This window comes from Chlorocebus sabaeus, chromosome 29 (assembly GCF_047675955.1).
Source record: "Chlorocebus sabaeus isolate Y175 chromosome 29, mChlSab1.0.hap1, whole genome shotgun sequence".
Taxonomy (NCBI): Eukaryota; Metazoa; Chordata; class Mammalia; order Primates; family Cercopithecidae; genus Chlorocebus; species Chlorocebus sabaeus.
In genome coordinates this window covers 8238467-8382645 of record NC_132932.1, presented here as the reverse complement: position 1 = coordinate 8382645, position 144179 = coordinate 8238467, and the positions used below count along the sequence as shown (strand labels likewise).

Genomic DNA, 144179 nt, shown 5'->3' with positions numbered 1-144179 from the left:
ACATGCCAAATCTGCCTGCCCCCTCCTGCCCCTTAAAAACCTCCTTTGTAAAAATACATGCCCCTTACCCCTACCCCAGGGGACTGTGCTTACCTGGTGTCTTACAGGATGTGGGTAAAGAAAGCCAGAGAGGCACAGTGACTTGGGAGGCAACAGGTGGTGTACAGGACGGGCCACAGCCCCGCACTGCTTCCTGCCAATTTCAAAACGAAGCGAGGCTGTTTGAATGAACAGGAGCAAAGGGGTCTTCTTGTCCTCACTCCTCACTTTCAGCTTCACTGTTCCAAAATTAAAAACAAAAGCAAAAGCCTGTATCCAGGAGGATGCCATGAGAGTGCCTGACCGATGCTGGTGGACGTTCCAGCCGGAGCTCTGTGCCAGGCTTCCAGTGCTGTTTACTCTCCCTTGGCAGGCCCGCAGCATATGGTGCAGGCCTCACCTCTTCGGCGTCTTCCACGTCACATGCAGTGAGAGACTCCTCTCTCCTGGGGGGTGTGTTGGGCCCCTCACTGGGCCTGTTGCTGTATCATCTGACAGATTACAGGCCACATATTGCTGGGCTCTGCCTCTGCTGGGAGCCAGCTTAGTCATTTAACAGTTCATTCGGAGAGGGAACCAGGGTGCCCTGCAACTGCTGACGTGATGGATTTCGTCTGGGGAGGGAAGGAGGCACAGCTCTGCAAAAGTCTACAAATCCCATGGGTGGGCCAAACTTTGATGACTTGACCTAGTCAGCCCCAATTTATCATAATAAAATGAAAATAATATAATAGCTTCCATACAGTGAGTGCTTACCATGTGCTAGGCTTTGCGCCAAGATCTTTAAAGCCATATTTTAATCAAACCATGCAAACCTGTGAGGCTTGACTCATAGGCAATAAGCAGCAAATTTGAACTCAGTTACACCTTTCCCTCTGCAGCACTTGCTGTCAAGGTACCTCCTCCAGTGTGTTTTCCAACCATTATTAGGGCAAGCTTTCTAAACTGTGTATTTTCTAAAATGCATCAAAACTAATTAATACTAATGTGACTTTTGTATTAAACAAATCACTCATTCATATCTATAGTAAAGCATTCCAGAGTTCTAGTGCTTCCCAAAGAATTCTTCCTGGCAGGGTGCAGTGGCTCATGCCTGTAATCCCAGGACTTTGAGAGGCTGAGGAGGATTTCTTGAGTCCAGGAGTTCGAGACCAGGCTGGGCAACATAGCAAGACCCTGTCGCTATTTTTAAAATTAAATAATTCTTCTTTCACAAAATATTAATAAATGCCCTGCCTTGGCAAGTCTTTCAACAAAAGGGGCTTTGTGGCCATCTGTGCTGGAAATACAGTGTTGTATTGGAAATGTTCTTTACTGCAGGACTTCTCTGAGCCTTTAATGTGTTTGTGTTAATTGCGAATCTCCACGAGGAGAAGACAGTATGCAGTGTTTCCCAGACTGAGTACCTCATGAAATGCTTTCTCTTTCTAAGAACTTCTAGAGCCCTAGTCACCTGGACAGCACCCTCCAGGAAATGCTGGCCTCTCATAACCTCAAACTTCCATCTGAATTTCCAGGTCAAGTTTCCCCCTTATTATTCAGAAGGAACACTTTCTCTTGCAATGGACAGTTGGAATCCTGGCCTAAACTCAGATTCTCCCTCCCCATCAATGTCTCTCTCCACCTCTCCTACTACAAGGCCCAGGCTAAGCCCTATCTCCCAACATCCTTAACATCCCAACACCTCCTCTCCTGCTGCAATTCAGTCCAATTAGCCCCAGCCCAAAATCTAATTGTGTGCAAAGCACAGACTAACACTAAACCTGATCAGTGTTGTTTCTTTTTTAATGCTGAAACAGTTCAGGGCTCACTCATCCTATTTCATCGGCTAGATTGCAAGCTCCATGTAGGGATTTTCCCCCCTTTTATTTAAACCAGCAGGCTGCCGCTTCTGGTGGACCTGCTGCACCCTAAACACTCCTGGGCCATAAGCTAAGGCTCAAAGCATATTGGTCACATGAGTTTCTGAAGATGGCTTCTGTGAGTGCCTGCAGATTTCCTTACACATCCCACAAGGAAGAGCAATGACCCCTGTCCATGAACAGGGACGACTCCCCAGTCTGGCTGCAACCTTCTTTTTTATTCTCACCTTGCTGAGAATAATCAACTCATCTCAGTTTTCCTGAGGCTTTGCAAGTTTTAGCACTGACAGTTCCATGAGCCAGGAACCCAGTGAGGACCAGGCAAACCATGACAGTTGATCACTCCACTTGCCTGCCCTGCCCGTAAATGAATTAAGGTTTTACAGCCTAAATCTTTATCGTCTGCTTGAAATGTTCTTATCCCATGGTTAGCCTTTCAAGGCCAGGTTTAAATGCTCTTCCCCTCACTGGACATTCCCTTATCACATCCCTTATATGCCTCCCTCCTGATGAGTCCGGCCAAGTCACATGACCTGGCGCCATAACTGATTGCCCACTGACCCATGGTCTAGTTCTCAGTAAAACTGCTTCCCTTCTGGATGATTCTTGCAGGCAGGGTATCTGTTATGCACATCGTATGCACATGCTTGCTTCCCCAGCAAGCCCAGCACTGTTCCTTGCACCAGCACATCATCAGAATTGGAAGACGATCAGCATTTGCCGGTTGATTGATTGATTGGTTCTGATCCCAGAACAGGCCCAATCTAGGGAAGCCCAAAGCCAGGCAGGAGTATAGTGGAGAGTCTGGAACTAGCTGCACTAATTCCACTCCAGCTGAAAACTCTCAGTAAATAACGCTAAAATCTTCAACTGGCAGAGCACCTAGCTTCTCTGTTCAATATCTAGGGCTGTCTATAATCCATTAGTTGTGTGTTAGTCTTTTTTCTACATACGAACCTAAGTCTTTGCTGATTTATGTAGAAAGGAGTCCACAGCAGGGCAGAATGCCTCCCAGGAAAAAGAAACGGTTATCATGCAACTATGCTAGGTCATTCAGAATAGTTATCATTATATGCCCTGCTTCGGCAATTGCAGAGACCATATTTTTTAAATGAATATAAAGTCTAAAAGGAATTTTGTCAAGTCAGATTTACAAAAATCAAAGTAGGCCACCCTGACTTGCACTGTCAATAAGGTGTTAGGGGAAGATCCTAGGAGATTAACACCCTTTCATGATGACCCAGCTGTTCCCCTGAAGGTGATAACACCCAGTCAGGCCCAGGATGAGGAACAAAGAGGGACTGGGGGTGACACTGGAAACTTTTAAATCTAAGGAGCCACAGGTCTCCTACTCAGTTTTTTTAATGACGTTTATTATTTTTTTAATGTCAGTAACATTGCTTTCCAATCTATATCAACCACAAGAAAGAAAAATTTTCATTGGGTATTTTTATTCCTGTTGTATTACATTACATTGATTTTCAGGAAGTTACTATATAAAAAGAGTCTCTCTAGATAATGAGAGAATCTCTCTCTTTTTCTTTCTATATATAGTGTATACACATAATATATAGTTATTTCAATGTTTTTTATTATTTCTCAATTATATTAAATATATAAATATATTAAATATGTTATAAATTTATTTGTTATGTATTTATTTAAATGTATATTAGATGTAAAGTATATACATATTTATATATATATTTTGTATGTATAGTTTGTACCTATTGTATATTATTTTTGTATATAAATATTTACGTACATATGTGAATTTTGTTCAACTGACGGATATCAATTCCCATCCAAACACTTGCTGTGTCATTAGTAGAGAAAGTGCATATGCCAAACTGGGAAAAGCCACAGTAATCACCATACCCACCTTGTCCACCTAAAGTCAATGTTTCTGTAAGGTAAATTGAACTGGAGCCGAAGCTCTCAGGTAGTGGCTAGCTCACCACCAGCTAGCAAACACCTTAAGAGGAAGGACTCGTTTTCCCAGGATCTTGCTGTATTTTCTGGTCACATGGAGGTACAGAGAATACAATCAACTGTATTGTTGCTTCTACAGTTTGTGTGGAGCTAGAGCCCAGTTTGGGGCATCTACTATTCAAATGTTTAGCAACTCTGTGCATTTCAGAATTCGGTATCGTTGTTTCTGCAATTTTAACATCTCTATTATTCAGTTCTTTAATTTGAAGCCTCCATGTACCACGTGGTGTTACCTGTAAAATCAGAGTTTCCCCTGCTCACACATCTGTCCTCCCAGGAGGTACCAATTTCACCCCCTTATTTTCCTACTAAACTGCAGAGGGGCGTAGTCAGGCATTCTCAAGACTCGAAGACAGTTCTCTGTAATCTCAAACGACTTTCCTAAAGAGACAATGTGAAGTTTTGTGTGTTTTTTCTTAATTTAGTACAGGTAACAAAGAACAGAAAAATTCAAAAGAAAACAAGCCAAAGAGAAAAAGGAACACCAATATTAAATGTGCAGTGGTCTGTCTTCTGATTCTTAATGTTCTTCCTAGAGTTTTGATTAACAAATGTTTTAAATGAGCACTTACTAAATCAGGCGGCATCTGCATCTTCCCTTAGGCAAAGCTAATAACTCATTTCTGGATCTCCAAATATGTTCACTTATTTCTATGTTAGTTAATCATGAGTTAGTATGAATAATTCTAAAATGTGAAGTAAATAAAGGCAAATTAATTTTTTTTTTTTTTTTACAGCAGGAGGAAAAGTGTATGAGTCCATTCTTACACTGCTAGAAATAAATACCTGAGGCTGGGTAATTTATAAGAAAAGAGGTGTAACTGGCTCACAGTTATGTAGGCTGTATAGGAAGCATAGCAGCATCTGCTTCAGGGAGGCCTCAGGGAGCTTCCACTCACGGCAGAAGGCAAAGCAGGAGCAGGCATCTTCACATGGCTGGAGCAGGAGGAAGACAGAGAGATGGTGGAAAGTGCCACCCTCTTTTAAACGACCAGATCTCATGAGAACTCTGTCACTAGAACAGCTCCAAGAGGATGGTGCTAAACCATTCAGAAGGGATCCGCGCCCATGATCCAGTCACCGCCCACCAAGGCCCACCTCCAACACTGGGGGTTAAAATTGAACATGAGATTTGGGCGGAGACACAGATCCAAACCCTATCAAAGAGTATTTTTGTAAAGCTCAATAAACAAGGAGTTAAGAACATTATTGGATTCTGGCCCTAGTTTTGCCATGGGCCAGCCTTGTGAACATAAGCAATGCAAGCCATCTTCTGAAGACTCAATTTCCACAACAGTGCATTGATGATGTTGAACCAGATTAACCTTAAGATCCCTTATGGACCTAATAGTCCATTCGTCTCTAAAGAAGAAAGGAAATAGAAATAGATTAACTAGGATTAAATAGGGCATTATTTTCTCTTATGGACATCCAGTCTTAGAGAGAACTACAGAATTAAATTTTTAATAACAAATGTGGTAAATGTTTATAGTTGAAGAATAGAAAATAATATCACTATCTTCCCCCAAAAAAACCTAAAGTCCTAAAATCCTAGTACCCAAAAATGACCATTGTCAACATTCTGGTGTTTATCTTTCAGACTATTTCCTACACAAGTACATAAGTACATACATGGCAGAACCAGGGGCTACACTCCATGTACTTACACAAATAAGTAAGATATTTTTGGGCCATGCACTGTAATCCTAGCAATTTGGGAGGCCAAGGTGGGTGGATCACATGAGGCCTGGAGTTCGAGACCAGCCTGGCCAACATGGCAAAACCCTGTCTCTAATAAAAATACAAAAAACAATTAGCTGGGTGGACAGGCACGTGCCTATAATCCCAGCTACTTAGGAGGCCGAGGCAGGAAAATTGCTTGAACCCGGGAGGCAAAGATTGCAGTGACCAAGATAGCGCCACTGCACTCCAACCTGGGTAATAGAGCGAGATTCCTTCTCAAAAACAAATAAATTAATAAATAATAATAATAATAAGATACTTTGCCTTGATTTTGTGATCTGTCATATAGCATTGGGGAAATATGAATTGGTATTAATTGTTGTAGGTTTTCTAGCAACCAGGTTAGCATTATGTATCAAAAGTCCTGAGAATATATGCATTCTTTAATCTAACAATTACCTTGCTAACGAGGTAATTTCCTAAGGTGTAAATGTATGAAAAAAGATGGTCACTATATCATTGTTTAGAAACTGTAAAAAAAAAAAAAAAAAAAGAAAAAAGAAAAAAGAAAACAAACCAAATGTCCAAAAATCAAGGTCCTATTAGGTAAATCACAGAGTACATTTACACAATGGAACACAATGCAGCCTTTAATAATGATACTCAGATACATATTCAGGAACATGGAAAACTATAGACAACCAGTATTTGAGGCATTTCCTCTGACAACCACAGGTAAGGGAGTTCACCGAATTGCTTTCTTTAAAAAAACCACAATAAAGCTGCTGGGATGGCACAGCCCCGATCTGGGCTGCCGACAACAATCCCAGGCTTTCCATATGCTCCGCAGCATCCAGAAATGGCAGGCTAACATTTTCCTCCTGCTGGCACTGGTGGGCTCGCTGCAACTGTCACTATTCTATCCTCACTCTCCACTCCATCTCCACAACCTTTGCCCACTCTTAACCAGGGATGGAGAGACACACTCTCGAGGCTGAAAAATTAGAAACCTGTTGAGTTGCCCTCTTGCACTCCAAAGTTGCCAAGAGCCTGTATGGGGAAGGACAGGAGGTGAATGCAACAGGATGGGCAGAAGGCAGAGGCAGCAGGTGAGGGAGGCGAGGCGTGGGAGTGCAGGGACATCCAGCAGAGAGAGAAGGAGGGTCACAGAAAGAAAGGCAACCAAAGAGACAAGGCTCAGGGCTGCAGAAGAAAACGGGAAGCACTACTTTAAAAATAATCATAGAGGGTAAGAAAAAAAGATGCTGCCATGATTCCTTCCCTTTGGTGATGCAACCAGTGAATTAATGAAGGAAACCCGAGGTAGAGCCCACCAGCCTCTGAACTGCTTATAGATACCTGGAAGAGGAAGGATTCCTTCTTTTGCTTACTCTTTTCCCTTCCTTCCCCACCATCCCTTTTGGATTCTCCTGGTTCATTTATATACTCTCTTTCTCTCTCTCTCTTTTTTTTACATTGTCCAGCTAAACATTACAATGGCTTGAAGTAGTGTGACAAAGATGGGAGCCAGGATGAGAAGAAGGGAGTTGGAATACCTATTCAGGATGAAGATGTGTAATATGATTCACCTGTTCATATCCTAGTGACATGTTTTGGCTGTGTCCCCACCCAGATCTCATGTTGAATTGTAACTCCCACATTTCCCATGTGTCATGGGAGGAATCTGGTGGGAGGTGATTAAATTATGGGGGAGGGTCTTTCCGGCGCTATTGTCATGATAGAGAATGAGTCTCATGAGATCTGATGTTTCTAAAAAGGAGAAGTTCCCTGCACAAGCTCTCTCTTATCCCGCTGCCATCCACGTAAGATGTGACTTGCTCCTCCTTGTCTTCTGCCATGATTGTGAGGCTTCCCCAGCCACGTAGAACTGTGAGTTCTCTATTAAACCTCTTTCCTTTGTAAACTGCCCAGCCTCATGTATGTCTTTCTCAGCAGCATGAAAACAGACTAATACATCTAGTCTTTGACATATTGATCTCCAACAGGAATGATTGGAGACCTGGAGAGTGTGAAGATGGCATGCTGTGTAACTTCCTAACCCTCCGCTGGTCACTCCAGTTGTTGTGGCTTAGCTGTACTCAGCTTCTAATGGGTCTTGTCTAGCTTTCCTTCATACCTTCATTTCTCCAGTACCCCCTCTCACTAACTCCAGAATACTTATCCATTTTCGACTCTCAACAATCCCTTTTCTCTCTGTGATTTGTAATAGCAAGCACATCACTTAAAGCCATCCATCTCCTTCTCTTAAATGAAGAATACTTTTCCTCAACATTGCCATACTTTCTATCTCTATACTTTCCTGTTACAGTGCAATGCTTAACAATTAATTAATTAACCTTCTAACTGAGGGACACAATCTGAGATGCAAACAATAAATAAAATGTCTGCCCCGAGCATCCTCCTTGGCAGCCTAGCAGTACCTGCCACCCCAGCATCATGCACTTTTCTGTAGCCAATCACCATGAGGCCATTGGCAGGTCCAGTTTTTGCTGTCCTGATGCTTTCAGGTTGTCCCCTGGCTTCCAAGAATCCTAGTTTCTTAACTAGAGGTGAGGAAATATAGAAGGAAAGTCCTGGTACAGCACAAAATTAATGAAGAATGTATATCACCATATTTCCCAACTGAAGAAGTGTTCAATGAGTCAATAACACCACTCCAAGGTGAAAAAAGAGATTCTGATTAACAGAGAGACTACGTGTGCCAACTACTGTGCTAGATGCTTCATGCTTACTGGGAACCATTATCTTGTTAGGTACAGAAGACACAGTTCCTGTCCTCAAACTACATTCTGTGTAGACAAAGCATTCACAAGATAATTGGCTTGTGGACCCTTGCAAGGGACATCTGCCAGAGTAAGTCAACACAGAGTCAATACCAGAAAAGTACAGATTTAGGATAATAAAAATAATTTACATTATTAAGTGCTTACCACGAACCAAGTATCATGTCAGCCCCTTTAAAACACTAGGCTTCAAATTCTCAGAATTGTCTTCCATGGATGATAATGAGATTTGAGATTTATGATGATCCAGCACATAGTAGAATTTGGTCATGTCCTCTGTATCATCAGAGAGATGTTGAATGAAGGAAGAAAAATCAAACGACTTTGAAAATCTGTGCTCAATTGGTATATTGATGCCTACTTCTTAGCCCAAATTATTAATTTTCATTTTAAAAACACTTTGTTATAAAGTGGATTTTATGAAAACTAAACAACAATAATTAGTCCTATTAGTTTAAAGGCTGTTAATTCTGGCACATAATATTAAGTAATATCCTTATAGAATGGATATTTAAGGCATAACATGAATCATTACTGGTATGAGTTGTGATATGTATAATACCTAAGCATTGTGCTAGGCACATGCTGTCAATATTCTCATTTATTACTCCTATTAAACTTATATGTAAGTTTCTATTATCAGTCTCACTTTACATTTGGAGAAACTGAGTCACAGAAAGGTGAAATTGTGCATGCTTTCAAATCTGGTAAGCGCAGAGGTAGGACCTGAGCTCAGGTTTACTTGATTCTAAGCCCACTGTGTCCTAACTCATGACCATCCCAAATGGTTTTCATTACTACTTTAAATAATAAAACAATTATAATTTTTAAAAATTTCTAGAATATGTTTCACTATGATGTAGTAGTCAAATCCCATTGAAAGCCAATTGTGCCCAATTTTTTAATATTTCTGATGATCAATAAGTAAGATAACTGCACCATGTCCAGAAGGTTTCTCTATAGGAGTGTTTATCCCTATCAAAATGCTTTCTTAACTTGAAAATTACCAGCATGGTTTTAAACCACTAAAGCTGACTTTAAAAGGGGAATGAACCGGGGGGGGGGGGGGGGGGCGGGGGGCGGAGAGGCTTTCATCATTTATGAACAGTCCTTTGTTCGAAGTTCTGACACCTGTGAAAGATAAAATAATTTTTTGTGGTCATTGCTGGTCGCACTCGGGCTCTTAAGGAGCCTCCTTCAATGTCTGATGACATACAGACCTAAGGGAACCTTCCAACAGGGCTGGCTGCTTTGCATCTTGGAATGCAAGTCTGTTTGCTCTAGGTTTTATCTCTCAAGTAGGATCTAGTTGCCAGTGATTTGGGATGTTGCCCCCTTATTTCCAGGAGTTGAGAAATATTTCAAATGGTGAAAATGTTTTCCGGTTCTCTCAGTTTTGCCTCTGAAAATTGCCATTTATTCTGTCCTAACATCAGTCTCTTCCTGACTACCTTCCCCTGCTATTTCTGTGGGATTTCACTGTGCAATGATTGGAACGTCCAATTTGCTGAGTGTTACAAGTAGGGGCTAGGTTTGTATTGCATAGTAGATGAAGCAACTTCAACACCAGGAAGCTAAATGGAGGAAAAGAGGATTCTGAGGTTTTACTGAAGGAATTTTTGTTAATCATCAAACTCGAGAAGAATATACATTTTTTCCCACTAAATTTCTCACTTGAAATAGATAGAAACAAGAATTTTTCCCACTGAATTTCTCACCTGAAAAGATATTAGAGCACATGACTATAACTATCATCTCCAAATGAATATTTTTATGCTTGAATAGATTTTCAAACCCCAAAACCTACATACTATTGTATGATCCTTAAGGAGGAGGATGTTTTCACTAAGGTTGGTGAAGGTTGAGAAAAAGCTCTGCTAGAAAAATCCAGGCTGGGGTTATAATTGAAAGAAGAAAAAAATAAACATGTTCTCTCTTAACTTCTACTACACCAAAGACAAACACATAATTTACCAAAATGGTCCAGATTCAAGTAAAGGCTACCTATAGCTAAATTTGCATATATATGAAGTTGAAAACTAAAGCATATTAGCCTCAAACCAAAGTAAAAGCCTTTCCTACATCAAACACTCAGGGAAGATCTATGAAACAAAATTTCTTCCAGTTTATATTATCTCTTAAGTCACAACAATGCTCTCCTTCACAAATATAAATACTTCCTACAAGTTCAAAACCAATTATGTTTTCTAGACACTTGTGTACCTCTTTCAATAAACAAATCATTTTGTCCATTCCCATATGCCGCAACTCATTCATCTTGACCTTGGCAAATCACTTTATTTGGAAATTTTCAGTGTATTCCCACTGAGATCATCAATTCTAAGTAATTATCACTTTGCACCAGCTGGGTTAGAAAGTCAAGGTGTTTTCATCCACCCATTGTGGTTCCTCTGTGTTTTCTGTAGAGCACTCATGATTTTCTACTGGAAATCCATATTTGTATACATTTCTTGCTCTCTAAACTGCAAGCTTCATGAGAACAGGAAACATTTCTTTACCTGAAAATATTGTCTTCTGTTTATAGCCCTCCTAGGACTTTGCACACAATTGTTAATAAATATAAGTTGAAGGACTCAGAAATTTCCCTTCCAGGGATACGTCCTATAGAGCTATTGGCATAAGCACGCAAAGAGATACTTGTTGTATTACTGTTTTCAGCAATGAAAATTAGGAGCTACGTAGATGCTCATCAACAGAGAAATGGTTAAACACCCATACCCTTTGCAAGCTATGGATTGCTACATATCTATAAATATATAGTGTATACACACATGTACTTGATAATAAGAGCAAATTAGATAAATAAGATGTAGAAAAGTCTGATATTATCAAGTGGAAAACGATAAAAAGGAAAAGTTCAGAAAAATATGTCAATATACTTCCCATTTTTAACAACTGCTTACGGATAAACTCCATTATATACTATAACACATATTTTTCCTATGCATAGAAAATGTCTGAAAGGATAAACAGTATGTTCCCATGAGCAAATATCTCTGGGAAGTGCAAGGCAGTGGAAAAAGGATGAATTTTTTCCCTTTACATATGTATTTCTATACTGCTGATATTCTTTACACTGAGCATGCATATCTTTTCAATAAGAGGTTAAGGGAAATAAATCTATTCTAAATGAATGAATGAATGAAGTCTACATAATTAAATTGTTAATTCTGTGTCCCTAGTCTGGTTTATGAGGATAAGCTGATGAAATAAGTCCTCCCCTGGCTATAGGCCTATTACAGGGCAAGAAAGATCTTTGCTGAAAGGTCCTACAGCAACATGCAAATTACCCTGTCCCAGGAACCAGTAGACTAAATTCCTGGTTTATATGCTACCTACCAAGCCAGAGGACAATATACATTCTCTGTACCTTACTTTATTTATTTATAAGGTAAGATTGGGTAGACTAAAGGATTTCCAAAGTCCCTTTGAATTCTAAATTTCTCACCCCCTTCTTCGAGAGACAGAGAGAGAGAAATGATGAGGGTCACCAAATGGCCAAAGCATGAAAGACGTAAGTTGCACTGCTATTAGAAGACAGGCAGTTAACAGAATCTGACAATGAAAAAAAGGAGCACTTAGAAGGTTAACGTTCATTTTATGCTTTGCTTCATGATATAAATTTAGGCTTTCATCTGCATTCAACTCTAGATAACATCCTATAAGACAAGGAAACACTGTTTACAGCATGGCATTTCAAATATCCAGATGATGGTTCATTTGGAATAGATTACAACTCTGCTTTCTGTCATCAGGCATTCTCAGACCCATATTGCATCCATATGTAGCCAGGGACCATTAATTGGTTCAGTATTCTTTTATTTGGGGGGAAAAAAGGAAAATGGGGCAAAGTTTAGTACTTTCTTAATATATTTTATTCTCAATTTTCTAGATTGAAAACTAAATAAATTATACAATAGTTTATCAATCATCGAATTTAACACGTAACACCTCTTAAACATCTATGATAAAGTAAACCTGAGTCCCATCAACATGAAATGTAACCTCCTGTCTCAGAAACCACATCGATCCATGAATTTTACTCTAACTATGATATGGAGTAAGACCAGGAAGGTCACTTAGACATAGCCTAATGAGAAAAGCTTCTCGTATTATTTTCCAGCCTCAGTTTAAAAAAATAATAATAAATGGCAACTTTTTTGATTCATGACATCCTATCAAATGCAAAAGAAACCTAGGGTTTTCATTGCCCCGAGTGATATTATATACAGTCCTTTTTTTGTATTCTGATAGAGTATCTTAATTAGGACTTAGAATGGACAAGTTTATTTTTTAGCCAACTTTGAAAGATGATCTTCCCCACCTAATTTTCTACTTGAAAATCAATACATACAGTTTTGCCTTCAGCGGTTCCCAGAATGATATCTACAGCATGCCATCTTCCACTTGCTTGCATCTAGTTTTCATTACCCAAAAATGTCTTTGTTCCTCTTTAAGAGCTCTAAAGAAAGATCTGCTCAGACTGCATTGAGAACACAGGGAAATAAAACATTTCGGAGTAGGGGGTATGACAGAGAGGTCTGCCCCCTTGGAGCTGGGAAACCTGAGCATTTAAGCATCAATTTTAGAAAGGATGATGGATCCAGGGTTGGCAAAATGATGACCATGTAAGCTTTTCTTTGGGAAGCACTTGCCTTCAATAAACTCCCCTCTCTTCCACCATCATTCCAGGTGCTTTTCTACTTCCCACTCAATTGACCGGGAATCCCACTTTCCCTGCTGCCAAAACTTAAAGTAGACCCATTTTCCTCACTGTAGCAGTGTCTAGCAACAGAATCTTTTCTTCAAACTCTATCCAAACATACCTAACCTGTGCAGACTCTACTCATCTGTAGACATTCAAAGATCTAAACTGGTAAGGTAAGAACTGAAGTGCATGCGTTGTATGGCAGCTCCTGAGAATAAAACCAGAGGTCCAAGACAACTCTCCCCAACTCCTCTCTGTTGCAGGTCCTACCAATCAATACCTGTACTTGTTCACTCTAAGCCCAGACACAATCTTACAGTCCTTAACACTGGATTCCAAGCAGCCACAACCACTTCCGGTGGAACAGAGTCAACTGGAAAGTTGGAAACTCTTTGTCATAATTGTCTTACCCTCAAAAAACAAAAATTGCAATTCCTAGAACCATAGATAGCTGCCAAAGAAAGTGGGTAAGGTAATCACCTTTCACTGGATAAGGTGGACCTGTCAGTAAACTTATGACAACACCCCACTACCTACCTATGGAGTTGACCTTACCCCTGATATACCTCTTCTGATATTGGAGGTAAGGACAAAGTGACGATCATCCATCTGCAATATGCTCTCTACTGACAATGCCAGCTTCTTCCATCTCTGACTATTTAATGGTTTATTGCTTATGCCTTTAAGACATTCAGATACATCTTTTTAATACATTTAAATTCAGCATAAAAACAAAATAAATTGCAACTATTCTTGGATGCTATACTCCTACAATTTTTTTTCACCAAATTCTGAAGTTGGAAGTATTTATTAAAATATATGGTAAAAGCATAATGTATTCCTCTATAGCAAAAAACTGCCTACTGAAAAACTCCATTCAGCATACATTGTATTACTCAGCTTGAATTTAGGAAAAACTTTTTGATTTTGTATAATTCCCCCATGATTTCCAGCTCATTGTATTGAATTTGCACATTTGTTACATATACTATGGGCCTACCATATACAAAGTAGCCATCAGAATCAGTGTTACAAGTGAAAACTAAACTATCTGATTTTGGATAAGCAAGCCAATTGTTTGGCATTAGCATAGATGCATCAATTCTTCTTAATGGCTTGGATTTGTGACTTTTCTGTATGTCACCTCACCACCACCCACAAACACTCATTAATACAGGGGTCAAATTACCCTTGTTTTATTTCTATCAGGGTATTTCACTACAGATGTCTTCTGAAAACCTATTGAATTCCTCATTCATATTCCTCATTCATATTCACACTGTCTCCACCCCTCCCGCCTGATTTCAGTACACTTCCAATTTGTTTGGCATTCGTCTTCTCCAAATTTCTGAAGTTAGTCCTGGCTTTCTCCAGATGAAAAAGCCTCAAATACTTAGTTTCCCTTATTAATAACAAAGTTTGATTCATTCAATCAACTGGTGCATAATCATTTACACAGTGAAAAGTATTAGCCTGACTGCTCATAGCACAGCTGATACTGTTTGACCCTGCTCAAGATAAAACCCTTTGCAGGTATGACATCTACCATAGACTTAACTCATTTGCCAGGTAATCAAATGGCTATTAATTTTTCTATTAACTGAATTTAATACCAGAGAGACACTGTAATGAGACCTAGCAAATAATTTGGGAACATTAGGATCCCATGGATGCTACTAATAAAAGCTGTGATTTCTCTACTCTTGGTACTGCTTTTCCTTACTAGGAAATTGTAACACAATAAAATTTTAAATTCTGTGTTTATTTCATTCACAGTGAGTTGGAACCTGATCTTGCCAACCCATTGGGGACCATTTGGCCTTAGTGCTTGGCTTGAGATTAAAATTTTCTCAAAACTGAGGAATCAGATTTTTCATATGTATCATGGTGAATTTTTTTTAAAGCACATTATTTTCCACAAGACTAAAAGTTGTGCAGAAATAAACAAAGACCACCAAAACAAGAACATGCAAACACTATTTTTTCAGAGCTTGCTACAACAAGAGCATCAGCCACCATCATTCATGTTTGGCAGAGACTCAAGGGCAGGTACAGGGGTGAGAAAGCTCACAGCAGAAGGAAAGGGGGAGGCTTCGATGTGCCCTGATTGGAAGCTGTGGTCGTGTAGGAAGCTGGAAACAGGCTCGCAAGAAGTCAGATATCCTATAGGATTAGTTAGGAATGAGGAGTTGGGCTTCTCCAGTTGGCCCTAAATTGGAAGGCAGGACAAATATTAAGAAAGCGCTGTTATTGGTTAAACCTTGGCCATCTTGAGCTAATGACTATAGGGGTTTATATTCGGCTTCATGAACTGGCTGCTTCAGGTTGTAGGTCAGAGTTCTATTTTTATACACGATCTGGCCATTGTCTGTTTGTATATTCAGTCTCTCAACTGATACACACTGAAAAGTCTCACTTAAAGGAAATGTCTGTGCAATACTAAAAATAGCACTGCCATCCAATTTGCTGGTTTGGCATTGCTTTTCTGTGACTAGAAAGTAAAACCTAGTTAGTGTATGTTATTTGGAGAGAGAAAAAACAAAAAACAAAAATAAAACAATCACCAAATATCTCACCCTGTTTAAAAGATAGCCCTGATAACATTTTGGAATATACATATATTCACTGCTCTTTCTATATACAAAATTTACAAAACCAGAATAGAACTGAGCATAATCATTTCTAAACTGTTCTCTAAACCAACAATAAGCCAACAATCATGAACATTCTCTGCCTGATCATTTAGCAACTTTCCCTGTCATGATTTTAATGACTATATTACTTTAATGACTTCACATGTTAAGGGTTCCTATAATATATGCAACACTCTGCTCTTTGGGGATATTCACGGTGTTTCTTATTTTTATTACAATACAAAAATATTGCACTGAGCATTCTTTCAGGTAACTCTTAGCACACAGCTCTGAACTCTAGATGCTAAAGAAAAAAAAAATAGAAAAGGGATGGTGTTGAGAACTAACCAAGAGGCAACAGAATAGGGTAGGAAGACCCATGGGGGGCTGGTAAGTGTTTTTGGTTATACTGGTTCCACCATCGCTCACTTTTTTCCTTTTTTTTTTTTTTTTTTTTTTTGAAGCGGGATCTCTCTCTGTCACACAGGCTGGAGTGCAATGACACGATCTTGGCTCACTGCAACCTCTGCCTCCCAGGTTCAAGCAATTCTCCTGCCTCAGCCTCCCAAGTAGCTGGCATTACAGGCATGCACCATCACACCCAGCTAATTTTTGTATTTTTAGTAGAGATGAAGCTTCACCATGTCGTCCAGGCTGGCCTCAAACTCCTGACTTCAGATGATCCACTCACCTTGGCCTCCCAACGGGCTGGGATTACAGAAGTGAGCCACCGCACCTGGCCCCACCATCACTTCTTCTGTCACTAAACCCCTTATTTCTCTTCCTGGGCCTGAGTTTCCTCAGGAGAGAAAAGAGAAAGGGCCGCCAAGGATGCAGCAACAACATTTTGCAATTCTGCCCACCTGCTTCTGCTCTTCACGAGATCATGACAGCTGGTGACTTGGGCAGAGGCTTGCAGGACCTTCTCCTAGATGGGGCAGGCAGAGCCCTTCAGCCTGGGAGGCCTGGACATCCTGGTGAGGGTGGGACAGTGGCTGCCCTTATGCTGCCTGGTTTTCACTGGTATCTTGATGAAGATGTTACAAAGCTCTCAAAAGCCCTATTTCTGGGCCTCTTTAAACTTCAAAGGGTGCCATGCCACAGCCTGCCTTTAAGCCCTGGGGCGATGCAAGCGACCCTAGAACAGGTGGACTGATTGGCACAGGTTAACTTCCTGCTGTGTATAGCAGTCTCTCTCTCTGGGTAACCCCCATTTTCATGTTGTTAACTGTCAAGTTCAAACATTTGAACCAAATCATAAAATGTGTATGAGACACAAAGTTGTCCAGACAGAAATGAGCTCTGCTTCAGTGGTAGGGAAACAAGCACACTTAAACACTGTGACCAGAGGTAGATCCAGCTGGAGGCCCTGAAGCTTATACAATTTGGGGGTGCCCTGTAAGAAAGAGAATAAAAAGTTACAGTATAACACTAGCTACAGGGCCTTGGAAGGGGCCTTGCATAGGAGAGTAATGAGGCTCAGGTTTGTTCTAAAGTTCCCTGGGGGCGTGGTCAACCCTAGATGCTGACATCATTCCCAGAGCTTCAGTTCAAGTGAGCATGAAGAGGGACTGGGAAATTTCTAACAAGTTGTTGGGCAGCAACAAAGCTGCTGGTCCACACAGAGTGCCCATACCTTGAGAACCACAGATTTATACAAAGGTGGGTCATGGTCTCTTTAGGAAAAAGAATACCCCTTCTTTTTCACATTTTACAAAATCTTCTTAGTATCCCACATTTTACCAAAAATACACAGGATAGCATGACAGTCTCTCCCAGGGCTGTCGAAAGGCCCCGGGGAGTGAGAAGCACAGAGGCCGAAGCTTCACTTGCTTTGCAGACAGGCCATGGCTGGGGAGGCCGCTTCACCATTCAGCAGAACCCTAAGAGATTGCATTTCTGTGATGAAACCACTGTGTCAACTCTCCTCAAAACAGAACACTATGTCTTGCCTGGATGACCAGATGCTGGTTATCTGTATTGCTACCAGAGTAGGACAGTGTGTACAAGCTGTTACTGTAGAGCTAGATTAAGGAATTCAAATCATGGATTTGGCATGGACAGTGTGGCCTTGATCAAGTTACTAACCTTTCTGTGCATTAGTTTCCTTGTCTCAAAAATGGAGATGGTAATGGTACCTCCTTCACAGTATAGTTATGAGGATTCAGCACTCAGTAAATGACTAGCTGGTAGCAGCAGCAGCAGTGTAATGTAGCTTATGGCATTGACTCTAGAAGCTGACAGTGTGGATTCAAATCCTGGCCCCATCGCTCCAGAGCAGCACAACCATAAGTAAGGAAATAATCTCCCTGAGCCTTTATTTCTTCATCTATGAAACAGAAATAATCATAACATTTATCTAGCTAGAGTTCTTTAAGAGTTAAATGAGATAATGCATACAAACATGCTCCATGCCGAGCACATAGTAAGGTTCCACAACTGTCAGCTGCTGCTAATGTGTTACTATTGTCCCCGCATTTGATGATCTTATGTTAATCCTTATTGGCTCAGAAAGCACAGAGGAAGTCCCCGGACCCTCTTGTTCCATTGCTGAGCACATGGTAAGAAGTCAACACGTCTTCTGTATTGAAACCAAAAATGGAATTGAATGCCTTTGTCTCATCATCATCAACATCAACATCAGAATGTATCGACATGAGTTAGTAAAAGTAATTCTATGCAAATCAAGGTGCAATTGATCTGGTGGTGGAGGGGATGTAGAAGCTGGTTTCTTAGGAGTAAACCAAATTTCCCTTTTGGGTTGAATAATTGATTGGTCTACTCATATCTATTGAGAGCTCAGTGATTTTATTGTTTGTGTGGCTGACCTTGAATATACAGAACATTAAAACTATCAGGAGTGGAAGAAAGGGGCAGTTCTGGGGACTGTCATTTCATTGGCTACCAGGAAAAATGACTATGGTGGAGTTTCTAAGGCCACTCGGCAGACAGTGGAGTATTGCCAGTGGGCCTGTTGGCGGCCATCTGTAAAGGGGCTTCAATTACAAAATGTAAAGGTTGAGAGACAATGAAGAACCCTGGCCAGAAAGCCTAGAACCAGCAGCAGAGACCACCCTTTGGTGAAGAAAAAGAGGCTAATTCTACCCTTATCCTTCCTTCCCTGCCTAAGCTCCTCCAAGAGGGGACTGGTGAGAGAGCAATGCTGAAATCCTCAATTGGAGGCTTTAGTTAAATGATGTTGTGGCTGTATTCCACTATTAGGTATCAGAACCTATCATTTATACAGAAAATGAGCAAAAATATGATGGCTCACTAAAGCTTTCCAAAATGCTGATTCATTCATTCAAAAGCATGTATAGCATCTATTGTGAACCATAAAGTGGTTTCAACACCAGGATAGGAAGTGAAGTGTCTATTCATCATTTCTATGATCACGCTAGTTCCAGATGCCATAGAAACTTGTGTTCCCTATCGTGCAAGGCTTATAGTCCATATTCAATTAACTCTGGTTCAATTAAAATACACAGGGAATAGGCTTCTGGTATCACAGATTAGAACTATATAGTCTGCAAACATCATCATGTTTACCACGGAAGATATGATACCCTGTTTTGTGCCTCCTCCTATATGAGTATGTCCCGTCTGTACAAGGAGACAACCAGAAATGCCTCTAAGAGAGGCATCATGTAGTAACCAGCATGTGCCCTGCTAGCACCTGTCACAGGGCCTGTCTTTGCTAATGAAAGTGGTCATCAACAACCTCCATATAGCAGCAATTGTTTATTGTGCCCCAGTCATTTTTCCTGTAAACCATGCCCAGCTTATGTGGGCAAAGTGTTCTGGGAACACAGCATAGGGAGCCTGCTTTCTGCTGAGAATTTCCAGGAAGGCATCTCAAAGAACAGACGTTAAATTCAGTCAGTCCTTGAGATATGAATAGGATTTTGGTGGTGGTGACAGTAGGGAATGGGAGGAAGAATATTTCAAGCAGAATGAACAAATAGCATATAGACTATATAGGACATTCAGGCCAGCAGCTGTGGCTCACGCCTGTAATCCCAGCACTTTGGGAGGCCGAGGCGAGTGGATCACCCGAGGTCAGGAGTTTGAGATCAGTCTGGCCAACATGGTGAAACCCCATCTCTATTAAAAATACAAGAATTAGCTGGGCATGGTAGCATGCACCTATAATCCCATCTACTCGAGAGACTGAAGCAAGAAAGTCACTTGAACCCAGGAAGTGGAGATTGCAGTGAGCCGAGATCATGCCATTGCACTCCATCTGGGGCAACACTACAAGACTCCATCTCAAAAAAAAAAAAAAATATATATATATATATATATATATAGAGAGAGAGAGAGAGAGAGAACATTCAAAGTAGAAGGGGTGGAAGGAAATGCAAATCAGAGTATACTTTCAAAAGAATTGAGGCACTCAAACATATCTGAGGATCCATGTTCATAGCAGCATTATTCAAAATTGTCAAAAGGTAGATGCAACTCAAGTGTCCATAGACAGATGAATGCATAAATAAGGCACTCTATAGATAAATAATGGACTATTATTCAGCCTTAGAAAACAAGAGAATTGTGGCACATGCTACAACATGCATGAACTTTGAGGACATTATGCTAAGTGAAATAAACTGGTCACACACACACAAAAAAAACCTAAATACTGCATGATTCCACTTGCATGAGGTACCTAGAGGAGTATATTCATAGAGACAGAAAGTAGAATGATAGTTGCCGGGGGTTGAGAGGAGGGAGGAATTGAGAGGTATCGTTTAATGGGTACAGAGTTTCAGTTTTACCAGATGAAAGATCTGGAGATGGATAGCAGTGATGGTTGCACAACCATGTGAATGTACTTAATGCCACTGAGTTGTACCTTGAAAAACGGTTAAGATAAATTTTGTATTATGTGTATTTTACCACAATGAAAAAAAGTGTTTAAAAGAAAAAGGGAAAAACCAACAATCATTACAATTGTGCCCTGAGTGAAAAGTTCAACTTCTAAATACTTAGATACTTGTACCCTCAAAAGTACTACGCCTTTACATTTTATGCAAATTTCTAATGTGCAAATTTGAGATAGACACAATTAAAATATTCATAAATATCACATTTTACTAAAAAACGGAAACATGAATCTTTTCCTAAACTTTTTTACTTAACCTAGAAGCATATAATTGTAGTGATCTAAAGCCAAGTGAATTCTAAACTGTGTTTAAGAAAAGATACATGGAAGCTTTAACTGAACAGCAAAAATTTCTGTCATCCTTGCCAGTGACTTCTGAACTGCACAGCACAAGATTTTAGTGAATATTGAGTTATGGTGTTTAAATACATCCCAATAAACTTAAATTTTTGCCTATGCTATTGTTCTTGAAATTCAAGCTCTTCTATGGCAATACTACCACGAATACTGAAAAAACACAACGGAAAAGAACGAACTTTGGAACACGAGTTAGAAATGCCAGAATCTTAAAGAGCAAGTCAATCATTGATTAATAATCTACCTATCTCCTTAGGCTAAAAGGTATATTTAAATTGTTCTTAAATGTCCCTATATTCTTCCATTTGTGTGTTCTGAGAATACATCCTCACAACTCAAAATTATGTACGTCTATACAAATGCATTTTGCGCATGAAATGCAAATGCTTTGTGTAATGGAAGTCCAATTTTCCTTTGGAAATGTTGGACTGTCAGCAAATGTCTAGTGTCTGCTGGCCTGCAGTTCTCCTTTGCTACCCCATGACTGCAATAATCCCATTGCCACACTCTGCTTCTGCAGAATCTGGGTTCCAGGCACTGAGCCCCATTTGCTCAAAGCTGTCCATGCATGTGAGAAGCAGACCTGAAGGCAGCCGCAGGCCAGCACATGCACTTGTCTGGCTCCCCAGCACCTAAGTCTCAGAGGCCTTTCCTTAATGGGGAGAGGCTGCCTCTCAAATGGTGGGAAACCATCTCAACTCCTGCACAGATTTTCACCTAAAGCCAGTCCTGAAAACTTGTAGCGTGGGACCTCTGGTCATCTGAAGCTCCAAAAAGTATCAGAATAATTCGATAATTTTCCCACTAAAGAATGGAATACCTTGAACTCATAAGCATATATGGTCCTAACTGAAGATATGAGTATAAGAAGATATATATATACACGAGATGAAACATCTCAGGACACATAGGTCTGTCAAATAATAAGAAAACTGTAGGTTGGAAAAATATCACCAAACATATTGGAGCCCCATAAAACATGAAGCCTCTTATCAAATACACATTTTTGTTCTGTGAACCTTCCAACAGGGACAGGCAGTCTGTCTTTACACCCAGGCCAAAGTTCATCTATGAAAATGCAGCTGTAACAGAGGGAAGTTCCCTACCACCCTTTTAAAACCTAAAAAGAGGCCAACTGCGATGTGAGGAAGGAAACATCTAGTGGGGTTGTCACTTTTGCCACCACCTCCAAGTCCAGCTCGCAGCCCCCCATGGCAGTATTAAAGTGCCTCCTTATCCTGAATGTACAGGAATTTGGTTTTCTGGAAGGTAGCTTCACATTTCAGCCCGAGTCTCTAGGGTAATAGGTATACAGGCAGCTGTAGGGAACCATTCAGGTGTGACACCCTCACATCCCTGAGAAAAGACTCTCAGTCAGTGCTCAAAGGCTTATCCCTTTCCCCCAACACATACACACACACACACACACAGAGTCACACACACACACAGACCCACACACAGAGACACACACAGACACACAGAGACACACCCACAGGCACACAGAGACACACAGAGACACACTCACACACACAGAGACACACAGAGACGCGCGCGCGCGCACGCGCGCACACACACACACACACACACACACACACACACAGAGGTAACCTTCCCAGCAAGGATAGGATGGCAAGAATTAAATGGAGTAAAATCAGAATGTTAAAGAAGCCCTTCTGCAATGAAGGTATATCCGAAAATCAATCCAAAGAATCTACCGAGATTTCTGCTCCCTGAGGAGGTTGTGGTGGAGGCTGAACAGTGGAATATCTGGATCTCCCCTCATCTTGACTGTAATTGATAGAAAGAAAGAAAAAAAATGCATTGTGTTTCTAACTCAGTTCTTCTAAGATTTTATTTTTGATGCCGGGTCTCCTTTTCTATTTTTCAATCACACAACATGGTACTTATTAATAAGCTCTCAAATTACATAAAGAGAGATCTAAAGCACAGGAACACTAATATGCCCCGCGGCATTGTGGCTTTGAGAGCAGAACGGCATTTGTGTGCAATTGAGGAGGACTGGCCGCAGCTATGGAAACCAGAGCCAGACAAGGAGGAAGATGGCGCCCACAACACGAGGTGGGAGCTGCAAAAAGGAAAAAACCCCAGAAAGGAAGACACATGGCATCGCTAAACACACACACACACAGTCCCAGGTACTGGTACCTTAAGTGATTCAACTCTCATATCTCAATCATCTTTTGTTATATGTTGGGTTTTAAAATTGAAGAATCCCACAGGAACAATATATATATAATATATATATAATATATATTATATATATATTTTATAGTACTAGCTTAACAAATAAAATCAAGTATTTCTGCAAGATATAAAAGTGTGGATTCTTTAGTCCATTAAGATCATCCTCTGTATGTTCGCCTCCAGTCCAGATGGGACCAATTAAGAGTAAGACCCCCCAGTCCTAACAGATGTTAACCAAATAAGCCAAATCTGAAGCTTTAATGAACGAAGTCAGTCACATTTACTATACCCAAGAGAAGCAAAAATAAATATAATGTATACGGTAGGCCACCTGGGTTAACTTTAGATGACTAGGGCTTTGACCCATGGCTGTGATTAGTTTCAACTTTTCCCACGTATTTGTAATTAGCATATCAAAGGCTGCGATGGTGTTTAACACAACCCGAACCTTGGAATACTTTACCTCGACTTACCTTTCCTTAATATTGTTTGAAGAGGCAATTTCCACCTCTAAAATACTTTTCATTGCTTCTATTGAAATGGGAAGCATGGCTTTGTAACATTCTAAATCAATAATGATTAGTAACTCAGTGTGCAGCTTGTTCTGTGTCAATAAAATATGTCGCTTTCCAGCTCTCTCCGCTAGCTGTGACAGGCTTGGCTGGCATCACTTCTGTAACTTGTGCCTCACTGAATTCCATGTAGGATGGCGTGTAGACTAGAGACCCACCTCAGGCAGGCCGACCATCTCCCAGGGCCCCGTCCGAGCCCTAATATTTTCCTGAACAACAGGTGGCGGTAAAGAGACATTCCGCAGAAGCTCATTAAAGAGGTTTTCTGTTTCAGGCCGGGTTGTAGAAAGGCTGCTTAAGAGAAAGGATTGGGTAGTAAAAAACAAAACCTGATTCCAGTTTCTCTGCACACAATGTTCTGTTCCTACATATGTCACACCTAGCTCAGAGATTCTCCGCCCACCACCCCCGTCTTTAAATAACTCACCTTGTGATATAAATACTTTCCTTATTGTGGAGACCTCAGCTTTTGTAATGAACAGACCTCTAACCACTGACTCCCCTCACAACTCCCCCCCACACACACACGCACACACACGCTGACACATCTAAAAGAGCTTGAGCTTTCAAAAGCACAGATTCCAAAGCAGCAAAGCCAAGGGGTGCTTTGCGAGAAAGCTGCCATATTACGGGAACATTTGGTTTCTGAACTGCCTTAAAACAGTGACCTTTTTTCTATTGCCAAATAAACATTCTGCAAGCTGCACTGGTGTAGAACAAAAGTATCATCCAATAGTTGATCATGCTGATCAAAGAGTTGTCTTTTAGGTTCTTTTGTCATTTTGACCAGAAAAGGGATTTGTTTGAATTCTGAGCAGAAACCGGCCCACTTTGCTTTAAATGTACATGAACAAAAAATTTGCAGGAGCACACAGCACACAGCTCTCCTCTGAAAAGACAGAGAGAGAGAAATTGAGAGACTGATTTAATAAAACATTAAGTCTCAGGGAATCTACATGACTAATTTTGTATTAAAAGATACTGAAGATGTCTGTCCCAGTGGGAGCTGTCCCCAACAATCAGTAATTGCAAACATTAGTCACAGAGGCATGGAAAATACAATCTGTAGCTCATCTAGTACATTTTGCCCAAAAATACAATCTATGGAGCTGGGTATTACCTATTTTGTTGCAGCATGCCGTCCAATGATGCAGTCCAATTCACAAGGCGAATCTGCCAAGTTTTACTGATTCATTCCATTGGCTGGGCAACTCTCTGGAAGCAGCCACTGCCACACCAAGCAGGATCATATGGCCGGCCCTCTTTTACCTATACTCCCTGTATTTAGCCTGTCAGCTCATGGATACGCTTTGCTTAAGAAAAGGAAAGGAAAGAAAAGGAAAGCTTTAAAGGGCCATACTGGACCTGTGAGTTACTTAATAACTCAGCCCCCACCCCTACTCTTTTGTTTCTTGGTTCCTGGAAACTAGAGTTGACTATTTTTCATTGATCAATGTCAAATCTCCCAAGAGATGTTCACAGAGAATAAACATACTGAAGTGTTCCCAACATCCATCATGACCTAGTCCTTCAATTCTTCCAAAAGTGGCTACTTTGAAGATCCAGACCTAAATAGCCACCTGGGTACAGCGAGTCATGTGCCACGCAAGAAATCTAGGACTCAACTTAAATTCCTCCCTCTACCTTTTCCCAACAAATCAAATAATGACCAGTGAGTCTTGCCTCACCCTTCTAAATATATCACCTGGCTAAGTAATATCTCCAGATGTAGGATTTATTTTAAATGCAGGAGAGGGAGGGAGGTTTTGTCCCTCTCACCCTCTCTACCCTGCACCTAAGTTAAACCCTACATCTGTGTCTGTGTATTTTCACAATCCCCTGTGCCCAATTCTATCAGTGCAAAGTCAAAATTTAAGATAATTGTCTCGTAACATGCTTGTTTTCTCTAGGAGACTATGAGTTCCTTGAAGAATATAACTATCTTTGCTCACTCTCTTCTCAATATATGCCTGACCGGGGTGTTTGGCAGATGGATGGAGGAATGCATGTGTGGGTGGAGGATCAGTGAGGAGCACTCCTGAGAGGAGAACCCTACCTTGCCCTTGCCTGCAGGTTCACTGTGGACACAAGTTCAAATCACCTCAATCAGGAGGAAATTCTTAGCCTCATTACTTAAGATGGTTCTTAAGAACAAACTATTTTTAAAGAAAAATCAATTTACATTCAAAGACAGTAAGTCCCTAAACACTAACTTTGGGAGGAAACCTCAAAGAAACAGCTCTAAATAATGAAAGGCTTGTCTTAGAGACTTTGGAATTGTTTAAATTCCAAATCAAACAGGCGGCTATCCCAACCCTATTTCCATTTCTTTATGCGGCCACAATGTAGCTCTGCTACAGACTAAAAGGCCTGGTTTCAATTCTTCCAGGTGGAATATGCCTGCCTAAATAATTAAAGGCACTTGATCTACCAAGATTAAAGCCTCTTTTTGAACCTGGAAAAATGTAAGTCCCAAGAAAAGGCGGTAAACTTTCACCAGCAGAAATCCTCTGTATCTCATCACACTCTCATGAACACATAAAATACCAGCTATCAATTCAGGTTGCTGACTTACACAGGATCCAGGGAGAGTTACCACATAAAACACAGGCTACACAGCTAAATTTATTTCAGACAAACCATAACTAATTTTTGTATTCGTATGCCCATGAAATATCTGGGACATACTTATTCTGAAAAATGTCCATTATTTATCTAAAATCCAAATTTCACTGAATCTCCTATATTTTATTTACTGTCTCTGGCAACCATAATTCCAGGGTGCAGGGCCAAGTGATTCTGATTCTCAGATTCATCTGAGATTCTTGTGAAAGTAGATAGTTCACTGTGAGTTAAAATAAAAGTTCTATCCTTTGCCTGGATACTGCCATGTGGAAAATACTTGCTTTTAGTGCTCAGTCCAAGCTGGTCATCCCTAATGGAGCTACAGCTCTTCCTGCCCTCCTAGCCCCATTCCAAAGCCGGCTTGAGCTCATAAAATCAGAACGTGTTGCCGACGTATTCTCTCCAGGAATTCTCTCAACTCTGTCGATCAGATAATTACTAAAATAGAAAATCGTAACACTGATCCCATGCACAGCAATGCGAATGGAGAAACCCCCGGAGAATGAAGGCATTGTCCAGAGGAGCCTTTTCTTTCTTAGAATCATCTTGGGGCTTGTGACAGCAGTTCCAGCAGTCACACATCAGTTTCTAGACATCTTTCATGCTTATTTCCTTCTCTTCGGCTCCAGGTGCAAATAGGCAGGGTGTGCAGGAGAGTGAGGCGAAAGATACACCCGGGCTGCAAAGTTTCCGGAGACGTGAAGTCTCAGAGCAGAGCAAACATGCAGTCAGCACCTAAGAGAAAGTGTTGCATCCCAGGTGCCTCATTCCCCTCACCTTAGTCCTGGCCCTGCAAAAACAGGTTATTTCCTTTTCAACCAGAATGGTTTGTGAGACAAGAGTTTGGCATTTCTAACTGGTTTCATATCATTTCTGGGTGGAAACAATTCAGATTTATGAGGAAAGAGATTGCAATCTTTTAGCAAATGCATAACACAGTCCCTCACAGACAGAGGATAGTCATCACCGTGATGTCCTTAGCACATGGGTCTGACTCTGTCCTCATCAACTTGGCAAGCCAGTAGAGCATGCACTCATTTCCTAGGGTGTTGTAATAAAGCACTGCAGGCTGGGTGGGTTAAACACAGGAATTTGGCATCTCACAATTTTGGAGCCTAGTAGTCTAAAAGCACGGTGTGTCAGCAGGGATGGTTCCTTCTTAAGGGCTATGAGGGAGAATCTGCTCCAGGTCTCTCTCCTGGTGGGTCACTGGCCATCTTTGCTGTTCCCTGGCTGGCAAATGCCTGCCTTCATCTCCACGTGGTGTTCTCCCTGTGTGCATGTTTTTATCCACATTTCCCTTTATTAGGATGCTAGTCAGATTGGATTAAAGCACACACTAATGGCCTCATTTTAATTTAATTACCTTTGTAAAGATGCTACCTCCAAATAGGGTCACATTTTGAGGTACTAGGGGTTAGGAATTCCACACATGGAATTTGGAGGAACACAATTCAACCCACAATAGAGCACCTCTACACTGACTGGAGAGGGACACGCTTGTGGACTCTCAAGGCCCCCTGGACAGGTGACTGTTTCCCTCCAATTTCATTTCTGTAAGTGCATATCTTTTTGCCCTCCCTCTAACCAATCCTGATGTCCACACTGGTAAGTCACGCTGGACAAAACTCTTAAACACTCTGGCTCACCGCTTATTATCCTGCACTGCCAGAACTAAGTGGACTTCAAAGACCCTTCCTGCTCTACATTATTATTTTTCTGCTTGCTTCATTAAAAGCATCACTATGGGGGAAAATGGCATTAGAGGACTAAAGCATTGCAAATTTCAGGAGGGTTCTTTATTTCTCATAAGCAATAAGCTACAGGTCACAGGTGGAGAATGATGGAAATCGGTGCCTGCAATTGGTTGGGGCCTATCAAGGAGACTAAGGAGAGTGGTTGGGGGCTGAGGCAGTAGTCTGAAAGGGTCAACTGGGGTTCCTTCCCAACAATGCACCATGTGGCATCTAAAGCAGGAGCATCTACAGGAGAGCAGGACAAGATGTAAAGGTGGGAGGAGGAAATGAAATGGTGGCGGAGCGGGGGAAGGATGCAGGGGGGCCCATTGGACTCCTGAAAAACACCATTGTACTGAGGAATCAGCCAGTAATAAGTTTGAGATCTTGTTCTTTTTAGAACTGCTGTGTGACCTTGGGCAAAATCCTTAACCTATCTGAACCTCATTTTCCCCCATTTAAAAATGGGATCATGATACCTGCCTCACAAGCCTGTTGGAAGATTAAACACGTAATGCGCCACAACCTGGCACACCTACCCTATCCGAGAGAAGTGGATTCTCACTGTCAATTTCCCTTCTGGCTTCCCGGAAGAACTTTTAAAATGTGACTCCATCCTGGCAGAAGTGTCCAGGCAGGGCCAGCAGAGAGACAGTGGAAGGACTGAGGGGAGGAAAGCGCTGCAGTTAGGCGCGGCAGTTCAGCTGGTCCCAGGCTGCTGTCCATGGTCGTGATGGTCTTGGGACTGCAGGAAGAAGAAACTGAATAAAGGTGGCCTGTCGGTTCAACGAGGACTCAGGGGCCAAGATACGAGATGCTCACTCAGGGACCCTTTCCAGAGAGGTCAGGAACTGTGGACAATTAAGACCAAGGATGCTGAGAAGAGCTCTCTTGTTTCTGGCAACAGACGTCACCCAGACCCGGTGATTTCCTAAAGCCCAGGAAACGAGGCACTGAGCAAGCCCGACACCCGGCCCTGCCGACGCGAGGTGGCGCCGCACAGCCAGAAAGCCCGAGGCGGCGCCTCGGCTCCCAGAGCCCGGCAGTGGGAGGTTTCCACCGGACCTCATCCCAGGCAGCAGGCTCTGCTCAGCCCATGGATTCTTTCTGCCTTCCTATTCGCGTTTGCTGAGTAACACACCACCTTTTATTTTTTCACACTCACACCCCTCAGAGATGTACAGGCACGTTTTGATGACAAGACTATTTGACGCCTCTATTAGTTTTTCCTTAGTTAAAAGGGGTTTGAAGGACTGGTAAGGAGGAAACCGAAGGAACAAAATTATTCTAAACCTTGTGGCTCACGCCCACGTGTAAGGTCTGAGTTCAACAACGAGCATTTACAAAGTGATCATGTAAAAAGAGAGGAGGAGGAGGAGGGCTAGCTAAAAACAAAACAAAACAAACAAAAAATCCCATAAGACAGTTCCTAATGAAATTCTACACACTCCACCCAGTGACATGGAAATTCCACTGTTAGGAAGGAGTGCTGACCGCCACAACACGTGCACAAGAATGCTCAAAGCAGCTTTATTCCTAATCGCCCCAAACTGGAAACAATCCAAATGTTTATAAATAGGAAAACGGATGGACAGACTGTGGTATATTCACACTACGGAATTGCTTTCAGCAGTTAAAAGGAATGAGTTGCTGGCCCGGCGCGGTGGTTCGCGCCTGTAATCTCAGCAAATTGAGAGGCCAAGGCAGGCGGATCATTTGAGGTCAGGAGTTTGAGACCAGCCTGGCCAACATGGTGAAACCTCGACTCTACTAGAAATACAAAAATTAGCTAGGCCGTGGCAAGCGCCTATAATCTCAGCTACTTGGGAGGCTGAGGCAGGAGAATGACTTGAACATGGGAGGCAGAGGTTGCAGTGAGCCGAGATTGTGCCACTGCACTCCAGCCTGGGCGAGGCAGTGAGACTCTGTCTAGAATAAATAAATAAATAAAATCAAGGAAATGAGCTGCTGAAAAGAGCAACAGCATGGCTTTTGGTTAAATGAAAGCTGCTGATACAAAAGACTACGCTATGCACTGTGTTATTCGGGTTCCATTTGGATGAAGTTCCGGGACAGGCAAATGAAGAGCGACAGAAAATAGCTCAGTGGTTGCCTCTGGGGTGCTGATTGCCTGGAAAGGGACACGGGGAACTTTCTGGAGTAATGGAAATGTGTTCATTCTTAATTTGCATGGTGGCTGCACATGTGTGTGCAGATGTAAAAATTCATGGAGCTGTACGTTTAGATTGGCAAAACTAGTTGAGCTTCTAGTGTTCCACGATGGTACCGTAGATTTCAAACCATTCTAACTTTCTGTTCTTATATCCTTTTGAAAGATTTCTCTTAGCGAGGTTTTATCCGCTAATGTGAAGAATATGACCTATTTCTGGCGTCTGTCTCTTCTGTTCATTTTTTTTGTTTTGTTTTGTTTGGAAAATGTAGCTAAAGACTTCATTAGCTTTTTAAAATGCTTATGCTTCCAACTAATGAATTGTCCAAATCCTCATCATAAGACTTCAGTTTCACTCATTAGAACCTTAATTGTCAAGCAGCGGAAAAGATTCTTATTATTTATCCTAATTGCTGTTAGGAAGGAGTACCGGAATTATTTGTAATTTATTAGTCACATAAAAATAATGAGGAATAAATAAAGTTATTTTCCCTGAAGTTATTTTCAAGGTGCAGATGCAAGGAGGGGCATGTTTAAGGAAATCCATACCAGGCTTCCCTGGGAGGGAGCAGAAGTCTGTCTCTGGGAATCTGCTTGCTGTGCTAATCCTCAGAATCACTCCTTTTCAACCCTGTTCAAGCACTTGGGGTCTTGAAGAGTGATTCCGAGGATAAACACAGCAAGTAGAGATTCCCAGATCCTTGGAGCTTCGAGGGATTGCTTCCTCTTGCCCCCATCAGAACCCACTCCTGGAAAAGATCCTGTGCTGGTCAATTTCACCACCTTCCCAATGGGACACAAACTTGTTACTTGTCCTTCCTGGTGTCAGGGACCCAAGCACTGGAGAGATGGAGTTGCCATATTCTAGGACCAGGAGCCAGGAATCTGGAGGACATGATCAATGACTTCTGATTGGCAATGGTGTGCAAGGGGTGCACTGAACAAGATGCCTGGCTGAAGGGACACATGGGGGCCAACTCCAAAGCCACAGACCCTAGAGTCTAGGGTGGGTACCTTTTCCTTCACCTAGAGGGAGAGCATTTCCTTTTGCCTGTCACATACATCCAGAGGGACCATCTATTTGTAATAGGCACAATTCACCAATGAGGTTGACAGTGGCCCTAAATTTATCTTCTAGAAAACCAAATTGACATTATGATCGATGTGCCTATTTTCACACCCAGTTATGAAGAATACAGAAAGGATGTGGACCTCCCACAAAGAATTTACATGCTAGCCAAGAAGTGGAAAATGATGACAGGAAACTAGACCTCCTTCCCCATCCTACCCTCTTCACTTAGCCCATTCCTGTTTGGTCTTTCCTCCCCTCTTTGATTCTCTTAGTTTGAGTTGAGTGTCGTGGCCAGGTGCTTCAGGACACCAGCACTTAAATCAATTCTCATCACCATTACAAATGGCATCAGAGATGGGGCACAGTAGCTCACACCTGTAATTCCAGCACTTTGGGAGGCCAAGGCAGGTGGATCACTTGAGCCCAGGAGTTTGAGACCAGCCTAGACAATGTGGCAAAACCCCATCTCTCCAAAAAAAACTACAGAAATGAGCTGGGCATGGTGGTGTGTGCTTGTAGTCCCAGCTACTTGGGAAGCTGAGGTGGGAGGATTACCTGAGCCCAAAGAGGTCAAGGCTGCAGTGAGCCATGATTGTGCCACTGCACTCCAGCCCGGGTGACAAAGTGAGACCATGTCTAAAACAAACAAACAAACAAAAAACATGGTGCCAGAATTTACACACACATATTCATATTGCATGTTTTAAAAAATATATATATATCTCCTCACAATGACTTACTAAGGTCATAGCCTGTTTCCTTGTCTATATAATGGGGATAACAAAGGTCCCTACCTCCAAGGATTGCTGCAAAGTTTAAACAGAAAAATGCACTCTTTCATTTGTTTAATGCCCCTGTGATATTCCACTGATAGCTGAGGAACTGAGGCAGGACTTCCACAGGTGCACACTAATAACTGGGGAGCTCTAGAAAGAGAGGGAAGCACCCAGACGTCAGGCCAGTCACCAGCCTATCTTCTTTCCTATCTTCCTTCCCAATAATAGAGCCTATTTTAGTTGGGGTGGTATTGTTTCCAGGACTATTTCCTGGCCTAGCTTTCAGCTAGGTACATCCACAAAACTAAGTTCTCACTGATGAGATATAAGCTGACATTATTGGAGAGGGTTATGAGAAATCTCTTTAAAAGGTAGAAAAATGGCTGTGCAAACTCCTTTTGTCCTTCTCTTCTTCATTTTTCTGTCTGGATCATGGATGTAATGGCTTGAGCTCTGGCAGCTGTCTTGGACCATGAGGCAACCTTAAGGATGGAAGCCAAGTGATAAGAATGCAGAGCAGCAACATAGAGGAAGCTTGGTTTTCCAGTGAACCTTTGGAGCCCTCACGCCAGCTCTGACATGCTTTCCTCTAGACTGTGATATGTGAGAAAAACATCCTTTCATCACATTCTGTTTAGTTTCTGCTCTTAGTAGTCAAACACAATGTCTAACAGATATAGCAGACATGACCACGATACCCTCATCTTTACAGAGCTTGCAATCTCATTGGTTGGAACTAACACAATATGAGAAATTTGGGATACTGGATTACAGGAGACATAAATTCAGGAAACCTGGAAGATGCAGGAAAATTTCCCCAGAGAAGTCAAACCTAGGATTGGCATTAAGGATTGGTCAAATTTAGCCCCATAGAGAAGAGAGAGAAGCGTGTTCCAAGAGAACAGCATGCAGAAGGGCCCAGAAGCAGCAGAGGAAGCACAGCCTGCTTATGTTAATAAATATGAATTTGATTACAAGAGTTACAGAGACTACCAAAGGCTTTTATGCAAAAAAAAAAAAAAGTCATAGAAAAAAAAAAATTCCAGGGCCAGACATGGTGGCTTACTCTTGTAATCCTAGCACTTTGTGAAGCTGAGATGGGAGGGTTGCTTAAGACCAGGCATTCAAAACCAGCCTGGACAGCACAGTGAGACCCTGTCTCTACCAAAAAAAAAAGTAAACTAGCCTGGCGTGGTGGGACACCTATAGTCCCAGTTACTTGAAAGGCTGAGTCAAGAGGAGCACTTGAGCCCAGGAGTTCAAGGCTGCAGTGAGCTACAATCACTCTACTGCACTCCAGCCTGGGAAACAGAACAAGACTCTTCCATTTACTAAAAAATAAAAAATAAATACTTCTCACTTCTAAGCAGAGAAGGGACTAAAAAGTAAGTCTGAAAGCAGGAGATAGGTGGAGGCTCATGCAGAAATCGAGGTAAGATACCAATGCACCTAGAACTGGCAGGGTGCTGGCAGTGGGAGGAGGGATGGATGGATTTGAGTGATACTGGACAAATAGAATCGGTAGGACATGGAAAGTAAGGGAATACGGTCAAGAGAGGGTCTCCATGTGTGCTGGTTTGAACAAATTTCAAAACAGGAGAATGAGCTCAGCCTACCACATTGCACCCAACACCACTGCAGAAAAGTCTTGTTTTGTAGCAAGAGATTGGTTCTCTAGCCTCCCTTGTGGACATGTCTATGGGTCAGCCCCAGCCCAGCCATTCATTACTACTGGAACTATGTAAGAAAAACCGTTTTCATTTACAAAGTAACATTATATATAAGATTAAAATGTGACAGGTATTAACTTGCAGAGAAATATTTCAAAGTTTCGTGTGAACGTAAAAAGTGGTAGGTAGTTTTTTATATAGATAAGTGCATGACAACTAGCTTACAGAAAAATGATCCCAACTATTCTTAGAGTACAAATTCTATGGTTCTTTTACAGCAATGTCGTCAGTCTCAACTCTCACAGATGACTTGGGGAAGGGTTCTGAGATTTAGTATATGAAAATGCGGGGCATCAAGAAAGAACGTCCTAGGAATAAAGAGAAACCAACTCACTTCAAAGAGAGCAGTCTCTCATTGAATCGCCCAGTACAGTTCCGAGGACCAACATTAACAGGGTAGAAGTAACCAAGCAGGTGCAGTTAAAGTGACTGCCATAGGAGGGCAGCCTAACATGGTTCCTGCAGGAATCGGGGCTGCTCAAGGCTGAGAGGTATAGATTGCCTAGGGCTTCAATGTGACCAACACAATCCCACTTAGAGAATTCTCTCATTGTAGAAGTAGTGCAAAATATGGGGTGGAGGAACACATCCTTAAGAAAAGTAATTTCAGCGTAATAAGTAGGAGAGGAAAAAACTGGAAAAACCTGAATATCTAACACTAAAGAAATGGCCAAGGAAATTATGATATATGCAGAATATCATGCTTTTTTCATCAAAAATGATAAGGAATGAAACAATAATGTTGCATTTTCAATGAAAGAAACAATGTGCTAGATATGAAAATGAAACATATTTAAATATACAATTAAAAGCTAAATTACTATGGGAAATACAAGCAGGAAAGGGTAAATGTTATAATAAGCCTTGATAATATTTTTTAAAAGACTTAATCATCAAACAAGAAGTGTAAGTGTAAGTCAGGAAAGATGTATAAATTAGAAAGGAAAAAGTCAACCATCTAGAAAATTCTAAACTGTCTCTTAAGTAATTCTTGTTTTGTTTTTTAAGTCAGAACAGCAAGAAAAATTGTGTTTTTTAGACTTATGGCATTAAAACCTACATAATTAAATAAGAAAAAGTTAATGACTTAAACGTCCAATTCAAAATGTTAAGTAAAACAAAAATAAAATAAACTCATATAACACATGGAAGAAGATAATAAAGGTGAGGACAGGAATGAAAGAAATACCAAACAGAAAAAAAGTACAGCATTTTCAAGGAAAACACAAGGTACAAAATTGACCCCAGAAGAGGGAGAAAACATAAATAAAACAAGAAAAGTGAAAAAAATCAAAAAGAAATAGTAAATAGCAGTAGCATTCATGAATAGAGTTGCTTCCCTACAATAGAAAACGTTGTTATTTATTAAAAGGATAAAGGTCCTTAGAATCAGCTGATATTAAGGTAACTTTTTTCAAAAGGAAAATGCAAGATTTAGCATAGCAGGTATGCTGTGACCTTCTTGTGTAATATGTATGTATGTATGTATGTATTTATTTATTTAATTAGACAGAGTTGTTGCTCTGTTGTCCAGGCTGGAGTGCAATGGCACGATCTCGGCTCACTGCATCATCTGCCTCCTGGGTTCAAGTGATTCTCCTGCCTCAGCCTCCCGAGTAGCTGGGATTACAGGTGCCCACCACCACGCCTGGCTAATTTTTTTATTTTGAGTAGAGACGGGGTTTCACCATGTCGGCCAGGCTGGTCTCAAACTCTTGACCTCAAGTGATCCACCCACCTCTGCCTCCCAAAGTGCTAGGATTACAGGGATAAGCCACCACGTCTAGCCCCTTGCGTGATATTTAAAGATCCATGTAGACATATGGTATTAGATACGTTTGTGATATTAAGGACCTATTGTAATCGGGGCAGCATTGTGCACTAGGTAATACTGAGAATCAAGAGCCAGATTCTCTGGATTTGCATCCCGGCTTTACCACTTTCTAGCTGTGTGATTGTCAACAGTCTCCTTAGCTTCCCTGTGCCTTAGCTTCTTCATCAGTGAAATGGTAACAACAATAGACCCTAACTCATAGAGCTGTGGGAATTAAATGGGCTAATTCTTACATAGTAATTTAGAACAGTGTCTGATAGTAACATAATAAATGCCTACTAAATATTAGCTGTGGTGAATATATATATACACACACACACTGTTTTCCCCCCTAAAAGCATTACTAGCAACTGTCCTCAGGAAATTGGGTGAAGGGTGCTTAGAGGCAAAATGAGCAAAGTCTCCATTTTTCTCTATTCCTTTCTGAACTTCTTGCACTTCCTAGGCATCCACATTATTAAATAGGACTGTGCGGACACTGGAATTATGGGATACTTTGGTTTTCCTCTTCATCTTTTTCTATATTTATTTTATAGACATATATATACACTTATCTGTATTCAAATATAATTTAATATAATACTTCAGATGTCGTGTTTGTGCTTAGCACAACTATGTAAAAATAGAAACAAATGGAAAATTATTAGAAGGAAAACCTTAAAAATCATAGGACTTTTGTTAGTATAAGAAAACTCAGAATCTTATTTCCCCCTTCATTTTAAACAAGTATTTTATTTATTGATTTATTGATTTATTGATTTATTTATGAGACGAAATCTGGCTCTGTCGCCCAGGCTGGAGTGCATTGACGCAATCTTGGCTTACTGCAAGCTCCGCCTCCTGGGTTCACGCCATGCTCCTGCCTCAGCCTCCCGAGTAGCTGGGACTACAGGCACCCACCACCACGCCCAGCACATTTATTTTTAAATACACTAGCTTCAGATGACAAATTTTGTAAAATATTTAAATGTAAGGCAAAAATGCTTCCTGGCCTTTTCCATGCCTAGCCCCTCCAGGGTGGGCATCTTCTCTCTGCATTAACATAGACACATACATAGTTATAGAAATGTGTAATTGTGTTGTTTTTAGCAATATAAATGCTGTCATACTTCATGTATTGTGTTGCAACTTGCTTTTTTCAATGAAAAATATGTCTTGGAAAAAGGAATTTCTATGCCAATATACAAATATCTAACTATTTAATAGCTGCATAGATTTCTGTGATGTGTTTGTGGCAACAGTTTATGTAACTGTTTCACTATTGATGGGTGTTTAGTTTGTTCCCAAATTTTACCTCTTGCCATCAGTATTGCAACACACATACTTCTGCACGTCTATTTCTCTGATTTTTTCTATTTTATATACTTTTATGACATATTGCTTTTATAATTTTCAAACTAATAAGAGTATGGATAAGAGGAATATTAGCTTGCTTTCCAAACCCAAGAATGTTTACTGTGATCTCTTATTTTTTGAGACAGTCTCACTCTGTCACCCAGGCTGGAGTGAAATGGTACAATCTCTGCTCACTGCAACCTCCGCCTCCCAGGTTCAAGAGATTCTCCTGCCTCAGACTCCTGAGTAGCTGGAATTACAGGTGCCCACCACCATGCCCAGTTAATTTTTGTACTTTTGGTAGAGACGGGGTTTCACCATGTTGGCCAGGCTGGTCTCAAACTCCTGACCTCAGGTGATCTGCCAACCTCAGCCTCCAAAGTGCTGGGATTACAGACATAAGCCACTGTGTATGATCTCTATGATCCTAAGTATGATCCATTTCTTAAAGCTTAGCATACCAGGGAGAATCAGAACATCTATAAGTGTATAGTAAAGCCAGACAAAACCCCACAAACAATAAAAAATGTGTCATTTTCCTCAGGAGGTAGTAGAAATTACAAACATAAACCTGCAGTTTAGCAAATGCATAGGTGTTGCAGCATTAATTGTTCAGTGGGATGTTAGGGATAAACAACTTTTAATGGAAACATCGTGAAGACCAATCACGTCTCCTGGTGCAAGTGCCAATGACAGGCTACTGGACTAGAAGGATCAAGAGCCAGCCTGATGTGATCAATCCTGTGTCCTTACGATCACCATTACCAACCAATGACAAGCCTTTGCAAAGATCTTTCCATAATTTATTATCTTGTCTCTCTTCTAATAGGTTTACTGTTTCATGAGAAAAGGCCCACAAATCAATTAAGTAAAGCTGATTATTTTAGATAAGGAAAGTGAAATATCCTCTTTCCACTTCCCATTTTTCTTTCTCTGAATTTGCATGTAAGGTACAACAAGCTTATGTCATTTATCACAGCCAAGCCCCAGTGCAGCAACAGAAATCGCTGGGAACAAAAAAAGAAAAAAAAAAGTGACAGACCCTCTCGAGACCTCTCAAAGGGAGGAAAATGTTCCTCAGTAAGCTGTCTTGTCAGTGAAGCAGAGAGACGGTGAGGCTGAGCTTCGCCCTGTTAAATATTGGAGCAGAACGTGTTATTTTGTTTAATAGAACCGCAACGTGCTCCTCTTCAGAATAGACAGTTTGATTTAGGAGAAAAAAGAAAGAAAGAAAGCAATTTGGCCAGTCTTGTTCAAATTGACACACTCACTGAAGAAGAAAATAAAATAATGTGTTCTGCTTAACCCCGTGGTTGCAGGGTAAAAATCTCAATATGAATATTTGGGAAAGAAAAAAAAATACAAGCACAAATTCAAAAAGAAAAGTTTATGAACTTTATACAAGACTATTTGGGAAAGCGTTAAGACCAAAAGGAAAGGGTCAACTAAATTTCAAATCATTACTTCATTTGATCTGAGTTTTCAGGTGGTCTGGAAAAGAAACAATAATATTGCATTGCTCTAGCAGATTAATCTTAAAATCACATTTTAACATGTGACCCTTTTATCAAAATCCCATGTGATTCCACTGCTCACATCAGGTTTTTGGTTTCTTTCTGCCTTCAAAGTCCTCCCTCCCTCCCTCCCCACTACCTTCCTGCACAGTATACATGGATCGCTCATGAGTGCCTTCCTTTTTTCCCATATTCTCATCTGATTTCTGTGCCTTCTCTTACCACATTTGTTTTGTTGATTTCATAATGTGTGCCATTAAAAATTAAAGCAAAAGATGATAAGGATGCGTGATGATTTATGAAGCTCTTCTTTGAAAAGCAGTTGCCAAATTAAAGCTTAATTTATGGTTTTATGTCATACTAAAGCAAGTGTCTTTCTAAAGTGTTAGTCTTTGTCTCTCCTGCACCAGAAGACCTTGTGATGAAGAGTTTCTGCTTGAACACAGTCGAATGGTCAAGTCCTTCCACAAGCACAAGCACTCAGCACGCTGTTAGCCTTTGGCGGATGGCAGATCCAAAATCCAATCCAATCTCCTTTTCTTTTCCATTTACTACTACAATGTCTGCAAAAATAAAAATCAACACCCCTACCTCTGCTACAGATAGGAATTGCCATGTGACTCAGTTCTGACCTATGAGGTATAAAGGAATGCTGCTTGTCTCTTCAGAACCCTATTCCTATCTGCCTGGAATGCAGAGAAAGGCTGGCTGAGCAGCCACCGCCTTGTGACCAAGACAGCAATGCCAAGACAATTTTGGAGATTTAGTCTAGGCATTGCTGAGCTGCTGAACCAATGACTTCAGCTGCCTCCTAACCGAAGCTTCTTATGATGTAAGGGAAGCAAACTCCCTGGTAAAGTTACCCTAAGGCAGATTTCTGTTGCTTACAGGCAAATGCATCCCTAGACTAGATGATATGGGCTATAGAGATGACAGTCTAGATCCAAAGAGTTTATAAAATCTTAAGAGAGAAAGGTATCCAACTAATTAACTAAAACATTAAACAATATGAAAATCAATAAGTTGAGGTAAGCAAAGTTCCACGACACGGAAGCAAAAAGAGAATTTTTTTGTTACCACTGTGACATGGGAAGCCCTCACAGAAAAGATGGAGAAGAGATTGGAGCCAAGATTTGCAAAATGAGATTTCTCCCAGCCAAGAAGGGCTGAAAACCCCACATTAAGGATACAGCAAGAAGAAATGAATGATGGCCAAAGACATCTGCGATTAGTGGACTGTGCTTAGTGAGTTGATCTCATGCCTGATCTTGATGCATTACAGAACAGTTTTCTCAGCCTTACCTTCTCCTAAACCATTTCCAACTCCCATCATTTCTGTGCTCAGTATCAGTCTCCATCACATACATCTTCACAACAAGAAACTAGGTACAAATCACTGGCTGCTACCCTGCAAAAAGAAAAAAAATAAAACCATAGTTTCCAACAGTTGATAATACAAAAATCTAATGATTCCTTTTACACAAGTGGTTCTCAACCAAAAGTGATTTTCTTCCTGGGGGACATTTGGCAATTTCTAAAGGCATTTTGGATTTTCACAATTTCAGGGGAGGGTTGCCACTGGAATCTAGTAAGTAGAGGCCGGGGACGCTGCTAAACATCTCAGAGTGCACATACGGTACAGCCAGCCCCCTACAGCAAAGAAGTATCTGGTCTAAAGTGGCAATAGTGCTGAGTTTGAAAAACCCTGTTCTTTTATTATTTGATGTGGGCCAGTGACTTCCTATGTGTGGCTTCATATCACCAGATAAGCTCATCAGAGAGAAATGAGTAAAGGTCAGCATTGCCTTAAGAAAAGACCATTATGGAAAACAGTATGGCAATTCCTCAAGGATCTAGAACTAGATGTACCATATGACTCAGCCATCCCATTACTGGGTATATACCCAAAGGATTATAAATTATGCTGCTATAAAGACACATGCACACGTATGTTTATTGCAGCACTATTCACAATAGCAAAGACTTGGAATCAACCCAAATGTCCATCAGTGACAGATTGGATTAAGAAAATGTGGCACATATACACCATGGAATACTATGCAGCCATAAAAAAGGATGAGTTTGTGTCCTTTGTAGGGACATGGATGCAGCTGGAAACCATCATTCTTAGCAAACTATCACAAGAACAGAAAACCAAACACTGCATGTTCTCACTCATAGGTGGGAACTGAACAATGAGATCACTTGGACTCGGGAAGGGGAACATCACACACCGGGGCCTATCATGGGGAGGGGGGAGGGAGGAGGGATTGCATTGGGAGTTATACCTGATGTAAATGACGAGTTGATGGGTGCTGACGAGTCGATGGGTGCAGCACACCAACATGGCACAAGTATACATATGTAACAAACCTGCACGTTATGCACATGTACCCTACAACTTAAAGTATAATAATAATAAATAAATTAAAAAAAAAAAAAGAAAAGACCAGTGAATCATTGTGCTATGTGCTATTATGTTTTCTTTTTAATACTGAGCAAAACTACATTGACTGAAGCAACATCATAATGTCATTTAATACTTTTAGATTCCCTTATACATGGAAATTCCTCTAACAGAATGCTTGGTAATAAACATTTGTTTACTAGATGAATGCAGAAACAAAGGCCCATCTCACAGGATTCAAAATATACTTCTTTTACAGTGAGGCTTTCTGGGAGGGTGCTAGAACAAGGGTCTAGTTTATTAGCTGTTCAGAATGTTAAGCCCTTGCATGCAATAACAACAACAACAACGAATCATTAGAACAGTTGTAAAAGCCATATTTACTATTTCATTCAAAAGATACTCCATGCCAAGAATAATAGTATGTTACAAAAGTAGTTTTCTTAGAAAAACTTTTTTAAAAATCATATTGAACTACAATGGGATTCAGCCTTTGCTAAGAACTGTGTTCAGATCACAGATGGAATATTGAGAACTGTGCTAAATCACAGATGGTATATTTTTTCCTATATTTCACAAAACAGGCCATTTCTACCACTTTTTTTTCTTTTACATTTTGCTCTTGGTAATCCTGTAGCTTGAAAAAAAAACGAAACTAAAAAGAAACATGGAAACATTTACTTTTAGTGCGGTTTATAATCTTACTCTTTAGTGGATGGATACATCACTGAATATTCTGTGGCGTAATTTACTAAAAAAAAAAAAAAACTTAGTGTGTAATTCATTTTAGGTGAGCAATTTGTTTTATGAGCCGTGTATGTTTATTTGGGGTTGTGCTGTTTTTTTATTGAGTGCAATAAAGACACTTCTTATCAATTGATTTGTTGTATCAGCAATGGGCTTCTTTCCAGATTGAAACATGGCAGCTTTTCTGAGGACATTATCCAGCATATAATTTCACCACAGATATGAATCTGGGTTCATTAGGGCCCACTTGCACTGCCTGTTATGACCTAATTTCTAGGATTCCTGCTTGATGCTGGCATTATCCTTCTCTGCACACAGTGCATAACATGGTTGTCAAATGGGTTCTTCCTCTTTGATGGTTCATCACATACACAAACTTTTAATTTTGCCAACTTTTATACCAACTGATAAAATCAGAAGTTCAAAAGTTCACTTCCAATTCCATATGACATAGAAACTTTAAGTATTATAAAGCTTACACCTCTTGTGAAAAATTAATTGCAATGCAGGGCAGAAACTAGAGGTATTACATTACTATTTTGATGGTGTCAATACACTACCAGGAAGTAATTCTTAAGCCAGATGTGGATAAGCACATTTCAGTGGTACATGATGCAAGCCACCAACCTTCTGTCTAGCCCGGGTGTGATGAACACTGTTCTTTTGGGTGCCATTGACTTACCACGACTCTCAGACCATGGGACACTTTGCAAGACCTGTTATTAGCGCTCTCATGTCGACACATGATCCAATTTATTTGCACCTTTCAAGAGTGAGAAAATTATGCCTTGAGAACAAAATTACGCTGATGCAGATATCACACAAGTACGTATCACAATGTCCTGGGGAACACTCCTTTGCACTTCAGTAATGTCATGCATGAAGCAGAACATAAGTGATATACACCCATAGAAAGTAGAGCCAAGAGATTTAACAGCTGTGCAAACGGGCTTAAGAACGTAAAATCAGGAAGCTATGTCTTTAGAAAAGTATTTTTTTAATCCTCAAATATCACATCTGGTTGCATTAAGTTGTCATTATGACATAGTATTTAAGATGATTTAATGGGTTATTGCAGAATAAGAATCTTGGAGTTTATTTAACTACTGTGCATTAACAGAACGTAGCTATTTAAATGATGTTCTGACAAAGCAGATGAAAAGCTGTTCTTGATGGTGAATGACTTTATTATATACTTTTTTACTGTAGTCAGTATAAATATAGATATTCAAACATAACCACAATACATAGAAATACAAGAGTGGAAGTGGGACTTTGTGATAGAAATTCAGATCAAGCAGTGCATACCAAAATGTAGGCAACTATTCACCCTAGATTTATGAGGTGCATTGGCCATGTGCACGAATATGGGGGTGTCACAATACAAATGTATCACTTCTTGACTGTTTCTTATTTGTCAATCCCCTGACTGGGCATCTGCAAGCGAACAGGCCAGTCCTCAAATTGACGGCTGGGTATCTCGGATCTGGAAACCTCCTGACCTGTTCTCGCTCATGCCCTCACCATCTTCCATCTTCCCCTGTTGACCTAAACCTCTTACCACCTCTTGTCAGACATATACATCGTTTTTAATAGAAAACTGAGGTTCTATGTAGTTAGAACAATTTCAAATAACTTATTAGGGCCTAAACTAAAATCTGGCTTCCCAGTTTCCCAATGTGTTGCTCTGTCACATCATCCCATCCTTGCTGCCACTTACGGGACATCAACATTGCAAGCTTTTCCAACCTGGCAAAGTATACAAAAGTCTTTCTAATGCCTCCCTATCCCTAAAGTGAATGTGTTTTGTTTTGGCTTCCTCCTAATCTGCTAAGAATTTCTAACGAGGAGGGTTAAATAAACAAAGCATTATGGCAAACGACAAACTTCCAGCAGATTGCAATGGCTATATAACGGTGTCCTAAACAAACAGAAGGTTAATCAGGGGCTAGAACAGAGCCCTGCTCAATAATATTTTCAAGGACATAAGCTCCTCCAGCTTACTGTTTCATCATTTTCATGGCAGGTCCATGTTCCAGGCAGCAGAATTCAGGAAAAGAACAAGAGGAAGAGCAGCAAACAGCTTACACCAATTGCCTCCTAAGAATGGTTTGCAGAAATTTCCACACAACACTACAGTTTACATCCCACTGGCCAAAACTTATACTTAGTGGCTATATCCAGCCGCAAAAAAAAATAAAAAATAAAAATTAAAATTAAAAATAAAAATAAATTAAAAAACAGACCAAAAAGTTTAGTTTGATTGTGAGGAACCAGGTATCCAGGCAAAACTTCACTATTATGAAAGAAGAGAACAATATGGTTGCTGATGGTGACATGAGCATTTGCCCATGGACATTAAACCATTTACAAGACTGTTTTTTACACACTGCTTCTTCCATCAGTTCAAGACTCTAAAGTAAATCACTAAAGTAGCATACAGGCTTTAAAGCCAACACTGATTAATTGGCAATGACTGCTTGAGAAGGCCATTTCAGATAAAGTGTGGTCTCAGGGACAAAGATCTCAACAATCTATTAGTGATGTCTGTAATGGATACAGGAAAAGAGAGTGGGGGTGAAGATGCTTTCTTTTATATTTCTATTCTCGCACTCTCATTTGACATTGACTTTCAAATTAAAGTAAGGGTTCTACAAGTCCAGCAGCATAATAATAATGAAAGCTGCTAACACATCTATGATATAGTACCCGAAACAATCTATGCATGCAGACACTAATTCCATCCTGACAGTTCTATCATGAGATAATAACATATTTTTATAATCCCCAATTTGGAGATGAAGAGGTTAAGTTTTAAGCAGAGCAATGTGTTTCCACTAAGGTCACCTAATCATAAGTGGCAGATCCAGAATCTGAATTTAATTCTTTCAGCAACATCAGATGTTCTTTCCACTCCCTGTACAATAATACTATTCCAAAAAGAAAAAGAAAAAGAAAAGAAAAGAAAAGAAAAAAAAAAGAAAAGAAAAGAAAGAAAGAATTAAGTTGTTCTCCTGGTAGATTTTCTTGGATCTTTAAACTATTTTGGTCCAATATATTAAAAGTGGAAAGAAACAGAGCAATTGTATATTATCTACTGATATTATCCCTTGAAGTTTTGGGTCTTCTCTGCTAATGAATTTCCTGTGGTACTCAACAAGACCAACTGAAATAGTCATTCAACAAACACAAAATTCAAACAAAACCCTTACTGAAACAAAGCCTATTAGGAACTGGGCAAGAGATACTCATGAAAAAGTAGTTTCTAATGGCCTTTAGCCCACAGATGTGCAAACAATTAAATGAACTGCGGTGCGCTAAGAGCTGTAATAAAGGCAAGCACAAGGACCCACAGTGGCACAAAGGAGCCAACTGCTGCCATTCCAGGTGTGGACAGCAGTTGGTATGTCAGAGCTACTTCACAGAAGGAGAGATGGGTGAGTCCCAAAGGGTGGGTGGGTAATCACCAAGCACACACAGGGAACACCTAATCATTCAGGGAGGAGCAGATGCCAGGACTGGATGTGCAGAATGGCATGGCCAGTTCAGAATGGCATGGCCAGTTTAGAAAAGCTGGGCACAGTATGTGCATGGCTGGAATAACCAGAATTAAGTGGGGAACCAGCAGGGGAGGTGGGCAAGAGGCTAACCTTGAGAGGGGCACCTGGACGAGGCTGTGCTTTATGGATTTTAGCATGTAAGCACAGAAAAGCCAGTGAAAGGTTTTTAAGCAGGGGAACAAAAGAATCACATTGATCCTTGAAAGAGACCCCTAATGAAGTTGGGCTGCCATTACCAAAGCCACAGGCAGTGAAATCTGGTAAGAAACGAGCAGAGCTGAAACTGAGAGTACTTCCCCTGGAACCCACACTTTTTGAAGGGTTTATGAAAGGCCTGGAATGATACGATCCAAATGTAGGACTACGTATTTCTCTGAGGAAAAGCTCTGTGCCTTTCTCAGATTCTCAGTGAAGCCCACAAGCAGAGGGACAATAACAACCTATAGGTTAAAAATGTGTGACCTAAGCTCAGGCCACTGCAATGGAACAAAAAACAGTTATATTGGAGTAGTATATAAAATGAATAGGAATGAAATGCATGTATTTGCATTTAATTTTTAAAAAACAAAAGAGCAAATTCTTAACAATGGGCCAACTATCTTTGGTTTATATTTCATATACACAAAGTTAAGGAATTCAGGTGTATATGTATACAGGGGCCTTGCCACAGACATCCCAGGATGGACCACGTTGTCAACATCCCATCTTCTTACACCTTGTTGATATTACAGGTACTCTTTTATTTGTTGGACTATATATCCCAAAGTTTGGTTGAAAAATAAATTATCTAAAAAATCAAGCTCCTGAGAAGGTGGTCATACTTCTAATAGTTTTTGCGGGGAGAGGGCAGTGTTGAGAGGCATTAAATCTCAAAGTTCTTGCTACAGAAACTTAAGCAGAAATGGAGCCATTGCCAGGCAACAAAGTAATTACGTGGGAAAAATCTAGATCAGTTGTTCTTAATCATTTTTGGTGTCACAGAACCTTTGAGATGTTGCTGAGCTATATAAACATTCTCAAAAAGATTCATAAATGTGTCTTCTTACAAAATTGTACATAAATTTCCAGAGGTTTATAAAACTCTCAGAGTCCAAAAACATTGAGGTGACACTGGATGGCACATCAAGAACCTTTAGTTTCAAAAATTCTCCTTTCTCTCAACAAACATTTATAGATTTTCATCTAAATTAGCCTCACTAATATTTTCTTTATCTCATTTTTACGGATACTATTTGCTCTGCAATTAATTTCACCTTTCTCGCATGCATATAATCTCCATCAGTGGTAAAATCACAAAGTCTGAGAAAAGGAGAGTGATTCCAGTTTTCACTAAATTGAACTGTTGCCCAAACGACAAACTCCCAAATGTATCTACAAACCTAGATTAGAAAACATTGTGCTATGCTTTCACTCCCCAAAAATTGCCTTCCCCTCTCAATGCTAGTATCTGTCTTAAAACCAGGTATTTGAATTCTGGTCTACTACATTGTTGCATATATATTCTTTAACATTCATTCTACTACAAACATCAATACCTTTATTTGAAAATTATATTAACTTTCTTCCAGAATAAATAGAAATCCAGCAATGGTCTTGTTTTCTTAATGGGCTACAGAGCAGAATAATTTTAAGGGGAAAAAAAAATACCACAAATTCTATAGTATTCCTTCTTTCTCCCACATTGCAATTACTTCAAACCTTTGATTAGCCCTCTAAAAAAGACCACACATTCCATAATTTGAAGCAAAAGGTTAATGGTGTTATTACAACTATTATCTCTTTTAAAATCATTATCCTTTTTTTTTATGGCTATATTACCTTCACCTTTCCATGAACCCACTTTACCAGCTGTTTCCCTCTGTCATAAACTTTGCTGAACATCATCATAGAAATAGAATAAACGCCATGTTTTATCAATCAAGCCTAAGGGGATTTGGGGATTCTTATAACTACAACTGTAAAGGGAGTTTATTGCAAGTTTCTGTTTTGATTTGTAAATTGTCCTTAAGTAAAAAACACACCTGATGCAAACGTCGAGGATGTTAAAATGCAAGACGGTATGCTACAAAAATCTGCATCATAAAATTTGCTAGGTTGACAAATGAGAAAACTAAAGACTATTGAGAAACACATGCAGGTGTGTTTCCTGTGTGAGTTGACACCTGCTGGCACCGCCATCCCTACCCATACCTAAGTTCCATCACTCCTAACTCCACCCACCCCGGCACTCCAGCACTCCAAGGAATATGTGGAACATAGGAAAGGTGCTTTTAACTTACACAGACTACTTAGAAAGTCTCAACACAATTCAAAAATTAATTAAATTAACTTCATAGTAATATTGCAATAAAATTTAAAATTTACAATAAAAGTCCCAAAATATCATCATATGTTGGAGACTAATAAACACACTTCTAAATTATAAGACATCATGAAATATTTATAACTAAATCACAGAAACTATTAAAACTTTTAAGTTACAGCTAAACTAGAACTTTAGGAAATTTTGCAGCTTTAATAAAAATTTTTTAGGGTTGAAAATGAATGAAATATTTAACTGAAGTAGACATAAAAAAAGAGCAAGAAAAATCTAAATTAGGTAGTGGAAAAGAAACAACTAAAAGAGTAGCATTGAATACATTTAAAAAATAGAAATGAACAACAAAATCAAACTCTAGTTTCTTAAAAAGATGAGTACTATTTATAAATTTCTGACGAAAGTGATCAAGAGAAAAGCAGGAAAGCCACAAATCAGCATAATTAGAAATGAAAAAGAAATGTAACTATAGATAAGTTACAACTTATGTTAATACTATGAACAATCTTTCCAATACGTTTGAAAACATGTGAAATGTAAGATCTTCTAAAAAAAAAAGTTTAATTACCAAAATGACTAAAACTCAAACACATTCTGAATAGATAAGCAACCATTAAATAATTTCAATCAGCAGTCAAAAAAATCTTTCCCAACCAACTACACAGAATAATTGTATTAAATTCACAAAACCCCCGATCTCTATTTTTAACAAATATTTTTCATGAAAAAAATTAAGAAAAGCATTCCTTTTTACAACATCATTAGAACCATATGCCAAATCAGTCTATGATAGTGCAAAAGTAATTTTAAAATCCAACTCATTTATAAGCATAAATGCAAGCATAATAATATAGTAGTAAATCAAATCCAATACTGTATAAAAATAATTAATCATGAATGAGTTGGATTTATATTAGTAAGACAAAGATATTTCAAAATTATAAAATTGATCAACACTAAGAATAAAAGTCAAAATGGTGATTCTCTATAGGGGCAAAACAGTTTAAATAATACTTTTATTATAAAAGCATTTGGCCACGTTGTAATAAAGATAAATTTTCTTGACCTAAAGATGACGTAATTCTTAACATTAAAATTTGTAATGAATCCCAATAAATCCTGGAAAAAGGCAAGAATCCTCACTATTGGCACCACTGTATAATACTATACTAGAAATCCTAGCCTATGAAATATGATAAGAAAAAGAATCAAGAGGCTTGCTTAATGGATGGCTTTAAGAACAAAAATAATAAAATTATTATCTACATCAAGTCTCTGCAAAATAAGACTCATGGGCCAAATAAGGTCCTATTGTAGGCCAAATTCAGCTACCCCCATTTTTGTTTTACATGTTGTCTATGGCTGCTTTTATCTTAAAAGTCAGAGTCGAGTAGTTGCAACAGAGGTTGCATGACCCTCAAAGAATAAAAAACATTTACCACCTAGCCTGCTCCCAAAAAATGTTTGAATACTTCTGTTCTACATAATAGGTCAAATAGAATCCATAAACAAACAAGTTGAATGAATAAAAGGACTTAGCAGTTTCTGGTCACAGGATCAATGTAAAATACAAGTCAAGAACATCTTTATACAGCAGTGTAATCTACTAGAGAGCTATGTTAAAAACACAGCTACAATTGACAATTAATAAACTATAAGGTATTTAAAAATATACCACACCTTCACAAAAAAATTTTTGAATGAAATAAAAAATGGAATAAAATGGAATATACCGTTTACTAGATGTGAAGGTACAATATTCCATTAGCAGAGGATGGTTATGATTCATCAACAAAGATATAATACCATGTAAAACAACATCAGCAACAACAACTGTATCTAGTACTTACTGTATGCTAGACTCTACTCAAAGATAGATGGATAGACAGATAAACAGATAGATAATATCCAAAATATATTTTAATAAGAAGAATGATGTAGAAAGCCTTTTCTTGCCAAAAACTGATATATGTTAAAAAGGTATCATAATTATGACAATGTGGACTTGGTCCAATAATAGATAATTAGACAAAGGAACTAGAATACAGCACTTAGACACACAAATACCTGGAAATTTCATATATGGTAAATGTGACAGTGAAGATCAGTAGGAAGAGGATAGAAAATTCTGAAATAGTGCTGGTATAATTAGTTATCTATCATGCTGGTTATTTATTACTACCTCTTAAATCCAAATTCATTCTTTTTGCCCACTCTGCAAAAAAACATCTGGGCCTGTTAAATATTTTTGCTGTCAGATGGCACAATATTAAGTTTTGTCAGTAGAGGTCACACAACAGAAATTGCAAGAAGAAGTTTTGGTTTCTCGTCCCAGAGTGTCCACTGGGTATGCTCCAAGGGCTTGACTTCTCTGTCACCAGGTACATGCAGCAAAGGCAGCTTCCCAGTGCACAGTCTCTTGTACTGTTTGGAAATAAATGCCTATAAACCAGGGAAATCAATAAACAAATGTTGGCTTAGGCATACTATGCATTATTCTACAATAGTTAAAATGAATGAATGAACTAGTTCTGTGTGTATCAACAACAATAAGTCTTACAGTGTTAGAAAAAAATAACATTGTGTAATAATAATGTGTATACAGAATAATGATTTATGTACACTTAATGGAATTATGTATGTATATACATATACACACATATTGTTATATATGTGTGAAATAGAAGGGTATATAACTTTTTAAAATTTGTTTTTCATTAAAATTTGTATTCAGGTAATTATCGATTCACATACATTTGTAAGAATTAATACAGAGAGATTCCTGTATGTTTTCTGAGTATATCCTTTCTGATAAATCCTTTCCAGCAGGCTTTCAGTTCATTTTACCCAGATTCTTCAGAAGAATCACTCTCTATGGTAGCTATGACCATATAGCATATATTTCTTAAATAATAAGACTTTGAAGTTGAAATTACTTCTTGATCCATGGGCTGAAGAATGGAAGTTGTGTACTTCTATACACATGCCCACATGTACAAGAGAAACTGGGAGATCTGAATAAATTTTGTACAATTTATTACGTATGTAGGTTAACGTATCTACACCAGAGTCAAAATGCTCAACAGGTCCATACTCACAAGGATTCCTGGTATTGTCCTTTTAGAAACACACTCATTTCTCTTTCACTCCTCTCTCTTCATTCTGAAGCCCTGGTAACCACTAATCTGTTCTACTTTTCTAAAAATTTGTATTTTTCAAAAGTGTTGTACAAAGGAACTATACAGTACTTAATCTTTGGTGATTGACTTTTTTGTCACTCAGCATAATTTCTTATGCTTATTACATATATCAATACTTTTTATAAACTTTTTACAAAACTTATGACATATATCAATAATTTATTTCTTTTCATTGCAGAATAGTACTCCATGGTATTTGTGTGACAATTTGTTAATCATTCATTGCTTGAAGGACACTGGAACTATTCCTAGTTTGGGGCTATTACAAAAAATAACTGTCACAAACATTTACGTACAGGTTTTTGTGTGACCATAAGTTTACCCTTCTCTGGAATATATGCCCAAGAGTGTATTGGTAGGTAGTATAGTAATTACATATTTTGTTTTATAAGAAACTGCCAAACTGTTTTTAAGAGTACTTACATCATTTTGCATTCCCACCCACAATGTACAAATAACCTAGTTTCTACACATCTTCACAAGCACTTGTTGTTGTCACTACTTTTAATTTTAGCCATTCTGTTAAGTGTATGGTAGTATCTCATTGTGTCTTTATTTGGATTTTCCTAATGGCAATAATATTAAACATCTTTTCATATACTTATGATCATCTACATATCATTTTCATTAAAACATCTGTGTAACTTCTTGTCTATTTTTTAATTGGAATATATCACAATAAAGTGAGTGACACAAAATTTTATTATTTCACATAGCATATAAAAATTATGTTTATACTATACTGTAGTATATTAAGTGTGCAGTTCCATCATGTCTAAAACTGCATATACTTTAATTTAAAATATTTTATTGCTAAAAATGCAAGCAATCATCTCAGCCTTTAGCCTTTTTTGTTGGTGCAGGGTCTTCCCTCCATGTTGATGGCTGCAGACTGATTAGGATAATAATTGCTGAAGGTTCGGGTGGCTGTGGCAATTTCTTAAAATAAGACAACAATGAAGTTTGCATCATCAATTGACTGTTTCTTTTGTGAAAAATTTACCTGCAGCATGTGATGTTGTTTGGCAGCGTTTCACCCACAGCAGAACTTCTTTCAAATGTGGAGTCGATCCTCTCAGAATCTGCCAATGCTTTGTCAACTACATTTATCTAATATTCTAAATCCTTTGTTGTCCTGTCAACAATGTTTATAGCATCCTCACAAGGAGTAGGCTCCCTCTGAAAAAAATACTTTTTTTTCATCCTGAAGGAGAAACTTCATCCATTCAGGTTTTATCATGAGGTGGCATCAATTCAGCCACATCTTCAAGTTCCATTTCTAATTCTAGTTCTCTTGCTATTTCCAAACATCTGTAGTTACTTCCTCCACTGACATCTTGAACCTCTCTAAATCATTCATAAGGGTTAGATTCAAGTTCTTCCAAATGCCTGTCAATATTGTGTCTTCCTCCCATGAATCATAAATGTTCTTAATGGCATTCAGATAGCATGATAAATCCTTTCCAGCAGGTTTTCAGTTCCTTTTACCTAGATCCATTCAGAAGAATCACTACCTATGGTAGCTATGACCTTATGGCATGTATTTCTTAAATAATAAGACTTTGAAGTTGAAATTACTTCTGGATCCATGCGCCGAAGAGTGGAAATTGTGTTATCAGATATGAAAACAGCATTAATCTCCTTGTACATGTCCATCAGAGCTTTTGGGTGACTAAGTACATTGTCAATCAGCAGTAATACTTTTAAAGGAATCTTTTTTCTGAGCAGTAGGTCTTAACGATGGGCTTAAAATGTTCAGCAAACCATGATGTAACAGATGTACTGTCATTCAGACTTTGTTGTTTCATTTATAGAGTACAGGGAGAAAAGATTTCACATAATTCTTAAGGGCCCTAGAAATTTCAGAACAGTAAATGAGCATTGACTTCAACAAAGTCACCAGATGAATTAGCTCCTAACAAGAGAGTCAATTTGCCCTTTGAATCCAGGCATCAACTTCTCCTCTCTAGTTATGAAAGTTCTAGATGGCATCTTCTTCCAATAGAAGGCTGTAGTGTCTACATGAAAAATCTGCTGTTTAGTGTAGCCACCTCCATCAGGTATCTTAGCTAGATTTTTCTGAATACTTGCTGTAGCTTCTACGTCAGCACTTGCTGCCTTGTCTTGCACTTTTATGTCATGGAAACAGCTTCTTTCCTTAAACCTCATAAACCAATTTCTGCTGTCTTCAAACTTTCCTTCTACAGCTTTTCCACCTCTTTCAACCTTCACAGAATTGAAAAGAGTTAGAGCCTTGCTCTGGATTAAGCTATGACTTAATGGAACGTTGTGACTGGTTTCATCTTCTATGAGAACACTCACAGTTTATCCATATCAGCAACAAAGATGTTTTGCTTTCACACCACTTGTGTGTTTACTTTTAATGTTCCTGAATAACTTTTCCTTTATATTCACAACTTGGCTAACTGTTCTGTGTAGGAAGCCTTGGGTTCATCCTATCTCAGCTTTCAACATGCCTTCCTCACTAAACTTAATCATTTCTAGCTTTTGCTTTAAATTGAGAGACATGTGGTTTTTTTTTTTTTTTTAAACTTGAACACTGAGGGGCCATTGTAGGATTATTAATATTAATTGCAACCCTATAATTAGGTCACTGATTTCAATATTGTTTTGTCCCGGGGAATAGGGAAGCCCAAAGAGAGGGAGAAAGATGGGAAAATGACTAGTCAGTTCAACAGTCAGAACATATGTGTTTATTGATTGAGTTTGCCATATTATAGGGACACAGTTCATGGCACCCCAAAGCAATTAAACAATGATCACTAATCACAGATCACCATGAAAATATCATAATAATGAAAAGTTTGAAATACTGTAAGAATTACCAAAAGAAATGCAGAGGCACCAAGTGAGCCCTTGCTGTTGGAAAAATGGTGCTGACTTGCTCGACACAGGGTTGCCATAAACCTTGAATTTGTACAAAGCACAGTATCTGTAAAGTGCAATAAAGTGAAGCACAAAAAAAGCAAGGTGTGCCAGTAAATATTTTTCTCTTAATGTCTTTGTCTAATATGAATACAGTCATTCCAATCTTCTTATGCTTACTGTTGTATGGTATTTGTTTTGTCTACCTATTTATTTTGAGTTATCCATGTTCTTATACTTAAAGCACGCCTATTGTATACAAAATATAATTAGGCCTCACTTTTTTATCCAATCTGACAATCTCTGTCTTTCAATTGCAGTGTTTCAACCACTTACATTTAAACAGTGAATATTTTTAATTTAGTCTTTCATTTTACATTTTTTTCTGTTTGTTACTTCTGTTTTTGTTTCTTTGTTCTTCTGTTCCTCCTTTTTGCTGCATTTTCAATTGTCTGCTTTACAATAATTTCATTTTAATCTCTGTATTGACTTTCAAATTTCAGATCATTCCCAACTTACAGTGATTGGACTTTTGATGGTCCAACTTCATGATGAGTTTACTGGGGCATAACTCCATCATAAATTGAGGAGCTCCTTTTGATGTATGCTGAGGTTATGGTTTCTTTTAAATGCATGTAACTTTCTGTTTGTTTGTTTGTTTGTTTGAGACAGGGTCTCACTCTGTTGCCCAAGACGGAGTTCAATAGTGCAATTGTAGCCACTGCAACTTGAACTCCTGGGCTCAAGTAATCCTCCCACCTCAGCCTTCCAAGTAGCTGGCACTATAGGCACATGCCACTATGTGTGGCTAATTTTTTTTATTTTTAGTAGAGACAAGGCCACTCTATGTTGCCTAGACTGGTCTCAATCTTCTGGACTCAAGTGATCATCCCACTTCTGACTCCCAAAGTCCTGGGATTATAGACACAAGCCACTGTGTCTGGTGCATGTAATATTTGCACCATCTTAAAGTAAAAAAATCTTAAGTTGCATCATTAGAATTAAGAAACTATGCTGTTTTGCAAGCATTAAATGTATTTTCAGCTTACAATATTTTTGACTTATGATGGATTTATCAGAATGTAACCCCATCATAAGTCAAGGAACATCTCTCTATATTTTTGCTTTTCTAGTAGTTGTTACAGAAATGAAAATAGATATCCTTAACACTTCAGTCTGTTAGAGTTAATGTTGTTCCACTTCACATAAAATGTACAAAGCTTGCCACAGAATAGGTCCTCTCATCCCCTTCTCTATCCATTATGCTATAGGCTTTATATGTATTATATCTGCATATATTTTGAACCCCAAAAGACAATTTTTGCCTTACAGTGATATATATTTTTAAACATAAGAACAAAAACAGTCTTATATTCATTCTCACATATCTGGTGCTCTTTATTTTTTCCCAATTATTTAAGTTTCCAATGTCCCCCCTTCAGTCATAAGACCTTTCTTGAATGTTTCATGTATAGGTCTGCTGGTGAAAAGCTTTCATATATTTCTTTTCTCTTAAAAGAATTCTTAAACAAAGCTGAATATAGAATTCTGAGTTAACAGGTTTTTTTTTTTCTTCCCCAAGTGCTTTAATGACATTTTTCCATTGTCTTTTGCTCTCCACTGTTTATAATGAAAAGTCAGGTGTCATGCCCACCATTGTTCTCCTGTGTATAGTGGATCTTTTATCTCTGAATGCTTTCAAGCTTTTTATCTTTGATCTTAAACATGCTACTTTGTAAGCCTAGGCTGATTTGCTTGAATATGTAAGTCTATATCTTTCATTAAATATGTGGAAAGATTTAAGTTATTATTTATTCAAATATTTTTGTGCCTTTATTTTCTCTTACTCTCCTAGGACTCCAATTACATGGATGTTAGATCGTTTCCATTCCCCACATATCTATAAAGATTTGTCCTTTTCCCACTAATCCTTTTTCTCCTTTATTCTTCACATTGAATAGTTTCTGTTAGTTTATTTACAAGTCAACCAACTATTTCTCCTGTCTCCTTCTTTCTACTATTAATCCCATTCACTAGTTTTTCCAGATAATCTATTTTTCAGTTCTAAAACTTTTTAAGTATTTTCCATTTCTCTGCTGAGACTTCCTATCTTTTCATTGACTGTAACTAGTTATATATAACTATTGATTATATACAAGCACAATTACAATAGCTGCTTTTAAACTCTTGTTTGCTATTAAAATCTTTGTCTGATAATTAAATATTCTGATAAAAAAATTTGAAATGTTCCAGAAATTCTGAATGATACATATTAGAGGGTATGGATTCCAATATATTTATCCAGAAAGCATCTTTGTTTTTTTGTTTTATCTAACTGTTAATGTAACTAAGCCGAAACTACAAACTCTGTCTTCTCTGCATTGTTCAGCAACCGAAATCTCAGTCCATTTTTTTAGCCTCATTTGAACTGCTTAGAATCAACCCTAGGCGTGTGTGGCTTAAGGGTGAGCCAAAGATCAAAAAGGTTATAAGTTTATATACAGAATTTGGAGCTCCTTCTCCCTATTTTTTCTCCTTTCCTGGATTTCTACCTGAATTGCTAGCTTCTGAGTTTGCCCCTAGGCATGTGCCCTGATTACTCAAGACAATTGAACTATGAGTTTTCTTTCCAGATTTTAAAAAGCTCTCCAACATGTCCCAAACTGGAACCTACCCTCAAACTAGACAGGGCAAAAACATGGAATACTCACTTAGTGCCTTTCTGTTCTTCTACATGTCAATTCTGCTAAAGTTTTTGCATGCTTGTATGATCTCTCCAGAGTCTGCACAGAGTTTTTAAAACATTTTATTGAGAATTTATAGTTGTGTTCTACAGGATGATTCACATAATAAAAGCTACATCCCACCTTGCCACTATCAGAAAGAGAATTTCCATAAAACAAAATATAACCTAAACTCATTTGGTGATTAATCTGACTTATATTCCTATAAGACTTTCATAGTATTTACCACTATATCTCAATAAATAAATAATAATGGTTTTGATAATAAAATATTTCCCTAAACCTCAATAGAAGTGTTTGGTGATAATCAGCACATTCATGGTATGATACTATTTAAAATATGGAGAATCAACAACTATGAATCACATCTGTGCCCAAGTGATAAACAGACAAGTAACTGAAAAATTATACCTGTCTCATAGAACATATTTAGAAAAAATAACATATATAAAAAGGAATAACCTAGTATATAATTTACAAAAGGTACACAGTAAGCCATAATGTTCTTACCCCATTTGAAAATGATCAGGAAGGCAGTGATACCAGTTGGAACAAGACAAATACAGTATATATTTATTCTTCTTATCAGATTAAAATGTTTGTTTCTTTGTCAGACTGTCCAATCACAACATATTCATTAATTGTTGAGTCTCAGATTGTTAAATTTCCATTGCTAACCTGCCCAGTGACTATTTTGGTTATTTATGTATTTCCCAACGTAATTTTATATAGATAATAATAGATTTGTTGGATGTTATTATATTCAGCATGTACAGAACAAATAAAGGATGAAAAGTGGAAAGGTGAGAAAGAAAGCAAATTCAACAACCATATTTTAATTTATTATGATAGTCATCAAAATATTTACTAAATTTAAATTTAAAATTATTGAATATCTATAATATGTTATACTCTGAAATAGGAATGTAATGTGCCTATATTTTTCGCCACAATCTTATGAGGAAGATATAATTATTATTTTAAATTTATTAAATATATATATGGAGAAACCAATCCTTGGAGAGGTTGGTGCCTTTCACAAATTACACAGCTAAGCATTAGGTGCAGATCCCAACTCAGGCAATTTATTGCCAGAGCCTGCTCTCTTAATCCTCACCCCCGTGAAATAGATATTATTTTTCTCATTACTACACATATTATTATTATCCTCATTATCCAAAGATGTGAAAACAGAAGCTTGGGGCTATTAAGTGACTTGACTAAATCCATAAGCCTAGGAAGTGGTGAAGTTGGTATTCAAATTAGGATGTTGTTAAAGTTCCTATCATTGCTACTACACCAACTATGATCCAAAACTTGAGTGATGCCAGTAGTGGGAAATAAAAAAAGCTTTAAAAATTAATTATTCTGCAAACAATATGATTCTGGGTGGAACAAACCTTCATAAATGTCAATAGACTATACATTATTAATTAATGTGTCAAAGTCAAAATTTCAAATATTTAAACATTTCTACTATTGAAACATAAGTACTAACTACCACAATCACTAAAATTATTGAAAATACATTAAATTTCTACTCCTCACTAATAAAGTATGGTCTCAGTTGATCCAGTTCTAACATTTTTATATAGAAAAACAGGTTGGGAGATCTCTAGAGAGATGTTACAAGCAAAGAGGCTATCCAGGTTACTGATTGTTAATATATGAAGTTACTTCCTCCACCTATTGCATTATTTTTTAGTATCCTTGCATTCTGTTGAGATAAAATTTAATTCTTGGCAATAATAGTTCAAAGTAAGTATTGGCCTCCTATTTTCTTTAAAAGATAATATATTTTTATTGTATATTTTTTAAAAAGAGAGATAATACTTTGACAATACTAACATCCCTAGGTAGCTATTCTTGACCATGGAGTACATTTTTAAAACTGAAACAATTCGCCAACAACTGCTATAAAATTGCCTCAGTCAGGAGACTTGTTTGGACCTCAGCAATGCGCCATCAAATAATCTAGCATTTTGTTTGGAAAAGGCTGAGTTGAAATGTAGAAAGAAAATTTGACCTCCAAAGATAGTAATTAGCAATTCAAATTACTATGTATAAATCTTATATCCAATGTCCAATGGGACCAATTCAAATAGCAAAGTCAGAGTTTCCAAAGCTTCTGGCCTGGGTTCAAAGCCAAGAAATGGAGTTGTCTGCTCAAGTGATTGTAGAGATTATGACATAATCCCAGGCAGCTGATGGAAATACTAGGACAGATTTGAAGCCTCCAGAGAAAGGTATGTATCAAGGGTTGGTAGTGGATTTTGGGCACTGTTCTGTAAGGCGAAATTTCAAAGCCAGTTCCAGGCAAGGATTAATCACACATACACCCAGTTATTGGTATATTACCACTGAAAGCTCAGTGAAGAACCTGAACTTCAAGACTCACCCAAAACTTGAGGGAGGAAAGTAACTCTTGAATATGTCAAATGGTCTGGTCTCATTCAGAGTCCTGATCTAGCCAGCATTGGATCTCTAGACTCAGTAACTGGGTAGGACTGAAACTGCAGGTTGAATATTCTTTGCACTTCGAGATGAGCAATACTAACACAAATAATAAGATCCCGTTGACACGTGGTAAGTAGTGGGAATGACTCAGCTTTGCTGTATTTCCAAATTCTCAAAGTTGTTTATCAAGTAGGCAGGGAGGTTTAATCAGACAGGTTAAGGTTGCCTCAGTAGGAGTTGGTTAAAAACCGATCACTGAGCTTCTCATTCAATATGGTAAACAACACACTTAGAAAGTTATCAGTTTACCCCACAAAAATTCCACTGAGATGACAAGAGCAAAATTATTAGTAATTTGATGAAAGCACTGGAAACACAAGAAGTTTTCCACCATAAGACAAGAAACATTATAAACGTCTACAGGACATAAAACAGGTAGGACAGGACTGAAGTTGACATCACACTTGATCCAGGCAAACAAGGAGGTGGTTGAAAAAATGAATAATAAATTTTGCAAGACAGTCTCCCAAATCTTTAAATACAGAGTCAGCAGGTTCAGGTAGCAGGAGCAGGCTATGGGTTTGTGGTGGACTCTTGGCATGGGAATTAGAGCCAGAAAGAGAAGCTGAGCTGTTTCCAGGCAACTTCAGGCACGCACAGCAGATGTGAGCCTCTGTACCTTAAAATAAGATGTTCCCATGCACACGTATGTTCATTGCAGCACTATTCACAATAGCAAAGACTTGGAATCAACCCAAATGTCCATCAGTGACAGACTGGATTAAGAAAATGTGGCACATATACACCATGGAATACTATGCAGCCATAAAAAAGGATGAGTTCATGTCCTTTGTAGGGACATGGATGCAGCTAGAAACCATCATTCTCAGCAAACTATCGCAAAAACAGAAAACTAAACACCGCATGTTCTCACTCATAGGTGGGAATTGAACAAAGAGATCACTTGGACACAGGAAGGGGAACATCACACACCGGGTCCTATTGTGGGGAGGGGGGAGAAGGGAGGTATAGCTTTAGGAGATATACCTAATGTAAACGACGAGTTAATGGGTGCAGCACACCAACATGGCACATGTATACATATGTAACAAACCTGCACGTTGTGCACATGTACCCTAGAATTTAAAGTATAAAAAAAAAAAAAAAATTGGCAATACCCCCAGCTGTCCTACAGAGGCCTCCAATTGGCTACATCCTATTGTCCCACGACCAATCAGAGGCTGAAGTGGAGGCAGCTCGTGGCCAATCAGAGGCTGAAGTGGAGACAATCTTGTTATTTCAGGAGGCAGGCTGTGGCCTGAGTGCTGCCTGATCCCGCCCAGAACTGGCTGCACCTGCTGTTCTTTTACTTCTGCCTTATCCCTTGCTTACCCTCATTCCCTATTCTCCTGCCTCTCATGGGCCTCTTTTCCTCATCTTTAAAGTGGGGATAATAATAGTGCCTACCTCACCAGATTGTCAGGAGATCGGCAATCAAGTAGGTTGGCATATGTAATATACATACGTTTGGTACACAAGACATGCCTAGTTATTATGACTACCTGTGCATTCTAAAATAGAAGAGAATCTTCATTCTTTACCTTTCAGCAATAAAGAATACAGAATCATTAATGCAAAAAAATAAAAAGTAAAAATAAGATGTTTCAAATCGTCTCATCCTACTAAGACTCTACAGACAACACTTCCATTCATGGCTAGGGGAAGAGGGACCCACCATTGCTGAGTAGCTCTTTATCAGCTACTCATGCTGACTACTCTAGATATTAATATGTAAACAATATAGAAAGAGATGAATAAAAATCACCAGGCATTTAAAGAAAACAGCATGGAAGATAGAAGGCACCCTATACAAGCAAAACAAATGCTTTCCCAAGGAAGCAACATGAACGCAAGGAAGAGAAGAAAATTTTGCCAAAAACCTGAGTATCTTTTGCGATATTGAAAGTAATGCTGCATATGTATAAATGCATGCTAGTAAAAAGGGATAGCCAGAAACTTTTAAAAATTCTTAGAAAAGTAAAATATCCCTACTATAATATAAAATTCAATGAGAGACAATTTTAAAAGTTCACGCATGCAACTACCAAAGCAGTCATTTTGAAAGTCCAATTTGAGAAAGTAAAGCAAAAAACAAATAGGATGTATTTGAGAAGTGCTATTTGAGAAATGCTTGAATTTTCAGAAGAAAAGTGCCACCTAAGCACTAAAAAAGAAAACTAAAATAAGAAATTAGTATACATATATCCTGGCATTTCTAAATTCAAAGGTTAATTCTAAAAAATATTGAGAACTTCTGGAATGCTTAAACAAGTTCATTAAGAAGGAAAGAGAAACAAATATATGCTGAATTTGTTGTACAAAATGCTAAGAACTAGAACTTGATGAAGATATATCTATATTGTTCTAAAAAGAATACAGTGAAGCTTTAATGCTTTAACAAGCCAAATTATCATTTATAGTCAAACTAAGCATTTCTTAAGTTGCTCAAGGATTCAGAAAATATACTGGCAAAATTATAACTTTTATAAAAATATTAATCATATACTCCAGTCAAATAAAACAAGTATATGTGTATACCTAAAAAGGAGGTAGACCTTAGCCATAAAACACACTAGAGAAAAGCAACAGATAAAAACCAAGAATTGCATCAAAATAAGGGTGACAGTATACTTCTAGAGTGTAATGCAACTGTTCAGAATAGATACTTTTAAAAACAAGAGGCACAAGGAACTTTTAAAATCATATTTTTAAAAATTTGTAACCAAAATGTAAGAATTACAGATATTATCAAAACCCAGGTCTTGTAGCACAGAAGAGGATGAATACAAATGTTTAGAAAAGCTAAAGTTTTTATTTTCTTTATGGATTATACATACTGATGAAATAGAAAGTAGAGGCTCAAAAATGCTTATCGAGATTTAGGGCTATCTTTGAGGAAGGAACAGCAACTGAAGAACAATAGGAAGTCTTCTAGGGTACTGATTACATAGTGTGCACACTTTCTAAAAATTCCTCATGCTATAGAATTTTGATGTGAGCAATTTTCTTTAAGTATGTATACCTGATGTAAATGACGAGTTGATGGGTGCTGATGAGTTGATGGGTGCAGCACACCAACATGGCACAAGTATACATATGTAACAAACCTGCACGTTATGCACATGTACCCTAGAACTCAAAGTATAAAAAAAAAAAAAAGAAAAGTATGTTATACTTCAATTTCAAACTTCTTAAGTATGACCTTAGTGACTGAAAACAAGATTAGAAACTGTAAATTGTTGTAGATAAAAGAGAACAAACAAAATTTTGTCAACCAATCAAAAGTGGAGAAAGAATTTAACGAAACAATAGAAAGATATAATTAGTGTATTAGTGCATTCTCACACTGCTATGAAGAAATGCCTGAGACTGGGTAATTTATGAAGGAAAGAGGTTTAGTTTACTCACAGTTTGCACTGCTGGGGAGGCCAGCAATCAAGGCAGAAGGCAAAGGAGAAGCAGGCACCTTCTTCACAGGTGACAGGATGGAGTGAGTGCAAGCAGGGGAAATGCCAGACGCTTATAAAACCATCAGATCTCATGAGACTCACTCACTATCATGGGAACAGCATGGGGGAACCCACTCCCATGATCCAATCACTTCACACCGAGTCCCTCCCACTACATGTGGGGATTATGGGAACTACAATTCAAGATGAGATTTGAGTGAGGACACAGCCAAACCATATCATTCCACCCATGGTCCTTCCCAAATCTCATGTCCTCATATTTCAAAACACAGTCATGCCTTCCCAGCAGTCCCCCAAAGTCTTAACTCATTCCAGCATGAACTCAAAAGTCCAAGTCCAAAGTCTCATCTGAGACAAGGCAAGTGCCTTCCATCTATGAGCTGGTAAAATCAAACACAAGTTCATTCCTTCCAAGATACAATGGAGGTACAGGCATTGGGTAAATACACCTATTCCAAGTAGAAAAAAATGTCCAAAAAAAGGAAGCTACAGGCCCTATGCAAATCAAAAGTCCAACAGGGCAGTCATTAAATCTTAAAACTCCCAAATAATCTCATTTGACTCCATGTCTCAAATTCAGGTCATGTTAATGCAGAAAATGGGCTCCCATGGCCTTGGAAGCTCTGCCCCTGTGGCTTTGCAGGGTACAGCTCCCTTCCCAGATTCTTTCATGGACTGGCATTTAGTGTCTGTGACTTTTCCAGGTACACAGTGCAAGTGTCAGTGGATCTACCATTCTGGGGTCTGGAGGATGGTGTCCCTCTCCTTACAGCTCCACGAAGCAGTGCCCCAGTGGGGACTCTGTGTGGGAGCTCTGACCCCACATTTCCCTTCCACACTGCTCTAGCACAGGTTCTACATGGGAGCCCCGCCCCTGCAGCACACCTCTGCCTAGACATCCAGGTGTTTCCATACATATTCTGAAATCTAAGTGAGAGTTCCCAAACCTCAATTATTGACATCTGTGCACCTGCTGTCCCAACACCACTTTTAAGCCCCCAGTACTTGGAGCTTGCACCCTCTGAAGCAATGGTCTGAGCTGTACATTAGCCCCTTTTAGCCATGGCTAGGACACAGGGCACCAAGTCCTGTGACAGCAAAAAGAAGCAAGTCCCAGGACCCAGCCTATGCAAACATTTATTCCTCCTAGGCCTCTGGGCCTGTGAAGTTAGAAGCTGCCAGGAAGACCTCTGACATTCCCTGGAGACATTTTGCCCATTGTCTTGGTTATTAACATTTGGCTCCTTGTTACTTATGCAAATTTCTGCAGCCATCTTGAATTCCTCCTTAGAAAATGGGTTTTTCTTTTCTACCACATTGATAGGCTGCAAATTTTCCAAACTTTTATGCTCTGTCACCTCTTGAATGCTTTGCTGCTTAGAAATTTCTTCTCCCAGATACCCAAATTCATCTCTCTCAAGTTAAACTTTCCACAGATCTCTAGGGCAGAGGCAAAATGCCACTAGTTTCTTTGCTAAAACATACCAAGAATGACCTTCACTCCGGTTCCCAACAAGTTCCTCATCTCCATCTGAGACCACCTCAGCATGGACTCCATTGTCCATGTAACTATCAACATTTTGGTTAAAGCCATTCAACAAGTCTCTAGGTAGTTCCAAACTTGCCCACCTTTTCCTCTCTTCTTCTAAGCCCTCCAAACTGTTCCAACCTCTGCCTGTTATCCAGTTCCAAAGTTGCCTCCACATTTTCAGATATCTTTATAGCAGCACCCCACCTTGGTACACCTTGGTACCAATGTACTGTATTAGTACATTCTCAAACTGCTATGAAGAAATACCTGAAACTGGGTAATTTATTTTTTTAAAAAAGCCTTAATTGAGTCACATTCTGCATTGTTGGGGAGGTCTCAGGAAACTTACAATCATGGCAGAAGGCAAAGGAGAAGCAGGCACCTTCTTCACAGGGTGGCAGGATGGAGTGACTGCAAGCAAGATAAATGCCAGACACTTATAAAACCATCAGATGTTGTGAAACTCACTCACTATCACAAGAAAAGCACAGAGGAAACTGCCCCCATGATCCAATCACTTCCCAATGAGTCCCTCTGACAACACAAGGGGATTATGGGAACTACAATTCAAGATGAGATTTGGGTGGGGACACAGTCAAAGAGTATCAATTAGAAAGTCATAAGATTAAAAGGTAATCACAATAAATGCAAAAGGATTAACATAACCTTTTAAAAAGTAAAAAATCCTCTCCAATTAAGCAAAATTTAAAACCAAATGCTATGGTATTCAAGAAAAGCACTAAAACAAAAGAGGCTTAACACTTGAAAAGAAAGAATAGATGAAAATATGCCAGAATATGACCCAAAAAAGGCAAAATCAATATCACACTATGTCAGCAAGCAAGAGATGGTGTTTTATCTAGGGTCTAAGTAGGAAAACAGAAATTACTTCAAGTATTTTTAGTAGGGGAAATTTAATGCAGAGAACTATTTACAGACATGGAGAAACTGACTTAACAAAAACAGTAAAGGATGAGGTGATGCTAAGCTAGAGAGACAAAAGAATAAGGTACGTCTCTGGTGTCCGGGGTGACAGGGTCACTGAAATCACTGTAGGCCTGTAGTTGGGGGGCAGTTATAAGGAGATGCACCCAGAGAGAAGGATGAAAGGAAGGAGGAATAAGTACCCTGAGTTTCCCACTCCTCCTACTATTAACCTCTTTCACAAGTGCCCCTACTGACCCACCTGAAAGCCGACAAGGGAGCCCAGAATCCTGAAAACACACATGCGCATGTCACCCTCCCCATAATACAGTGCAGAACAGAGGTGGACAAGGAATGAACATGGGACAAACAGGCCAAAAACAGACAAAGAAAATTGAAAAGGAATGCATTTAATATTGATAAATGGTATGACTATCAATGTCATATAATAATCATGAATCTCTTTGCACTAAACAATATAGCTCTAAAAATTATAAAGTGAGAACCAATAATGGGACAAGTGGGAAGAAACTTTGGGGGACAGAAACATTTAATACAAACTTTCAATGTAAACCCTTCTTCCATGCCCCCATGCCCGTATAGAATCGTAAGTCTAATGTTCATTAGTACTTTTATGTGACTCCTCTCTTTGAAGGGAACCCCCAAAAATATTGAACTTCACATTGGGTCAATATAGAAGAGTAGAGAGGCATGCAGTAAAGTCATAAGACCTAGAGCAGGAAGACACATAAAAGAGTGGGTCCAAAGTATTAAAAAGATTCCTGGAAAGGTTTGAGGCTTCCACAAGCCATAGAATGATATACTCAAGGCTATGTAGATTGCACAGTATGTGTGTCTGCATATTTGCATGCATACATGGTTCTAAAAGCAAGGTAAAAATCTATTGAAGGATTCAGAGCAAACTCCTGACAGAGGTTACCTTGTGGAAGCAGTATAAATGGATGTGTGACATCAGTCAGGGAACAGTTTGATGACAGATATGCAATAGGTATTTTAAAGAATTTAATATGAAAATGTATTAACTAAGTATAAGGTTGTTAACTAGGTACTTGAGGGGGAAAAAAAGAGAATTGTGAGGTATTAGAGAGGAGTAACTTGCAGGAAACAGCTCAGAGATAGGGCCTCATGGGCCTGGGACCCAGACATTTCAGAAGAAAAGCTGACAGATAGTGATTTTGAGGATGCCACGAAGTTTGTTTGGCACACATCAGGAAAAAAAAAAAAAAAAAAGCAAACTAATCAACTGCTACTTCTAGAGTGGAAAAAGGAACCAGATACAAATCCAGAGGAGTGAAATGAAGGAACCAGTGAAGTCTCCCTCTATCAGCCTTGCAGGCTGCCTCCAGGACCCCAGACTGGCAGAAGCTCAACATGAAGGCAGCTACTATAAAAGGAATGTAATTTGTAGAGTCCCAGTCCTGACATCACAAAGCAAGAGTATAGACAGCTGAATACTCACAATTAAACTTGAAAAATGTTTTCTTATTTGAATACAAACTATTATACTTTTCAATATTGTTTAGATTTCTGCTTTTATAGATGTAAGCTGTCTTATCTATAATTTATTTTTATTTTAGTTACCCAAATTATCACAATTTTTCCAGTGGAAGTCACGTTTAATATGGTTTCTGAAAATTTTCTCTACCATCTCTAAACATGTAAAAGTATTTTTACTTTTGTGGACAAAAAATGTCCCAGGCTCACCTTGTAAACTTACTACTTCTTTCTAAGCAATCAGATAGCTTATAGTGAGAAGAGTATTAGAACCCAAACCTGAGGCTAAGGATGTAAATAGCATTGTTCGTTTGCAGTACATGTGACATATACCCAGCTAGTGACAAAAGATGCAAATGATATGTAAATTTTAAATTGTGAGTTCAAACTGATATTTTAAATGTACTGTAAAACATTTTCCTATTGCATGCCACTTTGAATTTTTTAACTCCTTACTTAACATATTCCAAACTGGTAACTAAAATCTCAATTAAAACAAATACATTTATTTCTCAAACAACAAAATATGTCAAAAATTTACTAATTTAACAGTTTGATATGTGAGATTTAACACTAAAGCCTTCATGACAATGTGAACAATCGTCTCAATTTTCGTGACAATTTTTTAATTTCCTTAATGTTTTAAAACAAACTTAATTTATTTTGCCATTATTTGTAAAAATTTGTCTTCCACTTAACTTATTTAAATAAGCAAACGCATACTTTCATCCAACAACTTAAGTTTATTTTAAACACAACTCTTGGTCTTCTAATGATTGACAGTTTTGGCTTTGGAAAATATTCACTCACCTTTTGTTTATTTAATAAATATTTATTGAGCTATTAGTGATACAGCAATAAATATAACAAAAATCCATGTCTTCCAGAAAGTTGCATTCTGTTTTGCAGACAAACAACAACAAAAGATTAGTGAAATAAATAGTATGTCAGATGACCATAAGTGACATTGAGGAAATATTAAGACCGCTAGTAAGATGTTAGGGGAGGGATAACTAATAATTTTGATGGGGTGACTAGGGAAGATACCAAGGACAAGTTGATAGGGAGGCAATAAGAATGAGATGAAGACGCTATTCCAAAGAATATCCACAGAATGAGAGCATTCCAGGCAAAGGTGACAAGAAAGACTTAGGCAAAGCATGCCCGACATAAGAGAAGGTTAAGTTGCTTTTCCCAATTCAAAACTATCACTTCTTCAATTCACAATTTTTTTTTCTCAAATGTTAGCTTTGGGAAAGTTTTGCATGTAAAACATACACTGAATACATACATACACACACTCACACCAAATTTGTTTAATTTTATATCTTATTATTATAGGAGTAAGTACACTTTTTGCCATTTTGTCTCTTTTATCAATATAGAGGTTATTTTAGTTTTATTTTTAAATATAATGTTACGGTTATTATAGAAACAAAATTAATGATTAAATTATAATTGCATTTTAATGTAACTGTTAGGAATTTATCTTTAATAATGATTATAACTTTCATTTTCAAAAGACACATGTTAATTAATTCAAACAGATTTTAAAATAAGTTGATTGTGTTTACACTTTTTGCCAATGTAAGTTTAATATTTTCAATTAAATATTTTAATTGGTTGCTCATAAGGTACCTTTTCAAAAGAACTTGCGATCTCCAAACACCATCTTAAAATTCAATTAGTTTATAATACATTTGAATAAATTATAGTTTTCAAGACAGCTCTTTCAGAAGGCCAAATAAGATAAACAATTAAAATACTGTTACTCTATATTGCCAATGTGAATACAAACTTTTTTTATTATTATGAAATATTTCAGTGTCCTATAGAATGTAACTAATACAGAGCTATAGGGTATAAAAATAATTTTTAAAGTACTCATTAACGTTTCCGAAGACAAATAGAACATCAGCATTACTGTTGAAGCCTCCATGTGTTGTACCTCCTTTCCTCTGTGTACCAGGCACCTTCCACCTACCTAAAGGTAATTAGTCTTCTAAAACTTGTGTTCATTTTCTTGCTTACTCTCATAGTGTGTGAATCCTAGACAACATATTATTTATATATTAAATGCCATTGAGTTTCACTTAAGTGGTACTATGTTGTATGGTTTTACTGCAACTTGTTATTTTATTTAACACTACGTTCATGAGACTTATCTATATTGAAATTTACAAAGTTATAGTAAACTCTTTTTCACTGCTAAACAAGATTCTGTTGTATTAATATGCCACAATCCATTTATTCTTCTACCAATGGATTTTTGTTTATTTTTAAAATTTTACTATCAGAAATATAGCTACTATGAAGACTCCTGAACACATCTCAGGGCATTAGGAATATCCTTAAGGATGGGTTGTAAAGTATATGCATCTTAATTTTTTAAAAATAATAACAAATTGGTTTATAACATTGTTGCATGAACTTATACTTTCAGCAGCAATGTGTATAATTATGGTCGCTTGATTTTTTTCATAATATTTTGACAAAATGATCGATTTTGCCCAAATTTTTAACACAGTGAAGCAACATTTTTAAAGTAATGAAAGAAAAATATCTCAACCCAGAATTCTGTAACTAATAAAGATACATTCCAAAAATTGAAGGCAAATTTTCTTTAAAAATCAACCTAGAATTTTATATCCAATAAAAATATCTTTCAAACACTGAATGCAAAATCAGGACTTTGTCAACTTTGCAAAAGATAAAAGAATTCATCACCGAAAGACCCTTTCTACAGAATATGCAAAGGGAAGTCCTTCAACAAGGGGGAAAATAATGGATTCAATCTATTGCTATTTTGCCCTTCCACCTTCTGCCATGTGAGAACACAGCAACAAGGCCCTCAGCAGATCAGATGGACTGATCTTGGACTTGCCAGCCTCCAGACTAAGTTTCTGTTTATTATAAACTGCCCAGTCTCGGATATTTTGTTATAGCAGCACAGATTAAGACAGATATCTTAACTTTGTGGGTAAGAAAGACCATTACCTAACTCAAGAGAGTATGTTGAAAATGAGAAGGAATTGAATAACAATTTTTTTATAAGCCTCTCTGTATGGTTTGACCACTCATTTTCTAATTAAATATTTTTTAGAGAGAGAAAAAAAAAAAAACAGGCCAGGCGTGGTGACTCACATCTGTAATCCCAGCACTTTGGGAGGCCAAGTTGAGTCCAGGAGTTAGAGACTATCCTGGGCAACATGGTGAAACTTTGTCTCTACAAAAAATACAAAAATTAGCCAGGCATGGTGGCATACACTTTAGTTCTGGCTACTCAGGAGGCTGAGGTGGGAGGATCACCTAGGCCTGGGAGGCAGAGGCTGCAGTGAGCCATGATTGTGCCACAGCACTCCAGCCTGGGTGGCAGAGTGAGACCCTGTCTCAAAATAAAAAGAAGAAAAACAATAAAGTTTCTTTCATGACTAGTCTCTGCGAACAGAGAAGAAAAAAGTATAGTTAATTCATACAACTTTTTCAAATGACAGTGTCATTAAACTTCCTAATTTGTGTCTTTAGCAAAACAAATTCCTGTTCATATTAAAAATTAAGTTTACATTTCAGAGGGCCATGGGAAAATTAAAATATAATCTGCAGAAAACTAAGAAGGCATTTGTAAAAGTCTTGCCTTGCCAATCATCCATGAAATTAATTTCCATGATTCTTACTTCTTTCCAATTTATTCTGAACTCAAAAACAGTTGCATTTTTCATTGTTCATTATATAGCAAAAAAATCCAGTTGTTGACAAACTGGATATTGGTTCTTCTGATTGTGGCACAGGATTAAACCTGCATATGGTTTAATTTGTTTAATTTGTTGTCTAAGCCAAGACTTTCTGATTGAAAAGGAACCCTACTAATAATAGTCTTCCCTTCTCCTTAGTCTGGTTTTCCACTAGTGTTTCCTTAGACCTCAGGTTCTAAGAATTCCAAATTATTGACAGTCTTTAATATATGCCATGCTGCTCATACCTTCAAGACTTTGCACATTCAAAGACTTCAGGATAGAATTCCACTGAGTACTTCAGAAACTCTTCTTGGGCTTTTCAAACCCACCTTAGGGGGTTAGGCATCTCTTAGGAGAATCCAATGCTAATGTCCTTCACATCTTGACCATTCTCTTCATTTATAAAGGATTCTGCCACTGACCACATGTACGGTGCCCTATGCCACAGAGCTACTAAAGATAAACATGCCCTTTATGCTCTGGGAGCTTAACATCTGTGAAAACTCTGAACCTTGAAAATGCTTCTATTGTAATTATTTTACTGTATTACAACTACCTGTCCCATCCCCTTACAGAGCTGCTAGCCCCCTGAAGACAGACATTTTAGCTGACCTCTGTATCTGACAGTGTCCTGACTCTGTTCTGGAGAATTAGCCCTCCAGCATTGCACAATCTTACTAGGTGTATAAATTAACTATTGCTGCTTAACAAACCATACTAAAACCGTGTGGCTTAAAACATTCATTGGGCTCATGGATCTTCAGGCGATCTGGGAAGTTTTGCTGCTGTGGACTGGCCTGGTTGATCTTGGGGCTTATATATACACCTATCATCACCCGGAGGTTTGACTGGAGGCTGGCTCATTGTAGTGGTTTAAAAATGTCTGAAAATTTTATTGCATTCCTCCCTTCAGACAGTGAGGGAAATTTTAAAAAAGAGAGACAAAAAGTAGAGCCTAATTCCCCTGCCCTTGATTGCAAGCCAAACTTGGTGACTCATTTCTAATAAAATAAAACATGGCAGGCTGGGTGCAGTGGCTCACACTTGTGATCCCAGCACTTTGAGAGGCCAAGGTGAATGGATCATTTGAGGTCAGGAGTTCAAAACCAGCCTCGACAAGTGGAGAAACCCAGTCCCTGCTAAAAATACAATAATTAGCCAGGTGTGGGGTTGCATGCTTGTAGTCCCAGCTACTTTGGAGGCTGAGGCAGGAGAATCACTTGAATCCAGGAGGTAGAGGAAAAGAAAAAAAAAAATAGAACATGGCAGAGAGGCATTTCCATTTTCCACTTGCTCTCTTAAATTGCTTGCTTTGTGGGAGTTAGCATCATGCTGAAGCAGCCTGTAGGGAAGAGCCCTCATGGAGAATAACTGAGACCTCCAGCCAATCACCAACTTGTCAGTCACACGAACAAATCACCTTGAAACTGAATCCTACCACTTCAGAATATTACAGCCTAGCCAACATCTTCTCAGAAACCTCATAAGAGGCCCCAAGTCAGAACCTCTCAGCTAAAACTACAATGGATTTCTGATCTTCAAAAACTGTGTGAGATAAGAAATTTTTTTATTATTTTAAGTTACTACATTTTTGCAGTAATCCGACATGCATAATGAATGATGGATACACTGGCTATGATAACCTCAGCTGAAATAACTCATCACTGCTCTACACAGCCTCTGATCTTCCATCATGCTAGTCCAGATCTGTTCTCAGGGCTTTACAAGTGTTTTGGTCAGGGCTCTCCAGAGAAACAGACCAATAGGATACATATGTGCTAGGGTTTGGACGTTTCCCCTAAAAAGCATGTATTGGAAACTGAATCCTCAATGCAACAGTGTTGGGAGGTGGGGCCTAATGAGAGGTGATGAGGCCATGAGGGTGAAGTACATGAATCTATGATGTTATTGCCAGAGTGAGTTTCCCATAATAGGAGTATGGACCTCTTTACTCTTTCTTTCATCCCCTTTTCCCTTTTGCCTTGGAATGACACTGCAAGAAGGCACTCACCAGATGCCAGCCCCTCAATATTAGATGTCACAGCTTCCATAACTGTGAGTCAATAAATTTCTATTCATTATAAGTTGCCCAGTCTTACATATTCTGTGATAGCAGAACAAAAGGGACTAAGACAGGTGCATGTGTGTGTGTGTGTGTATACAGAGAGAGAGAAAGAAGGAAGGGAAGAAATTTACTATAGAAACAGGCTCATGTGATTAGAGAGGCTGAGAAGTTCCCACAGTCTTTTCTGGAGACCCAGGAAAACTGGTGATGTAATTCATTCCACATCTTAACATCCGAGAACCAGGGTAGTCAATGATATAACTCCCAGTCTAAGACCAAAGGCCTGAGAACATAGAGGCAGGGGCAGTGGTGGCAATATGAGCCCCAAAGTCTGAAGGCCTGAGAACCAGGGACTCCAGTCTCCAAGGGCAGGAGAAGATGGATATCCTAGGTCAAAAAAAGGAAGTGAATTCACCCTTCCTCTGCCTTGTTGTTCTATTGGGGCCCTCAATGGATTGGATGATGTCTGATCACATTGGTAAGGCCTGATCTTCTTCACTCAGTCAACAGATTCAAATACTGAACTCCTTCAAAACACCCACACAGACACATCCAGAAATAATGTTTTACCAGCTATTTGGGCATCCTTTAGCCCAGTGAAGTTGAAATATAAAATTAACCATCACAACAAGGTTTAGTGAAAGCATATGATTACAGAGCACCCTGAGACCCATGCTCAGAAATGGCATGTCACCTATACCATTGGCTAAAGTGAGCACCAGTCCAGCCCAAGTTCAAGGATGGGGAGATAAATGCCTCCCCTTGAGGGGAAAAGCTTCAAAATCACATGCCAAGGAGCAAGGATTACAAGAGGAAAATATCTGAGGTCACTTTTGTAATCCATCTACCACAGTTGAGTTTTTCAATCAAAGTGTTTCCTCTCCTTTGTCCCAAGAGTGGGTTTTCCATCCAAGCAAGGGCAGTCAAGTGCTCTCTACCTCAGGAGTCTTGGATGGAGGACCTCAAGGGGGAAAATGAATGGTTTTATCCTGATGATGAGCAGTTTGAAGAGGTGGGGCATTTGTTCTTGCTGCTACATTTCTGTAGCTGTCCTACTTTCTGTTCCGTATGGTTCGTTAGCTAGTCCTTTCTGTAAACTGCCATGTGCTTTCCAACAAACACCACTCTTTTCTAGTCAAGTTAGCCAGAGTCAGTTTCTGTGGCTTGCCACCAAAGAAACCTACATTCCCAGTCACTATCCCTGTGCCTGAGACCTTGGCAGCACAGAGCATGTGTCTGCATGATTTCCTTAGGAAGTACTTCTAATAAGCACCAGTGTACTTTACAAAAGGTACAAGCCAGAAAATGTCATAAATAAAGCACTGAGAAATCCCTGAGAACATTACTGGCATTTTAAAAATAGCTTTTAGAACTCTTTAAACTTCCTTAAGGACAAACATAATACAAGTGTGAAGCAATAGCAATGAATGCGACAACAACTACCCTGAAATGTTATTTTCCGCAAAGGCTGCATTGTCTAGCAGCACTTCCATGTGGCACTGCTGCTGTCTGCCATGGTTAGCGTATTCCAGAGGAGGCCAAAGATTTTGGCAATTGCACCAAATATCCATATTTAGGCTATGAAGGCAACTGTCTGCTGCCTCCTGCTTTCCACTGACATATGGCAGCTTCAGGCCGCTGTTCTATTTGCTTGTCTATAGCAATTGAGTTTTACAATCTCTCCAGGCATGAAATACTTAATAAATTCTGCTTTCCACTGGTCACGTTCCCTTACTATACTACATGGTCATGTTTTCCACTGCACCAACTGGGGATGACAGAAGGTATCAACTCCCTTTTCGGGTATTTAAACTTTGAGCAGTCATCTGTATTCAGAAAGAGTGCCCATGAACTTCTGAGAGCTTGGCTTATGCAGACCTGAAAGTGTGAATGATGCACAATCAGATCCTCCCAAAGATATTTCCCAGTCTACGATCAGCAGATTCTAAAATAAACTCATCAGTACATCTTTCGGCTGGATTGTTAATCAGGGATGGGCTTGGGCACCTGACAGTAGAAACAGTGTGTCCTAGTGATTAAAGGCACAGCCTTTTAGCCCCAAAACCATGAGTTCCTGTCTGGGCTCTACTTCTTACTATCTGAGCAATCTTGGACAAACTACTTAACCTTTTTCTGGGCCTCAGTTGCCTCATGGGGAAAACTGTGTCAAAAATAGAAGCTGCCTCATCATGTTCTTCTGATAATTAATGTAACAATATATGTAATCCACTTAGCACAGAGCTTGGAACATAGGAAGCACTCAAATGGAATTGCTACTGCTTTTATTATTATAATTACTAATACTGCTACTGCTAATAATAATTTAACATGCCAGCAGCTTCCAGACTGGAACAGCAAGACAAGGTACATTTGACTCACCAAGCCTCAGCAGCAGACTAGTGCTAGTCCACCCAGGATTCGCATCAGTCCCCAAGGGCAGCCACCTGAGAAGGTAGGGTTGGAGCTCAGAGTCTGAGGTCAACACCAGACACTGTCAGCATTTCACCTCCACACTCTATCCAAGTTGGACTAAGAGTGTCAGAAGTAGAGCCAGAGCTCAGAAGAAAGGTGAAAACACATCTAAGTTTCAGAGCTGGGCTCCAATCTCAGCAGAGAACTGAAGTAGATGCCTGGACTTTTGCTGCGGGCTGATGTCCACCGAACACCCAGAGCTCTGTTCATGATGTGCTGGCTTGGACAGTGGGAACTCTCCACACCCATTCCATCAGCAGAAAGGAGAAGTTTCTGCAGTGCTGCCAAGACTGGCTCTCCATCAGACTGAAGGCAGTGCCTTAATGTGAGCTGGTCCTTGTGTGTAGGGATAATACCATCTCACTCTCTGAGCTGGAGGAAGAAATACACCTGACAAGGAAGAGGAAAAACATAGAGCCCACAGTGATGGCACATCTGACACAAACACTGAGTGCTCCAGGAGAGAGCAGGGCTGATTACCCAAAACAGGAGGCAGTAACTGGCATGTCAGATACCTGAGGCTTCAAGGCTAATCTGTCCCCTCTTCAAAAAACTCCAGCGCTGCTGCAGGCTGCCAGCTGCACAGACATTCCCAACAGATCCTCTAGGATTATCTAGAGGATTCTTCATGATTATCATGAAGCCTATAAAAATACTAATAGAAGCCGAGTTTAACCAACACCTGTCAGTAAGTTATGAATCTTTGCCTCTGCCCCTCCCCACCATGTACAAAGGTCACTCACAAGCAGAGTGGGGAAAGCCTCTGACCACTCCCACAACGCCTTCCCGTGCTTGTGCTTGTGAAGCTGCAGGTGAGTCACTTGGTGTTTAGTAATCAGATGCCCACCCATAAGTCCACTTCTGACCTTTATGCGCACATCACTTACAGGCACTTTAAGAGGAAATGGGTTTTTCCAGTCAACCCTCAAAGTAAGTTACTTCTTTGAAAATCACTGAGCAATATATTTATTGGATATTGGATATTGATGGATATTGGATATTGGCAACGAAGGTGATACATCATTTAATTGGCAGTCTTAAAGCTCAACTTGGAAAACAATTCATTACTTCTCATGGCTTCTTTACCAAAAATGCTCCTAACTTTTTTCAAGGACAGAACAAATACTTGCCACATCTTGGTGACTGGTTAATATCTGGCTTCTCTTCTAGAATGTTCAAATCAGCCTCTGCTTGGGTACACAACCTATCAGGATATGATGCTTTTGGAAAAAAAAAAAAAAGTGTTGCAGCAAAGAGGTTTTCCTTCAATAAAATGTTAGTTGTTACACTACAACACACTGTGTTCAATTGTAAAGAACTTCTGGTTCAGACTCTAAGTTATGATAATCAATTAATCTTCTTCATTAACAATAATTTAAATGCCTCTCCTACCCCAGCCTAAATTCAATGACTAAACCAGAAGGATTATTTCTATCTTGCTAGTAAGAGCAAAGGAATATTTGGCCTAATACAACTGATATGTTTCCATTGTTTCGCTAAGTAATCCATAGTCTTGGGGCTTGAAGCAAGAAATCAAGGCTTTTCCTTTGACTTTTAAGTTCAGGGGTATATGTGCTTTTTGGATATGGATCTTGTATCTCAGCACTTAGTGGTCTACATCTGTTAGAAGACAGGGCTTGGACACAAAGTTTCCTAAGGTCCTAGTAGATCACAGGCTAATGGGGAAAATAAGGCATTAAAATGATATGGTATTAAAATGATAAATCCACTCGTAACTTCTAAGTTTTAGCTTCCCTGTCTCCTCTGAACCGTTTGGCTTTACAAGTGAACAGTATCAGGCTCAACAGATACATGTTGTTACATAGGTAAATTTGTGTCATGGGGGTTTGTTGTACAGATGGTTTTGTCACCTAGATATTAAGCCTAGTACTCCTTAGTTGTTTTTTCCTGATCCTTTCCCTCCTGCCAACCTCTACCCTCCAATAGGCCCCAGTGTGTGTTGTTCTCCTTTGTGTGTCCATGTGTTCTCATTTAGCTCCCACTTAGTAGGAACAATATGCAGTATTTGGTTTTCTATTCCTGCTTTAGTTTGTTAAGGATAATGACCTCTAGCTCCATCCGTGTTCCTGCAAAGAACATGATCTTTTTCTTTTTTATGGCTACATAGTGTTCCATGATGTATATGTATCACATTTTCTTTATCCAGAGTATCATTAATGGGCATGTAGATTGATTCCATGTCTTTGCTATTGTGAGTAGTGCTGCAATTAATGTACATGTGCACGTGTCTTTATAATAGAATGATTCAAATTCCTCTGGGTATATACCCAGTAATGAGATTGCTGGATCAAATGGCATTTCTGTTTTTTTTTTTTTTTTTTTTTTTTTTTGAGACAGAGTCTCGCTCTGCCGCCCATGCTGGAGTGCAGTGGCCGGATCTCGGCTCACTGCAAGCTCCGCCTCCCGGGTTCACGCCATTCTCCTGCCTCAGCCTCCCGAGTAGCTGGGACTACAGGCGCCTGCCACCTCGCCCGGCTAGTTTTTTGTATTTTTTAGTAGAGACGGGGTTTCACCGTGTTAGCCAGGATGGTCTCGATCTCCTGACCTCATGATCCGCCCGTCTCGGCCTCCCAAAGTGCTGGGATTACAGGCTTGAGCCACCGCGCCCGGCCAATTTCTGTTTTTAGGTCTTTGACTAGCCACACTGTCTTCCACAATGGTTGAACTAATTTACACTCCCACCAACAATGTATAAGTGTTCCTTTTTCTGTGCAACCTAACCCGAACCTGTTACATTTTGACTTTTTAATAATAGCCATTCTAACTTGTATGAGATGGTATCTCATATGGTTTTCATCGCATTTCTCTTATGATCAGTGATGTTGAACTTTTTTTAGATGCTTGTTGGCTGCATGTATGTGTTCTTTTGAAAAGTGTCTGTTCATGTCCTTTGTCCACTTTTTAGATGGGGTTATTTGTTTCAGACTTGCAAATTCGTTTATGTCCCCTGTAGATGCTGGATATTAGACCTTTGTCAGATGCACAGTTTGCAAAAATTTCCTCCTACTATGTAAGTTGTCTGTTCACTCTGTTGATAGTTTTCTTTGTCGTACAGAAGTTCTTTAGTTTAATTAGATCCCATTTGTCAATTTGCTTTTGTTGATATTGCTTTTGAAACCACGGCTTTAAGTCAAAGTCTCATATGTCTTTGAAAAGCAGTGTCCCAGGATGTTCAGTTTCGTGAGAGAAGTGAGACACCTGGTTTTGAGTGAATGCTTGGTTGATTACCTGGTATCCTTATTACATATCTTTATGGAAAATAGCTTAGCTGAGAACATCCTTAAAATGCACACAAATCCAGTAACTCAAAATCCTGAAATTTTTCACAGGATGCAAATGATATTCGAAGCTCCCTTTACATGTTGTGATTACAAAATGTGCTTTTAATGTAAGCTAATAGAATACATTTCTTCTCTCTATCTCAATGAGAACATCTTTTCTTATGCAGAGAAAGAAGGCAGACAGCCAGAAATGACATGATTACCAGCTACAGTTACATGAAATATACATACATGGACATACATGTTTTTACTTAATAATTTATGACTAGCCCGACTTTGAGGAAACTGAGGCTTAAAGAATTCAAGTGGCTTGCCCAGGTCACACCATCAGGAAGTGGTAGAGCTATGACTCCAAATCAGACCTGTCAGACTCAAAGTCCACCTCAGCCATGATCACCTTGTCAACAACAACAAAGACCTCAATTTATTGAGCATTTTCTGTTGACCAGGCATCTTCTATGTAATATTTCACTTACCATAGTAGGCCCACAATAAAGACGTCATTAACATCTGAAGCCTAAAAAGTTCGTCCCTTCCTCAATTTTATACAGCAAGTGCTAAAAATAAGGCTTGCACCCAGGAACCAAAGCCCCTGATCTTTTTACTGTCTCTGGGCTTTCATATGCAGCAGAGACCTACCTGCCTTCCACATACCTCTAAACCTCACGCAACATACAATGCTCAACAGCATGTAGTTCTGTAGCTGATGCTAAAGGTTAACAGTGTCTTCAGCCTGCCAAGGAACAAGGGAAGCTGGAAGGTTCTCTGTCGAGCCTGATACTGTTCACTTGTAAAGCCAAACAGTTCCGAAGACACAGGAAAGTTAAAATTTATAAGATAGAAGTGGGTTTATCATTTTAACACTATATCATTTTAACACCTTACTTCCCCATTAGCTTGTGATCTACTAGAACCTTAGGAAACTTTATGTCCAAGCCCTGTATTCTAACAGATATAGTCCCCCAAGTGCTGAGGTACAAGATCCATATCCAAAAAGCAACAGGTTTCCTCTGCCCTAGAAATCACCAACCCAAAAATGTCAAGGAGAAAAAAAAAATCCCGTTCATGTAAAACAGTGGGGAAAACGCTTATTATAAAATAAATCTAACCAAAAATGTGCAAGGCTTATATGAAGAAAAATGTAAAATGTCACTGAAGAACACATAAATAAATTCCTGGATGAGAAAACTCATTTAAAAATGCTCATTCTCTGTAATTTAATGAATAAATTCAATATTTTCCCAATGCTATTTCACTCTACCAGACTTTTTATAAAAATCTAGCAAGTGAGTCCTACATTCTTTTCTGAATGACAAAATATTTTTAAATAGCCAAAATAAAAAGTTTAAAGAAAAGAATTCTGGTAATCCTTGCCCTACTAGTTATCAAAACATACTACAAAGAAACCTGCAATTAACAAAAAATAGTGTTTTGTTGCAGAAACAGACAGTAGATCTGTTCAAGAGAAAATAAACATAGACTGATGGATTTATATCAATTAATTATGTAATAAAATGAATATTCCATTCAATGGATAAAAAGATTATTCAATAAATTACTTTAGAGGAATTTACTATCTTTGTAGTGGAAAATGACTAAACATTTTTCTTTTCTTTTTTTTTTTTTTTTTTAAGAGACAAAGAGTTTCGCTTTTGTTGCCCAGGCTGGAGAGCACTGGCATGATCTCAGCTCACTGCAACCTCTGCCTCTGGGGTTCAAGCGATTCTCCTGCCTCAGACTCCCAAGTAGCTGGGATTACAGGTGCCCGCCACCACACACAGCTAAATTTTGTGCTTTTTTTTTAGTGGAGACGGGGTTTCACCATACTGGCCAAGCTAGTCTCAAAATCTTGACCTCAGGAGATCTGCCCGCCTCGGCCTCCCAAAGTGCTGGGATTACAGATGTGAGCCACTGTGCCCAGCCACTAAATATTTTTCTTGACACACTACTTAGCTTATGATTTTAAAAAATTACAAAAGTACTAGAAGAAAATATAGGTAAAGTTTTTATAATCCTTGGAGAGAGAAGACCTTCCTATGATTTTTTTAAATGATTCCGTAATGGAAATGACTGATAAACATGACTATATTAAATGAATGTATATTTAATTCAACTTAAATTAGAAGCATCTGCAAGATAAAAGGCTGAATGATGAGAACACATGGACACATGGTAGGGAACAAAACACACTTGGGCTTGTTGGAAAGGGAGGTTGGAGGAGTGACAGCATCAGGAATAATAGCTAATGGATGTTGGGCTTCACAACTAGGTGATGGGATGATCTATGCAGCAAACCACCATGGCACATGTTTACCTATGTAACAAACCTGCACATCATGCATACGTACCCCTGAATTTACAACAAAAGTTGGAAATAAAAAAGAACAAAAATGTACAAGATGAGAGAAAATATTTTTAGTATATAACACCAAGTTTTAATATCCAAAATACATTTAAAAATGTATAAATCAGTGAGAAAAAGGAAAAATAACACAATGGAAAAAAGAGCAAGAAAGATAAATTGCCATTTCTTAGAAGAAACATGCCATTATGAATGTATTCTCAACTTCAATAATATTCTCTCATATTCTTAAAAAAGTAAACTTAAGCTGGGGGCGGTGGCTCATGCCTGTAATCCCAGCACTTTGGGAGGCTGAGGCAGGTGGATTGCTTGAGGTCAGGAGTTCGAGACCAACCTGACCAACATAGTGAAATCCCATCTCTACTACAAATACAAAAATTAGCTGGGCATGGTGGCGGGCACCTATAATCCCAATTACTCGGGAGGCTGAGGTAGGAGAATTGCTTGAACCTGGGAGGCAGAAGTTGTAGTGAGCCAAGACTGTGCCATTGCACTCTAGCCTGGGAGACAGAGCAAGACTCCATCTCAAAAACAAACAACAACAACAACAACAAACAAAAGTAAATTTAAACCACAATGAAATACCATTTTTTATCCATTTAATTGGCAAAAATCTCAGACTAGTTATATCCAATGCTGGCAATTAAAAAACAATCTCGCTCACTGCACTTGAGAATGAAATCTTTGAGAGGGCAGATATACCATTAGGTTCCTATGCTAGGGGAAACAGATATATGCAAGGGTGTTCAGCATTATTATTATTAATAACTCTAAATCTAAAGTAACATAAATGCCTATTAGTGAGGCTAAGATTTTTTTTTTTTTTTTTTTTTTTTGAGATGATGTCTCACTGTCACCCAGGCTGGAGTGCAGTGGCATGAACTCAGCTCACTGCAACCTCTGCTTCCCAGGTTCAAGCAATCCTCCTTCCTCCCTCCTGAGTAGCTGAGACTACAGGTGCCTACCACTGTGCCCAACTAATTCTTGTCTTTTTAGTAGAGACAGAGTTTCATCATGTTGTTCAGGCTGGTCTTGAACTCCTGACCTTAAGTGATCCATCCACCTCTGCCTCCCAAAGTGTTGGGATTACAAGCGTGAGCCACCGCACCAGCCAAGGCTAAGATTATATAAAGAATGGTGCAGTCACACAATGGAATCCTATGTTACTCATGAAAACTATGAAGCAGACCACAGAGTTTGAAATGAAGAAAAGCAAGGTGCAGGTTCCTCAAGAAAGGTGTGATTTTCAGTGTGTGTGCATGTGTATGTAAGGCAAATATATACAGCTATATAAGATAGGTTTTATGTCACATAAAAAATATGTCCGTATGTTCCTAAATGCACATGTGTTTGCAACTGCATATACAAAGTGAATATTGCTTCAGACCAGGGGAGAAGTGTGCTGGTGGTGGAAGGGTCTGCACAGGACCAAAACACTACCATGGGTCTCACTCACACTCACATACTCTTTGCCATGAGTCTATTGGAAAACACAGTGTCTTAATTCTCTGGACTTCAGTTCAAAACGTGATTTTTTTAAAGCTGTTATAATTTCCACCATTTTCATAATCATTTTATTATTTAATTCAATTAGAATACTTCATGAGCCACTAAATATTTACAAGCAGGTTTTTTTTTTTTTTTAATCAATCATAGAGTCAGTTATCGCAGGGCAATTTCAATTGGAACTGACCTTGGAGGAAACGAGATATTAAAGGGCAATCATGTAGAACAAATAATGTTTCGTCACAGACGAGCTTTTCCCATTGATTCTGTATGCAATATAAATCTAATTATATTTATTGAAGACCTGCAATTATTACTCATCTTATGTGTCTTGATTTCATACTTGCTTGCTCAGTTTTAGTAATGGCAATGCAATCTACTATTAGTTCATTCGTGGAAACTCTTTCCTCATTCTGTTCATTCTGTTGTAATTGCAATACAACTACATTATGTATGTGTAAACCATGACATAAGAAGGCAGGACCTTTTCTGCTATTCAGAGTAAGATACCTTTAGCAAAAGGATCCTGAGCCCTTATAGTAACCTGTCTCTTCATCAAAATAAGAACTGAAACAAAAACTGTCTTCAATGCTTTCATATTTTTTTGTTTGTTTGTTTGTTTGTTTGTTTTATTGTCCTGTTCTTAGTTGTCTTCTTCCCCACACCCTTTTTTCCTTCAAACTTTCCTTCAAGTAAAAAAGCTCTGTTATTTCTTCCTCAGCTGCCAGAGTCATTTTGGGGAGATGGGGGAAGAGTAAATTTAGGCATGAGGATACATGGAGTGCTCTAGTACAGGGATAACCATTTCCAGTAAAGTATTAGTAACTCAGAGGACAGTACCTCAGTGTCAACAGTGCAAATAACCATGATGGTAAAGAACTCACACAGGAATTGGTGAACATCTGTCCTGTCTACTGATTAAAATAAGTTCATCTTCTTCCCTTCCTCCTTTTCCTTCCATCCTTCTTCCCTTCCTTCTGTTTTCTTTCCCCTTTAACCTCGAAGGCAGTATAGTGAAAACAAGACAGGTAGCCTTTGGTTTGTGGAAAATGACTTACTGGCTGTGGAAAATGAAGCAAGACACATGGCCCATCTTTCTGAACCTTGAGAGCCTTGTCTGTTAATTCACACCTCTATCCCAACATGCACTTCCAGAGCTTTTTACGAGTTGGAATAGGATTGTTTACGTTGAACATCTGAACTGGAGTTCAGTGGGTGCTTAATAAAGATTAGGTCTTCTCCTTTCTACAGATATTTTCTTTGCAAACTATCTCCAACTGTGAAATTGTGAAACTGGAATTTGGGCCATAATGAATTTCCAACATCGATAAGCATACAGATATAGTCCCCCAATTAAAACTGAAGTGTGTGCAAACACAAATTTACAAGATAAAAAAAAAATCTAAGCAATAGTAAGATGAATGCATGCACCACGCAAAAAGATAATGAATAAGCATTGGTATAATACTTATGCTGTGATACAATTACCTTCATAAAATCTCAAGGGTCTGAAAAGATAAACTGGAACTTCTGGTATTGGAAAATATAGAGTTAAAACATTACAATCTATCTCTCCTAGTGATCATAACCAGAATTCTGAAAATAATAATCATAAAAGCAATTATCTCAGCACCAATAACATTAGCAGGTGGTTTGGGGAGGGAGGTCAAAATCTGAAGTGCAAACTGTAACAAGAGTAAATGTTGTGTAGGGTTTTCTCTTTTATTACCTCCTGGCTTTGAACCAAGGGCGGTCCCAGTGGGGAACTACCAGAGGGCACAAGCAGCAAAAGCTTAGAGACAAATCTATCTTTCATCCAGAGTAAGAGGAAAAAATGGTATCTACAAGCAGGAGAGTTTGGGGAAGTAGGTCTGATTGTTGTTTAATAAATTTTACCTTGGAAAAATTTTATATTTTCAGAAAAGTTGCAAAGACAGTACAGAGAGATCTTGTACACATTCACTCAGTTTCCCCCATTATTTACATCTTACATTACCATAGTTCGTGTGTTGACGCTAAGAGACCTATATGGGTACATTACTGATATGGATTGGCTGTGTCCTCACCCAAATCTCATCTTGAATTGTAGCTCCCATAATTTCCTCATGTTGTGGGAGGGCCATAATTGAAGATAATTGAATCATGGGGTGGTTTCTCCCATACTGTTCTTGTGGTAGTGAATAAGTCCCATGAGATCTGAGGGTTTTATAAGGAGTTTCCCCTTTTGCTTGGCTCTCATTCTCTCTTGACTGCTGCCATGTAAGACATGCCTTTCTCCTTCCACCATAGTTTTGAGGCCTCCTCAACCACGTGGAACTGTGAGTCCATTAAATCTCTTTTTCTTCATAAATTACTCAGTCTCAGGTATATCTTTATCAGCAATGTGAAACAGACTAATACCAATAACTGTTAACTAAACTAGGCTTTATTTGGATTCACTAGTTTTTCCACTGAAGTTCTTCTTCTGTTTCAGGATCCAATCTAGGATGCCATAGTGCATTTAGTTATTCACATCAGCTTAGTCTTTTCTGCTCAATGGCAGTTTCTCAGTCTTTCCTTATTTTCCACGCCCTTGAGAATTTTGAGGTGTATGTATTGAATATTTTGTAGAATGTCCTTCAAATTGGCTTTTTCTGATGTTTTGCTCATGCTTAGACTGGACTTACGGTTTGAGGGTAAAATATCAAAGAAGTGAAGTGCCCTTTACCTAACATCATATGAGAGGTACACGCTATCAACAGAACTTATCACTGGTGATGTTAGTCTTCATCATCTGGTCCAAAGAGTGTTTGTTGGGTTGAAAGCAAGTCACTAGGTCTAGCACCCACTCAAAGTGAGTAGGAGGAGAATCTATATAAATTACTTGGGATTCTGCTGTAAGGAAGATTTGTCTCTTTTCCCCCATGTTTATGTTTATGCCTTGACAGTAGCATAAACATAAAATGTAAAATTGTCTGGTGGGTTTTCTGAGGTTCGTACAAATGTAAATTTTAATGTATGTGGATGTAATACACATGACAGCTATAGCATAAAAGGGGAAGGGCAGTCATTCCTACAGCAACTGCTAAAAATATATATTAAGTAAAAAAAAAAAAAAGATAAATTTAAATGGATTACTAAAAGATGTTCAAACAATCAAAATGAAGGCACAAAAAAGAATAAAAAAACACAGACACACCGATGAAGGCACAACCAAAGCAAATAATAAAATGATACATATAAAACCAACTGTCTTAGTCTGTTCAGGCTGTTATAACAAAATGCCATAAAACAAGGTGCCTCATAAACAACAAATATTTATTTCTCATAGTTTAGAGACTACAGAGTCAAAAGATCAAGGCACCAGAAGATCTGGTGTCCCATGAGGACCTGTGTTTTCATCTGGCGGTGATTGTTGTTTTGTTTTGTTTTGAGATAGTGTGTCACTTTGTGACCAAGGCTGGAGTACGGTGTCACAATCTTGGCTCACTGCAGCCTCGACCTCCTGGGTTCAAGCAGTCCTCCTACCTCAGCTTCCCAAGTGGCTGGGACTACAGGCACATGCCACCATGCCTGGCTAATTTTTACATCTTTTGTAGAGACAGGGTTTTGTCATATTGCCCATGCTGGTCTCCAACTCCTGAGCTCAAGCAATCTGCCCACCTTGGCCTCCCAATGTGATGAGATTACAGGCATGAGCCACCATACCCAGGCTCTTAGTCTATTTAGTGCTGCTAAATAAACAGAATACCTGAGGCTAGGTTTTATATATATATAAAATATATGTATAGAGGTTAATTTAACTCACAATTCTGGTGGCCAAAAAGTTTTTAAGATTGGGCAGCTGCATCTGGTAAGGAACTCAGGCCGCTTCCACTCACCACAGAAAGCAGAAGGGGAGCAGGCATGCACAAAGACATCATATGTGGAAAGAAGAAGTAAGAGAGAGAAATAGATGACACTCATTTTACCAACTTGCTCGAGTGAGAACCAATCCAGTCCCATGAGGGCAAGAACTCACTCACTCTTGCCAGAGGGTGTTAAGCTATTCATGAGGGATCCACTCCAATGACCCAAACACCTTCCACTAGGTCCCACCTCCCAACACTGCCACATTGGGTATCAAATCTCAATATGAGTTTTGGTGTGAACAAACCATATATAAGCCACAGCAGCCTGCGTCTTCATAGATGGTGCCTTCTACATCCTCACATGGTGGAAAGAGTGAGGGTTCTCTCTCCAGCCTCTTGTAAGGGCACTAATCCCACTCATGAGGGCCCTGGCATTCACGGCCTAATCACCTCCCAAAGGCCCTACATCCTAATACCATCATCTTGGGCATTAGGATTTCAGCATATAAATTTTGGGAACACAAGTTGTAGCACCAACGTTGTTAAAGATCACATTACATGTAAATGGTAAACACGCCAATTAAAAGAGATTGTCAGATTGGATTTTTTTAACTGTCATATGCTGCTATATTAATAATAGCTGAACTTGAATATTCATTGTAATGTATACACAACAAAAATGGAATTTTATCTGTGAATGAGTTGAGTCACCATATAAATTACCTTCTCTCTGGTTATAGAAGTTTTTTTATTTAAATATCCTCTTAAGGTCTGGCTGGGGCAGCTCTGCTCTATAGCAAATTTGGCCAGACCCACTTAAGCCACTCGAATGGCTCGACAATGTTGACTGCTCGACAGCCATTTGCCCCTCTTCCTTGTTAACAGAGCTCTGATTGTGTTCAGCACCCAGAGAAGAATCACCGGCCTAAGTGACTTGTAAATATCCTATTTATTTTCACCAGTCAATAATCTATAGGTGTACATATGACTCAGTTTTGGCCAATGAATCTAGGATATAAATATATCTTCTTTCTGAGAGAAGAGAGAATTTTTGTTTGTTTGCAGACCCTCCCTTGCTGTATGTCTTGAACTCTGTTGTTAAGGAAGAGAAGGAGACACTTAGAGTTGTGGTAATTCTCTACCACCATGAAGGCAGCAGAGTATGTCAAGGAGAAAGATAAAAGGATTCTGATGAATCAACCCGAAGGGTCCATACTCTACTATTGATCTTTTCGTCTAGTAAACAAGAATAATTTTTAAAGGCAGAATGTGTGGTTTTTTTTGTTTGTTTGAGACGGAGTCTCACTCTCTCACCCAGGATGGAGTGCAGTGGTGCAATCTCCACTCACTGCAACCTCTGCCTCCCGGGTTCAAGAGATTCTCCTGCCTCAGCCTCCCAAGTAGCTGGGACTACAGGTGCCAGCCACCATACCCAGCTAATTTTTGCATTTTTAGTAGAGACGGGGCTTCACCATGTTGGCCAGGGTGGTCTCGATCTCTCGACCTCGTGATCTGCCCGCCTCGGCCTCCCGAAGTGCTGACACTACAGGCGTGAGCCACCGCGTCTGGCCAGCCAAAACTGTTCTTAACTGAAATGAGAACAATGAGCCTGGTCTTTCCCAATACGGAATGCAAAATCTGCCATTTTGTCCTTTCGTCACTGTTAGGGCCATTGTCCTTTTCTCCCTCTCCCAGCCACTTAATTTGGAGGGAACCATTGCCTGGAGACAGTGAAAGTTTAGTAGAATAAGAGACAGAACACTATTCATGTATTGCAGAGCCAATAATACTACAAGGTTCGGATACATCATTCAATCCAAGTTCTGTGTTTCAAACGAGTGGAATGGATAATACACAGATAAATATGTAAGGTCAGGTTGTGTTATTTAAAAAAGTAGGCAGAGTAAGAGCATGTTGGGAGTTATTCTAGACGAAATGGTCAGAGAAGAACCACTATTTCAGAACTTTATACAGAGCCTAATTTGGGACTTTTTCACTTTCTCTGAGAGGTAATAAGGAAATTTTGAACTTATAGAACTTTATTAAAGCTCCACATTAATAATCTAAACTCAACGAGGGTAGTAGAGCAACCTTTAAACCTTTGAGGTTTTTTTGTTTTAGGAAAATTGTTAAATTTCATTGTGAGATTAATCAATACGTAACAGCTCACAAACGTGGCATGTCAATAAGGGGACAACTTACAAGTTAAGAAAATGATGGCCAGCTAATGACAAGCTATGCAAGATGGTAAAAAACACAACAGAGAAATAAACTGTAAAGTTAAATAGGGAAATGTAACAGGACAAGCCAGAGGAACCGCGGGCGTGGGGAACAAGTCATCAAGGCAATTGGAAATTTTTGTGGACATGATACTGATGTCAGGAAACTTTGGGTGGGGCAGAAACTTGAGTGACAGATGTTGTTCAAAAACAATGTGATTCATGACCTTATTTACAGCAGGAAGAATCAGAGTTCCAGCTATTCCTAACAGCGATACTGCGGAGCTTAGGAAGAGAACTCCTTAGGGGACATATCAGGTTTAAAACCACAACCCTCATTTTTCTTATCTATGACTCTTACGTAGTCTGGGAATTCTGAAACCTGGGAGAGGCGGGGATCAAAAATCTGGAGGTTAGAAGATTCCAAGTCATTCATTAAAGTCCCGATGCGGCCGGCCCCCAAGATCTCAAAAGGAAATATTGCCGAGTTCCATTTCGCAGAGCATCTATTTCCTCTTGAGTATTGCAGATGTAATCATAAACACAAGCCAGTTACAGCCACAACTTCATGCTCTAGGGAGAACCCAGTGGCTCCTGCAAAGTCCTTACGCTGCTAGAAACCCCGCCCCCGTTCGTAACCATGGGAACGGCTGACACGCTGAGAGCCGGAGATAACCCTGTTCCGCCCCCTCCCTGACAGATATTGTTTCCCACTGTCTGTCCACATGGGCGCACCGCCTCGCTATTGGCCTGGGCTCCAGGACTGTGCCTGGCCTCAGCCAGTAAACGGCCTGTGCACGTGCACGCCGGAGCCTCCCGATTGGCCAACACTGCCTGATCACGCACGGCCTTCCTGCGCCAACCCACGCGTGGGAGCGCCAATGAAATGACTCAGTGACCATCTACAACAAATCAGCAAGAAGCAGGGCTCGCAACTGACCTATGGCCGCCCGCCGGGGGTGGGCTGTCCCGGCCCTTTTCCAGCCCCAACTAGGTTTGTTAAAGCGACAGGCCCTCGGCGAGCCGGTGCTCCATCGGGTACCGCACGGCTGCCGCGGCGGCCTGAGTCTGCCGCAAGCGCCTGTGACAGCGGTGCCGCTGTGCTCGCGACCCCAGCTCCGGGTCTCTGCCGACCTCAGGGGCAGGGACGAGTCGCCCGGCGGGATGGGCGGCGAGGCTGGGTGCGCGGCGGCCGTGGGTGCCGAGGGCCGCGTAAAGAGCCTGGGTCTGGTGTTCGAGGACGAGCGCAAGGGCTGCTACTCCAGTGGCGAGACGGTGGCCGGGCACGTGCTGCTGGAGGCGTCCGAGCCGGTGGCCCTGCGCGCGCTGCGCCTGGAGGCCCAGGGCCGCGCCACCGCCGCCTGGGGCCCGAGCGCCGGCCCCCGCGCCTCGGCCGGCGCCTCAGCCCTGGCTGTCTTCTCGGAGGTGGAGTACCTGAACGTGCGCCTCAGCCTGCGGGAGCCCCCGGCCGGTAAGCGCAGGCAAGCGCCTGGGGTTCCCCCGCCAGGCTACGGGGCCAGGGAGGGGCCGGGAGGCCGCGTGCCGGCGGGATGCCCACCTGGCAGGTGAGATCAGGGCGGGCTTCCGGGGGTGGGGTCCGGCCTAGCCTCGCGGGTAAGGAGAGACCGCACGTCCTGGGTGCGCAGCTCTACCTGGCGTCCCGCCCCTTGCCCGCCGGGCCTGACCGGGACCAGTGGCTCGGGATTTTCTAGGACCGCGAGAGGAGGGAGCCATTGGGTGCGGTGGGAACCTGTGATTGGACAGTGGGGGATCCAAAAATCCAGGTCCTGTTCTTTCTAGTCGAGGAAGGGACGGTGGAACCGGCGGCTGTGAGGTTACATTCTGCGGTGCCCGTGTCTTATGGCTTCCACTCCTCCCTATCCTGGACACGTTCTTGGTTCATGATGAATTAGCAGAAATTTGGTGTTGGGAATAGGGAAGTAGTTCCTGAGGGTTAGGAGTTCAAAGGAAGTGTTTTCTAGACTTGACCATCATGCTTGGTTTCCCTCTTCTGGGGAGCAGGGCCACTTAGTAAGAGTTGTGCCTGTATCTGATACTGCTGCTGTTTCTTCTGCATCCACTTCCTCCCCATCTTCCTCCTCCCTTCCTACCCACTTCTTCCCCTCTCCTCCACTTCTCTCCACTCAAAATGCCTTTAGAGACAAGCGCATCTGGGCATGTCTGGATTTCCCTTCCTGCTCACTTTGGTGAAGTCCAGTTCATAGTGTAGACTTTTCCAGAAGTACCCATGTGGGGACACACTACATGAGTGCTTTATTAATATTAGATACCAAATATTGGATCCCTTTAGTCATGAAAATACTAAGAACCATGAGTCTTACTCTTATTTCATGGATGGAAACTAGTTTAAACTTTTACCTTTATGCCACGAGCTTTTATCTATCAAGTAAAACAATGGTATGTACCTCCTCTCCTTGAAGAGCGAACGCATTATATTTATGTACTATGTCTTATACAAAATATAATAGAATATGTGGTTTTGCCTTATCCTACTGTGGACACAGCGAAGTCCTCAAGGTAAATGATCATCTGAGTGATCCCAAAATTGTAGTGAGGAAAACTATATTTGGAATCAAAACTGCCTTTTGGATCAATGGGAACAGTGTGTTAGTGATAGTTCTTATTCCTTCATGCCCTTTCCTCAGTATTGCTTCCAGGATCAACCCAGGCCCCAGTGGAAGCAGACAACACAATTTGCAAGATGGCTGAATGGAGTCAAGGACATTGGGAGAGAGACATACATTCATTTTTGTCCGGGACTTTGGACTCTATCCCTGGGCCTGTAACTGCTGAGTAAATAGATGTAAAATTAAAAACAGTTGAACCTGGGATTAGCAATAAAAAACTGCTTTGGTAAAATATGGGCTAACAAATAGTTTTTTAATTGACAAGTCAGATGTTTATTCGTTACATGCACGCACATATATACATATGGAACAGAATGTAAAAGCTAGACAATTTGAAAATCTTAAACTTGTTTTAGAATGTATCATAGCACATATTGGCTCAATTACATTTTGCTTAAGACCATAGTCTCTTTTAGCTGAGGAAAAAAAATAAGTCACCCCTAATATCTATAACTTGGAAGAAGTTAGCATCTTGACACAGTCTATATTCTGGGGGTCATTTCATTACAAAACCTGGCTGTGTTTCAATCTCCTAAGGAGATTTTTAGAAATCCATGTTATGTAGCACTGGGATCTGTTTTCGCAAATGCTCTCCAGATAATTATTTGACATCCTTAATCTAATTCAACTACTTGCTATCATTGTGGTTGCTTTTCTTCATATTTTTATTGAGAAATTGTAGTAGAAAGACAAGACAGAATCAGAGAGTTGGTTTCAGTTCTTGGTCACCCACCAGCAGTGTGACCTTATGCAAGTCGCTCACCCTTCCTGAGCCCCAGTCTCTGCCTCTGTGATGGTCTTCTGCATCCCACGGCTCATCAAAACCTTTAATTATGAGCTTTGGCTGTAAGACCATTAGTTATTGAAGCATCTTTCTGTGACTTTGTAGGGCTCAGTATACAAGACAGAAATAATGAGTGGTTGGTGCAGAGCAGAAATGGGCACATGGTTCAACTTGTGAACCTTTTACATTAAAAAAAAAATTGAGAAAGAGGAAAAGAAAACAAAGAGTGAATTCCAAATATTATAACCCATTTTTATCAGTTTTCCCATTTCTTTTTCCTGTTTATGTTTTGAGATAGTTGAAAGTCTCATTTTAAATGATATGTATCCTATGTCGATTTCTTTCTTAATGAAAGGGGAACTTCATCTCTCTCATTCTCTTCAGCATCCTGGGTAATTCTGTTCCCCACACATGCCTGCTATGCTCTTCCTCATGCTATTCCCTTATCTAAATTTCCCTTCCTACCTGTCTCCATTCCAGCCCTCGGGTCCCGAAGATGTTGGGCCCACCCCTGTTCCTTTGTAAATGCTCTAGGTTCTAGCACTCTATGGTAATTACTTGTGTACAAGCATGCAATCTCCTTTCCTCCCCTGGTCTATTTGAGGATTATCCACAGTGTTTGAAATCTAAGCACTATGCATTTTAAACTCAAATGAAATACATACTTCAAAATATTTGTAAATATTTGGTCATGTTCTGTAATCTAATAATTTCAAATTAGAACTTCAGCCTCGCTCCTTTAGGAGCACTGGGATTGCCTTGAGCCTTTCACTCCACAGCCATCAGGTTGAGATGCTTCCCTGGTCCCTGGTACTGTAGCTCTGCTGCAACCTTCCTGAGCACACCTCAGCCACTGGGACTCGCCCTGCCACTGAATTTAACGTGATCTCATGCCCCTGTGACTTGTTCTTCACTTTGCCTCCAGTCACCCACCTGTGGAGTATTCAAATTGACTTAAGTGGCAGGTGTGTCACTTTTTATCGCCCTTGATGTTAACACATTAAAAATTGGACATAGATTCAGAAGACTTAATGGGTCAGTAATGTGTTCCTATTTTCTAAAAGTACAAAGTTGAAATGTCAGCTGACTTGGTTAAGGTCATAAAATAAAACTCTGTTTTTTTTATTTAAGGGATAAAAAATTTCTGTTTCACTACTGATTTCTTTAATTTTTTTTAGTGAATGGATAAACTAGAAATCTTCATTTTAGTGTCAGATGACCAGGCACATCTCAGAGTTCTCTCTCCCATTTCTTCATCTTATTTATCCTATCCACAATAAGGGAGTTCAATATTAAATCTGAGCATGAAATGAAAGGAGAGTGTATAAGTCTTTCAAGAGAGCCTCCTGACCAACCGTGAAAGCCACGAAGTCTACTTTGGATCTGAATTAAGCAGATTGTCTTGGTACCTTCATCACAGGTTTCAGTGGTGCCTCTGGCCTTACAAAGTCCCTCCACACCCTGCATTTTGGCCTTCTCACAATCCAGTGATAAGCTTCTGCATGAAATAAAATGGAGCTGGTAACCCAAAGCTGAGAAAAGGGCCCTGGCCATGCTTGGTAAAGCCCTTTCTGTATTCCCAAGATAGCCACCAAGAAACTCTTTGTTAGTCAGGAGAGCTCAAGGATACATACATGACTTGCTTAATAGCTTGTCTTGTTGGTTTGGCTGTTTTGTGTTATACCCAATATTAACAATATTCATAAAGTTTTCACTCCCTTTTCCATTTCTGCTCAAAGAATACTAAACGTGATGTTTCTGGTATACCCAGAATAAATCTGTCTTGCTAAATTCGTTTTTGGTCCAATTTAATATTGGTATTTCCCATTAGTATAATAGAATGGGGGTAAGCAGTTGTGATTTTTACATATATACACACACACACACACAAATATACATATCCATATACACATATATATGTATGTTGGAGTTCTAAGCCTTAGCACTTTAGTAATTGGCCTATTTGAGAATGGGATATATGTGTGTATGTACGTGTGAGTGTTATGGTACTTGGTAAAAACTGGCCAAGTGCAGTAGCTCACCCCTATAAGCTTAGTGCTTTCGGAGTCCAAGGTGGGAGAATCATTTGAGGCCAGGAGTTTGAGACCAGCTCGGGCAATATAGCAAGACCCCATCTCTGGAAAGAATTACTAAAAATTAGTCAAGAACCATGGCACATACCTGTAGTCCCAGCTCCTTGGGAGTCTGAGGCAGGAAGATTGCTTGAGCCCAGGAGTTCAAGGCCATAGCACTCTGGCCTGGGCAATAGAGCGAGACCCTGTCTCTCAAACACATACACACACATATGTGTGCACGCGCACACACACACACACACTCAAATTTAATTCTGTACATTTGTTTAATAAACTTTTGGAGTATGGTGCATTTTGTAGCAAGAAAAACTTCCTTCAAAAAATTATTTACATTGTGAAAACTCTTGATCTAATACTAACCATCATTCATTAAAATAAAATACAATCTCTTATAGGTGAAGGCATCGTTTTATTACAGCCTGGAAAACATGAATTTCCATTTCGCTTTCAACTTCCATCTGAGTAAGTGAAACTGTATAATTTTGTGGTTATCTTTCTCTGCAATATGTCCATCCGAATGTATCACTGCTAGGTATCTTCTGATTCTCAAGTATGCATGTTTATACTGAATAGTCCCTAAATAGACTTACTCATTTTTTATTTCCAACCTAAAACATTTTAAACCATGCTTTTTTTGGCTATGTTTAACTGAAAGTAAACTCATAATTAATGTCTTTGGTTGGTTTCAGACCTTTGGTCACCTCGTTTACCGGGAAGTACGGAAGCATTCAGTACTGCGTCCGGGCAGTGTTGGAACGACCCAAGGTACCTGATCAGAGTGTAAAGAGGGAACTGCAGGTTGTTAGTCATGTCGATGTCAACACACCAGCATTACTAGTAAGTTGTTCCTTTTTCTCTTCCTCCTTCTCTTCCTCCTTCCCTCCCTTCCTCCTTCCTTTCAACAGTGGGATCTATATTTAGCCAGTTTACTGGTAGTCGGTCCTGTCACTTTCTGATGGCTTGGAAAACACAATCTTGTAACCCAAAGGCATTCACTATAAATATATGATTCTAGGTTGGACAAATTACAAATTGTGTGTGTTAATACTATTGATTATGTCCCTGCTGTTCAGGGCTTCTTTTGCCAAAAAGTTACACAGGCTTGAAATGCATTAATAAGGCTTAATAACAATAATGCACACATAGAGAGTAGTTACTTTTACCAGAGTGGCCACATTTACAGGACTGGGGTATTCTAAACTCCTCAATAATAGCAGGTTGAGGAACAGTAATTATGGAAGAGTATTAATCATGCTCAGCCTGTTATTGAAGCTCAGGCCATTATGCTATGTATCCTTCCATTTTGCATGTCATTTTCTAACATTAAGTAAGTGCATGCAGCTGCCGCCGAGATCCTTTCACTTATCATTTCCTTATGACAGATTTGGCCACATTAAAGCATTGAACTTCTAATAATCACCAGAAATACTGTAGACTGATAAGAAAGATCAGGCTATAAGTAACAACAGAATAGGCAAGATGGGAGCTAATGAGCTAGATTCTTTTATCTAAACCCATATTATCAAAATAATATAAAATTATACCTTGTACTTTCATGATAGCTACTAGGACCTAATGGTTCTTCATTTAAATATGAATGAATGATTTTTTTTACTTCATAGAAAATACTGAGATAATTTAAACTTTCCATCACGATACTGATGTGACAAAGATGTATTTTTCATGTTGGAGGTTTTCCTAGCCTGTGTTTTTGAAAGACAAGGAAAAAGCTAGCAGTTAAAAAGTTGTTGTTTAAGTCTTATTTTTGCATGAAAGAGAAATAGAATTTAATGTTCACCTTTAGATTATGAAAAGATAGCAGATATGCTGTGGTTACATGGCCTCTTGTGGTCAGAATCATAAAATAGCCAGCACCCAGCTGGCCTGGCTTATAGCTATGACTTTTAACAGCTGCTTTAAAACCATTTTTGAAAATTGATGATGCTAAGTAACTTGTATTTTTAAAAACTACTTAGAATTGGCAGGTTGAATATTCTTAAAGTTTTTATGACCATTGCAGGAATTGATTTAAAGGGATTTGTCTTTGCTAAAAACAGACACTGTTGATCCCTTACTATTCTTTGTATAAATAAAGAAAAAATATTGCAAGTAACTGGGTTTTACAGAAAGCTTTGGTGTGTGTAACTTGTAAACTGAACATTGTAAATCTTGTAGTAACTTCTCTTGACACTATAGAATAGAATACTATCGTGAGATAGTATATTTAAGAAGCTTTTCAGATCTGTTAACACTACACGTTATTGTACTATTACACAAAACCCCAAAACCATTCCAAATTAAGAACACATGAAATTTCTGCCTGATAATGCATTTTGAAGTAAGTGATGGGAAAAGGCTGTTTGATTATTCCACTTATTAAATGCCAAAATAAATATAATGTTCTGATTATTTTTTATTTTCATTTTTATATCATTTATCCTTCCACCTGACTTTTGTATATAAAGTCTTAAAAATAATTCTGTCATGTTTATAAGTACTAATACAGCTTTTGATTTTTTTTAAAAAATATGGTATATTATTTCCTGGAAACATAATTACTTCAGGGTAAAATAAAATGGTGTCATGCTAATTTTTGAATCTGAAAATTCACTGTGATTTTCCTAAAAGGGGGAGTCTTAACACGCTGTGTTTTTGTGCTTATTTGGCCTAATATGTTACATAAGGATAAGAAAGTTTTATTCATTTTTTGGTATTTCTTTACTACCATTCTGTGAAGAAAGACATAATTTTAAGTTATATGAGTTCTCTAGAGTGGCCTAATTAAGGTTGTTTTATTGTTTGAAATTTTCAAGACCCCTGTATTGAAAACTCAAGAGAAAATGGTTGGCTGTTGGTTTTTCACTTCTGGTCCAGTCTCGCTGAGTGCCAAAATTGAAAGAAAGGGATACTGTAATGGTAAGCAAAATGCTTGAAAGTCCAAATGAAAGATTTCATTCATCTTCTTAGCTAATTTTAAGTGATTTTAAATAGTGTTTTTTGTAATTGTATGACGTGTATAGTATTTTAAAACATGAGTGGTGATACATTTTTAATATAAATAATTGATATTTAAGTATTTTTAAATGGAGGAATTGTTTCCAGTCAAACTCTTGTTCTTTTCTGACTTCGATCCTGTTACTTTAGTAACAAAGAATATAACTAGAGGAATGAGAAAATGCCAGCATCTGATTTTAATGTTGCAAAAGAATCTCCAGGGTTGTATTGCTAAGAAGAGAACTATTGGAGTATGAAATGCTATTAGACATTCTGATTCCTTGCTGGCTTGATATATGCAAATACTTGGGACTGGAATGTAGTATATTAACAAACTTAACAATCAGATTGTTACTGGAACTGCCAATAGTGAAGGGCCCATTTCCAGCAGTGGATTTGGCCCCTGCTTCAGGATTTGAACTTGTTAGGAAGGAATTCAGTATGGAATGGTATGATGTGGAGCCATAATGTTATAAAACTTGCCTAATCCATCCGTTGATTCTTTCTGTGCCTTAACATTATTAATTCCTTAAAAGCAAAGGCTTTGTTCTCCTCTTAGGCAGATTTTAATTTGATAAGCACTAATGAGTTTGTTAGTGATCTTTTATACTTAACATAGTCCCGAATCATTTATTTGTATGTCTTATCCTAATTTATATAGACAGTGGTCATTTACATATCTTTAGAATTGCTAATGCAATATTGCTACTTTAGTAAAGTCAATAATGCAATAATTAGAAAATAAGATCTACCACAACCTTCAGTGAATTTTTATTTCTGTGGCTTGAATTTACAATATGTTTTCCATCAAAGCTTCTCAATTTGTTAAAGTGATGTTGGAACATTTCAGCTATATGGCCCTAATCCACTGTGGTGAGAACTTTTTAAAGAGTCTCTGAATCCTCCCTGGTTTTGTTTTCCTTTTAGGAGAAGCTATTCCAATCTATGCAGAAATAGAGAATTGTTCCTCTCGTCTGATTGTTCCAAAGGCTGCTATTTTCCAAACCCAGACGTATTTGGCTAGTGGAAAAACAAAGACCATTCGACACATGGTTGCCAATGTGCGAGGAAACCACATCGCTTCCGGGACCACGGACACATGGAATGGGAAAACGCTCAAAATTCCACCTGTCACTCCATCCATCCTGGATTGCTGCATTATCAGAGTGGACTATTCCTTAGCTGTAAGCAAAGCTCTTTAAAAAAAAATGTGTATGATGGGCAATAACTGATATCATGTTACTGTGCATAGTCACCATTAACACCAATTAGGGACTGTGTGAAGATTGGCCCTTGTTTTTAATAAAAAACTGTTCCCCACAAGGGATTTAATAGAGTGCCATAAAAGAATTGAGGTGCATTAAGGGGTGTTTGTTATATTGAAGACATATCCTTAATTTTCTATAATTATTATATGAGCCATGCAAACCTACAGTGATGCACGTTAAGGACACAGTTCTTGTCACAGAGCATTCACTATGTTTTGTGTACTCTTCATTTTGTTTAATCAAGACAATTGAGAATTGTGATGAGGGTAGTAGCAGCTGACAAAAGCATTTGTTTCTATGAAAAAAATTAATTGGGCTATGTACTGGAGGTGTAACTTACATTTGTTCCTTTCTCTCTCTCTCTCTCTCTTTTTTTTTTTTTTTTTTTTTTTTTTGGCTTATTAGGTGTACATTCACATTCCTGGTGCTAAAAAGTTGATGCTTGAACTGCCATTAGTGATTGGTACAATTCCATATAATGGTTTTGGCAGCAGAAACTCTAGCATTGCCAGCCAGTTCAGTATGGATATGAGCTGGTTAACACTGACCCTGCCAGAACAGCCTGAAGGTAAAATATTTTGGTGTTCTTTCATAATGAAGTTTTACCTAGAAAATACCTAAGAACAGAATATATAAGCTATGAAGTGCTCAAATGTTGATTAGTACTGCTACTCTTGGTATCTTTATTCCTACTACTAAAAATCATAAAGCGTTAGTCTGGGAGCAGCTTTGAATGTTTAGCTTTATCTAGGACACAAAGCTGCTGATAGCAGATTCAGGAATGGGATGTACATTTCCTACTTCCTATTTGTAATAGGAAAACAATGAAAAATAGTCAAATGTGTGGTGTGGTATGTATTTTCTGTAGTCATATTTCAGTGATATTTGTTTACCTATATCTCAAGAGACTAGAATATAATCTATTAGTAGTAGTTTAATAAAGGGAGAAGCTATTTTTTATTGTAATATGCATAAAACCTTGCTGATTAGAGGGAAAGAATGCCGTATTTTTATCTTCAAATTTAGCTGTTTCTTGTTTTTGTAACAGTTAAGAATTGAGATTAATTTTTGAGTGGATTTCTTACTCCAACTTCATTTCTATTTCAGCACCACCGAATTATGCAGATGTGGTATCAGAGGAAGAATTCTCTAGACACATTCCTTCTTACCCTCAACCCCCTAACTGTGAGGGAGAAGTGTGCTGTCCTATGTTTGCCTGTATGCAGGAATTCCGGTTTCAACCCCCACCTCTTTATGCAGAGGTAAGCAAAGCAAAAGAAAATTAGACTTTTACTATATTATTTTCAAATCATTTTTTGTCATCCATTTATTAGAGTATCTGTTGCTGACTCATAATTAGTAAGGGATACATTTAAATTTGTTTATACAGTGGTAATAGATTATCACTGATTCTTTTGCCCGATATTTTTACTATTTTCCTCGTGATCTGTGGCATCATATACAGTATTGTGGATTGCCTCTAAGGTGTGTTATTTGGCCATGGAATATAGAGAACTTAAGCACCTTCTGGGACTTACTAATAGCAGGCTCTGACCAACTTGGCATATAACCATCGTGTAATTAGAAATAGGTACTAGAATCATTTTAAATAATGCTACAACACTAATCTCAGTCTGCTCTTTTTTTGCAGGTTGATCCACATCCTAGCGATGTAGAAGAGACCCAGCCTGTTTCCTTCATTCTCTGAACATATTTCAGAAATCACTGTGTTCATCATCAAATTAGAATGTTGGTTCTTTTCCTTCTGCCTTTTTGGGAAAGAGACAGGAAAGATTCACTTGAAAACATAAATGAATATCAAGACTGAAGGCAACAGGAATTAAAGAATGTGAGAAATTTCTGGTGGGCCAACAGGATTGCTGCACAAGTTTATATGGTGGTCATATATATATCCCTGTTAAAAACTGGGATGAAGATGTGCAAAGTCACAGAATGTAATGGAAGTCCTGATGGTTATAGAGTAAGTGAAAGGGTGCCTGCGCTGACCTGAGAGAAAGGAATATGTAAACAGTGGAAACACTGCGGGAGTTTCCCATGGCATTTTAAAGGGTGGAATGAAGGCGATATGAACTGAAGCGGGGAAGACTTGATTTTAGAGGGTAACAAAACAAGGGTGTGCGTGAATAGGAAAATGGCCCACTCCAAATACGAAGTGAGACCCTGAGGTTTTGGGTGCTTCATGATTTCCTATCATATTCAGGCCTAGAGACATTGAAAGTAGCTTTTCTTGAGATCATGGTCATATGAGGTCCTAATGAAGTACTACAGTTTTCATTCTTTCAGGGGTAGACTAAAATGTAGTTTATAAATTGGCAGTACAGTATTACGAAACCAAGAAAGGGTTTCTTGAAAAGCTTGTCGGTTCAAAGGGGAAAGATGAATTTCATGCGAAAACACATTTTGTTGAAGGCTGTACTTTTTACCCCCTTTAAGTGCTTTAACAGGATATGTTTGATTTTCCTCATATCTTATTTACCTAGGAGCATGTCAGAGAAAGAAGTGAGAGAAAAGGTTGCATCTGTGGGATGCCTTGATAACTACACAGTCCAAAATAAAAGGCCTTTTTCTAACCTACCTCTAATGGGGTTATCAGATATGTTTTTAAATCTCTCGCCTTGAGTACTCTTCTTTGGAGTTACTGCTGTTTACAGCAACAATCTCATCTATCACTAAATATGAAACTGGGCCAAGGGGAAAATTCAGTAAGTTAGCATTAAATGGAAGTAAATATATGTATACCTAAGAGAATGTCAAAATAAACACCAAACCAAAAGAAGGTAGGAGTGCCATTTTTTTAAAAAGACACAATTTTAATTCCTATCAAGAGACCTAGGTCTACTGATGGCAGTCACTGCATTGTACATTATTCCAGTTCTTCAGTAATTCTGTTTAAACTGTGATTTTTTCTTTATTGTGGTGGTGCAATATTTTTTTATCCTTTAACCTCAGGATATTCAGACCAACAGGATTGTGTTGCTGCTAAAAGTCTGAGCAGTGTTTTACTGTCCCCAGCTCCCCTCCTACATGGTCACATGTTCACTTGCTTTTCCCTCCATCTGTTGGTTTTGTGAGCTGAGAGCATCTCTGGACACATGGAAGGGAGCCAGGGATTCCTGTGATAGAGATTTTGAACTAGCAGAGTACTTTGGTTTTCTTCATGTCCTAAGGGTTTGATCTAGAAACCCTGGTGCTTCCCCTGCAGAATATTGTACTTCATTTAACAGAATGATTGATTTTTCTTTCAATCAATGTTCACCAAAAATAGAAAAGTTCTTCTTAGGTTAAATTTTGTATTTAAAAGTTAGTTGGCCATTTGATCAGGGAATTTTCTACACACATTAGGCAAATGTATGCTTTTCACCCTCTGGGCTTACCTCTCTTCTCTGCAATCATGGAAGCATCCTGCATAGTTCTTTCATTGTAAGTCGCTATACCACAATGCAAAACTGTTAGACTAGTAATTGTGCTACTGAAATTATCACAAAACGTTATTCCTTGATTTGGTTTTTGAATTTTGCTCTTTTGTGTGTGTATCTTTAAACAGGTAATGTGTATTTAAGTGTTGTCTAAACAGTTGATTTTTACTTTACAAAAGATCATCTTCAACTGTTCATTGACTTCTAAGTTGTAGTTCATGCCTTGTCAAAGCATTGTTCGACTCCATGATACTAAAACATAATGAAAGAAACAAACTCCAGTATGGAGAGAGAGAAAGTTTAATTATTTGGCTTCATCTAGAAAAGCAACTACTTAAAGGAATCCTTCACTAGGATTGTTTTGTCACCTTTTTAGATAAATCTTGAAGTGACCCTGTGAAATTGAAGTGAAACTATCTCTGTAGGACTTAAGAGAATAGCTAAAAGGTGTGACTTGCCTTATCGAACTGATACTGGCATATCTGACCATAAGCAGTAGGTTGAAGATATCATTTTATGAATGTGGAGAATTCTACATTGAAACAGAAAATACCTGGGAATGAAGATTAAAAATTTAGCTGCTGTTATTTGCTTGTTTATTCTCCTCTTGCTCTTCTTTAGTTTGAAAAAACAAAAACGTGGCCTTGGAATTTTCATTTTGATGCAGAAATTTTGAAATTGAAAATGTGCATGTTTTGGTGCACAAAATCCTTCTGTGGGCAAAACTCTTTGTTTTTGTTTTGCACAATAAGAAACAATAGGCAAGGGTTATGTTTTGGTAAGTTAACTATGAAAACTTTCTTAATTTTATTATTAAAAGTGTAACAATTTAACCCACAGGAAAAAAAAATACTTTGTATACTTGTTTGAATCCTATGGGTTCGTTTTATTAATAAAATTATTACACTAATGCTATGAGTTGCTAGTTCTTTTTTTTTTTTCAAATATAAATTATTATAGACTTAAGGGAACTCAATACCAAAAAAAAAAAAAAATGTTGCTGCAGTTAAAATCCTTTTCTCTAGGCGTGTTATCATGAGGGAGGAACAGCCCTAGAACCTGACTTTGTTTTTACAGTGGGCTCAGTTTCCCAAGGTAGTTCTATTTTAGCATTCCATGAAGAAAAGTAGTTGAGACAAGTAAGGAAACTAAAGCTATATTGGTTATAAAAAGCATATCATCATTTATTCCCAAATGATAAGGGTTAGAGCCTCCTGAGTTTGAGTGTTTGTCCTGAATCTCCCCAGGGTCGATTTAGCAGGTCTCATGGGCAGTTAAGGGGTCCTTACTGGGACACACTGATGCCACCCCTTTCTACGCAGACACTCCAGTAGATATCAGTAGATATGAGCACTATATTCTATACAAGGAGGATGTAATGATAGGTCATTTCAAGGAAACCGCCCAGACCCTCTGTCCTGGAAACTTACCACCTGATCTAAGGAGTAAGAATTAGTCCAGTTGGTTTGCTCTCCAGTTATTTTTAATAGATGGTGTTACATAATAAATGGGTTCTTTCTGTATCCACATTTATAATCAACATAAGTTGAAATATTTGTCTTATGCAATACCGAGGCAAAATTTATGATTACCATTACCATTTCTGTAGTTTATGTGTAGTATGAAATTTAGAACTAGGCAAGACACTGCAAAGAAACTAGGACAAAGCCCTCACGTTACAAATCAGGATACCAAAACAGAGAGTTGTAACCTGAAAGCGTGGACGCTGCTTGCTCTGAAATTTCCTGATTCTACAACCTTCATAAAAGTAATGGGAACAATTAATTGTTTTCAGTTACACAGTCTAAGAGTTGCAGTCCTGGTTACCTGGATACTAAACATATGCTAAATCAGGGGTCTTCAGTGTTTACACTTAAGGGCTCTGCCTCCTGAACTGACACCAGTCTTTGACTAAATTGCTTCCAAGTGTGTTTAGTTGCCAGAATTTTTTCTTCAACAGAGATTTATGTTTCTACCTTTATATAATGAAATAATTACAGACTCACAAGAAGTTGCAATAATAGTACAAGGAAGTCTCATGTACTCATCACCCGGTCTTCTGCAATGATAACTACAGTACATTAGCAAAACCAGGAAATTGAGAATACAATTTAACTAGAGCTTAGACCTTACTTGGATTTTGCCAGCCTTTGCATGTAGTCATTTTTCTTGTGTATGTTTTTGTGTATAGCTCTATGACATTTTACCTCCTGTAGAAATGCATATCGTCACCACCACCAGCAAGACACAGAACTGCTCCATCACTGCAAAGAAACTCCCTTGTTTGTCCCTTTATAGTCACCGCCTCCCTCTCTCCATCTCCTTCCCTCACTCCGGCCTTCCCATCCATTTTTCATCTTGGTAATTTTGTCATTTTGAGAATGCTAGAAAAATGGAATCATTCAGTATGTACCTTTTGAGACTGGCAGTTTTTTACTCAGCAGAACACCTCTTAAGATCCATGCAAATTGCCCCGTGCATCAATAGTTTGTTTCTTTGTATTTTAATGGAGACATTTTACAGCAAACAGAATCCACTACTTCTGAAATTTTCATCATGCACTTTGCAAAGAAAATGTGTGACATCGATAAGCACATGATACCTTTGTAAATATTTTGATTTTGAGTTTGAGAACTTTTTATGTAGAAAATATATAAATGCAGATTGATACACATTTTTAGGGCTAATGTTTAGCTTGTCAAATACTTGAAGTATTTTGCCTTTAAACAGAAAGAAATTACATTAGCAATGAGCCAGATAGACCTGCGATGATATTAGACAACAAGGAGAAACTATATTGGGCTATTTTTCACATCAGCTTCTGAGTCTGATAAATATTAACACAAATTATCCAGGAAAGAGACTACAGTTGCCTGGCGTGATTGTGTATTACATTTTGTGAATTTTTTTCCTTCTTTTCTGTTTCTTCTTTAATTCCTTCGTTCATACTCCCACTTCTTAATATTTGATGAAATGGAAAGACCACTCAGAAGCTGAGAAAAGTTTTTAATTACAATATATGTGTTTATTCCTAATGAAACAATACTATAAAACATGGGCTTAATTGCTAAGACTATTAAATTTTTCTAGAAAGGAGAGCCCTTATTTTACAGAAGCCGTTACACAGTAATGTTTCCCAAAAACCAGACATGAGTTTGTTGGTGATGAGAAGCAACAGCAAAAGAAAGACACTGAGACAGGGTGGAGGTGGATAGAAAGGGTTGACCGGTGTCAACTTCTAGAATGTCACTATAACTGAATTCACCATGAACTGTCTCTTTGGTGGAGCTTTCTGTGTTCGTTGATGGAGATTTCACCATCCCTGACGAATTTTCAGGGAACCGAGATGACTTGCTGAACAGGAAGAGACATGCTTTAGGCACCTTCTCCCACTGGAAACAAGGAAAGCATAGGTGCTTCCCATGTGTTTGCAAACACCTGCCACATACGTGCACACACACACATGCGCACTCACAAACACTGTTATTTCTTCCTCTCCTCCACACCGTTTACCTCCAGAGCTGGGGTCTATTTCAGGTAAGAATTTCAGCTCCATTATAAAAGGAAGCAACAGATAATAGCTTCCTACTTCCACAGGAATTTATTGGAAGAGGAGACTTTTGCCCCCAGCTTCTTACTAGTTTGCCCCCAAACAGCACGAGACTAGTAGAAAAGTATCAGGGAATTGTAATTAAATGAGAAAATGGTGGGAAATAGATGCCCTAAGTTTATGCTTTTCTTTTTTAAAAAAAGTCACTGCATGGTATAATAGTCATTTCTCCATGCTGCCCCAGTCTCATAGATCCTAATTTTAATGACTAAAGGACATAAAGTGTTCCAGACCAAAATAATAATGGCTACATTATTTACAGCTCACACATCGAGTATTTACTGTGTTCTTTACAAATATGCAGTCACTTTCCCATAACATGAAGGTTTCCGTGGTATTTTTTTATTTTGCTTTTTAAATCTTAGATGACAGAATCCATCTGATTGTCCACATGGTAAGTGTTCTATATGTGATCGATTATTCGTATTTGCTACCACTGCAAATATTTGGACTTGCCGGAACTGGTTGATTGAGTTGATTCAGTAACATCTAAAGATTTAGTGTCTACAGTTTAATTAGCTTCTTTCAAAACACAGCACACGAATGCACACACACGGACACACAAGACATGCACTCATGTGCACACAGACATGCACTCACACACAGATAGATGCTCTGTTTATTGGCTGGAGATTTCACCCCTTGGGCAAGAAAACTCATCGAAAATTTCATTGTTTATACACCTGGGAATCAAGAGAGGGCACGTTATCAACATTGATTCATCTCACTACTAGAACAACACAGAGCTCTAGCCTTATTTTTAGTAGTTGCTGTATTGGTGGGTGGTAAACAGATAAGGAATAAGGAAGAGTCCAACAAAACAATTCCATATTTCACACACCTTCTAAATCACTGCCGCACAGGAAGCCAGATTCAATACCCTACTATTAAACTGGAATAGCAAGGTGTAAGATGGATCTAGGATCACATGTGAGCACATTTGAGAAACTGCACAGAGGGTTCACGGTTTCTGAGTTTTGCTACAGATCTGTTCTAATACTTTCAACAAAGCTCAGATTATGGAAAAACAGCTTAGGAACCTAAACACTTTCCTAACTTCTTTCTCCTGCTTAAATTAAAACAAAGATGTATATGTAAGTATGCATACACATGGGAGGAGTGTGATATTGAGCTTAGTCTCTAGTTTACTTTATCTTCCTTAGTGAAGTGGCATCGTTCATCTGGGATAATACCTGAGGTTTGTTGCCTCACGCCAAGGAAATCAAGGACACAGACACACAAGGAGTGAGGTTAAGAGCAGAGGTTTAACAGGTGAAAGAAAGAGAAAAGCTCTCTCTGCTGTAGAGACAGAGGAGCTCCCGAATAGGTCTTCCGGTTCCGTGGTGAAATGCATGGGATTTTATACAGGAGCTTGAGGAGGCGGTGTCTGATTTACATAGGGTACGAGAGATTGGTCAGACCAGGTGTGTCATTTGCATAGTGCAAGAAGCTGGCCAGCCCACCGTAATCTTCTATTATGCAGCTAGGTTCTCTACCTGGCCAGGGCCATGTTGCCTGCTTCGTTACTGTACATGTGGTTGACAAAGAAAAGGGAAGATAGAGCCTCCGTGTTGAACATGCCTGGCCCCCAGGTAGCCTTTTCCCATTGGCATGGCTACCGGTATTCACCCATGTAAGCTTCTATCTTGCTTTTCTATGTCAGCAGCTTGATTTTTCAGGCTGCTCTTTGTTAGAAAAGAAATGATTTGGGGGCTGCTTTTTCTTAAAAAGGAAACCTTGAAAAAGGCTCTCTTACCCTCACTAACTGCCTAAATAATTTCTTTATAGCTCCTGCATCATTAGGAGAGGACAAAGCCAAAGATTCATGGTAAACCTCTCTTAAGAGAACCTCTGTGTCCAGAGGTGGATTTAAAAGCAAATTTCAATATGTGTTATTTCATCCTTAATTCAACCATCTGGCCCTCTTATATAAAAGTGGAATACTGCTTATCAGGGGAAACTGTAGCAGCAAATACTTACTTTTATCTCATCTGACATAACAAAAAAGCTTGGTCATTATGTCAAAAGATAACTGATCTCAAACATGTGTGGCTGCAAACACCAACAGCTGTTCCTGTAAGAGAGTGGCGGGATTACGTCAGATAAATGCAGTGTTTTTAAGAAAATTCATAAAGCCTTTTTAAGACAACCAGAATTATCCTCCCAAGAACAAAACAAAAATAATTCCCTTTGCTAATGGGAAGATGTTTAAAACAGTATCTACGTTGAATAGGGAGACTTCTAATGGTCTCAGACTTGTTGCTAAACACAACAGGGAAGTCTCCTGGGGAGAAGTACATTGGTGGAAGCCAGGAAACCCACATGTTAACCTTCTTTCTCCAGCCTTGGCCAGCCAGAGACACTGGGTCTTTGAACTTTAGCATTGCCTGACTGGCTCCAAAACAAACAGTACCTTCACTGCCTCCTTGGCAGCCGCTGGAGAGAGCTGGAATGTGTCATCTTGCCCCAAGTCTGGTCTAAGCCTGGACACTTAGGCACTTGCCTTGCTCACCCATTGCCTCCCCTGGGCTGGGTGACCCACACAGAGGACTGGGCCTGTACTAGGAAGAAGCCCTTACCAGACCAACCCACTTAGTGGAGACCCAAAGCTTCAATTCCAACACTGGGAACCGCAGAGGAAGGAAGATGTAAGAAATTTCTTACAGCAAGGAATAAATCAGAAATGGCTTCTATCAGCAGAAATGAGGGCTGCATACATTAAATAAGTTCACTAAGAGGAAATTGTCTTTTTTATAGGTTTGTGTGCCTGTGTGTGTGCATGTGTAAAATTGTCTTTTTTGTAGGTTTGTGTTCCCATGTGTGTGCATGTGTGTTAAAGGAGGGAGGACTGGGGTTTTCTTTGCATCTGATTTTTGTGAAGGAAGTTTATGCCTTAAGATCTAAACAGTTCTGAACTTGGCATCTCTCTTCTTGCCCAGCCAGGGCCCTGATGCCCTGCACAGCGATTCCCTGGCCTTCCCCAGAGGACCAGCTTGTCCTGGTTTGCCGAGGGTTTCCCCAGGTTTAGCAGTGAAAGCCCCCATCCCGGGACCCCTCAATTCAAGGTAAAGGGGTATGGTTGATCACCTTCCCCTCATTCCTTCCACTGGGGCAACCCTGCTCCCCACATCCGCAGACACCAGCTGTCATCCTCCAAGAAGCTTCCATCACCTGCTGCCTTCTAGCACTAAATTCCCCCTGCTGTCACTAAACAGTCCCTATGCAGAGTGTCTTCCCAGAAATGAACAAGGACACTGGGATGGGGCCAGAAACCTCAGGCCCCTTTGGCCATTGGCATTTGGATGGCATCCCCCACAAAGACCAGTAGTACAGCTGGTTCAGTCCCCATCTCCGCTGATTCTAGTGACCTCTCCTTCCCCATTCTGTGCGGAGGCCCAGCCTGCCCTGGGCCTGCCCACGGGAGCTACCAGGGACAGAGGCCTGGCTCTGGATTAGAAGTCACCAGACCATGGATGATTTGTACACCATTTCCTTTCAGGACTTGTATTCTGTGCACAGGTGTCCATGGTCAGAGGCCACAGACATGTTTCTCAGGCTGTCTTTGATTTTCTGCTCTCTCTCTCTCTCTGGACTACAAGTAAATGAGGACCTGATTTCCCAAGAGATCTGGATCTCTTTCTTCTTCCTGTGGCTCTGTCAACAGTGACCTGCGGCCAGTGAAAGCAGGCCCTTCTCGCTGTCTAATCCCAGGACCGGCTGGTATGCTCATCATATGAGGAGTAACAGCAGAGGAGGGTGACACGAATGTGCTCAAAGGATGCCCAGAGCACTCTCGAAATGACCCTCAGAGCCTGTGGCTTTGTCTTCTTATATCTTCACTGGTGAAGAGTCTTTATCCTTTGAGGTTAAAGGATGATGCCTTTGATAATACCTAAAGCTCATTCAGAAACAAGCCTGGAGAGTCAGGTTGAAGGCTGGGCTAGGTGTGACACTGATGAAACCGGGCAGAGCAGAGGTGAAAGACAGCAGCAGAAGTGAGAAACACATCTGACAGGTAATACTGAACTCATGCTTCTCCTTGCCTGGGTGTTTCCGGGCATCGTCAGCCTGAGGAGGTGGATTGGGTTCATTAAAAACAAGATCCCCATGTTGCTAACTCTTACCCCAACTTGATCTTGAAAAATCTTAGCTTCTCGCAAAGTCTGTCTTCTACTCCCAAGAATTTCCTAAAAGTCTCCAGGAATAAGTCAATTCCCACTACTTCCTAGCATCACCTCTAATGTCTTGAAGTCTTCACAACCCCAGACTGGGATTGATTTGGGGAAAGTGAAGAAGAATGATTTGTTTCATTTTATATTTTCTGGTTTATTTTTATTTTTTTATTTTTTAAGACAGAGTCTGTCTCTGTCGCCCAGGCTGGAATGCAGTGGTGCGATCTTGACTCACTGCAACCTCTGCCTTCCAGGTTCAAGCAATTCTCATGCCTCAGCCTCCCTGAGTAGCTGGGATTACAGGCATCCACCATCACAACCGGCTGATTTTGAACTCCTGGCCTCAAGCAATCCACTGGCCTCAGGCTCTTCCCAAAGTGTTGGGGTTACAGGCGTGAGCCACGGCACCTGGCAGATTTTATATTTTGTTTTGTAAAGGCTCCCCATAAAAAAACAGCTTCTTGTGCCCCATCCTATTACCTTGTTTTTAGAGAAACTGCTGTTTTCACTTTTCCGTATGCAGATTTTCCTCTGGGTAAGACTCAGATGTACAATCTTAGGACTGGGCTGCTGAAAAAAATCAGGTGATCCAGAGTCTCACCTCCCTTCTGAACACTAAAACTCTGGAACTGAGCCAAGCTTAGCTTCCCTGGCACCCTTTTACCTTAGGATGGGTCTTCCCAGACCCCACAGGCCTCCAGATGCTTTCCAGGCATCAACATACATCACTGAGCCCTGGCTCAGAGTCAAGCTGGGGCCACCTCCATCTACACCCCAATGGCCAGAGAGTCATGGAAAAGTGACTGCAGGAGGGGCCTACCACCAGCCCTCAGAGAGGCCCCTAGCTCAGACAGCTGGTGGCCCTTGCTGAGTAGGAGGCTGGGCAGAGGAGCACTCAGGCCATCCTTGTGTTTCTATCTGAAACACTCAGGGCCTGTGGGCCAGGGGACAGGTGGCTGATATATCTTGCTAAGGAGGAAGAGCATCTTAGCTGTGGATCACTGCATTGTGAGGGCAGGTCCAGGGGAAGTCATGATGGGAGTCCTCAGGCCACTAAGGAAAAGCACAGGGTCACCTGCCCAACCTGCCCAGGTGTCAACAGGGAGGAAATTGGGCACTAAATGTGCCCCTGTGCTTGCTTTGAACTTTGCCTCACTTCTCACTGCCAATTCTGTAGCCATCTGGGCTACAGACCCCTACTTGGACAGAACAGTGTTAGGAATGCAGTGTGCTTGTAGTCAATCTGGCCAATACAACTTTTCCTGTCTCCTTATCACCTATTTGGTTGGGGTTGAGGGGCTCAATCTCTAAATGAGCTTTTCCTGTAAAAAGCCTCCATGTGTGCTTAGTATGGAGACTCAGAAGCCCAGGGAATTTTTATATTTATTACAGAGAGGCGGGCATCCATTCTGTGTGTTTCCATTAACACAGACTGGCAATTAATGTGTTTGGTTCAAAAGACTTCAAACATTCGTACATCCATTTGCACGTTTAAATGGCTCTGTATAACAGTCAAGCAGGTGGTTAACTATATGTATATTAAATTCATAGAGAAACTGGTAATTTTCAATTATAATTGTCAGTTCACAGTTTACATGATAAGAATTTTTTGAATAGACCCATTAGCTGATTTTAGTTAGCCAGGGTTTTTATAAATCATGGTTTATTTGCTTATTCTACTTATAAAAGAGAAATTTTCAGTATTCTCACATGAATCAATAAATATTTACTTTGGTCTTTATTCTGCTCAAATGCCAAGTTTGACAATGGATGAAATATCACTGGGTTTCCTTAAACAGCTGTTTGAATGCGCCTGTTTTATTAGTTGTTTTGTTTAGTATTATTACCCGGATAATGGTTTAAAAGTTTTATTCATTTGCTATTAATTTGTTTTTTTATAAATAAAGTCAAAATAGGACTGAATTGCAGTTCCTTATAATTTTACAATGTATTGTACTTTCCTGGTAATATGTTTTGACAATAGAAACTTCCAAGCCAATGAAAAGCTGTCCCATTTTTCTAAATTATATCCTCTAAAGCAAAACTCCTAAATATATAGCACTAACTTGTGCATAATAAAATTTGATGTTTTGTTACTGTGGATAATATTTCTCTTTCCTAGGCAACAGAAATAATTTAAATGCCTCTCATTTGGCTTTTACAGCACAAAAGGCAGTGTGAGACACCAAATCTCTGGAGGAGAATGCTGAACTGGTGTTGAGAAGAGGAATAGCATTTTGAGAAATACTTTCAACATTCTCCACCTTGTAACTCCCTCGGGTCTGTTCCTGGATTTCTCCTTTTCAAAAACGATCAAGCAGGGCCGGGCATCACACCTGTAATTCCAGCACTTTGAGAGGCTGAGCCGGGTAGATCACTTGAGGTCACGAGTTCGAGACCAGTCTGGCCAACATGATGAAACCCCATCTCTACTAAAAATACAATAGAAATTAGCTGGGTGTGGTAGTGCATGCCTGCAATCCCAGCTGCTCGGGAGACTGAGGCATGAGAATCACTTGAACTTGGGAGGCAGAGGTTGCAGTGAGCCAAGATCACACCACTACACTTCAGCCTGGGTGACAGAGTGAGATGCCCATCTTAAAAGAAAGAGAAAGAAAGAAAGAAAGAAAGAAAGAAAGAAAGAAAGAAAGAAAGAAAGAAAGAAAGAAAGAAAGAAAGAAAGAAAGAAAGAAAGAAAGAAAGAAGGAAAGAAAGAAGGAAAGAAAGAAGGAAAGAAAGAAAGAAAGAAAGAAAGAAAGAAAGAAAGAAAGAAAGAAAGAAAGAAAGAAAGAAAGAAAGAAAGAAAGAAAGAAAGAAAGAAAGAAAGAAAGCAAGCAAGCAAGCAAGCGAGCGCTAGTGGAAGGTTTTCAGGTAGTTTCCAAAACCTCAGAACTCCACCTGATCTCCGTGGAAGCTGCCATATCTGTAACTGGGAGCTGCACCATCCTTGACACCCTTCCTCTCCAGTCCTCTCTGTCCTAGCCATCTGGGCAAGGACTCCTCAAACAATGTAAGGAACAGAAGCCATTTGCTTGAGTCCCTCAACCCATTTCCTGTGAGTCCAGCCAGGCCTAAGTGACTGAACATGGCTGGCCCCCACTACTACAACTGATGCCTTTAAGATGGTCACTCAGAGGCAAGACCTGGAGAAGAATCTCTCTGTGTTACTCAGCTACAGATGAAGATATAATGAAAGACAACGTTTGAAAGAAGTATTTTATCTCAGATCATAAGAAACTATTAGAAACCACTTAACATCCCATCATAAGCTACCACATATTTTGAAGAAATATGAACTTGTTAATATCCTCATTTAAAGGTAATCATATCATGATTTGCTCCTATTAATGCCTCAGTAAAATGCACATGGTGAGTGTCAGAAAGCTCTGACCCTGACTTAGCACTGATTGCCTACTCTACTTACGAAGGTTTAAGTGATTAAAAAGGGTTCTGTCTTTATTTGAGTCTATTGATGTTATCAAACGGGACATTGCAGGAAAAAGTGCAGTGCTATTCTCAAAATAAATGTTTACAGGCAACTGAAGAACATTTCCTAGAAAGAGAAATAGGGATTTGTTATTTAACAGAGAAAAGCAGATCAAATTGGAGAATTTAAGAGGTGACACCAAACAGAATGAGAGACTTGGCTGTAACTCTTGGCCACCCATGTTATACAACCTCAGGCATGTCATTTAACTTCTCTAAGCTTTGGTTTCCTTGTCTGAAAAATGGAAATAACAATACAATCTCTGGCTGGGCATGGTGACTCACCCCTGTAATCCTAGTACTTTGGGAGGCTGAGGCAGATGAATCACTTGAGGTACAAGAGTTCAAGACCAGTCTGCCCAACATGGTGAAACCATGTCTCTATTAAAAATATAAAAATTAGCCAAGAGTGGTGGCACATGCCTGTAGTCCCAGCTACTCAAGAAGCTGAGGCAGAAGAATTACTCAAACCCAGGAGGCGGAGGTTGCAGTGAGCTGAGATTGCACCACTGCACTCCAGCCTGGATGACAGAGTGAGACTCCGTCCCACAAAAAAAAAAAAAAAAAAAAAAAATACAATTTCAGTGGTTGTTTAGAGAAATAATGGAGTAACATCTGCAAAGCCTAGATCCCCTAAACCATGAAGCCATAATATGTGTTCAGTAAATGTTAGAGGAAACCTGGAAACGTTACATCATTCATCACTTCAACAATGAGATGAGTTAAATTTCACCTCAGAGAGATTTAACTTCTACGCCCCTTCTCTGTCCATCCCTGATCTTCCCCACTACTAAACAATTCCCAAAACTAACCTTCTCTTCTTCCTCCACAGCAGTTCTGAAGGTCCTGTATGTCTACTCCATAGGACCCTAGTGGTAGACTTCTACCAACCAGCCACATCAGTACTGTTCAGGAGAGAAGGTAGGGGAGAAAACGTTGGGGAAAGCTGCTTTTCTGTATTTCTACAAAAGGCTTCAGTATCCATCATTGAAGGTCAAGGCATTGACAGCAGGTGATATGCTATTCGTGCAGGGTAGAAAAGAAAAAATGGCACAATGGTCACCCTACAGAAAGAAGCATTTCTGAAGGCAAAATTTGTGCCTTTTAAATGGCATTTTCATAATCATATCACTTTAAATACTATTCTGTACAGGTCAACAAAGGCCATACCCCATTCCTCTTGAGCTTATTGCTAGAAAGTTCTGGGAATAAATATCTGAACATAAGTCAATTCTTTGCATTTTTGGGTCATAGAAATTTTACATTTCTTTTAATTTTTAAAGCTATGAAGTTATTACTAATTTCAAAAATAAGAATAAAATAAAAACACTCATATTTACCACCTAGTTTTTAATCACCCATATTTTGCTTAATCTAACTTAGATGTTTCTCAATATAGAAACAAAACTTTGGCTGGGCGCAGTGGCTCACACCTGTAATCCCAGCACTTTGGGAGGCCGATGCAGGTGCATCACGTGAGGTCAGAAGTTCGAGACCAGCCTGGCCAACATGGTGAAACCTCACGTCTTCTAAAAAGACAAAAATTAGCTAGGCGTGGTGACAGGCATGTGTAATTCCAGCTATTCGGGAGGCTGAGGCAGGAGAATCACTTGAGCCAAGATCACACCACTGCACTCCCGGCTGACAGTGAGACTCCAACTCAAAAATAAAAAAATAAATAAAAAATAAAACCTTTAGGTAAAACCAAAGATCTGGTTGCAGCTCTCTTGAATCCTTCCTCTCTCATTCCTTTCCAAGAGAGACCATGGTACCCATGTTATGTGACTCCCTCTTGTTTACATTTTTACAATCTTATTATGTCTCCCCCCACCCAGAAACAATATAGGGTACTGATATAGTTTGGCTGTGTCCCCACCCAAATCTCAGTTTGAATTGTATCTGCCAGAATTGCCACATGTTGTAGGAGGGACCCAGGGGGAGGTAATTGAATCATGGGGGCCAGTCTTTCCCATCCTGTTCTCATGATAGTGAAAAAGTATCACAAGATCCGATGGGTTTATCAGGGTTTTCCGCTGTTGCTTCTTCCTCATTTTTCTCTTGCTGCTGCCATGTAAGAAGTTCCTTTTTATCTCCTGCCATGATTTTGAGGCCTTCCCAGCCATGTGGAACTATAAGTCCAATTAGACCTCTTTTCTTTCCCAGTCTTGGGTATGTCTTTATCAGCAGCACGAAAACAGACTCAAACAGTAAATTGGTACCAGGAGAACGTGGTGTTGCTGCAAAGATACCTGAAAAAGTGGCAGCAACGTAGAAACTGAGTAATAGGCGGGGTAGGAACAGTTTGGAGGGATCAGGAGAAGACAGGAAAATGAGGGAAAGTGTGGAACTTCCTAGAGACTTGTTGAATGGCTTTGCCCAAAATGCTGATAGTGATATGGACAATAAGGTCCAGGCTGAGGAGAACTCAGATGGAGATGAGAAACTTGTTGGGAACTGGACTAAAGGTGACTCTCGTTATGTTTTAGCAAAGAGACTGGCAGCATTTTGTCCCTGACCTAGAGATCTGTGGAACTTTGAACTTGAGAAAGATGATTTAGGATAGGTCTGTTGGAAGAAATTTCTAAGCAGCAAAGCATTCAAGAGGTGACTTGAGTACTGTTAAAGGCATTTAGTTTTATAAGGGAAGCAGAGCATGTAAGTTTGGAAAATTTGCAGCCTGACTATGCAATAGAAAAGACAAACCCATTTTCTGGGGAGAAATCCAAGCCAGCTACAGAAATTTGAATAAGGATCAAGGAGCCTAATATTAATCCCCAAGACCATGGAGAAAATGTCTCCAGGCCATGTCAGTGGTCTTCACAGTAGCCCCTCCCATCACAGGCCTGGAGGCCCAGGAGGAAAAAGTGGTTTCCTGGGCCAGGCCCAGGGTCCCTGCCACATTTGCAGCCTAGGGACTTCATGCCCTCTGTCCCAGCCACTCCAGCTGTGGCTGAAAGGGGCCAACATACAGCTCTGGCTATGGCTTCAGAAGGTGGAAGCCCCAAGCCTTGGCAGTTTTCACATGGTGTTGAGCATGTGGGTGCACAGAAGTCAAGAACTGAGGTATGGGAACCTCTGCCTAGATTTCAGAAGATGTATGGAAACGTCTGGATGCCCAGGCAAAAGTTTGCTGCAGGTATGGGGTCCTCATGGAGAACCTCTGCTAGGCCAGTGCAGAAGGGAAATGTGGGGTCAAAGCCCCTACACAGAGTCGCCACTGTGGTACTACCTGTGAGAACAGGGCCACTGTCCTCTAGACCCCAGAATGGTAAATCCACCGACAGCTTGCACCATGCACCTGGAAAAGTCACAGACACTCAATGCCAGCCCCTGAAAGCAGCCGGGAGGGAGGCCATACCCTGTAAAGTCACAGGGGTAGAGCTGCCCATGACCTGGGATCCCACCTCTTTCATCAGCATGACCTGGATGTGAGAGCTTGAATCAAAGGATATCATTTTGGAGCTGTAGAATTTGACTGCTCCACTAGATTTCAGACTTGCATGGGCCCTGTAACCCCTTTGTTTTGGCCAATTTCTCCCATTTGGAATGTCTGTATTTATCCAATACCTGTACCCCCATTGGATCTAGGAAGTAACTAGCTTGCTTTTGATTTTATAGGCTTATAGGCAGAAGGGACTTGCCTTGTCTCAGAGAAGACTTTGGATTGTGGACTTTTGGGTTAATGCTGAAATGAGTTAAGACTTTGAGGGACTGTTGGGAAGGCATGATTGGTTTTGAAATCATGAGGACATGAGATTTGGAAGGACCAGGGGCAGAATGACATGGTTTGGCTGTGTCCCCACCCAAATCTCAATTTGAATTATATCTCCCAGAATTCCCATGTGTTGCGGGAGGGACCAGGGGAAGTAATTGAATCATGGGGGCCAATCTTTCCCATGCTGCTCTCATAATAGTGAATAAGTCTCATGAGACCTGATGGGTTTATCAGAGTTTTCCACTTTTGCTTCTTCATTTTTCTCTTGGCCACTGCCATGTAAGAAGTGCCTTTTGTCTCCTGCCATGATTCTGAGGCCTCCCCAGTCAAGTGGAACTGTAAGTCCAATTAAACCTCTTTTTCTTCCCAGTCTCGGGTGTGTCTTTATCAGCAGGGTGAAAGCAGACTAATACAGGTATGGTCATGTGTATGTGTACGTGTATGTGTGTGTATGGGTTGATGCTATATAGAAATGCCATCACACTGTTCTATACCTCTGCAAGTAACCTTCATCATTTTCTGTTGTTTTCTGAATTTACTCCTGTTGGTACAGGTAGATCAGATGCATTATTCTCATGCATTTTTGTATTTACTTGTAGGAATCTACTTTGATCAATTTGAAACCTAAAGTTTTGAATGCTCATTTCTTACATCATTACTACTACTAAGTACTTCCAAAGTGTTCAGTTTATGAAATGCTATCTTATTATTTTAGTTTTAATTTCCATAATTACTAGTAAGGTTGAACAACATTTCATATATTTATTGGCCATTTGGGTTTTATTTTCTGTGAAATCTCCTGTTCCTGCCCTTTGTCCTTTTTTGTAATTAGTTCTTTTGATCTTATTGATTCATATGATTTTTATATATTTTATATCTTAATTCTCTTGTCAGTTATATGAGCTCAAATATCTTACTGGAGAAAGATTTTCAAAAAGTTTTATTTCAGAAAGATTCATTAGCTGGCATGCCCCCGTTAGGTCCTTACATATAGAAATATTTATTGCTAGCAAAATCTTTTATTAATACATTGTATATTCATTCACTAATTCATTTCATAAAAATTTTTTTACTACTGCGTATCATATAGGCAATCAACTGTGCCAGGCTTTCGGACAGAATAAAGATAAATAAGATGTTTACTTTCCATATAATAACAACACAGATATCTAAAATACATGATAAAATGTAATATGGGCCATAACAGAGAGTCCAACTGAGGGAGCACTTGCTTTTGGACATTTCATGACAAAAATTGCATGAAACCCCGACTTTGAAAGTTGAGTAGAAGTTGGACTGCAAGAATAGGGTTCATGACGTGCACCTGAAGGAGATTTCATGAGAAAATATCAATCCATTTTCAAAGCAAACAAGTTACATAATTTACCTCCTTTTAGCCTTAAGACAATTCAGCAAAGTGGTTACCATCGTCTTTTCATACATCAGAGAGCTTAGGAAACTTAGCAAAGTTCTCAAAACCAGTTAATGTTGGGATTTCAGGTAAAACAGACGTAAAACCCACGTTTCACCACTGACTTCACAGCTTTGCTCTTAACATCATGTTATACCACCTCCCAAGGCCTCAAGGGTTTCAATGAGAGGAACAAGCAGATCACAGCAACAAGCTGTTTGTTGAGCCAAGTCACTTGCTGCCTGGGCATGTGGGAAGCTACAATAGGAACAAGGGAGGCAGCTCAGATGGCAAGGGGCTCAAGGCCAGCACAAAGAGTGGGGACTGCACCTGGTGGTATACAGGGAGCTGTTCATTAGACCTCTGGAGAACAAAGGTAAACTCTGTGTCAGATTAGTCATGCCAGAGTGAGGGTTTTAGCAGTGTGACCTTGTAAGGAGGTAAGCCAAAAAACTAGCACAACTGGGTGGTGGTGGTGTTATTTTCTTTAGAAGATGGAAGATGAGACAGCCAGCAGAACTCTGAAACTTCTTAATAAATATATGTTGAATGAGTACACAAATAACGGGCAGAAAGAATAAAAATATATATGCAACATGGTAAGCAGCCCTACGAAGGTATTTTACCAAAAGGAAAAGCAGATAAGGTCACTATTGTTTTCTTTTAAACCTCTTTTCTTTCTCATGACTGTTTACCTGTGTTTGCATGTAGAATCAAGTAAAAAGGCCATAACCTTCCTTTTCTATTCTTACACACTTGAGCCTCTTCCTGGCTGTTCTCAGGGCATTGAACAGTGTCACCCTTTACCTCCAGCAGGGACTTCCAAGCTGATACAGAAGGAACCTAACAGATGATTGAAACTGATTTACTCATGTCGTGGAGGAGGAAAGCAGACTCCACAAATGCCTTAGATTTCAGACATTTGCCCAAGGTCACTGTGCACGTTCCTCCTATCTGGCCATTTCCTACTGCTCATATTAGAGTTTACCTTTAGTTCTTTAGAGCTGAGATATACAGAACGTGCATATATTGAGAAAAACAAGCAAACATGCTTCAGTGTCTCACAGATCTTGAGCATTGACTCTTCCTAAAAGAAATAGACTACAAAATTGAAAAGTGAGGGTTGTGCCACACGAGGTAGAAAATTGGACTGATTAAGTCAAGGAGACACACAATAATCCTATTCAACCCTTAGGAGGTAATAAAACTCTTGGAGTCCATTGTTTCAACTGGGTGACCTACCCAAAGACAGCCCACCCATTTACAGATGAAGCCCACAGATAGTGAATGTCCCACAGACAGTGAATGTGGAGCCAAAGTTTATACCCAATTCTTGTGATTCCAATTAAAGTCTTCCCAGCGTTCTTCAGGTGAGAAGACCTAGACAGACAGGGAGGAGAAAGGAACATGTCCCAGTCACCATCAATGAATACAATGTTCATTCATTTATTTATTCATTCCATTAGTTTTATTGAGAGCTTACTTTGTGGCAGATACCACACCAACCATGCAGAGGTGTCTAACCTCAAGAAGCATGTAGAGGTGCTAACCTTATGAATGCTTTGATGCATTTTCTACAGTCTTTTTATATAAACAGTGAGACTCTTGACCGTCTCTTCTATCTTCCAAGTTAAAATGAGACCAAATTGCCCTCTTGAAAATTCATTCTCATCTCTCAAGAATACCAAAATATATTTCATAAGGCCTATTTAATGTGTCAGCACCCAGGGCTCTTTCTCAACTATCTATGGACAGAGTTTCTTATTACTGCATTAGGGCCACTACCTGCCAGTCAAATCATCCATATTTATCTAGATAATCATCTAGCAATATTGGCTAATCATCTAGTAATATTGAGGATCTGTTAGGAAAACATGCCAATATACATGAAGAAGTAAAACATAATACTTTTTATACCCTAACAGGCATTCTAGCTATTCCTCCAACATACTTGATCATAATCATCCTCCAGGATATGTGTTAAAAGTAGAGATTCTGGCCGGGCTCAGTGGCTTACGCCTGTAATCCCAGCACTTTGGGAGGCCAAGGCAGGCAGATCTCTTGAGGTCAGGAGTTTGAGACCAGCCTGGCCAACATGGTGAAACCACATCTCTACTAAAAATACAAAAGTTAGCCGGGCGTGGTGGCAGGCACCTGTAATCCCAGCTACTTGGGAGGCTGAGGCAGGGGAATTGATTGAACCCAGGAGGCAGAAGTTGCAGTGAACCGAGATCATGCCATCACACTCCAGCCTGGGGAACAAGAGTGAGACTTCATCTCAAAAAAAAAAAAAAAAAAAAAAAAAGTGGAGATTCCAGGACACTGCAGGAATCTTCTTTTATTTCAGTCTGTCACCCAGGATAGCATGCAGTGTTTCAATCTTGGCTCACTGCAAGCTCTGTCTCACCATTTCAAGAGATTCTTGTGCCTCAGCCTGCCGAGTAGCTGGAATGACAAGTGTGCACCACCACACCCGGCTAATTTTTGTATTTAGTAGAGACATGGTTTCACCATGTTGGCCAGGCTGGTCTCCAAATCCTGACCTCAAGTGATCCACCTGCCTTGACCTCCCAAAGTGCTGGGATTACAGGCATGAGCCACCATGCCCAGCCAGTGCATGATCTTCTGATTCAGACCTGCCAAGAGAGGGAGTCTCTGGCAAGTCCAGAAAAGCCTGGAAAATCTGCCTTAGACCATGTCTACCATTATAGAAATCAGAAAGGAGAACTCAAGATATTCAACTCAGGATCCTCAATTTTGAGGAATATTTGGAAGCAGGAAACACCACAAGGTGTTTGAAGTTTATAGGTCAGGTGGATGATGGGCCTGGACAGGTCGTCAAGGCAAGACAGGGTGAGAGATGAGGAGAAGGTCTTGTGAATGAGGCAGGGAATGGGAAGGACAAGGGAGGACTCAGTGAGGATGTGGATGTCCTCGTTGATTCGTTGAATGTCCTCATGGATTCAGGGAGCTGGGAGGCCAGGCAAGAGGTCCACAGCTCTGGAGCAAACAGTTCAGTTGGCCCACCGCCACTGTACTCATATACATATTTACTGACCTAATGAAAAGTCAGGTAGTCCAAGCCCACCTGACCTTGAGCTGCTCGTAAACAGAAGGGCTGGCTTCATGCCCACTGTTGGCACCACCAGGAACAAAGTCAGCCCTTGGTAATACAGGGAAGGCCATTCAGAGTTTGTCAGGAAACCTAAGCTCCTTTGTGGCCGTCTCACAAGCCTGTTCCTTTTGTGGCAACTGTGAGGAAAACTGGTTGGAAGATGTTTACGAAGGCTTTTGTCAATAATTCCAAGGCTCCCTTGCCTGCTTCTTGCACCTATAAAGATATCAGAAATCCTCATTGTCTCAGCCCTGAAACAGACTTTTTGGTTTTTAAAGGAACCCTCAATGCTTTGGTTTGATATTATCCAATAGTCACAGCTGACTTAGGAATTCTGAAGCTTTGCAACCCTGACAAATCTATTAAAATGGAGTATATCTCATTTTAAGAACAAAAGCAGGGGAAAATTTTAATTAATCAACTTAAAAAAATAAAAAGACACACGTGCTTGCCTGTAAAACTGCAAAGTAAGATCTCAGAATATGAAAGAAGGAAGTAAATCTCTTCACGGATTCGCCAAATACTCCCAATGTATTTATATCTCTTCGCATTAAATCATCTGAAAATTACTTTCACGTTAAGAAGCTCACTTAAAAATGAGGTAGAACTCATTATTCCCAATTTACAGAAGATGAAACTGTAGTTCAGAGTGGTTATGTAACCAGAGTGGGAGATAGGGTGATCTGAGCTCAAAGAAAGAGGTACCCCATGTGACGTAACTTGCAGGATTTCCCAGAAATACTGAGAGTGTTCTGATAACTGCTGTCTCCAACTTGATCATGAAAGTAAGCAACTTCTCTTACGTATCTTTGCCTGCCTAACAGTGAGCTCCGAAAATGGTGACTGAATAAATGATTTTAATGATTGTATCCTTAGCCAGTCTCTGAAAGTCCCTCCTTTGTTTTAAGGCTTTTGGTTGATCCTCCCAGACAGTCTCTTTTCAGGGCTTCACTCCCACCAAATCACTTGCTACCAGAGAGGAATCCAGTGAGCCCTCTTCTCTCTTTCCCACATATGACTCAATTCAGCAATATCTAATCTTTCAAAATATCTCACGTGGCATCTCAGAGGCATGCCCTTTGAGATATGAATAGTCAAGTAAGTCAGGCCACCAGAGTGTTGTAATACTATGGCATTGACAAGTAGGCAATTAGACGAGTCACTGGGCCATTATCGCGTGATGTCCGAGCTCCTTTGCCCAATCATTGGGTCCCGGATGTGTGGTAGTTATGCATAACTGAAAGTCAGCTGCAAGATAACTTCTTGGCTTGCCTGTAAGAAATCCCTTCCTGTTGGATGGGTCCATGAAGCTGCTTCTGTATGTGAAACCTGGTGAAAGAGAGAGATATGATCTCAGTTCCTTCCTTCAGGGGCTGGAGGACACTATTCATAGTCAGGCAAACTGCTCCTGAAGGAGCTTCCCTTATGAGGGACTCTGTAGCTGCAGTCCAACACCTGGTTTTATTTCTGTCAGTTTCCAGCTTTGTCACTTTTGTTGAGTCATAGCAATTTTCTAAGCCTCAGTTTCCACACGTACTTAAGAAAAAAAAGAGGAATTCTAATGTCACTTTTATCATTGGGTTGCCATGAAATTTAAAGGAAAGAGTTTGTGTGGAAAGGCTGATAGCCCAGTGCTTGACACATTATATGCTTTTGACAAATGTCACTTATTTATTATGGATTTTTTCAAATTTAATGGATTGTCTGGTAAAGATGTGCTACTTAGGCCGGGTGCAGTGGCTCACACCTGTAATCTCAGCACTTTGGAAGGCCGAGGCTGGCAGATCACTTGAGGCCAGGAGTTCAAAAGCAGCCTGGCCAACAGGGCAAAACCCTGTCTCTCCTAAAAATACAAAAAGTATCTGGGTGTGGTGGTGCACACCTGTAATCCCAGCTGCTTGGGAAGCTGAGGCAGGAGAATTGCTTGAACCCGGGAGGCAGAGGTTGCAGTGAGCTGAGATCGCACCATGGCACTCCAGCCTGGGCAACAGAATGAGACACTATCTCAGAAAAAAAAAATCTGCTATTTATCAGTTAGATAACATTAAGTAGCGTGTGTGAGACATTTTTGCTCTTTCCAGGCTCATAGAACCTGAACTCCAGGAGTAACCTCAGAGAACCCCCAGAGAGCACTTTTTCCCTAAGAGGAAGCAGAGGTCCAGAGGGGTGGCACTGTCCAAGTCACATCAGTGACACACCAGGATTAGCATTTGGCTTTCCTCATACCTCATCCCCATTTGTTCTCCCACACCATCTTCTCCTTTCATGGTTCACACTGTTTAGTTTCTAAGGAAATACCTCTTTGGAACCTAAAAACTTTGTTGGTAGCAATGAAAACTGTCAAAGAATAATTTCTTATATGCTCTTACTCTTATAAATCTAAGAACTAAACTCTTTAAGAGTTTTAGCACAGATTTCTGATAGGCAAACCATAAAAAATCATAAAGGGGGGGCATACCAGGAATGTTTGAGGATAGAGAATGCACACATGTCTCAACTTTCCATTGAGCCATATTGTTTAATCATATTTTAATCCAGTATTTCAAACCAAGGAGATGTATGACTTCATGACATTGTTGGGAGTATGAGGGGGGTTGTGATTCCTTTGTAGAAATGCTTCACTGGGACAGGTGTGAGCATTAGAACCTTAAGATGTCACAGTGCCTTCTCTCATACTGCAGCACGACCTGAAGTGCAACTGTCCTGCAGAGAGGAACCTCAGCTGTAGACCTCAGGGCTTGCAGGTCCTCTCTGCCTTTGTTTGGAGATAGTGCCTCCATGGGGATAGGGGTTATGCCTGGCTTTTCTACTACTGCATTTCCACAGCCTAAAGCAGTGTTGTCTGATAGTGAGTGGTCAAAAATAATTGCTGCTGTTGTTGCTGAGAGGCAAGTTTTAGGATAGAAGACACTTCTTAAACATTTGGTCTCATCATAGAACTTAATAGGTCAACAAGAACAAAAACAGCAACAGCAAAACAAACAGAAGAAAACTTGGCTCACCAAGTCTGGACTCTGTCCTCCATTCTCCAGGCTGCTGAGTTTGTCTGCCTGCCTTGGCAGATCTAGGTAGAATAATTGTTTGGGTGTGTCACTCCAGCCTGTTTCTGGGTGTCACGCTATCTTCTAGGAATTCACACAATGAACAGGTTTTGGAAGAACACCAGCTTGTTCTCAGACTTCCTTTTCTCATGTTGTTTTTCAGAATACAGGTCAGTTTCTATCTCCACATCTTCCTATCTCCTGTTACTGGATTTCAGCTTTGGTTTTCTCCATGGGACACAGCACAGACATTGTCATTGGGTCACCATCTGATTTAAATCACTTCTTGTCTCATTGTGAAAGGTGATCAGTTTGACTTACACAACAGAAGCAATTGGTGTGGAGTGAAGAAACCTGAGCACAGGCCCCTTTGGGAAAGGGGTTAAGTCTTTAAGAAGGAAAACGAGGGAAGAGAACTCGATAGCAGGCAGTAGCACATTGTTTACATGAAACATGGATTCCATTTTTAAAAAAATCTGTTTGTTGGTGTCACAGTGATTTTTGTCTTTATGTTCATGGAGAAAACCGATCCTGTGGTCAAGATGGCTGGGGAAAAAGCCTTTCAGTTTCAGCCTTCAGGTGGGTTGGGGAACAAGGTGTCGAAGAAATTAGTCGGGATTTCTAGATACTTAAAAGGTGGTCTTGTTCTTAAGCTTCCTGACAATGGTGTTTTGGTTTCATTATCTCCCAGCTCACTGCTTCAAGCTCACCCTTTCTGGCTGCAGCCTGAATGTTTTGGAACAAAGTTATTCTCATGACTTCTGGAGCCAAGTTCCTCATTCAAAAATATTTTTGAGTGTCTTGTGTATGCCAGGTACTGTTCTAATTGCTGCAGGGACCAAAACAACTACGGAGCTTTCAGTCTCTTCAGGAAGAGACAGACGATGAATAGATGAACAAACAAGTGAATGGGAAAAACACAGACAATAAGTAGATGAACAAACAAATAAATATTGCAAGTAGTGCCTGACACGGTGAAGAAGATACACAAGGAAAGGGGAAGGGAGTGGCAGGTTGAGGGTGGTCTCCTTTGAAGAGGACCAGGGAAGGCCTCGTCAAAGGATAGCATATGAGCTGAGATAGGGATGATGCAAGAAGCCAGCCACCAGAGGGCCAGAGAGACAGTCTTCCCTGCAAAAAGCAGGTGCAAAGATTCAAGATGCAAAAGAGCTTGGCAGAGTACACTGGACAATAGGAAATGAGAAGGAGAGGCGAGGGGAGGAGCCTGAAGAGAAGCAAGGAGCCCATTCATCAGCCAGCTGGACCCTGCACAGAAGGAGGGCCCAGTGCTCCTCTAACTCAGACCTGCCCCTGAAAATTCTATCTGAGAAGATGGCCCCTCACATGTAAACATGTCATAGAAGATGACTGGCTGGTGAGGTCTTGAGAGAGAGACAGACAGACAGAGAGAAAATAAAGTCTAGAAATTTCTTAGCTTTGTTTTGTTGTTTACAGAAATTAAAAATTGTTTGTGGCCAGGCATGGTGGCTCACTCCTATAATCCCAACACTTTGGGAGGCTGAGGCCGGTGAATCACCTGAGCTCAGGAGTTCAAGACCAGCTTGGCCAACATGGTGAAACCCCATCTCTACTAAAAATACAAAAATTAACTAGGCATGATGACATGCACCTGTAGTCCCAGCTACTTGGGAGGATGAACAGCGAATTGCTGGAACCCGGAAGGCGGAGGTTGCAGTGAGCCGAGATCACGCCACTGCCTGGATGACAGAGCAAGACTCTGTCTGAAAAAAATATATATTGTTTGAACCCCAGAATGGCAACAATCCTCCCCCAAACCTGATGTATCTTAAGATGCTGGTGAGTGCCTAAGTAGAGATGTCTTACTAAAATTAGTGGAATACAAAGCTGAGCCTGGAATAAAAGAATTTGACTTTTTAATGCTCCTCTGAAGTGGCAAGATAGTGCCATAGGAAAAGCAGCTTGGCCACGTTCTGCCTTTTAACTGCAGTGTGGCCTTGAATAAATTACTTTACCTCTCTGAGCTTGTTTCCTCTTTTGTAAAATCCTCACATGGTTATTACGTGCAATTCCATGAGATAATAGTGGATACTCTGGTAACATTAGTTTTGGTTCCTCCCTCATCCCTTCTCTGCCATGTAGACAACAGGAGAGTGAAGCTCAAAGAGAAGACTGATACTATTTAACAGAGAGAGAAAAAGGTGGAAATGAAGGCAGGGATTTTGTCCTTGCCCAGAGCTGTGCCTGGAATACAGTATTTGTTCAATAAATATTCTCTGGGTGAATGCATTCTTAAAGAGCTAGAACGCTCTACAGGAAGGACTAGGGGGGTTTCACTGGTGTGGGCTCATTCCCAGTGGGTTTCATTTGTGGCTTGTGTCACTTTCTCTGGTTTAAGATATAGCCAGGGAGTGATAGGAGGGCAGTGTGGGGAGGAGAAAGAAGGAAAGATGCAAATATTTGCCCTGAGAGAGACCTAACCTCCAGAGGTTATCTTCAAGGCCAGAGAATTCTTCAATACTTGGCTCGGTGGACTTGTTACTTTACAAATAATTCAATAACTTTCATTGTTTATGTAACATGCAGAAAATAAAGTAAAATGAAAAAATCAACAATCCTCCACTCAGAGATAAATTGCCATATTCATATTTTGTTTGTTTAAACATCATTGAGATCCCCATGTGATCTCAGTCATGTAACCTGCCTTTTTCAATCACTATGCTGGAATCTGGAAGGTTCTTCATCAACACAATCTTTATGGCAATGTAATAGTTCAGGCTATGAATGTAGAATAACGAATTTCACTAGCACCCTCGGGGTGGACATTCCAGTTGTATCTAGTTTTCTTAACACAGACCATTTGCTTTTTTAACTTACATTATGAGCCTGGGGAAAGATATGAAAGAGTAGATACGTACGTAGATGTGAGATTGTGTATTTAAGAATCCAGGATGAGCTCCACCAGCCCCCTCCAAGCAACAGGCATCTCTTGGTCAGGGCTGCCACTCTGCAAGAGCTGCCTTCATGAAAGACCGTACCTGAGACTAAGCCAAGGACCATTGTCCTGACCGATATTGGAATTCCCAGACTCCTAATGGGATAAAGGGAGAGTGAGTGGGAAAAGGGAATCCAGAGTGAGGTTGCCGACTCAACGTCTGCACAGGTGGCCTGTGTGCCCTGGTGGAGCATTCCCTTCTCCAAGACTGGAGTATGCAGGTAGCCCACCTCTCCTCTGCACTGGGGCTAGACACCTGGGACCTGCAGTGTTGTCCACCACTCTCTTATGTGATATCAAAATGCACTCAAGCTTAGTTCTATAAACGCGGAGTTTCACAAGAGCTAAAAGTAAAAAAAAAAAAAATCTATCTGTAGAATGGCTGCTGTCAAGGTTGGTGATTTAGTGTAACAGCACACTCTGTTCCCTCCCACCTCTTTCTGGCCCTCTCTCCATGCCAGAGAAAGAAAGGAGCACTATAATATTCTTTGCTCCACTTCAGCTCCAGACAGGGTGTACTACTATGATGATATTGGTCACACTGGACACCTGTACCTATGTTATGTATCTATGGCTTGGGGACTAGAGTTGCTGTGTTCCTCTTTACTTACCTAGTGCTTAGCATATTTCTGGGACCAAAGAAGGTTCTCAAAAACTCTTTGCTCCTCTTTATTTGCAAAGGGGAAAAGAATTAAAGCTGATTTTAAAAAAGTGAACACCATGTAAATAAAGTTAGTGCTATGGCCTTTAGAGGTTATACAATTCCTGCAGGCCTATTGATTGACATTGTTCACAAACAGTTTTTCCAAACCATCTCCTGGAATTATCTTCAGAGGCAGCACGAAAACAAATGTGATGACTCAGTGGAATCTCCTTTTTGACGACTGCAGAATAACTCAGTCTGATCCCTCATTCTTCACTCGATTTGGCTCTGCACAATGACCAGTGCTGTCTAAAAGCTAAAGTTTAAGAATTTGTTGGCATGTAAGTTATTCTGCTGCAGGGCTTTCCGGGAATTCCCAAAGTGTTTGGAGCACTAGCAGCAGGGCTGGGTTAATGGGAAATTTCCCATCCAATCTGCTGGGAAGGAGTCCAGGTCCATATGCCCGGAACAGGTTGGGAGGCTTGGTGATCATGTCACTCCCATAACACACACGATTTGCCTGCAACTTAAAAACCACTTTCTACCATTCCCCAAATAATTCACCACCAACTTCCACCTAACCTATTCATTCTATAAAGTATAACAGAATTTAATGGGCAACTGCTCTGTCTTTGTTGAGCTAAACAAGACAGCACAATTATACTCTGTCCCCAGGGCCACACCATGAAAGGTAGAGACACAGACTTATTGCTCTTAATGAAACCCAAGGGAGGTGTCTGGGAAACTCCCTTGGGAAAGAATGACTTTGACAGGAAGTGGCTTCTATGGCAAATAATTCCTCTCTAATTTAAAGCTTCTTTTCTTTTGATAAAAACAAACCCTTTAACAAAATTATAGGAGGAATAATTCATGGGCTGTTATGGACTAAGTTGTGCCCACCTCCCCATACTTTTTATGTGGGAGTCCTAACCCCCAGTGCCTCAGAATGTGACCGTATTTGGAGGTAAGGTCTTTAAAATTAAAATGAAGTCTTATTTATTTATTTATTTATTTTATTTATTTTTTTGACATGGAGTCTCACTCTGTCGCCCAGGCTGCAGTGCAGTGGTGTGATCTCAGCTCACTGCAACCTCTGCCTCCTGGGTTCAAGCAATTCTCATGCCTCAGCCTCCCAAGTAGCTGGGATTACAGGCGCCCACCACCTCGCCTGGCTAATTTTTGTATTTTTAGTAGAAATGGGGTCTCACAATATTGGCCAGGCTAGTCTCAAACTCCTGACCTCAAGTGATCCGCCTACCTCGGCCTCCCAAAGTGCTGGGATTACATAAAATGAGGTCTTTAGTGTGGGTTCTAATGCAACATAATTGGTGTTCTTATAAGAAGAGGATATTTGACACAGACATGCACCGAGGAAAGACAAGTAGAAGACCACCATTCGAAAGCCAAGGAGACAGACCTCAGGAGAACCTGCCCTGCTGACACCTTGATCTCAGCCTTCCAGCCTCCAGAGCTGTGAGTAAGTAAACTTCTGTTGTTTCAGCCACCCATTCTGTGGTACTTTGTGATGGAAGTCCTAGCAAACTAATATACCAGTTCTTCTAAATGGCATGTTTGGGTGATAAAAAATTCAGAAGTTCTTTCTTCCTCAATGCAAGCTAAAATGGAAGACACCTAGTAGGGCTGGGCACAGTGGTTCATGCCTGTAAACTCAGCACTTTGGGAGGCCGAAGTGGGCGGATCACGATGTCAGGAGATCAAGACCATCCTGGCCAATATGGTGAAATCCCATCCCTACTAAAATACAAAAAAATTAGCCAGGTGTGGCAGCGGGTGCCTGTAGTCCCAGCTACTCAGGAGGCTGAGGCAGGGGGATCACTTGAACGCAGGCGGCGGAGGTTGCAGTGAGCAGAGATCACACCACTGCACTCCAGCCTAGCGACAGAGTAAGACTCTGTCTCAAAAAAAAAAAAAAAAAAAGAAAAGAAAAAGAAAAAGAAAAAAGACAGCCATAAGCATTTTCCAGGTTGACTCCAATTTGCCCCCTTGTTTTGAAGGGAACATTTTGTTTTGAAGTGACCATGGTCAACAGACAAACCCAGCACAGAGGGAGGCCGGGAGCTCCCATGCCCTAGCATGGCTGGATCCAACTCCACAGATTAATTTATGCCTGCAGCTGTGGGTTTTAAAATCCACATGGGATCCCATCCTTCACCTAAATGTAGGAGGAAGAACACAGCACCTTCCTTTGGCTGTTCCTGGAACACTCAGTAGGAGCATGAGGAAAGTCTTAGAATCAATGATACAAACCAGTCATAGATTGGTTTATTGCAGCCAATTCCCCTATTACGGAGCATAGGAACATTACTTGGACTCTGTTTCTCGAACTCAATAAAGTGATAAAATCCATTATCTTTATTCAAATACAAAAGAAACCTTGAGATTTTACGACTCCATAACTACTTTTACGACTCCTGGCATAAGAGTCACTTTGGAAATCAATCTCATGCTCCAGCCTCCCTGACCTGTGGCAGACTCTACTGCATTCCTACAACCAAGTGGCCAGTGAAGATGAAAGCGATTCTTTTGTCTGAGGAGCTGGTCATGGGAGCGTATCAACCACAGACATGCCCTCAAGTAGGAGTGGCGCTGCCAAAGAATTGCAAATGTGCGTGTGGCGTGTGTGGCATGCGTGTGTGGTGTGGTAAGTGTGTGAGGGGGTATGTGAGTGGTATAGGGTGTATGTGATATGTGTGTGTGTTGTGTGTGTGGTATAGTGTGTGTGGCTTGTATGAATAGTATGTGTGTAGAGTGTGGATGTGTGATTATGTGGGGGGCTAAGTGGGTGTGTGGTGTGTGTGAATGTGGTGTGTGTGAGTGTGATGTGTGTGGTGTGTGTTATGTGTGGTGTAGGGTGTGTGCAGTGTACATGAGGTGTGTGAGTGGTGTGGGTGATGTGTGTGGTGCAGGATGGGTGTGGTGTAGTGTGTGTGGTGTATGTATGTGAGGTATGGGCGTGTGATATGTATGTGTGTGTGGTGTATATGGAGTGTGTGTGTGGGGGTGTGTGTGTGTGTGGTATATGTGTGTGTGATGTATGTGTGCTGAGTGTGTGGTGTGTATATTGTGCACACATCCACATATGTGCACAATAGGTGACTCACTTGTGAGTCAGGAGGACACAGGCATGCTTTTCTTGCCTATATACACCACATACATGTGTGTATACAGCCTCTGAAGGGCAGCAGCCAGCTCACACCCCATGCCCTGGATGGCCAGAAGGCACGGGAGACCACAGAACATACACATATGTGATGTGTGTATGTGGTGTGCATGGTGTACATGTGGTGTATATAGGAGGGAAGTGTATGTGCTGTGTGTGCTGTGTATACTGTGGGTGGTGTATGTGATATATGTGTATGTGGTGTGTGTGGAGTATATTGGGTGTGTGATATGTATGGTATATATTGGGTGTGTGTGTGGTGTGTGTGGTATACATTGATGTATGTGTGGTGTGTGGTGTATGTAATGTGTAGTGTATGCAATGTGTGTGTATGTGGTGTGTTTGGTGTACATTGGGTGTATGTGTGGTGTGTGGTGTATGTAATGTGTGGTGTATGTGATGTCTGTGTATGTGGTGTGTGTGTATATACTGGATGTGTGTGTAGCATGTGTGGTGTATGTTACATGTGTGGTGTATGTGATGTGTGTATGTGGTGTGCATGGTGTACATTGGGTATGTGTGTGCTGTGTGGTGCATGTGATGTGTGTGGTATGTGGTGTGTGGTATATATTGGGCTTGTGTGGTGTGGGGTGTATGTAACATGTGTGGTGTATGTGATGCATGTGTATATGGTATGTGTGGTATGTGGTTTGTGGTATATACTGGGCGTGTGTGTGGTGTGTGGTGTATGTAACATGTGTTATGTATGTGATGCATGTGATACATCTGTATGTGGTGTGTGTGATATGTGGTGTGTGGTATATATTGGGTGTGTGTGGTGTGTGGTATATGTAACATGAGTGGTGGTGTATGTGATACATGTGTATATGGTGTGTGTTGTATGTGGTGTGTGATATATATTGTGTGTGCATGGTGTGTGGTGTATGTAACATGAGTGGTGATGTATGTGATGCATGTGTATGTGGTGTGTGTGGTATGTGGTATGTGGTATATATTGGGTGTGTGTGGTGTGTGGTGTATGTAACATGAGTGGTGGTGTATGTGATGCATGTATATGTGATGTGTGTGGTATGTGGTGTGTGGTATATATTGGCTTGTGTGGTGTGGGATGTATGTAACATGTGTGGTGTATGTGATGCATGTGTATATGGTATGCATGGTATGTGGTTTGTGGTATATACTGGGCGTGTGTGTGGTGTGTGGTGTATGTAACATGTGTTATGTATGTGATGCATGTGATACATCTGTATGTGGTGTGTGTGATATGTGGTGTGTGGTATATATTGGGTGTGTGTGGTGTGGGGTGTATGTAACATGAGTGGTTGTGTATATGATGCATGTGTATGTGGTGTGTGTGGTATGTGGTGTGTGTTATATAATTGAGTGTGTGTGGTGTGGGGTGTATGTAACATGTGTAGTGTATGTGATGCATGTGTATGTGGTGTGTGTGGTATGTGGTGTGTGGTATATATTGTGTGTGCGTGGTGTGTGGTGTATGTAACGTGTGGTGTATGTGATGCGTGTGTATGTGGTGTGTGTGGCATGTGGAATATATTGGGTGTGTGTGATGTGTGGCGCATGTAACGTGTGGTGTATGCAATGCGTATGTATGTGATGGGTGTGTGGTATGTGTGTGTGGTAAGGGGGTAGCTGCTCACACTCAGAAGCTGTCTGCTGTCCCCTTCCTAAGGAGGGCTGTACACCAGTTGTCCAGGGCAACTTTCTGGGTGCCTCCCCAATCCTGCACTTTCCCTCAGCTGGGAAGCATAAGGCAGGAAGGGGAGGGGAGGTGGGAAGAACCTGGGACACAAAGGGCCTCCGTTGCCCTTCCTCACTCAGGCACAGTCTGGGGAAGACTTTGGCCACAGCCCACACTAGAAGGCTGTTTCCCAAGCCTGCTGGAGCCTCTGAAGGGCAGCAGCCAGCTCACACCCCATGCCCTGGATGGCCAGAAGGCACGGGAGACCACAGAGCATACAAACAGGGCAAGAGGAAACCATCTATCAATGACCAAGGATCACAGGAAGCAAAGTTCCAACATCTCGCTCACGCTCTCCAAGGCACGGAGGTGAATCTCCCTTTGCTGTGCTCAGCATTGGATCTGGGTTCCAGGGGAAGTTGTGGATCATCTCAAGCCTCAACTCCATACCCTGATTACTTCACCTCATGATAAGTTCAAGGGCTGTGCAAATAAAAGGGACAGACTTGTTGACACGGATCTGATCAGAATGTGTTACCATGGAAATCAAAACCAGATCAGTTCAACAAACACTCTGTGAGTCTCTACTAAGCATCAGGCACTGGGTCAGGTGCTAGGTACTCAGGAACAAATAAGACAAGGTCACTGCCCAAGAAAATTTCACAAGAAGATGGGTGCATAATCTCCAGATTAGTGTTAATGTGGAATAATGCCCAGGGTGCCTGGAGATTAACCCAGGAGTTTAAGAAAAGCTTCCTGGAGAGTATCATGTCTGAATTCATACCTAAAAGATGAGTAAGACCTGGCCTGATGATGACAGGTAAAGAGGAGAATCCCAGGAGGAGGCAGGATTGTAAATAAAGGCATGGAAACCTAGAGCCCCATAGCGTGTGGGGAATTTCAGCAGCTTGGTCTTACAGGAGCACAGTACGTGAGGTGGACAAATAAAGGGGCTGTGGAGTCAATAGACGGGTCAGAGCATGGGGAGGAGTGTTCAGAGTTGCAACTTAGGGTATTGGTAAGACTGAACTGTGGCAGGCAAGAAGACCAACTGGAAGGCATGGGAACTTTCGGGGTGACAAAGGTAGCAAACCTGCTCAGGTTCACCTGGATACAATGGAGCATTAGACTGCAAGAACTGATGCCTCAGTTTGGATGTCCCTGGAACAAGGGATCAAGTGCATGATTGTCCCCACTGCCTTGGGGAAGAAACTCCGCAAGAGGCATGATGCATGAAATCCTCTAAGCTGTAATTGTACAGACTCCAGACACCTCCATTACTCACCCACAAAGATTGGTTCAACTACTGTGTGGGAGAGAACTGCCTGATCACAGGGCCTATTGCAAATTAGCCAACAGAGGCATCGTTCCCATTTAGAACAGGCAGAGAGGAAGGCTCACTTTAAGCCAAGGGGAAAGGCTGACATAGAGAGGGGATTAATGGTATCTCATAAACATAACAATATCTCCATGATGTGAGAAGGAGTCAAAGAACTCCTCAGTTAGGCAATTCCCCATTGCCGAAAGCATCCCTCTGGAAAGCCTCAAATATTAACAGAATATTTCTCCTCTCTTTCTTTGTGAGTCCACCCTCCTTTCCATTTGAGATGCCTGAGTATTGGCCCTGATGCTTGATGAGTGATACATACCACTAGCTGATGCAGGGACATTACTCTGAGCCCTTCTTTTCACCTGCTTTTTCTTTATGTTTCTGGAATGACTCTGGAATCCCCTGTAGCTTCTCTCTTAATCCCCCAGGAAATACTGAACTTATCTCTCAGTCTCTGTTTTCACTACTTAGTCAAAAATAGGCCAGCTTTTCTTCTTTTTTTTTTCTTTTTCCAAATTTACTCCAGTGGAAAATGAACATGTAACAAGGTTTGATAAGTGTTTATAGTCATGTCAACCAAGTCAATAGGACACAAGAAAAATGCCAGTGTTTAGTAATATTGCTAAAGAAATGATGACACCAATACAAAGCGGTGTCTAAAACACCCATCTTTCATCCAGGTAAAACAACAACCCCAATCATTAATTGTCTACCTGAACGAAAAAGTTACTGATTAATTAGTATAGTTCAGTTGGTGCGCTACATACACGGCCTAACCCTCTCTGCCTAGCCTTTGTCTTGTGACTCCTTAGTGACATTCAACAGAAGACCAAGTGGCTTTGACTATGCGAGACTCTGAGCACCTTCAGAGAAGGGGACAGTCCCAGAGATTAAGGCCATGACAGAGTCAACGGGTGTGCGGGAAGCCAAATTAGTCACTGATAGTTTGGCTGTGTCCCCACCCAAATCTCGAATTGTAGCTCCCATAATTACACTGTGTTGTGGGAGTGACCAGGTGGGAGGTAACTGAATCATGGGGGCAAGTCTTTCCTGTGCTGTTCTCCTGAGAGTGAATAAGTCTCACGAGATCTGATGGTTTTACAAAGGGGAGCTGCCCTGCACATGCACTTCTTCTTGCCTGCTGCCGTGTAAAATATGCCTTTGCTTCTCCTCTGCCTTCTGCCATGATTGTGAGGCCTCCCCAGCCACGTGAAACTGTGAGTCCATTAAACCTCTTTCCTTTATAAATTACCCAGTCTCTGGTATGTCTTTATTAGCAGCATGAGAGCAGACTAACACAGTTATCAAGAATGCCACCACTTAGAATCCTTCAGGGAGCCTCATGTCATCATGGCAAAGTTGCCATTTTCTGCTTGCCAGCTCCATCCTTACTCAAGTTTCACTGTCCATCATTTGAGTGACAATATTAGAGGCTTGTAAGGAAGTGCCAGGCATTTTCTAGTCATGGAATCTTGAATTCAGGGCCCTGCAGTTTTACAAATCAGTACAGAGTTTGAAAAGTCAATCACGTTACTTTTCTGGGGGACATCCAATATCTTCTTGTGGCTATATGGAGAGTGAAAGAAGCTGAGCATATGTGGCACTGTGAGACACCATAACCATGAGAATAATTGCATCTGTTTTCTGCGCTCCTCCACGTGTCAAACACCACCCAGAGGTTTATATTTATTAGCTTGTTTGACCCTCATCACAGCCCAACAACAATTATATTATTATTTTCTGCACTTTATAGACTAGGAAACCGAGTTACAGAAAAGTTGAGAAACATGCTAAGCCTACACCTTAGTCAGTGGTGAAGCAGGGATTCAAAACCCCACAGTCATGCTCTCAACCAGTCCTGGTTTATCTGCTGCATCTGCCATTCTCCAGGTGTCACCTTGAGAAATGTTCTTTATCGTTTCAAGCCTCTATTTGCTCATTAACATCACTGGATAATTAAATTTCCCTCACTGATCAGTTGTTAGGATTGGAGGGGATTATGCATGCTTGGCACAGGGGGCACCCCCATGTTGACCCCCCAGTACATTACCTGTTTCTATCACTGTCTCTAGCTGCCCTTTCCAGAGTACCCAGGCACATCATGGTTAAGGTGAATCACAGGTATGAATCGTCCTGACTCCACGCAGCGGGGTCACAGTGCTTGCTGTCCATGGGCTTTGGTCCTGTGACTTCCAATTCCAGCATGAGTATGAAACCACTGGGCTTTTCCTCTCTCCTGGCCCAGCTTAGGGTTCACACCAGCCTCTAGCGATGTCTTGGTGGCAATGGAGGTGACTGCCTGTCCTTTTAAGGGGCTTCTTTAAAAAACCTGAAAATATTTGGGGGTTATGTTTCAAAGCCTATAATTTTAAGTTAGATGGTCTCAAAACTCAATTTCTGAATTTAATAAATTGCTTTCCTCAGTACCAGCTGCTCTGAAATGACTCCCATATCTCCTGATATAATTTCTGGCTCACTAGATAGCCTAAATATTGAAGTACATCTACACCTCTAATACTCCCCAGATTTACTGAGAATCCATCCAGTCATTTGTGGATGATGATAAAATATTTATTTATATGAATAAGTTATTCATATAAATATGTAAGATAAGCACCTTAAAATTTTTCTCAGTAGGCTTAGTAGAGATGAACAGAGAGAGTTGGTGACAGAGCCTTGTATAAATTCTGTAATGAAGTTTATAAAGACCCGACATTGGTTCTTCCAAAAACAATTATTTAAAAATAACATGTTTTTCCCATAGGCATCTTTTCCTTCCCATTTTTTGTCACTGTAATTATTTATACTCCACTCCCTTTAAAAACAGCACTCTTCTTCTTGGTGGATACCAATGCACTTTGAGAAGAAGCAGGAACACATGTATTTCTAAATAATGAACTTTGGAGAAATTAACAGGCAAAGGATCAAGTACTACTAATATAAAAATGAAAAGTGAAATTAAACCCAAAGAGAAATGGCTACTTGGCTGGTCTGCCTAAAAGGGAATCAGTCTCACTTTAAATCAGATCACTCATTTTTTCTTCAATATGTTAAAATGTAAAAATTTAAGATACAAATTCAAAGAAGTAAATCCATCTACATTTTCAAAATCCCACTTATATCTTAGCCTATTTTAAACTTACTTCTAACTCTTTACAATCTTTTTAAAAATTATGCTTTCTTACTTAAACAAACTAAAAGAATTCAGACAATTATGGAAAAATACATACATAGATAAAAGTGAAAAAAATATTCCTTCTCTTAGAATTGGCCACCATGAACCTTTAGGAGGTCACTAAGCACGTCAGAAAAGAGCAGGAGCCAGGCAGGAGCCAGCCTGACTGCTTCTGGGTCTCTCCTGGTCCAGTCACGTGTGTCCAGGCAGGACACAACGATGTCTCAGTTTCCTCACCTGTAAATGAAGATGATGACGATAGTATTTACACCACAGGGGTTACTGTCATGAGCTAACCCACGTAAAACACCTAGGATATATGTGACATAAATGTTAAATATTATTACTATTTTTAATATTATTGTGACTACAGGTATCTTTCTATGCATATGCAGAGCTAAAAGGATAGTGAGTTAGGAAAACTGTTCTAAATATTAGACCATTCTATAGATTGTATTTTTATCAAAATTATTGTATTAATTTTAGCTGAATTTGAATTGAAGTTGAAAATGAAAGGACTAACTAGAGAGACACTTAACTTTGAAATAAATGTCTCTTTACCACAGAAGTGTTATTTCCAAAAAGACCTTTCTAAAGTAAAAAATGAAGATTAAGGAAAACAAAGTAACAGTCAGATCCATTTAAAGCAAATCTTTATGCTTCAGTTTTAGACGTGGGCTCGTAGCAATTCTGCCAAGATCCAATTGTTTGTTATTTTAGAACATTTTAAAATAATTTTTCAGGCACATCATGTCTGCAAGATGATCTGAACCCATAATTCTTATGATTATTAATAACAAGTTTTATACTTAAATGGATTCAATCCTCACTACAAAGCCATTTAATATATTTTCTCCTGCTCAGTTTACTTTTTTAAAAAACCCTTTGGTTAGATGAGACTTACACAGAGCTATTTGTTGTTTGTTTTGGTTTTTATTTTTATTTATTTATTTTTAAAAATTGTTCATTTATTTATTTTTATTGAGACAGAGTCTCTCTCAGTGCCCAGGCTGGGGTGCAGTAGTGCCATCTTGGTTCACTGCAACCTCTGCCTCCCAGCTTCAAGCAATTCTCCTACCTCAGACTCTTGAGTAGCTGGGACTATGGGCAGGCACCATCATGCCCGGCTAATATTTGTGTGTTTTATACAGACGGGGTTTCACCATACTGCCTAGGCTGGTCTCGAACTGGACTCAAGCAATCCACTCACCTCAGCCTCCCAAAGTGCTGGGATTACAGGCATGAGCCACTATGCCCTGCCTTGTTTGTTTTTTAATTTCCAAAATGGTTCCAAGATGTTCACTTGAGTTCTTTCATGTTTGACAATGTTTCCTTATTACTTTTCGATTTTGAAGGCACCTTGGCTATGAATAACCAAGTGACTCTTTTAGGAGTCTTTTTGTCTTAAGACTTCGTATTTTTTTGGTACAAGCAATCAGTGTAGAAAAGCCTGAGGCCAGTTGAATTTTTTTCTTTGTAGTAGCAATTTTACTTTTCTGCCTGGATTCATGGGAAAAAGAGTACTTATAAAACACAATAGCTTAAGTAGTAAGTGTCTAAGTATTAAGAATTCTGGAACAATTTTTTTTAATATGGTATGGTTATTTGTTCTTTCAGAAAATGTTAAATATCAAATATATTTTTCCATTTGTAGGGTTTTTTGTTTTGTTTCAGAGACATCACTTTACCTTATGTTGAATGGTATGCAAACATATTAGTTTCTCTCCTATTTTAATATTTTTGCCTTTATCATTTACATTACTCAGTGATATTTATTAGGTCTTTTCTTCACATCACTAATATGATTTTTTAGACTTTTCCCTGTTCTTTGGTGTTTCTAATTTATTTTTTAAAATTATTTTTCATTTTCTTATTAAATCATTATTTACATGCCATAAATTCACCCTTTTAATGCAGAGTTCTTCACGTTGATAAACAGTCACGTAACCACGACTGCAATCAACATATAGAACAATCATTCATCTTCAGAATATTTGCTCACACCCTTTTGTGGGCCCTGGCAACCACCAATCTGTTTTCTGTCTGTATCATTTTGCCTTTTCCAAAATATTGTATAAGTGTGATCATATATTATGTAGACTTTGGCATCTTTCATTTAGTGTACACATTTGATATCCATTCATGTTGTTGCCAGCACCAGTAACTTGTTCTTTTTATTGCTCTGTACTATTACATTTTATGGATGTACCACAGTGTGTTTATCCATTCCTCTCTTGAGAGACATTTGAGTTATTTCCAGTTTGGGTTGATTGCAAATAAAGCTACTATAAACATTTGGCTGTAAGTTTTTGTGTGAACACAATTTTCATTTCACTTTGGTAAATCTTTTGCCTCTTTTACAATTGGATTTCTTGTTTTCTTATGCAATTTTGAGTACTCTTTACATATTCTGAATATAAGTTCTTTACCGCAGAAATGATTTGCAAGTATTTTCTCCCAGTCTGCAGTTATCTTTTCATATTTTTAACCAAGTTTATGTTTGAGTTCAGTAACAACTGGGTTTTTTGCTTATGTCCTGCGATCTGAAAGTTCTCTTCTATTTAACTGCCTTTGATCATTTTATCTTGAGCTAACCCGAATGTTCATTCTTACTAAATCGCTCTGTAACATAAAACGATTGCTAATAATTTCCTTTCATCCCATGTTTTCTTCTAGCTTGGCTTCCTCTAATTTTTCACACCATGTTCCTGTGGTCCCCACCCCCACATACATGGTACTTTTGCAGCTAAAAGAGGTTGACTTGGTCATCATATTGCATTTTCCATCTGGCTTATGTTTGCCCAACTCTGATTAGGCACGTTGTTTGTTCTGATAAAGTCTTGGTTACTGTTTTCTCAGTGATCTATAATTTTCAGATGAGTGAATATATCATAGTCCACTCATTTTCTCTACCCCAAGAACATGTTAGAAGTTCAGGGAATGCTAAATGAATGCTGCTTTTTAATTTTCCTTTCTTTCTTCTTTTAAAAAGAATGCCTGCATTCAGCTCTCCTTCGAAGCATTTGTTAAATATACCAGGACTCATTTCATCTGGTTGGTGTGGGAGTAGGGGGTGGTCCTACTCCCATTGAGAATACCCCCAATTCCTTGTGTAGCTGCCATGTCCTCTCTTTGGATAAAGAGAGTGACTGCTCTGTTGATCACATGTCTAGTTTCACACCTGTCTCTCCAACAGCCATCTCCACTTATCTGTCAGATAAAGAAAGAGCTCCTTTTCTTTATGTGGTACACATAAAGAAAGATGTGGGTACTCAGTGAGAATTTTAAGGGCTCTGACAGCTTAGTGTGGCTTCTGAGGGTGGAGAGGGGTTATTCGGAACCATCCCCACTGAGGTCTCTCTGTCCTCTCCAAGACTTTCTGTTTTTTCCCTTTGCCATCAAGCTTTGGACTTTGTGGCTCCAGGTTAAGCTTTACTTCATTTGGTTACTGTTGGTCCAAAACTTCAAAATGATTTTTATTACTCATTTGTGCCTTTTATTAGACTTAGGAAAGGAAAATTGCAATTCACTCCTTACTTCTGGCATTAATAAATTCAAGCCAATGCTTAAAATATTAAAATACTTCTGCACCTACTGGTAATAGTCACTGTGCTAATCCCACTCATGCAACCCCCAGAATCCTTCTCCATAGTCTTGGCTGCCCTGGCTTTTGCCCCCTAGAAATTCCCTACCTCACCTCCTGTTGATCCAGCTCCCAAAGGGCTGATGCCTGGACCATCAGAGGACTTCTAGGGCCCTGTACCAGTACTGCTGGTCACTGATGAGTGTGCCTGCATTGGCTGGTACACAAGTGAGACTACATGCTAAACATTTTCAGTGTCACCCCTACCTGTGATTACCTCTCTCATGACACTCTTTTACCCAATTCTGTCATCACACCTTTGGCTGTCTGTCTTCTCACAGTCTGGAATATGAGTTCCTTGAGGGTAACACTTCAAGTAGAAAAAATTTATTTAACCTCTTTTACATGCTATGTTCATCTTCCATTTAACTTTTCCCAAGATATAGCAAAGTTGGTATCCTTACCCCATTTTACAGATGAAAAGCCTGAGGGCCAGTGAGTTTTGGCAGCCTGTGCAAAGTTATTTTGCTAATAAGGGCCTAAAACAAGATTTAGATTCAGCCATGTTCCATCAATTGCCTAGGAAAGATATTTCCAGTGGAATGTTTTTATAAATAATACTATGTAATAGGAGCAGCCTCCATATGATAAACAGGGTGACATTAATTTCTTACAACATGCATGCACCTGAGACTTTTTTTGAGGACTTAAAAAAAAATCTTTATATCTGTTAGAACATAGCAGACTGCATGGTTCCTAGTTGGCTCAAATAAATGATTGTAAAATTAAGGCAAGCAAAGATGAATGAATGGATGGATTAACTGATTGATTAGTTGATTAATTACTGTTTCAGAAGGCACATTATTGGGAATATGCAAAGGCAGTGTAGTTGAATTGAGAGGCAGTATGTACAGCATTTTAGAGCATAGACTATGGACTTTCCCATAGTGTGAATAAAATAGAATTTATTTGATAATTCTCTATTAATAGACACTTAAGTTGTTTCCATTTTATATTATTCAATTAATAATGATGAATATCTTGTATATATTTTGGGAAGCATGTGTAGATGTTCACATAGGTTACATTTCTAGAAACAGAATCATTTGCTCAAAGGCATATGCAAGTTGAACACACTTTGATACTTTCAATTTCCTTCCAAAGTGGCTCCTACCATTTTATACTGCTGCAAACAATTTGTGAAAGAGCCATTTACCCACATCTTTACCAAGGATGGTTACATTTTATCTGTAATTTTTTGTTAAAAATATCAGTGCTTCTTATACCAGTCAGAATAACTAGTAATAAAAAGTTCAAAAATAACAGATGCTGGCAAGGTTACAGAGAAAAGGGAACACTTGTACCCTGTAGGTGGGAGTATAATAAATTAGTTCAATCATTGTGGAAAACAGTATGGCGATTCCCCACACAGCTAAAAGCAGAACTGCTATTCAACCCAGCAATCCCACTACTAGGTATATACCCAGAGAAATATAAATCACTCTACCATAAAGACACATGCACGTAAATGTTCATTGCAGCACTATTCACAATAGCAAAGACATGGAATCAACCTAAATGCTCTTCAATAACAGACAGGATTAAGAAAATGTGGTACATATACACCATAGAATACCACACAGCCATAAAAAGCAACAAGATCATGTGTTTGCTTGAACATGGATGGAGCTGGATGTTTTTATCCTTAGCAAACTAACACAGGAAAAGAAAGTCAAATACTGCATATTATCACCTATAAGTGAGAGCTAAATTATGAGAACTCATGTAAACAAAGACAAGAACAACAGACCCTGGGGCCTACTTGAGGGTGGAGGGCGGGAAGAGAGAGAGAAGCAGAAAAAAAATAACTGTTCGGTGGGTACTAGGCTTAATACCTGGGTGATGAAATAATATGTACAACAAACTCCCATGACATGAGTCTACCTATATAATAAAATAAACTTTTATTTTATTACCTATATAACAAAATAAAACTCAAAATATACCTATGTATAATAAATATATGTATATTATATATAATATATGTATATTGTAATATCTACATATGTTATGTAATATATACTATCTATATATTATATATAATATTCTATATAGCTAATATATTTCTACATAACTAAATATATACTATACATATGATCATATATTTATATATAATACATATATAATACATATGATTATATACATTTATATATAATATACATATACATTATATATAATATGTTATATAATATATAACGTGTATATTTTATATATATACACATATTCATGCCTTGTAGCATTAATTTACATTTTCTGGCTTACCAGTGAGGCTGAACAAAATTACCACTATTAATAGAGGCGGGCGGATCACAAGGTCAGGAGATCGAGACCATGGTGAAACCCCGTCTCTACTAAAAAATAGAAAAAAATTAGCCGGGCGCAGTGGCGGGCGCCTGTAGTCCCAGCTACTCGGGAGGCTGAGGTAGGAGAATGGCGTGAACCCGGGAGGCGGAGCTTGCAGTGAGCCGAGATTGCGCCACTGCACTCCAGCCTGGGCGACAGAGCGAGACTCCGTCTCAAAAAAAAAAAAAAAAAAAAAAGTTGTTCTTTTTTTCTGTTAATTGCCTATTTATACCTTTTGTTCACTTTTAACTCAGTTGTTTATCATTATATTAATTTATATTATGGATGTCAATCAGTTGCAACCAATACGTTGACCCAATGATGCCCCTGATTATTCCTGTTATTTTACTTTGTTAAAAAAAAGTAAACATTTTTAATCTAATGATTGTTTTAGGGTGCAGAAGTTTTTGGTATTTTTTTTTTGTAGCCAGTTGATCAGTTTTTTCCCTTGTGGCCTCCGAGAAAAATAGTGATTATAAAAGTATTCTTTTAAATTTTCTCCTAATAGTTTCATAGTTTTGGCTTTCATATTTAGATCTTAAATCCATCAACATCTTTCTTTGTGAGTGTGTATGTAATGAGAGCAAGAGAAAAGAGAAGAAACAGAGATAGACGTGTACTAATATCTAACTTTATTTTCTAACTTGTTTCAACACTGTATACAGGTACTTTTGCTTAGAAAAAAAAATCAAGAAACCACTGAAAACTAACGGGAACCTTCTTTTTTTTTTTTTTTTGAGATGGAGTCTTGCTCTGTCACCCAGGCTGGAGTGCAGTAGCGCAAGCTCAGTTCACTGCAACCTCTGCCTCCCAGGTTCAAGAAATTCTCCTGCTTCATCCTTCCGAGTAGCAGAGACTACAGTCATGTGCCACCTTGCCGGCTAATTTTTCTATTTTTAGCAGAGACAGGGTTTCATCATGTTTAGCCAGGTTGGTCTTGAACTTCTGAGCTCAGGTGATCCGCCTGCCTCAGCCTCCCAAGGTGTTGGGATTACAGGCGTGAACCACCGTGCCTGGCCCTAACTAGAACTGTCTAACAAGAGGGTTTTTAATGTAGCTAAATATAAAAGGCTTTCATTAAGCAGTCATAAGCAATCTGTAATTAATGAGAGTGTTATCTCTGTCCAGTATCTAATTATTTTTTGTTTTTGTTTTGTTTTGTTTTGTTTTTTTGAGGCAGAGTTTCACTCTTTTTGCTTAGGCTGGAGCTAATTGTTATCTTTGTAAATCTTGACTTACTGCTTGACCAGGGCTCAGTACAGTATTAAACAGCAGCACTGGTAGTGTACCTTTGGTTTATTCCCCATGGATGAGAAGGCTTCTGTTATCTCATCAGTACATATGATATTTGTTGTAGCTCACTGATTAATAACCTTCACCCAGTTAAGAAAGTTCTATTCGATTCCTCTAAGGACTCTAAATTCAGAGAGCCCTAGTCCTGACTAACTATTAAATCATCCATCTACACTGGCCTCTCTGAAAATGGAAGAATAGAACAGTTTTCTCGTAAGTCTTCAGTTAATTGCCTATTGAAGACCTACTCTCTCCCAGGGCCTCCCTGAAATCTGGGATAGGAATTAATCAGAGGTTCTGCAGGA

At 39.8% G+C, this 144179-nt stretch overlaps 1 protein-coding gene across 1 annotated transcript; it reads left to right on the top strand.

Annotated features, from left to right (window-relative positions):
- The first annotated feature begins 87193 nt into the window (after positions 1-87193).
- Positions 87194-101992, top strand: ARRDC4 (arrestin domain containing 4). The gene is made up of 8 exons (XM_007990524.3): positions 87194-89329; positions 93779-93845; positions 94073-94220; positions 96197-96299; positions 97305-97561; positions 98051-98213; positions 98753-98907; positions 99297-101992. Exons 1-8 carry the CDS (start codon positions 88801-88803, stop codon positions 99351-99353), a joined length of 1479 nt encoding a protein of 492 aa, XP_007988715.3. The 5' UTR covers positions 87194-88800; the 3' UTR covers positions 99354-101992.
- The last annotated feature ends 42187 nt before the right edge of the window (positions 101993-144179 follow it).

What these genes read in the sequence shown, in the direction of transcription:
- ARRDC4 (XM_007990524.3), top strand. Translation starts at nt 88,801, where the DNA reads ATGGCCGCCCGCCGGGGGTGGGCTGTCCCGGCCCTTTTCCAGCCCCAA. An exon ending in TCAACACACCAGCATTACTA is followed by an intron (nt 94,221 to 96,196) that starts GTAAGTTGTTCC and finishes GAAATTTTCAAG; the next exon opens with ACCCCTGTATTGAAAACTCA. An exon ending in GAGTGGACTATTCCTTAGCT is followed by an intron (nt 97,562 to 98,050) that starts GTAAGCAAAGCT and finishes TTGGCTTATTAG; the next exon opens with GTGTACATTCACATTCCTGG.